Raw genomic sequence first — 144,179 nt, 5'->3', positions numbered from 1 at the left:
CAAGCAAGGACACTCCCAAAAATCCCCCCTTTGTGAGCTTTGTGCGACTGTGTGTGTGCTTGTGAGTGGGTGAAGGGTGCAGGGTTTCTGTATGCATGGAAAACCCTGGCTTGCTTCTGCACACACACATTAAGACATACTGTACATTCACACACACACACGCATGCACACGCATGCACACGCACACACACACACACACACAGACATACACACGCACACACACACACACAGAGGTCCCATCAGATCATGCCCACGAAGGAGACATGATTTCCCCAGAGCGGGTGGGAGAGCTCATCAATAGAGGAGCTCAACAAACACTGCAAGGCAATATTTCATCAAAATGATGAAAGAGTCGTGACTCTGACCCAGGCACTAGGAGGGGAATACTTATTCACTCCATGTTATACCAGCCTGCCTTCATTCATTTTGAGACAGCCTGGAAGGAGATCAGCAACACCATCCAATAAGTGCTATCCTCTGGTCTGCTCTGTATCCTTCAGGAAAGTTATTTGATGAGGATGTGTAACACTGGGCACCATGATAACATTGATGAAATGATATATTTTTACAGGAAACTGCATACAGTACCTCATTATGCAACATACACATAATTCCTTAGTGGATCTTCACATTTATAAGGAGATGGAATTCACGAAGGAAATATACAATAGTTCAACTTTCAAGAAAGTGTTCCTCTGCACCTCAAATCAAAATCTCTGAAATCCCAGGAAGGAATCAATAGGGGATTGAATGAGGAGCAGGGCTGGCTGGGCTGAAAGGTCATGATGGAGGGCTAAGCAGGAGAGCGTTCTGACTCCTTTCATGTTCCCACACACACAGTGTCAAACACAGCCTTGGGGCATTCTGGGAGTGAAAAGGGGCTAATCTCAATCTGGAGATGTCATATTGAGCGGCAGTCGTCTGGTTTCCACCTCATCTCTCCTTTATAGTTGAGCCTTGTGTGTGTGTGTGTTCTTTATCTTCTCCATTTACTGACTCTCATGATGTGCACCATATGATTTAAAGGCATAAACCGCTGAAAATAAAATAGCCTAATCACTATGAACAGCACGAGCAAAATCATTTCATTTCTATTACTTTGCTATGCTTTATCAAAAGGGCTCTTGTTTAAATTCAGAAGACAGAGGGGCAAACCAAGTCGTCCTTTCTTCATCTCAGAGTGAGAACCACAAGATCACCTTACCAGTCCTGAATGGAGGGGGTTCAACACAATTCTTTAACAATTTGGACAACTCAAATGTTCCAGTATAATTTGAAAATTCTCATCTTTCTCGCCATGAGTTCTTACGTGCATCACCACTCCAGAAAAGTGGTGGTGTTTTGAGAGAAATACATTTAGTTTATGCTTATGATATAATGAGGATTTAGGTTTGCCGTTGCCAGACAGCCTGAGAAGAATCCTTTCAACATCTCAATTTAAGCATGTTGACAAGAACAACCACTCCACCAGGTGCTCTATCAATTCCTCCCTATTGATATAATGACGTCATTCCCTCATCACAGAGTAACATAGTTCATTGATCATTCTCGTGGTTCCAGCAGGGTGTGCAGACACATAAACAACATGCATCAAGAGGTGTTAGTCATTTCCACCTGGCGGTGTGCTGATCAGAAGTAACTTCTGTCTGTGTCTTTGTGTCCCCTCTCTGGCGTGGCGTGGGGGAGAGTGAGTCATCCAGGAGGAGAGGAAAACAAAATAACTCAATCACTATGAACACCATGTGTTAAATCATTTCACTTCTATTACTTTGCCATGCTTTATTTACTCAAACCAAGTATTATTTCCTGAACAGAACGAGCCTGAATGGGTGAATGGGCGTCATTAGCTATATCTCATGTTTAATCACGTAGCTGACCCATTTAGGATTTACTTTGACATTGGTCCCTGCCAACAAGTATGTTACATACAGTATACATGTAGATGCACTGTGCGTCCTCTCTGCAGTTAGAACTGTTAGAAGCCTGGTTGTGTCTCTGAACAGCTGCTTACCTCATACAGATAGTCATCACAAATCCCTACAGTACTCTCTTGGTAAACAGTCTCTGTGAACTCTGGGATGGGGGAGTACCAATGGAAATCCTCTCTAACTAACTTTGGTGTGTGGCACTAACAGCTGCCTGGTCAGCGGCTATAACAACATGATGACATAAGCTAGTCCTTCAGAATGGTAAAGATCAGTCGCCATTTTAGCCAGGAAGATTATTGGTATGGATGACATTGGCAATGACAGCTTGAAACCCGCATCCATACAAATGTCAATTTGATTTCCTTTGCCTTTCAGTCTATATCTTTACTCTACATAAGAAGGTTATTTAAATGAGAACAGGCACATAACTATATCCACTTGATTTTATAATGCACATCAACATAACTGATGTATGAATTTAACTAGAAATCAAGCTTCCCCTGATCTAATTCATTCACAAAAGGCTATGAACATTTTCATATTCAAGCCCCATTACATCCAGTAATTGCCCAATGTCCAATATCCTCAAAAGACACCCATTCTAGAATCACGATTTGCAACCACGATTCACAAATTCCAAAGCTTCTCTCTGTAGGTGAGTCACCAAGCTCTCTGCTGAGCTATCCCCACCTCCCACACTCCAAGGTCATCCTCCTACCACACACCACAGTTACACAGAGCCATTAGTAGAGAAACAGAATATTCATACTTAGATGTCATTGCCTTGGAACTTTGCAGCCATTCAAATTCCTCATCTCAAACTGAGTTTACAGAACTGTGTATTGGACAATTCCACAGTAACAAAGTGACGCAGACTCAGATTGTTCACCTTCTATAGTCAAACAAAAACAATGATTGCAGAGTTAAACAAATCATACTGCATTACGCACAAGACTACTTGTAACAATTTCCACAGAAAATTTGACAAAAACACATTTACTTGAAGAACAATGATTTGTGCTGTTTGTGCTGTTATTCTCTTACAGAATGTTGCATCTGCACTGTTCTTCAAGTAAATGTATTTTTGTAAAAAAAAAAATCTGTAGCAATCGTTACTAGTAGTTATTGTGCATAGAGTTGTATGGTTTGTTTAACTTTGCAATCATTGGTTTTTGTTTGACATGCATTTTAAAATGAAGAATCTGAGTCTCTGTGTTACTCTGTTAACGTGGAATTACCCTACTATATTTGTGGCTCTGGGTATAGATCATTGTGCTGATTGTAGAGGGGGGGCCGGACCCATCCCCTTTGGAGGCCATACGGCAGCTCAGCGGCTCTGGGCTGAGACCCCGTCAGCAGAGATGGCCTGGCTGTGCGCTCCACAGTCGGGACACCAGCTGTACCCTCCCTGCTGGCCTTTACACATGGCCAGGTTGCCGCTGGGCCAGGCTAAGTCCCAGCCAACAGCTCAACCCACTACGCTCCAACAGGCCCTGGCTGGCCCAACAGTAGATTTTCTGGAGGTTAGACTTCAGAGACTAAGAGGGAAGAGGGGGGGGCAATATGAGGTTAGCATAGGGGATTGACGTAATGAAATTCACCCCTAGTTGTGATTCCACAGTCTGCAGTCACATGGTCTCTATAATTTAATGTTCTCTCGAGAAAATCTAAGTGACAATATTAATCATGTGGTGAAAAAAGTAATGACAGACTAATGGAAAAGTCAATGAATCCCCCCTCCAGCCATCTGCACGGACAGATTACTGTTTGGCCGAGTGGGTAATGAAAGTGTGCCTGTTTCTGCATGCAGTCATCAACAGCCAATCCGTACACAGACACCTGAAGTCTTTCTGCCTTAATGGAGAAAATATACAACCCAATAAAACTGTCACAGTCTTCATTTCATCACCTCAGAGTGAAAAGCACAAAATCACCTCGTCAGTCCTGAGTTGAGGGGGTTCATTACGATTCTTTAACAATTTGGACAACTCAAATGTTCCAGTATAATTTTTTTTAAAAAAAATGTAATCTTTCTCACCATGAGTTCTTACATGCATCACCACTCCAGAAAAGTGGTGATGTTTTGACAGAAATACATTTAGCTTATGGTTATGATATAATGACGATTTAGGTTTGCCGTTGCCAGACAGCCTGAGAAGAATCCTTTCAACATCTCAATTTAAGCATGTTGACAAGAACAACCACTCCACCAGGTGCTCTATCAATTCCTCCCTATTGATATAATGACGTCATTCCCTCATCACAGAGTAACATAGTTCATTGATCATTCTCGTGGTTCCGGCAGGGTGTGCAGACACATAAACAACATGTATCAAGAGGTGTTAGTCATTTCCACCTGGCGGTGTGCTGATCAGAAGTAACTTCTGTCTGTGTCTTTGTGTCCCCTCTCTGGCGTGGCGTGGGGGAGAGTGAGTCATTCCGGAGGAGAGGCCTGCTTGGCCTGCTGCACGGGACCCAGGGGCGGCCGCGTCTCTCACTCGGTTGTTTACAGATCTGTGGCATTCCTGGTCCGGTCGACAGCCTCTGACAGCCTGATGGATGATGTGACACGGCAGAGCGCCTTGTCACCCCCAAATCTACCCAGAGGGGAGATGGGGAGGGGATCAGGAGGTGCTGAGGGGGCATAAAGCACCCCTTCCCCCCACATACAGCATAGACGGCAGGGCCGAGTGGGCGGCTGTCAGCTCGCGTGGTTGTCAACGGCTGGATGACAAGGCCAGACCTGCCCCAGATGATGCTGCGAGGGAAGCGAGGGAGACGAGACGGGCGACAGGCGGGAGGACGAGAAATTATGAAAACAAGGCCAAATGCATCTGCATGGAAATGAGAGGCGCAGTGTTCAAATTACACATCTGAGGTCTTCTCTGTGAGAGGCACAGCTTCCCCATCTGAGGTCTTCTCTATGAGAGGCACAGCTTCCCCATCTGAGGTCTTCTCTGTGAGAGGCACAGCTTCCCCATCTGAGGTCTTCTCTGTGAGAGGCACAGCTTCCCCATCTGAGGTCTTCTCTGTGAGAGGCACAGCTTCCCCATCTGAGGTCTTCTCTGTGAGAGGCACAGCTTCCCCATCTGAGGTCAGCTTCCCCATCTGAGGTCTTCTCTGTGAGAGGCACAGCTTCCCCATCTGAGGTCTTCTCTGTGAGAGGCACAGCTTCCCCATCAGGTGAAGGAAGCAGAGGAAATTGAGACCACAGGCAGAGTAGCAACACGGCCTGTCAAGAGGATCACTGACCATATTTCTGTCTGGTAAATGTCATGCATAACTAATCTAGTTTTTCTCTCCACGTCGACACTTCCTTATTCAGAGTCGCACCAGAGGTGACTCAGCCTCTGTATGTTCCTTGGATACGCACGCAAACAAAACAACAACCACGGACTTCAATAGATTAACTAATTACAAATGAATTAAGAGACGATTCAAGCCGTCAACGTTGCTATTGAAGTATTCTTTCTTCCAATCAATATGATGTCTCCAGGAACACCTTGATGTGGATGAAAAGCTGAATGACTTCAAAATGATGAACTGTGATCGATGCTCTTTTAGATTAGATATTGTTGTTGATCTATGAAATTCATAGACCTTTAAATATTCCCATCATCGCCCTGTCTTATTAGTAATGATCTGCATGCTGTTGGCTCAACCAATCGGCCTGTCTTATTAGTAATGCTCTGCATGCTGTTGGCTCAACCCATCGCCCTGTCTTATTAGTAATGCTCTGCATGCTGTTGGCTCAACCCATCGCCCTGTCTTATTAGTAATGCTCTGCATGCTGTTGGCTCAACCCATCGCCCTGTCTTATTAGTAATGCTCTGCATGCTGTTGGCTCAACCCATCGCCCTGTCTTATTAGTAATGCTCTGCATGCTGTTGGCTCAACCCATCGCCCTGTCTTATTAGTAATGCTCTGCATGCTGTTGGCTCAACCCATCGCCCTTATTAGTAATGCTCTGCATGCTGTTGGCTCAACCCATGTCTTATTAGTAATGCTCTGCATGCTGTTGGCTCAACCCATCGCCCTGTCTTATTAGTAATGCTCTGCATGCTGTTGGCTCAACCCATCGCCCTGTCTTATTAGTAATGCTCTGCATGCTGTTGGCTCAACCCATCGCCCTGTCTTATTAGTAATGCTCTGCATGCTGTTGGCTCAACCCATCGGCCTTCACATTCATCTGTTTTGCCTGGCAAAGCCCTCGCTCACATAATTAAACCTGTTTTTCACAGAAAAGACACAACAGAGAGAGGTCACCGGGGTTCAAACCCCAGACATAATGGGTAAGGTGTTCAACGTGACACACATTCTGCATGGACCAACTACTGACAAATAATTACAAGAATTTCTCAAGCTGAATTTATTTTTTCTATGAAACATGATTTGATTCCCACAGGAGGACAGGGATGAATGGTTAGGGAAGAATGTCTAGCTGGAAACCAAAGAATTTACTAGCCATTAGGAGGGACATTCAGATTAGAATGTTGGGCTTTACAGTCATCTTAATTGGATGTAGGTTTGGGCAATATACCGTTTATACTGTGTACTGGGGTATTTCAAAATACCTACACTACCGTTCAAAAGTTTGGGGTCACTTAGAAATGTCCTTGTTTTTGAAAGACAATTACATGTTTTGTCCATTAAAATAACATTAAATTGGTCAGAAATATAGTGTAGACATTGTTAATGTTGTAAATTACTATTGTAGCTGGAAACGGCAGATTTCTTATGGAATATCTACATAGGTCTTATTATTATCAGCAACCATCACTCCTGTGTTCCAATGGCACGTTGTGTTAGCTAATACAAGTTAATCATTTTAAAAGGCTAATTGATCATTAGAAAACCCTTTCACAATTATGTAAGCACAGCTGAAAACTTGTTCTGATTGAAGAAGCAATAAAACTGGCCTTCTTTAGACTAGTTGAGTATCTGGAGCATCAGCATTTGTGGGTTCGATTACAGGCTCCAACCAGAATAGAAAGAGGAGTGGGAGGCCCCGGTGCACAACTGAGCAAGAGGACAAGTACATTAGAGTGTCTAGTTCAAGAAACAGGCGCACCACAAGTCCTCAACTGGCAGCTTCATTTAACAGTACCCGCAAAACACCAGTCTCAACGTCAACAGTGAGGAGGCGACTCCGGGATGCTGGCCTTCTGCATAGCTGGAGTCATGTTCGATTACAGACTCAAAATGGCCAACTAACTTGCTAGTTAAGTGGCTAAGAGTCAAGGCCAAGCTTCTTCGTTACAACTGAGACATTCAATCCCCTCCTGGATTAAGATCCCTGTTGCATAAATTGTTTTGTGCTCCACCCAATTTAAAAAAATATATATCATAAATAATATCATATATATATATATAATAATAAAATATATATTATATACAGTTGAAGTCGGAAGTTTACATACACTCAATTAGTATTTGGTAGCATTGTCTTTAAATTGTTTAACTTGGGTCAAACGTTTCGGTTAGCCTTCCACAAGCTTCCCACAATAAGTTGGGTGAATTTTGTCACATTCCTCCTGACAGATGGTGTAACTGAGTCAGGTTAGAAGTCCTCCTTCCTCGCACACGCTTTTTCAGTTCTGCCCACAAATGTTCTATAGGATTGAGGTCAGGGATTTGTGATGGCCACTCCAATACCTTGACTTTGTTGTCCTTAAGCAATTTTGCCACAACTTCGGAAGTATGCTTGGGGTCATTGTCCATTTGGAAGAACCATTTGCGACCAAGCTTTAACTTCCTGACTGATGTCTTGAGATGTTGCTTCAATATATCCCCATAATTTCCCCTCCTCGTGATTCCATCTATTTTGTGAAGTGCACCACTCCCTCCTGCAGCAAAGCAACCCCACAACATGATGCTGTCACCCCCTTGCTTCATGGCTGGGATGGTGTTCTTCAGCTTGCAAGCCTCCCCTTTGTCCTCCAAACATAACGATGGTCATTATGGCCAAACAGTTCTATTTTTGTTTCATCAGACCAGAGGGCATTTCTCCAAAAAGTACGATATTCGTCCCCATGTGCAGTTGCAAGCTGTATTCTGGCTATTTTATGGAGGTTTTGGAGCAGTGGCTTCTTCCTTGCTGAACTACATTTCAGGTTATGTCAATATCGGACTTTTTTTTACTGTGGATATAGATATGTTTGTACCTGTTTCCTCCAGTATCTTCACAATGTCTTTTGCTGTTGTTCTGGGATTGATTTGCACTTTTCGCACCAAAGTACGTTCATCTCTAGGAGACAGAACGCGTCTCCTTCCTGAGCGGTGTGACGGCTGCATGGTCCTATGGTGTTTATACTTGTGTACTATTGTGTGTACAGATGAACGTGGTACCTTCAGGTGTTTGGAAATTGTTCCCAAGGATAAACCAGACTTGTGGAGGTCTACAATTTTTTTCTGAGGTCTTGGCTGATTTCGTTTGATTCCCCCATGATGTCAAGCAAAGAGGCACTGAGTTTGAAGGTAGGCCTTGAAATACATCCACAGGTACACCTCCAATTGACTCAAATTATGTCAATTAGCCTATCAGAAGCTTCTAAAGCCATGACATCAGTTTCGGGAATTTTCCAAGCTGTTTAAAGGCACAGTCAACTTAGTGTATGTAAACTTCTGACCCACTGGAATTGTGATACAGTGAATTATAAGTGAAATAATCTGTCTGTTAACAATTGTTGGGAAAATGATTTGTGTCATACAGAAAGTAGATGTCCTAACCGACTTGCCAAAACTATGGCTTTTTAACAAGAATTGTGTGGAGTGGTTGGAAAACCAGTTTTAATGACTCCAACCTAAGTGTATGTAAACTTCCGACTTCAACTGTATATTTTGAAATAGTGCCCCTTATATGCACTTCCGGTAACACTGTATACCCCGGTAGGGTACAGAAACGATATGAAAATCTGCATAACACCCAACACTAAATGTGTTTTAGCAAACCTAATTACATCTCAGGGTAAAGAGGACCATTGTGAAGTGCACCAGTCCCTCCTGCAGCAAAGCACCCCCACAACATGATGCGGTCACCCCAGTGCTTCATGGGGTGATGGCTGTGAGCTCCTCTAATGGTAAGACAAGAGTTGCTCAAAGTCAACTCTGATAGGCATCAACAGCAGTGTTGGGAAATCATTCAACAGCAAGGTTCCAAACTGGCATTCCAACTGAATTCTAATCATAAAAGGCTGTGAGTTTACCATTTCCAGTAAATTAGGCCAAGTGTGCTTTGAAGTCAGCCAGATTGGATTCCACATCCAAGGCTGTGCATCATACACTCCTAGTAGACCTATACTCTCTCTTCCTTCCAATCAAGGTGACCCCAGGTACGCACTGGGTAAATGAGGGCCCACCGCACCGTTTGACTTGCTAATCCTGTCTCTCCCTCCGTATATCTCTCTTTTTCTGGTCTCTCTCTGTGTCTCACTATCTCTCTATTTTACTGTCTCTCTCTCTATTGCACTTCCTGTGTCTCTCCATCTCTCTCTCTCTCTCCCCATCTCTTCCCAAACTCATCTAGGGAGGCTGTGTCGCTGTGCTGGGATTTTATTGGCAGATTACTAATACTAATCCTTTCTTTTTGCTATATGGAAATTGAGTTCAGGAGACGAAACATGATGCAATCCACAATGTGCATGATTGACTTAATGGGGAGGTGTGATTATTATCTAGTCTGTCAAGTAAACAAGCAGCAAATACGCAAAGGAGAAGCTCCCTTGAGATGAAGAGCTAAGGTTACTCAGGTCATTAAATGAAATGATCACAATCATATCGCATTTTCTTCTCTAATGCCAGATAATGTATATCATTTGGAGTGATACTGGCCATATTTACTGCTAATAATTTGCCATATCTTAAAGGTAGACCCAGCGAGATGTCGTTGCATGCACTAAATTACAAACACAAAGTCTTGCATTGCTCTCATCTCAATATCTGCAGTGCTTTTCGTTGCAACATTGTTTCACTGGGTCTACCTTTAAGGTAAATCAGATTTACACCAAATGCTTAGAGACATCAACAACAGGTGGTGGGGGACTAAAGTAGCTTTAAAGGGTTCAATCCTCTTAAGGGTATACCGAGTGCACAGGTCTTGAACTGAAGACCCACCTCTGATGGCGGGGAGCCACTTCCTATTATCAGTGGATCCAGACCTCCAGCCACCTTATCTCTGCTCGTGCGCCTAGAGATGAGCCTGCAGTCACCATATGCCCAGGAGGCTCCACAGACATGTTCATCATATAAAATCGACTTGTCTGTCGGCTCAGTCCTCTTTGGGGGCGGGATAAGAGGGGCTGGATTGTCTGCCTGAGAGCAGAAACGTTCTTCAGGAGCCATATGAAGATGCCTCCCACTTTTGCCCTCCAGCCCAAATCCAAGTCCAAAGTGCCTTTAGAGTGTGCCTTGCTGACAGTATTGATAGGATATTGTGTTTCAGTTCATACCAAATAAGAGGGATTTAGATCTACATTGAAAACACAGGAAATCCTTGGGCAACAGTTGATGGAGAAAATCAATATTTTGAGTTCCTTCTGCTCATTCATAGGAACACAGGTAATGTGTGATGGCATATATTGTTGTATAACAGGATAAATGTTATCAAGGTAACAATTGGGCCATGTCAATGGAAGCCTTTACAAAACAGAGGCTGAGCTGCCCCGAGTTGGTTACAAGCTTACATAAACACAGAGAGAGCTAACAGGCAGGCCTAAGATTAGCAGAACACTAAAATATTCAGATCCATGGGTTTGATCAGGCCCTCTCGGAGAGTGTCTTAATTGCACATTCCCTGCTTCCAAAACTTGCCCCTGGAGGCTCTTTATTGAAAGTGGATGGTGTAATGAGATGTGTAATCACATTATGTGGTCTTGAGATGTTTGATGGCTCATAAAACAAACAAAAAGGTACAGATGTAGGATCTTAATTGGAGACAGTTTGCTACAGCAGGAAATGAATCCTGCAGCAAAATGAAATGTGAATTACTATGTGGATAATAATTAATGGACATTTTTTTGTAGGGGTGATACATTTTTAATTAGGGCATATCAGTCTGACATTTTAAAGTGGAAATTACAAACTTTAGAAGTGTTTTTAAACCTTGAATAAACTACAAGTTAGCATTTTTATCAGCAGAAAAATTGTGACGAAATGAAGATCCTTTTATGAGCCGTGACCGGCCTCCTCAGGCTCGGCCTTAGCCTGAACGTTCTGGACTCTTTAGTGTGCTGCCTGATGCTCATGGTCATTTCCATGTAAAAGGACCCATGAGAACCAACATGTAAAGTTTATAGGAGCATACCAAAGTTGGTGTCATTTGAAAGCTAAGAGTCTACATTTTTGGGAAACGAAGGCATAGATACGTTTCCTATTCTAAAAATGTGGAATAAGCAAAGGTTTTGATTTCTGGTCAAAAAATAACATCTACTATAAAAAGTCTTAAAAGGTATTGGAAATACATAAAAACAGAATAGTGTTGAAGTAAAGACTCCTGCCAACTAATATCAACATTTATATTTAGTTTTGCAGAAATGATTTGCCTTCCGTAAGTTTAAGAAATATTGTCTATTGTCTTGTCATTCTGTTACCAAAACCCAACATATCTTTAAGATATCTTTAAGTCTAATGTCTCTCTCTCATGAGGAGGGTAGATTCTGAAAGTTTACCGAAGTAACAAGTAAAGGCAACAATTATTAAGTGATTAAAAGGAGTCACTCTGTTACTAAATCGGTAACGGAGTGACCTGAAAAATCTGTTGCAGTAGAGCACAGTACAGCACAGTAGAGCACAGTACAGCACAGTACAGTAGAGTACAGTACAGTAAAGTACAGTAGAGCACACAGTTCCCGCTCAGCCCAGTCAAAACTGTTTGCTGCTCTGGCCCCCCAATGGTGGAACAAACTCCCTCACGACGCCAGGACAGCAGAGTCAATCACCACCTTCCGGAGACACCTGAAACCCCACCTCTTCAAGGAATACCTAGGATAGGATAAAGTAATCCTTCTCACCCCCCCCCCCCTTAAATGATTTAGATGCACTATTGTAAAGTGGCTGTTCCACTGGATGTCATAAGGTGAATTCACCAATTTGTAAGTCGCTCTGGATAAGAGCGTCTGCCAAATGACTTAAATGTAAATGTTAAATGTAATGTAAAAGCACACATGAAGCAAAGAAAAGTAGAGTAGAGTTCAGTACAGTGTTGTAGAGCACACATGAGTAAGCTACAGTATAATGTAATACTCTACTTTACTGGACTGTATTGTACTGTAATATACTCTGCTTATACTGTAATATACTTTACTCTGCTCTAAGGGTACTGTTCGGTACTAAACTATACTCTACTTGTCTTTACTCTACTGTACTGTAATGTGTTGTACTGTAATGTCCAACTTGTGAAACAGAGACGCCAATGATTGGTACAGATGTGGTCCATTTTGGACAAACCAAATTTGCAGTGTGGTGTAAAGTACTTAAGTAAAAACACTTTAAAGTATGACTTTAGTGGTTTTTAGGTGTCTGTACTTTACTATTTATATTTCTGACAACTTTTACTTCACTACAATCCTAAAGAAAATAATGACCTTTTCACCATACAATTTCCCTGACACCCAAAAGTACACACAGTTATCAAGACATCATTAACCTCTTACATCTATGGGGGCGCTATTTCATTTTTGGATGAAAAACGTTCCCATTTTAAACAAGATATTTTGTCGCAAAAAGATGCTCGACTATGCATATAATTGATACCATTCGAAAGAAAACACTCTGACGTGTCCAGAAATACCAAGATATTCTCTGTGCGTGCCCTAGAACGTGAGCTTCAGGCAAAACCAAGATGAGATGGCATCCAGGAAATGACAAGGATTTTTGAGGCTCTGTTTTCCATTGTCTCCTTATATGGCTGTGAATGCGAGAGGAATGAGCCTGCCCTTTCTGTCGTTTCCCCAAGGTGTCTGCAGCATTGTGACGTATTTGTAGGCAGATCATTGGAAGATTGACCATAAGAGACCACATTTACCAGGTGTCCGCCCGGTGTCCTGCGCCGAAATTGGTGCGCAAAAGTCACCTGCCAGTATTTTTCCATGGGATACAGAGAGGAAAGCAAGCTTCCACGAACTGCATATCAATGAAGAGATATGTGAAAAAACACCTTGAGGATTGATTCCAAACAACGTTTGCCATGTTTCGGTCGATATTATGTAGTTAATCCGGAAAAAGTTTTACGTTGTAGGTGACTGAATTTTCAGTTCGTTTCGGTAGCCAGACGCAATGTAGAAAACGGAACGATTTCTCCTACACACAGACGCTTTCAGGAAAAACTGCGCATTTGGTATGTAACTGAGAGTCTCCTCATTGAAAACATCAGAAGCTCTTCAAAGGTAAATGATTTTATTTATTTGGTTATCTGGTTTTTGTGAAAATGTTGCGTGCTAAATGCTACTCAAAATGCTATGCTAGCTTTGCATACTCTTACACAAATTAGTCCATTTTTATGGTTCAAAAGCATATTTTGAAAATCTGAGATGACAGTGTTGTTAAGAAAAGGCTAAGCTTGAGAGCAGACGCATTATTTTCATTTTATTTGCGATTTTCAGAAATCGTTAACGTTGCGTTATGCTAATGAGCCTGAGGCTTTAGTCACAAACCCGGATCCGGGATGGGGAGTTTCAAGAAGTTAAGCATGTCCAATCCAAAATTAAATCTAGAATTGGCTTCCTATTTCGCAACAAATAATCCTTCACTTATGCTGCCAAACAAACCCTCATAAAACTGACCATCCCACCGATCCTTGACTTTGGCGATGTCATCTACAAAATAGCCTCCAACACTCTACTCAACAAATTGGATGCTGTCTATCACAGTGCCATACGTTTTGTCACCAAAGCCCCATATACTACACACCACTGCGACCTGTACGCTCTCGTTGGCTGGCCCTCGCTTCATACTCGTAGCCAAACCCACTGGCTCAAGGTAATCTACAAGTCTTTGCTAGGTAAAGCCCCGCCTTATCTCAGCTCACTGGTCACCATAGCAGCACCCACCCGTAGCACGCGCTCCAGCAGGTATATCTCACTGGTCACCCCCAAAGCCAATTCCCCCTTTTGCCGCCTTTCCTTCCAGTTCTCTACTGCCAATGACTGGAATGAACTGCAAAAATCACTGAAGCTGGAGACTCATATCTCCCTCACTAGCTTTAAGCACCAGCTGTCAGAGCAGCTCACAGATCACTGCACCTGTACATAGCCCATCTGTAAACAGCCCATCCAACTACCTCATCCCCATACTGTATTTATTTATCTTGCTCCTTTGCACCCCATTATCTCTACGTGCACATTCATCTTCTGCATATCTATTACTCCCATGTTATATGGAATCGCTTTCAGATGGACATACTGTGGATCATTTTGCTTTCTGATTTAGAATTGTAGGACCCCTTAAAGTATGAAAAAATAGATATACACAATTGGTATATTGTAATTATTTCGCCACCATGGCCTATTTATTGCCATACCTCCCTTATCTTACCTCATTTGCACTCACTGTATATATTATTTTTCTACTGTATTATTGGCTATATGTTTGTTTATTCCATGTATAACTCTATGTTGTTGTACGTGTCGAACTGCTTTGCTTTTTCTTGGCCAGGTCGCAGTTGTAAATGAGAACTTGTTCTCAACTAGCCTACCTGGTCAAATAAAGGTGAAATAAAATAAAATGTAAAAAACATCCCCGGTCATCCCTACTGCCTCTGATCTGGCGGACTCACTAGACACAAATGCTTTGTTTGTAAATGATGTCTGAGTGTTGTAGTGTGCCCCTGTCTATCCGTCAATATAACAAATGTAAAATTGTACCGTAAGGAATATTAAATGGTTTATATTTTTAATTTTGATACTTAAGTACATTTTAGCAATTCCATTTACTTTTGATACTTAAGTATATTTAAAACCAAATACTTTTAGACTTTTGCTCAAGTAGTATTTTACTGGGTGACTTTCACATTTTCTATCTTTACTTTTACTCAAGTATGACAGTTGAGTACTTTTTCCACCACTGCAAATGCGGTCTTGTTTTGGGGGCAGATTTCATTACAATAATAGCCCGTGTGTAGAATAATACAAAAACACTAAAAAGAGGATATCACATTTTTCTACATTTGTGTACCTATTTAAGATACATCACAGTGAAGATAATAACATTCCTAATGAGGTATTTCTGTATAGTACAGATCAAAGACCAATGATGTCATTAGTTTACCATCATCCAGATGTTGATCCACTTCACTTACTGTAGTTCAATAACCAACGTATATTTTTTCAAACTCAAGGTGTCATATCAATAATGACACCCCATTATTTCTGCAGACATCTTTGAATCTTAATTTGGAGTAGATATGTAACAGTGTTTTTGGAAAATCTGGTCGCATAAAAAAAACCTGGAGATTTTACTGTCATTCTGTTACCAAACCTTGCATCTGCTCTGTTCCTCAAGTAAATGTGTTTTAGTAAAATGTTCAGAGGCAATTGTTAAAAGTTGACTTCTGCATATTCTGTATGTGTGTGGTTTGTAAAACTTCACAATCAATGGTTTTTGCTTGGCATACATTTTTTTTGTGAAAAAGTCAGTCTCAGCATCACACTATTACTGTGGAATTGCCCTCATACAATAATAATGAGGACCTAGCTGGGGCAGGTGGGAGCAGTGTACAGACTGCATTTCTATTCATTTGATTGACGGTCGAGTGCCTTAGCGTGGCTCTCAGGAGTCTCTTCAACACTCCAGCTCAATGCCCCATTTGAATTAATGCATAGGGAGGGGGACATGGGGGACAGTAAGGACAGCAAAATGGCTGCCATGGGGAGGTGCATGTCATATACATGTATCTGCATAATGACACTGTCTTTGGTCGTGAAAGCAGTATTGTCTGAGACCTGAGAGTGGCGCCTGCGCAATATGAGCATCTATTGGTCCTAGTCCTATCGGCTAAAGTGAAACAACCCATTCAAAATATTTTAGCAGACGCTCTTATCCAGAGCGACGTACAGAAGCAATTATGGTTAAATGTCTTGCTCAAAGGCACATCAACAGATTTTTCACCTTGTCAGCTCTGAGATTGGAACCAGTGACCTTTTGGTTACCGGCCCAATGCTCTTAACCGCTAGGCTACCCACCTTAATTTCTTATTTTGTTATTTTTAATCTTAATCAAACCATTCCTGTGGCAACTAGCAGAGGAGGATTCCCATTGGTGGGGAATAGCACAGTACAGTAGTGGGACGAGCCTCATTTACCTGACCAATACTAATTACTGCACAATGCAGATTACTATGTCACTGACGGCACTGGAATCAATCTATTGCTCAATGTTGAAACTCCTCCTTATGGCAGTCATCGCTAACTGTGTCACACCATAGAGAGCTTTTTATGTCTCTATTTGGTTTGGTCAAGGTGTGATTTGGGTGGGCATTCTATGTTCATGTTTCTATGTTTTCTATTTCTTTGTGTTTGGCCAGGTATGGTTCTCAATCAGGGACAGCTGTCTATCATTGTCTCTGATTGGGAATCATACTTAGGTAGCTTTTTTCCCCTCCTTCTGTGTGGGATCTTGTTCTTCGTTTGTGACCAGGTAGTTACGAAGCTGTTCAGTCTTTGTTATCTTTATTGTTTTGTTTTGTCTAAAAGTGTCACTTCAACAATAAATATTATGTGGAACTCCATGAACGCTGCGCCTTGGTCTCATCCTTCTGATGACAGCCGTTACAGAAGATCCCACCACAAAGAGACCAAGCAGCGTTTCCTGGACTCCTGGACATGGGAGGAGATTTTAGACAGACAGGGACCCTGGAGACAGGCTGGGGAATATATGAGTCAAGGCAGCAGGCACGAGAGGCAGCCCCCCCCCCCCCTCCAGGCACCGTGTTATGTGGAGAAGCGCAAGGTGTCTCCAGTGTGCGCTCATAGCCCGGAGTGCTATAGGCCAGCCCCCGCAAGTACCATGCGAGAGTGGGCATCCAGCCAGGGCAAATTGTGCCAACTCAGCACGTTTGGTCTCCGGTGCGCCGTTTCGGTCCAGGGTATCCTGCGCCGGCTCTGCATACTGTGTCTCCGGGGCGTTGGGAGAGTTCAGTTCACCCTATGCCTGCGCTCCGTCCGTGCCGTGCAAATGTGGGCATTGAGCCTAAGGAAGAGGTGCGATTGGTAAGCACCAGATCTCCAGTGCTCCCCCACAGCCCGGTTCAACCTGTGCCTGCACTCTGGAGGGGCCTGGCTAAGTGGTCATCCAGCCGGAGGAGTGGTGCCAGGGCTGCCCACCAGAGCTCCAGTGCTCCCCCACAGCCCGGTTCATCCGGTGCCGCCTCCACGCACCAGGCCTCCTGTAGGTCTCCCCGTCTCTCCACCTCCTCCCTCCAGGGTCGCCATCCTGTCCGGAGCTGCCAGAGTCGCCCTCCTGTCCGGAGCTGCCAGAGTCGCCCTCCTGTCCGGAGCTGCCAGAGTCGCCCTCCTGTCCGGAGCTTGCAATGCAGCCCCTCAGTCCAGAGGCGCCCCTCAGCCCAGAGCTCTCTACGAGGGCCTTCAGTCCGGGGTTGGCAGTGAGAGTCCCTGCTCCAGAGGCGTCACCTAAGTGAGCCGAGCCAGAGGTGGAGCGGGGTCCACGTCCCTCACCAGAGCAGGAGTAATCTCTCACCAGGGAGTAATGCCCACCCAGACCCTCCCCTATAGGTTTAGGTTTTCCCCTACTTCCCTCCAGTGAGTCTATTTAGAGTTACGGGCATTATCCCCATTGTATGATGGGAGTGGGGTTATTTTTAGGCGGGTAGACATATGATCACACCAGCTAGCTCGAGATTCAACTATGGTTCTCGTAGCGAGAATACACGGCATGTGGAGTCACACAGCTCCAACATGCTAGACTCACACAGCCCAGAGCCTGAGACAAATAACTACTGTCCTTTACTGTAAGACAAACACACATTATCTTCACCTTACACGCCCCAGTGAACAGCTATTACCCCAGTCAACCAGTCAGGTTCACTCGCTGTAGTTTAGCCTACTCCCATCGCTGTGTGTGGTATCTTACCTCAACACAGATTTAACACAGACAATAAAGGTCATTGCTTATCAATAAATCACATTTCTATGACAATGTGTAGAAATCGTGACTGTGTAAAAAAAGATAAAAAAAGAATGCACTTACAAACAACAAACTGTTCTTAATGCAGTGCTAGTTTGTGCTAGACTAACACCCTCATACACTCCTGTAGGGATGGAAGCTGATCTGAGGTCAGTACAAATAAAACGGGTGTTTAAGTAGAAATGACAGAGATGACTGACACCATATAATTTACCGATGCGACTCTCTCCATAATTTACCTCATTACATGGCACAAAGGGGTCTTTACTCAAAAGCGCTCGATTAAGTACTTTTGTTTTATAAGAAAGGAGGCTTTGTCACACATGGCATGCTTGAGAGACAACTCTGTAATTTAAATTTCAAATCATCGGTGGAGGTTATAGCGTGTGGCGGGCATGGTCAACTGCTTCTGTTAAACAGTCACAACTCCCACACCTGAGAGAAAAATGATCTGGAGAACAATGAGAGAGATGTGTTCACTGTCAGTCACCGCACTTTAGGGGTGGCCCTCTCATTATCTCTCTCGTCTGACGCTATAATCACCAAGCAGAGTGTCTGGTGTTTTGCAAAGTTTAGCAACAGGAGCAGCAGTTTGTGATGAAAATGAAAATTCAGGTGTTCATGAATAATGTAAATCAGTGTACTTACTGAAAGCGTGCTGACACACACATGCCCTCCTTTGTTTATCTGTTGAATTAAGAAGTTTGAGCAGGTTTTCTTAATTTCACACAGATGCAGCAGAACACTGGGATGGGAATTGTGGTGTATTGCCTCACTGTGGGGGAAATTAAACCACATTCCAGCCGAATAAATTACCATATAGCCTTTCCTCTTTCTCACCTTTTATCTCACTGTATTGCTGACTGACATTAGCAGATGTATTTCTGCTTTCCCCATTTGCATTACAACTACTCAGGCTTTTAGTGCATTGAAAATCCCCATTTTATATTGGCAAAACAGATTTGCTCCATTTTCAGAACTTTTACTAATGGAAAGGATTTCAAAGCTTATTTTTACCCAAATGACTCAAAAACACAGAGGAACGTCGTCTTTCATAAATCATGAGTGTCAGTGGAAGTCCCAGACCACTTTATAATGCCATTTTAAAGTGGGCTTCATATACACTAATACAGCTATGACATGCAGGATAATAGCAACCCACTGTGTCGACATAAAAACATGCTTAGGAGGCATGCAAACACGTCCACGTCCACACTCAGCGAGAGAGAGAGAGAGAGAAAAAAAAGAGAGAGAGAGAAAATTAACAGACATCTCCTTGGAGGCCCTGAGGCATTGTTCAAGAACCCTCTCCACCGGCTTCCTGAGACACAATGTCCCAGCCTCATTTCAATTACGTGACGCCAACTCATGCAGATCGATAAGTGGCTATTATGAAATTAGCCAGTGATAAGCCATTCATTTATCTGACAAGACTGTGGCTGGAAAGCAGTGCTGAAGGAGGAGATGGTGGCAGGAGAGAGGACACAAATGCAGCGTGAGACACAAGGCATGAACCACTGCTTTACCTATCTGGTACAGATGGAACTGAATGAGTATTGTACTCAATGTATTTTAAATGTTACGTGTAAGTTAATATAGATTGGCTTGGTATACTCTAAACCTGACTTGTAGCTTCGAGCAAGTACAATGTCTAAGGTAGATGTGATCTTGGGTATATTGTACCTTGGGCACAAGGTGCCTTTTCTTGATTCACTGTTCTTTAGCTGCCTGAGTCAGAGAGGCCCGGTTTAAACCTGCGTAGTTATGATTCTAATCAGATAGATCTCATAGTCGCTCTCCTTCTCAGAGTTCAACGTATGACCAGACAAGGTCTATGGGTGGCACAATGCTTCAATATTCAGGTCTTAAACAGGGATGCTGAAAAGCTGTACAACATGCATCATCTTTTTGCTGTGAAAGACATATTGCTGTATGCTCAAAGGCATGCTTTCAGTCATATATTTTTTTAAATGTCATAGCACCCAAACAGTCCTTTTCATGAATTCATTCACATCTCACAAAGAATTACAAGGGGTAGAATAGCATTTAATGGCACAGTTTTCAGCAACCACAACAAACATCGAGTCATGATCCCATTTCCCCTTCTAACTCACACAGCAGGCAAATCAGAGTGTGAGGGCCGACTGATTGCAGCTTTGCAGCCAGTCAGCTGGAGCCGCTCAACCACCACTGTCTAATCACCAGAATGCTCTCCTGCAGGGTTGTGACAAGATGGAGTACAGCTACGACCAGAAGTTACTTTTTGTAGCAGGTTACGAAAGCATTTTATCTGACGCTAACCTTTTTCCTAACCTTAACCTGATTCTCAAACCTGTTATGTTAATTCTCCTAACCTGCTATGAAAAAGTCACTTCCATTCATAGCTGTATACCACCTAGTCAAAACCCTCCTGTAGGGGTCTGTTCCTTCATGCTGCAGAGTCAATGAGGGATGTGGGTACTGTATACCACACAGTTAAGCTCCCCACTGAAACCTATAGCTAAAAACCCAGAGATGAATGTGTCTTGGGGGCACACTGGGCCAAGTCACACGATCAGACGGACGCACTCGCTATCCTCGCCTCCCAGCTGTGCACCGAAGCACAATGGCATTGTGGGAGAACACTCCTTGGGCTGAGAGAACCTACCTGATCCCCTAATCTGAGCGAGTGTCAAGTCCTTATATATATGCCTCATATCCTGTTACTGCCAAGAACATCTTCTCCTGGTACATGAATGTCTGTGCGAGTGGAGAGTGCATATATCCCTTTCAAGTCCTTCTTTTATGACAGAGCAGAATGGCCATTCTATGCGGGCTGTGAAGTGAACAGCTCACAGGCCAGAGAGGATATCTTAGCTGCAGTCATCGAAGGAGTGTGTTCAAAGAAGCGAGGATGACCTGCAACGGTTTCTCTGTGGAGTTGCACCCTAGTCAACTGTACACTTAGTACCTACTGTAAGGAGTTAGTGAAAACGTATCATGGTGTCTTTCATCATGACTATCTACAGTACAGTTTTGCCCGAATATTATATGGTCTATAACTCCATCAGTAGTCGTGATGTTTTTCTCAAGACGTTGCCATTCTATATTGGAGTCATTATTCTGCAGGGACAATGGCTGTAAAATCAAGCCTTTTGTTTTCTGTTCCCAAGATATGTTAATTAGAGCAAGAATATTGTATTTTTCACACATCAGTTACTCCAGTTGGGAAAGAAGGACCGTGTTGAGTGCAGCTATGATATTATTTATTTTCCGCTCTCAGTTATGCCGTTTTAATTAGGGAACATGAGGAGTGTTTTTTTTAGATCGCTCTGACGCACACCAACAAAAGTATGTTTATTTCACGCAAGACATCCCCTTGTATGTAAAAAGGACCAGCAAAACTACAGTTAATGTCTGTTGCTGATTGGTTATCAGTTTCACTTTGGAGTGCAGAGAGGATTTGAAAATGAGATGTTTGTTTATAAAGCATTCACAACAGAAAGGAGAGCGTGATAGCTAGATTATAACAAGTGATGCTAGTTCTGAAACTATGATTTAATATTGAAAGTTTGAATGAGGATGGAAAAATACGTACCGTTATATCGTGTATACCCTGAAGGAAGATGATGTCAACAAGCCACTGAAAGTCTACGTCAAATCAAGTCAAATTCTATTTGTCACATGCGCCGAATACTTACAGTGAAATGCTTGCTTGCTTACAAGTCCTTAACCAACAATGCAGTTTTAAGAAAATCCCTAAAAAAGTAAGAGATAAGAATAACAAATAATTAAAGAGCAGTAGTAAATCGGATTCCAAGATGGCGTAGCAGTCGGACGTGTGTTTTTGTCTTGTCCCTTCCTGTCCCTTGTAAACATCGTTTTTCCTTTGCTTTTTTGGGGTTTTTCATGTATATATTTCATATTTTAATATCACTTTCTATCTACGGACTGAATATACTCTCCTGCAACCCACCTCACCCAAAGTGGTACAGATCTGCTATTTTTATACTTAAGAACTCATCAACTCATCAAAGCTAGCCAGCTAACTGGCTATCAGATAACTGGCTACTAGTTAGCCACGGCCTGCTAGCTGTCTAAAGTACAACAGACTGTTAGCTTAAGAGGACCATAGGACATATTCTTTGGCCACTATACCCCCCATGCGGAGCCCTGCTGATCCGTCATCTGAACCGTTGCCTGAACCGGAACCCCAACAGATGCTAGCCAGCTAACTAGATACTAGCTAGTAGTCAGCTAGCCACTGCTAGCGGTCATCAGCCATCTCTAGCACGGATAACTCTCGCCAGTCTGTACAGCGCGACTCAAACCAGAGCAAATCTGGCTTATTTTTCTCCATATCACCCAATTTCTACCGCAAGCTTTTTGTTTTTTCACCTAGATCACCACAGCTTGCTAGCTGCTATTCGAGTGGCCACTCCTGGCTAACGTCACTGTCCCGAAAAAAACCCAATTAGCCTGGAGCTAGCCTAGCTAGGCCCATGTCCCGGCTAGCCAAAGAGGTCCATCAGCCACTACTTGGGCTACAATACCTCGTTTTGCCAACTGGCTTGAACCCCGCCAACTCATCACGACTGGACCACCGACGTGAATCGCCCGATGGGGTTTTTCACAACTGGCTCCGCCGTAGCTTCATCCCCTGAAATCCCATCTGCTAGCATGCTAGCTGCGGCCTGCTAGCTGTCCAGAGCACATCGGACTGTTAGCTTAAGAGGCCCACCGGACAAATTCTCTGGCCACTATACCTATTCTGTCAATTGGCCTGGTTTACCACACGGAGCCCTGCTGATCCGTCTGCCGATGTATGTAATGGCAAGAGGGGGCCACAACAGACTTTCTTCCGTCACAACGTCTTTCATCGTCACTCTATGCACAGGTTTACCCTCACTGTATCCACATCCTACCATATCTTTATCTGTACATTATGCCTTGAATCTATTCTACCGTGCCCAGAAATCTGCTCCTTTTACTCTCTGTTCTGAACGTACTAGACAACCAGTAATTTAAGCTTTTAGCCGTACCCTTATCCTACTCCTCCTCTGTTCCTCTGGTGATGTGGAGGTTAATCCAGGCCCTGCAGTGCCTAGCTCCACTCCCATCCCCCAGGCGCTATCATTTGCTGACATCAACAACCGCAAAAATCTTGATTTCATGCATGTTAACATAAGAAGCCTCCTCCCTAAGTTTGTTTTATTCACTGCCCTAGCACACTCTGCCAACCCGATGTCCGAGCCATGTCTGAATCCTGGCTCAGGAAGACCACCAAAAACCCTGAAATTTCCATCCCTAACTATAACATTTTCCGACAAGATAGAACTGCCTAAGACGGCGGTGTTGCAATCTACTGCAGAGATAGCCTGCAGAGTTCTGTCTTACTATCCAGGTCTGTACCCAAACAATTCGAGCTTCTACTTTTAAAAATCCACCTTTCCAGAAACAAGTCTCTCACTGTTGCAGCTTGCTATAGACCACCCTCTGCCCCCAGCTGTGCTCTGGACACCATATGTGAACTGATCCCCCCCATCTATCTTCAGAGCTAGTGCTGCTAGGTGACCTAAACTGGGACATGCTTAACCTCTTGGAACTCCCCATCCCGGATCGGGGATCGTGACTAAAGCCTCAGGCTCATTAGCATAACGCAACGTTAACGATTTCTGAAAATCGCAAATAAAATGAAAATAATGCGTCTGCTCTCAAGCTTAGCCTTTTCTTAACAACACTGTCATCTCAGATTTTCAAAATATGCTCTTGAACCATAGAAATTGACTAATTTGTGTAAGAGTATGCAAAGCTAGCATAGCATTTTGAGTAGCATTTAGCACGCAACATTAAAACCAGATAACCAAATAAATAAAATCATTTACCTTTGAAGAGCTTCTGATGTTTTCAATGAGGAGACTCTCCGTTACATACCAAATGCGCAGTTTTTCCTGAAAGCGTCTGTGTGTAGGAGAAATCGTTCCGTTTTCTACATTGCGTCTGGCTACCGAAACGAACCGAAAATTCAGTCACCTACAACGTAAAACTTTTTCAGAATTAACTACATAATATCGACCGAAACATGGCAAACGTTGTTTGGAATCAATCCTCAAGGTGTTTTTCACATATCTCTTCATTGATATGCAGTTCGTGGAAGCCTGCTTTCCTCTCTGTATCCCATGGAAAAATACTGGCAGCTGCCTTTTGCGCACCAATTTCGGCGCAGGACACCGGGCGGACACCTGGTAAATGTGGTCTCTTATGGTCAATCTTCCAATGATCTGCCTACAAATACGTCACAATGCTGCAGACACCTTGGGGAAACGACAGAAAGGGCAGGCTCATTCCTCTCGCATTCACAGCCATATAAGGAGACAATGGAAAACAGAGCCTCAAAAATCCTGCTCATTTCCTGGATGCCGTCTCATCTTGGTTTTGCCTGAAGCTCACGTTCTAGGGCACGCACAGAAAATATCTTGGTAGTTCTGGACACGTCAGAGTGTTTTCTTTCGAAAGCTATCAATTATATGCATAGTCGAGCATCTTTTGTGACAAAATATCTTGTTTAAAACGGGAACGTTTTCATCCAAAAATGAAATAGCGCCCCAGAGCATCAACAGGTTAACACCCTGGCCATCCTATAATCTAAACTTGATGCCCTCAATCTCTCACAAATTATCAATGAACCCACCAGGTACAACCCAAAATCCGTAAACACAGGCACCCTCATAGATATCATCCTAACCAACTTGCCCTCCAAATACACCTCTGCTGTTTTCAACCAAGATCTCAGCAATCACTGCCTCATTGCCTGCATCCGTAATGGGTCTGCGGTCAAACGACCACCCCTCATCACTATGAAACGCTCCCTAGGCCATCCTAATCGACCTGGCCCGGGTATCCTGGAAGGATATTGGCCTCATCCCGTCAGCAGAGGATGCCTGGTCATTATTTAAAAGTGCATTCATCACCATCTTAAATAAGCATGCCCCTTTCAAAACATTTAGGACCAGGAACAGATACAGCCCTTGTTTCTCTCCAGACCTGACTGCCCTTGACCAGCACAAAAACATCCTGTGGCGTTCTGCATTAGCATCGAATAGCCCCCGTGATATGCAACTTTTCAGAGAAGTCAGGAACAAATATATACGCATGCAGTTAGGAAAGCTAAGGCTAGCTTATTCAAGCAGAAATTTGCATCCTGTAGCACAAACTCAACATGTTCTGGGACACTGTAAAGTCCGTGGAGAATAAGAGCACCTCCTCCCAGCTGCCCACTGCACTGAGGCTAGGAAACACTGTCACCACCGATAAATCCACTATAATTGAGAATTTCAATAAGCATTTTTCTACGGCTGGCTATGCTTTCCACCTGGCTACCCCTACCCCGGTCAACAGCCCTGCACTTCCCACAGCAACTCGCCCAAGTCTCCCCAATTTCTCCTTCACCCAAATCCAGATAGCTGATGTTCTGAAAGAACTGCAAAACCGGGACCCCTACAAATCAGCCGGGCTAGACAATCTGGACTCTCTCTTTCTTAAATTATTTGCCGAAATCTTGTAACCCATATTACTTGCCTGTTCATCCTCTCTTTCGTATCGTCTGAGATTCCCAAAGATTGGAAAGCTGCCGCGGTCATCCCCTTCTTCAAAGGGGGAGACACTCTCGATCCAAATTGCTACAGACCTATATCTATCCTACCCTGCTTTTCTAAGGTCTTCGAAAGCCAAGTCAACAAACAGATGACCGACCATTTCGAATCCCACCGTACCTTCTCCGTTTTGAAATCTGGTTTCAGAGCTGGTCATGGGTGCACCGCAGCCACGCTCAAGGTCCTAAACAATATCATAACCGCCATCGATAAGATACATTACTGCGCAGCCGTGTTCATCGACCTGGCCAAGGCTTTCGCCTCTGTCAGTCACCACATTCTTATCGGCAGACTCAACAGCCTTGGTTTCTCAAATGATTGCCTCGCCTGGTTCCCCAACTACTTCTCTGTTGCCTGTTGTCTGGACATCTTGCAGTCTCAATGGGGGGTGCCACAGGGTTAAATTCTCAGGCCGACTCTTCTCTATATATATCAATGATGTCGCTCTCGCTGCTTTTGATTCACTGATAGACCTCTACGCAGAAGACACCATTCTGTAAACTTCTGGCCCTTCTTTGGAAACTGTGTTAACTAACCTCCAAACGAGCTTCAATGCCATACAACTCTCCTTCCGTGGCCTCCAACTACTCTTAAATGCAAGTAAAACTAAGTGCATGCACTTTAACCGATCACTGCCCGCACATGCCCGCCCATCCAGCATCACTACTCTGGACTCTTCTGACTGTTCGACCTGGCCCGGGTATCCTGGAAGGACATTGACCTCACCCGTCAGTTGAGGATGCCATTAAGACCATTTCGAATCCCACCGTACCTTCTCCGTTTTGAAATCTGGTTTCAGAGCCGGTCACGGGTGCACCTCAGCCACGCTCAAGGTACTAAACAATATCATAACCGCCATCGATAAAAGACAGTACTGTGCAGCCGTCTTCATCGACCTTTGCAGACAGAGTTCAGTGTGTCAAATCGGAGGGCATGCTGTCCGGTCCACTGGCAGTCTCTATGGGGGTGCCACAGGGTTCAATTCTCGGGCCGACACTTTTCTCTGTATATATCAATGATGTTGCTCTTGCTGCGGGCGATTCCCTGATCCACCTCTACGCAGACGACACCATTCTGTATACTTCCGGTCCGTCCTTGGACACTGTGCTATCTAACCTCCAAACGAGCTTCAATGCCATACAGCACTCCTTCCGTGGCCTCCAACTGCTCTTAAACGCTAGTAAAACCAAATGCATGCTTTTCAACCGTTCGCTGCCTGCACCCGCACGCCCGACTAGCATCACCACCCTGGATGGTTCCGACCTAGAATATGTGGACATCTATAAGTACCTAGGAGTCTGGCTAGACTGTAAACTCTCCTTCCAGACTCATATCAAACATCTCCAATCTAAAATCAAATCTAGAGTCGGCTTTCTATTCCGCAACAAAGCCTCCTTCACTCACGCCGCCAAACGTACCCTAGTAAAACTGACTATCCTACCGATCCTCGACTTCGGCGATGTCATCTACAAAATAGCTTCCAACACTCTACTCAGCAAACTGGATGAAGTTTATCACAGTGCCATCCCTTTGTAGTCTGTAATAGTTTGCAAGCCCTGCCACATCCAACGGAGCAGTACAGTTCGATCTCAGTCCTGTATTGACTCTCTGCCTGTTTGATGGTTCGTTGGAGGGCATAGCGGGATTTCTTATTTTTATTAGTTATTTTACCAAGTAAGTTGACTGAGAACACATTCTCATTTACAGCAACAAACTGGGGAATAGTTACAGGGGAGAGGAGGGGATGAATGAGCCAATTGTAAATTGGGGATTATTAGGTGACCGTGATGATTTGAGGGCCGGATTGGGAATTTAGCCAGGACACCAGGGTTAACACCCATACTCTCACGATAAGTGCCATGGGATATTTAATGACCTCAGAGAGTCAGGACACCCATTTAATGTCCCATCCGATAGACGGCACCCTACACAGGGCAGTGTCCCCAATCACTGCCCTGGGGCATTGGGATATTTTTTAGACCAGAGGTAAGAGTGCCTCCTACTCCCATCCAGGGACTGACCAGGACCAACCCTGCTTAGCTTCAGAAGCAACCCAGCAGTGGTATGCAGGGTGGTATGCTGCTGGCTAAAAAAAAGCTTCCGTGTTAGAGTCCCGCTCCTTGAAAGCGGCAGCTCTACCCTTGGCTCAGTGTGAATGTTGCCTGTAATCCATGGCTTCTGGTTGGGGTATGTACGTACAGCCACTGTGGGGACGACGTCCTCGAGGCACTTATTAATAAAGCCAGTGACTGATGTGGTGTATTCCTCAATGCCATCGCAATAATCCCGGAACATATACCAGTACGTTCTAGCAAAACAGTCCTGTACTGTAGTTTAGCATCTGCTTCACCTGACTATTTTTTTTGGTGCATCCTGCTTTAATTTTAGCTTGTAAGCAGGAATCAGGAGTTATGGTCAGATTTGCCAAATGGAGGGTGAAGGAGAGCTTTGTGTGTGGAGTAAATGTGGTCTTGAATTTTTTAGACCACATAAAGATGAAAATTCTCTAGTTAGATAGTGAGGTCTACAGCTTATCATGAGATACTCTACCTCAGGCGAGCAAAACTCTGAAACTTCCTTGGATATGGTGCCTTAGCTATTGTTTACAAATATGCATAGGCCCCCGCACCGTGTCTTACCAGAGGCTGTGTTCTGTCCTGCCTATAGAGAATATAACCCGCCAGCTATGTTCTTAATGTCGTCGTTCAGCCACGACTTTGTGAAACATAAGATATTACAGTTTTTAACCTCTTACACTTATGGTGGCGCTATTTCATTTTTGGAAGAAAAACGTTCCCGTTTTAAACAAGATATTTTGTCACAAAAAGATGCTCGACTATGCATATAATTGCTACTGTTCGAAAGAAAACACTCTGACGTGTCCAGAAATACAAATATCTTCTCTGTGCGTGCCCTTTAACGTGAGCTTCAGGCAAAACCAAGATGACTTGGCATCCAGGAAATGACAAGGATTTTTGAGGCTCTGTCTTTCATGATCTCCTTATATGGCTGTGAACGCAAGAGGAATGAGTCTGCCCTTTCTGTCGTTTCCCCAAGGTGTCTGCAGCATTGTGACGTATTTGTAGGCAGATCGTTGGAAGATTGACCATAAGAGACCACATTTACCACGTGTCCGCCCGGTGTCCTGCGCCGAAATTGGTGCGCAAAAGTCACCTGCCAGTATTTTTCCATGGGGCACAGAGAGAGAAGCAAGCTTCCATGAACTGCATGTCAATGAAGAGATATGTGAAAAAACACCTTGAGGATTGATTCCAAACAACGTTTGCCATGTTTCGGTCGATATTATGTAGTTAATCCGGAAAAAGTTTCACGTTGTAGGTGACTGCATTTTCGGTTCTGTTTCGGTAGCCAGGCGCAATGTAGAAAACGGAACGATTTCTCCTACACACAGACGCTTTCAGGAAACACTGCACATTTGGTATGTGGCTGGGAGTCTCCTCATTGAAAACATCAGAAGCTCTTCAAAGGTAAATGATTTTATTTATTTGGTTATCTGGCTTTTGTGAAAATGTTGCGTGCTACATGCTACACAAAATGCTATGCTAGCTTTGCATACTCTTACACAAATTAGTCAATTTCTATGGTTCAAAAGCATATTTTGAAAATCTGAGATGACAGTGTTGTTAAGAAAAGGCTAAGCTTGAGAGCAAACGCATTATTTTAATTTTATTTGCGATTTTCAGAAATCGTTAACGTTGCGTTATGCTAATGAGCCTGAGGCTTAGTCACAATCCCGGATCCAGGATGGGGAGTTTCAAGTTAATGTCCCGTTCGTAGGATATACGTGCTTTCAGTTCATCCCATTTATTTTCCAGCGATTGAATGTTAGCTAGCAGAGCAGAAGGCAAGGGCAGATTAGCCACTCGTCGCCTGATCCCCACAAGGCATCTTCATCTCTTTCGGCAAAAGCTACGTTTCCTTTTTCAGAGAATCATGGGGATCTGGGCTAGGTCGGGTGTCCGTAGTATTTCCCTCGCATCCGACTCTTTAAAGAACTCCTCGTCCAAAATGAGGTGAGTAATCCCAGTTCTGATATCCAGAAGCTATTTTCGGTCATAAGAGACGGTAGCAGCAACATGTACAAAATAATTTTGATCCTGATTGCGTGAGATTACTCACCTAAGTGGTGTTTTCAATGTTATTTATGTATGGAGGGGAGCCTTTGATTTCTCAAAGCACTTCAAATACACTCATACATATCTTTGTAAGAGCTGATGCCCATCATCCAATCAAGGTAAAGCTTGCCTATATATAATGTTGCTTTCTTACTAACAACCAATGATCAAAGCAGAAAGATGAAATTGTGAAGGCAGATTACCCTAACACATTGCCTTTAGTAGGAATATTTAGAATAATTCCCACCACAACAAAGGCCCATTGAACTCTATTCCTCTTTCATCTACCACACACACACACACACACACACACACACACACACACACACACACAGTGTTAAAACTACTGTTACTCTCCCTCTCTAGTATCAATGCACCAGAAATGTCCTCTAAAAGGTGATCATCATCTAGACCAATTACCTCGGTTGGTCAGGTGTGGTGCATAGTTGGAACGTCATCCTGCAGTACCTGCAGAACTCCAGGTACAGGGTTGTCTTTCCCTGATCTAGGCAGCTAAATGTGCCATTTGAGATGCTGTGGGATGTTCAAGCCAGAATGTTGAATAAAATGTTACACTACATGACCAAAAGTATGTGGACACCTGCTCGTCGAACATCTCATTCCAACATCATGGACATTAACATGGAGTTGGTCTCCCCTTTGCTGCTATAACAGCCTCCACTCTTCTGGGAATGCTTTCCGCTAGATGTTGGTACATTGCAGCAGGGACTTGCATCCATTCAGCCACAAAAGCATTAGTGTGGTCGAGCACTGATGATGGGCGTTTACAGTAGGCCTGGCTCGCAGTCGGCGTTCCAATTCCTCCCAAAGGTGTTTGATGGGGTTGAAGTCAGGGCTCTGTGCTGGCCTCATTATTCCTCCTCCAAACTTTACAGTGGGCACTATGCATTTGGACAGGTAGCATTCTCCTGGCATTCGCCAAACCCAGATTTTTCTGTCAGATGGTAAAGCGTGATTCATCACTCCAGAGAACGTATTTCTACTGCTCTAGAGTCCAATGGCAGTGAGCTGTACACCACTCCAGCCAATGCTTGGCATTGCGCATGGTGATCTCAGGCTTGTGTGCGGTTGATTGGCCATGGAAACCCATTTCATGAAGCTGGATGAACAGTTTTGGTGCTGACATTGCTTCCAGAGGCAGTTTGGAACTCAGTAGGGAGTGTTGCAACCGAGCACAGACGATTTTAACACACTATGCGCTTCAGCAGTCCTATTCTGTGAGCTTGTGTAGCCTACCACTTCGCAGTTGAGCCATTCTTGCTCCTAAGTTGACTGAGAACACATTCTCATTTGCAGCAACGACCTGGGAAATAGTTACAGGGGAGAGGAGATGAATGAGCCATTTGTAAGTTGGGGATGATTAGGTGACCGTGATGGTATGGAGGACAGATTGGAAATTTAGCCAGGACACCAGGGTTAACACCCCTACTCTTATGATAAGTGCCATGGGATCTTTAGTGACCACAGAGAGTCAGGACACCCATTTAACATCCCATCCGAAAGATGGAACCCTGATATACCACGGCTCTCAGAGAATCACCATTCAGGGATCGAACCACCCAGTTTATAATTAAGTGATAATGCTTGAGAGGCCAGTGTTTGAAGGATATATTGGCATGGGCATTGTTAGGCCCGAGACGAAGTCGAAGCAAACCACGCCAATATATCCTCCAAACCCTGGCTTCGAGGACATTATCACTTTTATACAAAGGGTTACAAACATATTCAAATAATGATTGACATATTTTCATTTAAAACTTTATTTTGATACATTTATTCATACTGTTTCATCCTTCCACAAGATATAGTCCAGAAACAAATCTCGGGTTGTTTCCCAACCTGGCGGGTCATTCGTTCTATTGGTACGGTTACCAGAGACGCAACCCCGTCGTTCAGTCTTCAGTCAGAACAGTAGCTGCATTTGTTTAAGCTGTGACATTTCTTTGGATACATCCATAACAATGAGCTAATGAGGCACGATTTCGCCTGGCATAGAAAATGTGCTCTCTCTTCAGGACACTGTTGTTCAGAGGAGCTAGCCAACAACACAGCAAACACAATAACTTCAAACTGTAGCTGGAAAGACTGCAAACTAGCTCCAATTGACATTTCCTTGTATATATCCATAAAAGTGATGCCATCTGATTTCGACTGGCTGAGAAACGCTGCCTACCTCTCTCTCTCATCACCACTCCCAACCCCTACACGCTCATTACTATGGGACAGTTGAAGATCGAATTTAAATATTGAAACAATGTTGCAAATGTCCGAGAGAGACAGCAAGGTTTTTACAAATCTCAGCTTTTGAAAACTAAATGTTAGCCAAAAAGAAATGTGAGATAATGTCTAGATGCTTTTTAATGTGTAGATTAAGTTCATAACTTCCCTGCCTGGACTGATGGATTGTGCAGTCAGATGGAACAGAGTAAATAGGCATTTTAACGTCATAGATTTTGCCGGTGATAACTTGTGGAATAGACACCGGCTGGAATACACTTTTAACCAATCAGCATTCAAGATTAGACCCACCCGTTGTATAATGTCTGATTTACCACGGCTTTCAGACAATCAGCATTCAGGACCCAAACTACCCGGTTTATAATTTAAAATATATATCTGCGCCATCTGAATGTCACTATTTAATTTAGTGAGCAACGTTTAGCTTTGTGAAATAGATAAATTAGGTAATTTCTGTTCTTCTAGGTAGTATCTTCTAGGTAGTTGTATAATGTCTGATTACAATCCGAGTGTGGAACTTTAATAACTTGAACGCCATGTCTTGAATGCAAAATATCCTCTGAATTCTGGGGCTACATGGTTTGTTCTTTGGAATGAAAAAGTCTATTCACAGTCAATAAGGATTCCATGATATACAGTCGTGGCCAAAAGTTTTGAGAATGACACAAATATTCATTTTCACAAAGTCTGCTGCCTCAGTGTCTTTAGATATTTTTGTCAGATGTTACTACGGAATACTGAAGTATAATTACAAGCATTTCATAAGTGTCAAAGGCTTTTATTCACAATTACATGAAGTTGATGCAAAGAGTCAATATTTGCAGTGTTGATCCGTTTTCAAGACCTCTACAATCCGCCCTGGCATGCTGTCAATTAACTTCTGGGCCACATCCTGACTGATAGCAGCCCATTCTTGCATAATCAATGCTTGGAGTTTGTCAGAATTTGTGGGTTTTTGTTTGTCCACCCGCCTCTTGAGGATTGACCACAAGTTCTTAATGGGATTAAGGTCTGGGGAGTATCCTGGCCATGGACCAAAAATATCGATGTTTTGTTCCCCGAGCCACTTAGCTGTCACTTTTGCCTTATGGCAAGGTTCTCCATCATGCTGGAAAAGGCTTTGTTCGTCACCAAACTGTTCCTGGATGGTTGGGAGAGGTTGCTCTCGGAGGATGTGTTGGTACCATTCTTTATTTTTGACAGTGTTCTTAGGCAAAATTGTGAGTGAGCCCACTCCCTTGGCTGAGAAACAAGCCCACACATGAATGGTCTCAGGATGCTTTACTGTTGGCATGACACAGGACTGATGGTAGCGCTCACCTTGTCTTCTCCGGACAAGCTTTTTTCCAGATTCCCCAAACAATCGGAAATGGGATTCATCAGAGAAAATTACTTTACCCCAGTCCTCAGCAGTCCAATTCCTGTACCTTTTGCAGAATATCAGTCTGTCCCTGATGTTTTTCCTGGAGAGAAGTGGCTTCTTTTCTGCCCTTCTTGACACCAGGCCATCCTCCAAAGTCTTCGCCTCACTGTGTGTGCAGATGCACTCACACCTGCCTGCTGCTAATCCTGAGCAAGCTCTGTACTGGTGGTGCCCCGATCCCGCAGCTGAATCAACTTTAGGAGACTTTCTTGGGCGCCCTGAAGCCTTCTTCACAACAATTGAACCGCTCTCCTTGAAGTTCTTGATGATCTGATAAATGGTTGATTTAGGTGCAATCTTACTGGCAGCAATATCCTTGCATGTGAAGCCCTTTTTGTGCAAGTCAGTGATGACAGCACATGTTTCCTTGCAGGTAACCATGGATGACAGAGGAAGAACAATGATTCCAAGCACCACCCTCAGTTGAAGCTTCCAGTAATGTTATTCAAACTCAATCAGAGTGATCCCCAACTTTGTCCTCATCAACACTCACACCTATGTTAACGAGAGAATCACAACTAGAGTAAGATTACACAACTAGAGTAAGAGAGAGAGAGAGAGAGAGAGAGAGATACCTGTCGTCAGGACCTGTAGGCAGGACCTGTGACACAGTGTACTGTTGGGTCAATGAGGTTTGTTACAAACTCCAAATCCCTCACTCATCACTGTACCCTCTATACAAGAGTGGGCTGGCCTTCCTTCATAGACTAAGTCTTTGTTGCGTTTTTGTTCATAAGGCCATAATGCTTTTACCTGAGTACCTACATTGTCCAGCAGACCTATGACAACTATCGCCTGAGCTCACATGACTGTGTTTTGTTGACTGTGACTGATGCTGCATTCGTAACCAAGCAGGAAGTGGCCCCTCCCAGTTAGGGGGATTGATAAGCTCTACAGCAGTCTCACAACTCAATCGCTGGTTAAAAACTGTTTTCTGTCCCTCCCAAAAGATAGAATTTGTAGATAATTGGCCCTCTTTCTAGGACTCACCCACAAACAGGACCAAGCCTGACCTGTTGAGGAGTGACGGACTCCATCCTAGCTGGAGGGGTGCTCTCATCTTATCTACGAACATAGACAGGGCTCTAACTCCCCAAGCTCCACAATGAAATAGGGTGCAGGCCAGGCAGCAGGTTGTTAGCCAGCCTGCCAGCTTAGTGGAGCCTGCCACTAGCGCAGTCAGTGTAGTCAGCTCAGCGATCCCCATTGAGACCGTGTATGTGCCTCGACCTAGGATGGGCAAAACTAAACATGGCTGTGTTCGCTTTAGCAATCTCACTGGAATATAGACCTCCTTCATTCCTGCCATTATTGAAAGAGATTGTGTCACATCTCAAAATAGGCCTACGTATTGTTAGATCCCTCACTTCCAAGGCAGTTATAGTCAATGAACTAATCACTGATCAATATCTTGATGTGATTGGCCTGACTGAAACATGCCTTAAGCCTGATGAATTTACTGTGTTAAATGAGGCCTCACCTCCTGGTTACACTAGTGACCATGTGGCGGAATCCTGCACGGAGCCTTCACCGTGCGCTGCCACTTTAAGAGCGCATCAGCAGTAACGAAGGAGGAAATAAAGACAGATCTTTCAGCTCTTTGGGAGGAGCTCTTGGTTGGCGCAACAGTTTGATTGTGTGTGCTGTGCTGCAGATGTCCTTGTTTATTTTCAGCGTGTGTAGTTGATAAAGTATTTAACTCAATCATCGGTGTGACCACTCTAGGTCATGGTTGTTATCGGTTGGGACCGCACCGGTTATGGATCGCATGGATTAGTAGCAACATTGTTTGCGAAGCTTTGACATACAAACCAACAAACCATCGGACGGTCAGACAGTACACCGGCATGCCTGAAGACCACAACTAAGATCTCGCTTGTTCTCTTTCCTCTATCGTTCCAGTGCTTTACCCTGCAACAGATTTTCTATTTTTCAAATGCACTTCCCAGTGAAGTTCATTAGAGCTGGACTATTATTGCCCTGCCAGAAGTATTTGGGTGGACATTTTAGTTAAAAGGGAGGTTGTTTGCAAGTTATGTATTGTTATTTAAACTGTATTGAGGTGGGGTGTAGTAATGACATGTGGCCGAGGAGATTGTGGACATTTTTAAGGCCTTTGTTGTGTTGTGTCTATGAACACACCCCACATTCTTACCCTCTGCACTCCTCTACTGGAAGATAATACATATTACTGCAAATCTTCTGTTGATGACTGGGTTCTTTATTGTATGAAGTTGCTGTTCAATTGCTCTGCCATTATTATTATTATTGTATGAGGTATTCTTGGTGGGGTTACCCCTGTGCTGTGGTATGGGTTTTATAGGGTGTGTACTCTCTTTTCTCTCCACTGGCTATCTGGTAAACAGGCTACACTCTAGGCAGTCACTTCTTCTGAGGTGTGTGGGTCTGGTAGTGGTACTCTGTAATCTACTCTTTTCCTTTCGGCATGGTTAATAAAACATACAGGAACTCAAGTACTTCTGTTCACCTGACTTAGAATTCCTCACAATCAAATGTCGACCGCACTATCTACCAAGAGAATTCTCTTCGATTATAATCACAGTCGTATATATTCCCCCCCAAGCAGACACATCGATGGCCCTGAACGAACTTTATTTGACTCGATGTAAACTGGAAACCACATATCCTGAGGTTGCATTCATTGTAGCTGGGGATTTTAGCAAGGCTAATCTGAAAACAAGGCTCCCTAAAATCAGCATATTGATTGCGCAACCAGGGCTGGTAAAATCCTGGATCATTGTTATTCTAACTTCCGCGACGCATATAAGGCCTTCCCCTGCCCTCCTTTTGGAAAAGCTGACCACGACTCCATTTTGTTGCTTCCAGCCTACAGACAGAGACTAAAACAAGAAGCTCCCTCGCTCAGGTCTGTTCAACGCTGGTCCGACCAATCTGATTCCACGCTTCAAGACTGCTTCGATCACGTGGATTGGGATATGTTCCGCATTGCGTCCAACAACAACATTGACAAATATGCTGATTCGGTGAGCAAGTTCATTAGAAAGTGCATCGACGATGTTATACCCACAGCAACGATTAAAACATTCCCAAACCAGAAACCGTGGATTGATGGCAGCATCCGAGCGAATCTGAAAGCGCGAACCACTGCTTTTAACCAGGGCAAGGTGATCGGAAACATGACCGAATACAAACAGTGTAGCTATTCCCTCCGCAAGGCAATCAAACAAGCTAAGCGTCAGTAGAGACAAAGTAGAGTTGCAATTCAACGGCTCAGACACAAGAGGTATGTGGCAGGGTCTACAGTCAATCACGGATTACAAAAAGAAAACCAGCCCCGTCGCGGACCAGGATGTCTTGCTCCCAGACAGACTAAATAACGTTTTTGCTCGCTTTGAGGACAATACAGCGCCACTGACACGGCCCGCTAACAAAACCTGCGGTAAAACATTTAAACTTGTTAACCCTCGCAAGGCTGCAGGCCCAGACGGCATCCCCAGCCGGCATCCCCAAGGACCATATCACCTCCACCCTACCTGACACCCTAGACCCACTCCAATTTGCTTACCGCCCCAATAGGTCCACAGACAATGCAATCGCAACCACACTGCACACTGCCCATACCCATTTGGACAAGAGGAATATCTATGTGAGAATGCTGTTCATCGACTACAGCTCAGCATTTAACCTCTTGAAACTCTGGGGGCGCAATTTCATTTTTGGATGAAAAACGTTCCCGTTTTAAACAAGATATTTTGTCACAAAAAGATGCTCGACTATGCATATAATTGATAGTTTTGGAAAAAAATCACTCTGAATTATCCAGAACGGCAAAGATATTGTCTGTGGGTGCCCTAGAACGGGAGCTACAGGCAAAACCAAGATGAAACGGCAACCAGGAAACCAGCAGGATTTTTGAGGCTCCGTTTTCCATTGTCTCCTTATATGACTGTGAATGCGAGAGGAATGAGCCTGCCCTTTCTGTCGTTTCCCCAAGGTGTCTGCATCATTGTGACGTATTTGTAGGCATATCATTGGAAGATTGACCATAAGAGACTACATTTTCCAGGTGTCCACCCGGTGTCCTCCGTCGAAATTGGTGCGTCTTTTTCAGCTGCTGGTATTTTTCCATGCGATTCTGAGGGGAAAGCAGGCTTCCACGAACTGCATATCTATGAAGAGATATGTGGAAAAAACACCTTGAGGATTGATTCTAAACAACGTTTGCCATGTTTCGGTCGATATTATGGAGTTAATTCGGAAAAAGTTTGATGTTTTGATGTTTTGATTTTCGGTTCGTTTCAGTAGCCAAATGTGATGTACAAAACGGAGCGATTTCTACTACACAAAGATTCTTTCAGGAAAAACTGAACATTTGCTATGTAACTGAGAGTCTCCTCATTGAAAACATCCGAAGCTCTTCAAAGCTAAATGATTTTATTTATTTGGTTATTTGGTTTTTGTGAAAATGTTGCGTGCTAAATGCTACTCAAAATGCTAAGCTAGCATAGCATACTCTTACACAAATTAGTGATTTGCTATGGTTCAAAAGCATATTTTGAAAATCTGAGATGACAGTGTTGTTAAGAAAAGGCTAAGCTTGAGAGCAGGCGCATTATTTTCATTTTATTTGAGATTTTCAGAAATCGTTAACGTTGCGTTATGCTAATGAGCCTGAGGCTTTATTCACGATCCCGGATCCGGGATGGGGAGTATCAAGAGGTTTTAACACCATAGTACCCTCCTAACTCGTCATCGAGCTCGAGACCCTGGGTCTCGACCCCGCCCTGTGCAACTGGGTACTGGACTTCCTGACGGGCCGCCCCCAGGTGGTGAGGGTAGATAACAACATCTCCACCCCGCTGATCCTCAACACTGGGGCCCACATGGGTGCGTTCTGAGCTCTCTCCTGTACTTCCTGTTCACCCACGACTGCGTGGCCATGCACGCCTCCAACTCAATCATCAAGTTTGCGGACGACACTACAGTGGTAGGCTTGATTACCAACAACGACGAGACAGCCTACAGGGAGGAGGTGAGGGCCATCGGAGTGTGGTGTCAGGAAAATAACCTCACACTCAACATCAACAAAACAAAGGAGATGATTGTGGACTTCAGGAAACAGCAGAGGGAGCACACCCCTATCCACATCGACAGGACAGTAGTGGAGAGGGTAGTAGGTTTTAATAAAATGCAAATGAATTACTTTTTGTTTTAGATTCCGTCTCTCACAGTTGAAGTGCACCTATGATAAAAAATTACAGACCTCTACATACTTTGTAAGTAGGAAAACCTGCAAAATCGGCAGTGTATCAAATACTTGTTCCCCCCACTGTATAGTCTGTACTCTATATCATCTACTGCATCTTTATGTAATACATGTATCACTAGCCACTTTAAACTATGCCACTTTGTTTACATACCCTACATTACTCATCTCATATGTATATACTGTACTCGATACCATCTACTGCATCTTGTCTATGCCGTTCTGTACCATCACTCATTCATATATCTTTATGTACATATTCTTTATCCCTTTACACTTGTCTGTATAAGATAGTAGTTGTGGAATTGTTAGGTTAGATTACTCGTTGGTTATTACTGCATTGTCGGAACTAGAAACACAAGCATTTCGCTACACTCACATTAACATCTGCTAACCATGTGTATGTGACAAATAAAAGTTGATTTGATTCCCTGGAGGTGTTCCGCTGTCTCTGCGCCAGCCCAGCGGTTGAGTCGTGTTGTGCGCGTTTGCGTCCCTGGGGAGTAGAGAATGAGACTCTGCTCTGAGCAGAACATGCACCTCTGCCTCGCTCCTACAGAGAGGGAGGCTGTGTGTGTGTGTGTACCCCTAAATCACAGTACATAACAAAACCACAACAGCAACAAGCTTTCCCAGAAGGGGAGCCAGACGGGCTGTCATGGAAACAGTGTAAAGTGACCTTCAGGGACCATTGATGCTCCCCAGAGATGTTTCATATTCAGTATGTCGTGTGGGTTTATGTGTAACCATCACAACCTTGAGATCCATGCACTTTCACTGGAAATAGCTACTAGGAACCTATTTGAGGGCTTTTTGTATTCATAACTCGACTACTACTGTTAATATTGTGTCCAGAATTACATTGGGATTCATCACTATCATGAAGCAAATTCAAGTGTACAACGGTCCCACATGCGAATATTGGCAGACTCAAGAGATCTTTTATTTTCTCTGCCTCCATAGCATTGACAGTAATAGTCTTCTGCCTTTGTGTTTTGTCCATAGCTAGCGGTGGTTCTGTGAGAGGGAGGCTCTAGTAGAACACAGGACTCCCACAGGGGCTTTATGAGTTTCTACAGGCTAGCATGCCACTTTAGCATAATAACAACACTGGTTTTTAGAACATGCTGTTCATTTGTGACTGTACAATGCAAAGGGCATTTCTATGTAATACAAACGACAGTATTTGACTTAATTTGCAGCTATTGAATTCATTCATTTTCATTTCCTCTCAAACATACAACTGAGATACGGCAGGCAGGACTGTTGTACCCAAACAGAACAAAGGTAAAGCATTAACAGGACACCGTGTGTGTAGCAAAGAGAGATATGAATCAATGTAGTGCACGTGTCAAACTCATTCCACGGAGGGCCGAGTGCCTGCAGATTTTTGCTCCACCCTTGCACTTGATTGATGAATTAAGGTCACTAATTAGTAAGGAACTCCCTCATCTGGTTGTCTAGGTCTTAATTGAAAGGAAAAACCAGGCACTCGGCCCTCCGTGGAATGAGTTTGACACCCCCAGTGTAGTGAATTGAATAGGTTGCATGGATGTGGTGAGAACACGGCCATCCACTGGTAGAGCAGAGCAACTGGAGCAGGGTAGAAAAACACATTGGTACTGAACATGATTGCTATCTACACAGTGTAGGTTGTGTGAGTCATTCTTCGAATTGAAATTCCTTTGAAAGTTGAAGACATTGGATATATGTTATTTCAACTCGTTTCTTCCACATAATTAAAATAGGTGGCGCTCAAGGTAGTTTTGTGCAGCAAATTTTAAAAAAGGAGCAACAAAATTCCCATAGTCTTTATATGAGGTATTCTGTCGTTAGTGTTCTCACCCAACAATGCAAAAGATGTTGGTGGAATTTGCAGGCAGGTTGTGTGTGTGTGTGTGTCTGCATGGGTGTGCGCAGACCACAGTTTAGAAAGATGGATCGGGATCTGCATCATAACTCGTTGCCATGGCGACCAATACTGAATCTTTGGAACAGCCAACTTTATTTCCAGCTGAGAAGAGCACTACTGAAGCCTGTCGTGCTCCGGTTCCAATCATGGGACTCCACAGTTCCATATGTTGTATGAGGACTTCTTGACTAGAGTATCGACAACTGTACACAAATACTTTTGAATAAATTCTGGTTTACACAATCCATGTTGAGGCTGATGTAGTTCATTTTGAGGATGCAGCTTCAAGGTGACATTGATGCCCCCAACATGACAGCCACCAGGACAACGAGGCACCAGTGGATTAAGACAGAAAAACAATGACACGTTATAACTACTATTACTACAGTGCCTGGCTATCCACCTGTCCTACCTTGAACTGGACATCAAGTTTGACAAAAGGACCACATAGAAATTAGGTTCCAACAATGTCTCTTGTCCCACTGGCCATCACAATGTCCATGTGGCTTAGAAGCCTCGCATTCAACTAAGAGGAAGAAAAGGTTATTGTCATTTAAGAATGCAGTGGAGCACCCAGCAAAGCACAGAGGACATGGTGTGCTTCTTTTTACTCAATGCCCCCCCCAAAAAAAAAGTAGAACATAAATATTATATTCCTATGATACCTTTGTAGCCCCTGAAGGAACCCTTATCAACAAAGGGGTTTTATTGTCTTAAGAATTCAGCATTCCCGGTGTTGTCTTGCCAACCCCCTGTCACACCACTGAGATGCCGAGGTTCTGAAGTTCTTTAGATCCTATATGTGGGATATCTGATTGGAGGTTAACTTTACATACTATTGGTCAACATCTCAGATTTTGAATCCAAACAACTCAGATGTTATAAAGGGGTCTTAGCCTAATTTTTTCTATCTTTTGTTCCTGGCCTGTGCCAGTGAGATACATTTTCTTTCATTCTCCACCCATGGCCTTTCAGGCTATGACCTCTCACTCTCTCCATGATCATGCTTAGAATAATGCCTTGTAATGCTTTGTAACTTAAGTTTATGCCTTGTAAAATGTAGCGTTCATCTTACAAAGTAATTAAATACACATTCCTTTCTTGACTGCCTATTACTAACTCAACTATACTCTCTTGCATATTTGATCTTTATGGAGTCAGATCAACAGGCTAATTGCATAGTCTTATAATGGGTCCCCTGAGGTATGTACTGTGCCTTGCTAAGGAATGATTAAAACCTGTAATACTACAGCAATAACATAACTTACTATAAGCCTAATCAAAGTGCACATACACCAAAATGAAAGTATGAGAATCTATCGCACTATGAATCATACATTCGTAGGAGTTCTGTGGTGAATGAAACGCCTTTGGTCTGTCAATGGTTTATGTTGCTTATTGGTCTGAAAATGGCACCTTTCCTCCTTATTGACTTTTACAGGGTATTTCTGAAAGGGCAGCACAGCGCGTGGCCCTAGTGTGTTGAGGGAAATGTGTGCGTCTTGTGTTTTTCCACCTCCCCCTCTCTCTGACATGGTGTTGTTTGTGTTTCAGAGCATTGGTGGGAGAGCGCGAGTCAAAAAAATCCCTCACTAGTCTAGTAGCAAGCCACAGGGTCCATCAGGCTTCCACTAATGCCAAAGCTATTAATCTGTGTTACAAAAGACTCGCTGCAGAATGTATCCTAATTTTGATGCGAGTGCGACGCGTGGGAGATCTCGTAGGTTCCATATCAGTAGAACAGGATCTACTGGTTACGAATGGTTTTAGAGAAATATTACCTTGTCTAAACAAAATGTCATGTGGGCAATTGTTTTTTATTCTTTTAGGAGGTATTTTATTGAGCAGATGGTTCCAAACCAGCCAGCCAATTCAGGGGAGACAAAATAACCCATATATTCTCTCCGGCCATCTCTCCCCCCGACCCCTGCCGTCCTCAGCTGGGTGAGTGGTTCCTTGCACCAAAGATCCCAGAGATGGAGGAGATTGGCTCTGGAGGACCAAGAGCAAGAAACCGCTGATAATGAAATATGGCCTCCTTCAATAAACAAGATAAGGGTTGGTTTTATTTTTTTCTCCAATGACTATCAGTTCCACAAGATCAAATGCATGTGTACAAGGACGTGGCCATTCCATCCATATCAACTAGCCTCCAGGCCTCAGCTCAGTGAAGATCTTTAAGGTCTTCACTGAAGAAGAAAAAAGCCACCTCTGTTACATTTCAGATCTAAAAATAAATTTAAAAAAGTTAGTTTAAAAGTAAAGGTAAAATTATATCTGATAACGCTGCAGTCCCGTACTTTCGTTAGTGCCATTAGAGCTTTGATGAGAGCCCAACTGACATATCAGTAAGAATAATTACATGGATTTAGCATGAACAAAAACTACATCCCTCCATTTTCCAAACATGTCCCCATGAGGCTGTGGTGAGTGCCTTTGAGGGCTGGTTACGGAACAGATGAGGGGGTTTAAATGAAGCTACAGGTAGTGGGTTGAAACTCAGTTAATGCTAGTTTTACTACGCAGAGGAGAAGCAGTCAAGACTCAAGTTTGTGAACAACAAGATGGGAAAAAAGACAAAACGGGGGGGTTTAAAAAGGAGATTATTTCACAAACTACAGGAAGGAGGAGGAATGAATGTCTCAAGGTGAGGGAGACTAATTAACTTGGATGGCATTGCTAAATTAGTCCAGCGTCGATGCGTCTTGGAGACGCGGCGTCCCCAGGGATGGGTGGTCCCTCTCCAGTCAGACGACGAAGTGATTGGCGATGATGAATAACCATGGTCAGTGAGCACACAACTGAACCCCAGCTGTCACGTTACATACCAGCTCAGTGGTATCACATCACCACATCAAATTAGCCTTAATAAACACTGACGAGTTGACAGAGAGATAATCAAACTTTTATTAAATGACTTCATCTTCTGTACATGCATAATGTAGAGAGAATGAGGTGTGTCCCTTACAGAAAAACACATCACATGAAGTTCATGTGACATGTAAAACAACATGTGAGAACATGTGAAATAAACGTGACAACTTGGGAAGCAAAATGTCAACGTGACACCATTAAACTACACTTGACAACATTTGAGTAAATGTGACAATAATGGGGAGGCAAAACTAACATGTGATCGCATGAAACTACATGTGACAACATTTGAGCTAGACAAAAACCTTCAGGGGACCATGACAACATTATCCCAAGAATGTGCTAAAAACATCCTGGGGGACATCTTTGAAACAAACCGGGAACTAGACAAAACCTCCAGGGGACCATGACACAACATCCCAGGAATGTGCTAAGAACGTGCTGGGGAAAATCCTTGAAACAAACCGGGAACTAGACAAAACCTCCAGGGGACCATGACAAACATCCCAGGAATGTGCTAAGAACAAAATCCTTGGAACAAACCAGGAACTAGATAAAACCTCCAGGGGACCATGACAACATTCCAAGAACATCCTAACAACGTCCTTGGGGACGTCCCTGGAACTAGACAAAAAAAAAACTCCAGGGGACCACAACACAACATCCCAATAAAGTCATTGAGGAACATGTTTGTAAGATGTTCAAGACCTTTGTTTTACAATTCATCAAGACGTAACATGATAAGTAAATACATGGTATGGAGGTTTTAAAGTAAGTGGTACGCTGTTTAGCTAAAATAGTAAAATCTTTACTCAATGTCAATGATTACATTTGACATGATCACTTAGTTAAGTACTGGCGTTTCAATATGAGGCCACCTGGGATTTAAACTCTTAACATCGTCTGGATTTGTGGTAAACTGATCTTTCTGTTGTGGCACAAACTCTGAAGCATTCCCCTACATCTCTGCACTTACCAAAAGAGTGCCATCTACACTTTCATTTTACTTATCTGACCATTCTCTCATCATTTAACTCATTTACTTATTGCAGCAATTTGAGGGGCATACTATTCTGTTTTAACATTACTCCTGAATCACACCGATAAATATGTACTTTTAACAAAACAGATTTACTCTGAAGTCCAAAGTGTAGGAATATATCGGAATGCCATGAACGAAGAAGTTGGGAGTTGAAATCCTCGGCGAGGACATGTGGAATAACAATTACTGTATAAACAAACATACACAACGTAATCATGTGTGCCAAATATGGGAGTTGAAAACATTAGGTTAAAAGCACCGTGTGTGCATTCTATCAAATCTGCTTTATTTGCAGGGCATCACCTGTGAAATGTCAAGTAGAAAATATCCCCCAAAAAAGATTCACATTTGAATAAAAATGTGAAAGGTTAATGTGAAACTACACGTGAAATGTTCCAAAAACACATGGTTTCACATGTTTTTTCTGTAAGGGTTTTGTGTGTGTGTGTGTGTGTGTGTGTGTGTGTGTACCTATCGGTAAGATGGGTTTCTATATTGAGATGTACCCCAGTAAAGTCTAAAACCTAAAATCTTTACCACCCAGTGGGTTTTACAGAGTACACGATGCAAGAGCCACACATTTGTTTCAGCACAAAATGGGCCCCTGTATGTAATGCAATGCTCTAAATACAGCTGGGTAAAGTAATAGACCTTCTGACAGTCACATCACTGTCTTGAGAAGAAAAAAAGATGCATTTCAAAAAGTATGTTCCTTCAGTTGATTTGGTTATCATACAACAAAATGCACTGCAGTAGCTTACTCTATAAATCTTGCTCACTATATACCAAGAGCAGCTACACCTAACAATATTGCAAACAGAACAAGCTGTAAACGCTTGAGTTACAGATGCAAAACGCATTTCAAAAGATTCCACATGTATTTCTACTGGGGTGTAACCTCAAGACCTCTCCCCATCAACAATACTATGATATTTCATTTTCAACATTGAAATGGCTATAAAGCATAGAATTAAATGAAAACAAATTGCTTGATTTTTATGATTTATAATGGGGCTATATATATTTGAATGACTTCAGGTTGAAAATATACCACCTGGGTTAAAAATTAGGGCGTGAATTGAGTATGGCAGAGTATGGCAGTCAGCATATCCTAGCTCAACACCAACAATATAAAATAGGCTACTAAAATCATTCAAATCCCCATTAAAAGGCAATAGCAGTTTAGCGTATTATGGCAGAAGTCAATTTAGCTTGTTTTTGTTCTCCGAATACCATTTTAGAGTTTTTAAATTGTGTAGAAATGCCGTAAATAAAGCTTCAACTTTATCCCCCCACCCATGTCACTGGCATACCCTAAGTTGAGCTGAAACGACCCCAGTGATTAAAATGTACCAAGTAGAAATCAGAACAAGAGAGTAAAAGCGGCATCAACATGAACAAAAAAAGCACCAGGCTTTTTTTTATCCCCTTGGGGAAATGGAACTAATGGATTTCCAAAAAAGACCTCCGTAAACGTGCAAGGCATTATGCCCACTTTGGCTGATGGTAGCAGGGATTTTGTCTTGAATTTGGTCTAAATGACATAGAGCAGGTTGTTTCGCGTGCAGATGGAGACCAGGTTTTAGTGCTGAGATGGATAATATGGTCACTGGACTGACAACGTATTTCACTGCAATGATGCAGATGAACAGAAGCAGAGAGCCGGTTGCACATCACCTCGGCAAGCATTATATACCTTGGTCATTAGAGTCAAAATGTCCAAGACCTCTTTTAGTTCCTAAAACAAACAAAACATCCCTCATGTGCTCGGTGATGCACCACGTACATTCAATTTCCTTTTTAAGATTCATCAAAAAAGAACAAATCTAAATGGCCTATGTACAAGAGATTTACATTAAATATACCATCACAGAACCTCCTTTAGACACCCCATTGGATCTAAATAGGACTAGAGCTCTCAGTGGCTTCAGGTTCCCCTCAGAACAGAATAAAAAGGTGTATATGACACAAAGGCTCTAAAAGCTACTTTCAGATGTCCCCTTCCACCCAGCGACAATAACAGAGACACCACTGACACAGAGAAAGGACATGCTGGACTTGGACCGAGGGTAGAAAGGGAAAGGTGAGAGCAGGGGGTGTAAGAGCTTGGGAGGGGCACTCCGTTGGAGGGAGGGGTGGTTTGTTCTTTTTGGAAGTGGGGATCCGTGGCCCGTTGGGTTCTACCTCGTCAGCTGGCCCACCACCTTCAGGAGAGTTTTGTTCTCCTGCTTCAGCTGCTCGTTCTCATCCTCAATGTCATCAAGGTCCTGCAAAACAAAAGTGACAGCTCCACTTCAGCTTGATCTAAAGGAAGTCATTTACTTTCATTATGCAAGATATGCCTTATTTTTACCTCAGAGAGTTAGCTTGTCAGTTTAGAGGAAGATGAGAGAGTGAGAGGTGGAACGAAGAGTTTCACCTCCCGGGTGTCTCTTCAGCAGAATTGCCTTGATAATAACAAATTAAACTTGAACAGCTCCAATTAGACACAAATGAGGAGCCCCATTGCCATGACGCACTCCCATCAAAGTGCTGATCTAAAAGTGACACTTCTCATTTTCGGCTTCCTCCATCACTGGCGGAAGCGACAGGCGACCGTCAAGATTAGCTAAGCCGTACTTGTCGGAAACTTAAAAAGCGAGGTAGTCTGCGAATCAAACACTGGAGGTCACAGAGCCACAGACATGCTGTGGCTACAGAACAGCTCACTGTCTGAGCTCTGACACAAGTGGAGAAAAGCAGTCTCATTTCGCGTCTGACGGCTGCCTCCGGCATACCATTTGAACCTTTTTAAGTTACAACCGACTAATAACTTTATTCACATATTCATTTAATCTCCCAAAATAGATTATATCCACATGTACTTCAATTTGCATGCACCTGCTTGAGCCTGTATTCTATGTAGCCAACACCCAGAGTCAGATGTTTTCCAGGGTCATATCATCTGCCAGCACCTCAGCCTTATCCAAGCCTTCCCTACAAAACAAACTTTGCTAGTGAGTCACAGTTCAATCTTCAAGCGCCGCGAGAAAGAGACGCCACACTGGATCTGTTCCTTATCTCCTGCCATCCCATCAGGCCTTGCAGTAACCTCTCCGAGGGACATTTCTGATCACTATCGCCCCGGCGAGTGTTCCCTCAGGGAGGCTGCCTCTTATGAGGTCCTGTTCATGTGATGCTATCAGGGGTCTCTGATCCAACAGTTATATGGCCTCCTCCACATGGCTCATAGCCACTGCAGTCTACAGCCTATCTTAATGAAGAAATGTGAAGATAATAAAGACATCCAGGCATTGAGGACACTTGCAAGTTCCTGAAATGTGCAAAATCAACACTTGTTCGGCAACTGTATTTGTTGGCAGGGGGGACTCAGGGCTTGTTTGCATTGGAATGCCTCATTGAGGAAGGCTGCAAACTCTTTTGGAATATTTCACAGTATTTGGAATATTTCAGAGGCCTCCTGCTGGGTTTCCCAATGCCAAAACATGTGACAGATAACGTGAGCAGGGGTCATGCGATGGGCAGAGTTTGTTGATGGTCTCGGAGTGCTGGGAACACTGGACCACTGACCCAAGACTGTAGACTCAGGAAACACAAACTCTGACCTCGGATTTCTTCTCAATATGCAATGCCAGGAGCTAGACAATGATATATGAAATCATCAAAGTGCGTGAATGCCATCCATTTTAGAAAAATACAAAACAACATTGAGAGAAATGCTGAGGGATGTGTTTCACTGTATACAGTGTGGATCTACAATAGGTATGGAGACAGGGGGTGGGGTATATGCCTCTGTATACAGTGTGGGTCTACAATAGGTTTGGAGACAGGGGGTGGGGTATTTGCCTCTGTATACAGTGTGGGTCTACAGTAGGTATGGAGACAGGGGTGGGGTATTTGTCTCTGTATACAGTGTGGGTCTACAGTAGGTATGGAGACAGGGGGTGGGGTATTTGCCTCTGTATACAGTGTGGGTCTACAATAGGTATGGAGACAGGGGGTGGGGTATTTGCCTCTCTGTATACAGTGTGGGTTTACTGTAGGTATGGAGACAGGGGAGACAGGGGGTGGGGTATTTGCCTCTGTATACAGTGTGGGTCTACAATAGGTATGGAGACAGGGGGTGGGGTATTTGCCTCTGTATACAGTGTGGGTCTACAGTAGGTATGGAGACAGGGGGTGGGGTATTTGTCTCTGTATACAGTGTGGGTCTACAATAGGTATGGAGACAGGGGGTGGGGTATTTGCCTCTGTATACAGTGTGGGTCTACAATAGGTAGACAGGGGGTGGGGTATGGAGACAGGGGTGGGGTATTTGCCTCTGTATACAGTGTGGGTCTACTGTAGGTATGGAGACAGGGGGTGGGGTATTTGCCTCTGTATACAGTGTGGGTCTACAATAGGTATGGAGACAAGGGGTGGGGTATTTGCCTCTGTATACAGTGTGGGTCTACAGTAGGTATGGAGACAGGGGGTGGGGTATTTGCCTCTGTATACAGTGTGGGTCTACAGTAGGTATGGAGACAGGGGGTGGGGTATTTGCCTCTCTGTATACAGTGTGGGTCTACAGTAGGTATGGAGACAGGGGGTGGGGTATTTGCCTCTGTAGTGTGGGTCTACAGTAGGTATGGAGACAGGGGGTGGGGTATTGTGGGTCCTCTGTATACAGTGTGGGTCTACAGTAGGTATGGAGACAGGGGGAGACAGGGGTGGGGTATTTGCCTCTGTATACAGTGTGGGTCTACAGTAGGTATGGAGACAGGGGGTGGGGTATTTGCCTCTCTGTATACAGTGTGGTATTTGTCTACAGTAGGTATGGAGACAGGGGTGGGGTATTTGCCTCTGTATACAGTGTGGGTCTAGTAGGTATGGAGACAGGGGGTGGGAGTATTTGCCTCTGTATACAGTGTGGGTCTACAGTAGGTATGGAGACAGACAGTATACAGGGGGTCTACAGGGTATGGAGACAGGGGGTGGGGTTTGCCTCTGTATACAGTGTGGGTCTACAGTAGGTATGGAGACAGGGGTGGGGTATTTGCCTCTGTATACAGTGGGGGTGGGGTATTTGCCTCTGTATACAGTGTGGGTCTACAGTAGGTATGGAGACAGGGGGTGGGGTATTTGCCTCTGTATACAGTGTGGGTCTACTGTAGGTATGGAGACAGGGGGTGGGGTATTTGCCTCTCTGTAGGTATGGAGACAGTGTGGGTCTACAGTAGGTATGGAGACAGGGGTGGGGTATTTGCCTCTGTATACAGTGTGGGTCTACAGTAGGTGTGGAGACAGGGGTGGGGTATTTGCCTCTGTAGTGTGGGTCTACAGTAGGTATGGAGACAGGGGTGGGGTATTTGCCTCTGTATACAGTGTGGGTCTACAGTAGGTATGGAGACAGGGGGTGGGGTATTTGCCTCTGTATACAGTGTGGGTCTACAGTAGGTATGGAGACAGGGGTGGGGTATTTGCCTCTCAGTGTGGGTCTACAGTAGGTATGGAGACAGGGGGTGGGGTATTTGCCTCTGTATACAGTGTGGGTCTACAGTAGGTATGGAGACAGGGGGTGGGGTATTTGCCTCTGTATACAGTGTGGGTCTACAGTAGGTATGGAGACAGGGGGTGGGGTATTTGCCTCTGTAGTGTGGGTCTACAGTAGGTATGGAGACAGGGGGTGGGGTATTTGCCTGTAGGCTGTCACAGATCAGACTCCCTGGTGCCTACAGAAGCAATGTATTGGTCTCTAGACAAAGAGGGGTCACATGATGGACAGCTGGGGTATCTTTACATTCAGAGTCTGTGGATTTAGCCTAATGTATGGACTACTAAATGGTTACATAACATTCAGGAGACGTATAGGAGTGGAAATGTAGTAACTTTGACTAATGAAGAATGTTATAGGGTAACCCTAGTGGTATGGAGACATATGGGGATGATTGAAATCAGACTCTGTATACAAGTGTTTCTCTACAATGTAGGAGACAGGGGGTGGGGTATTTGGATAAGACATACAGTGTGGGGGGGAGACAGGGGTGGGGTTTTCTTCTGACAAGGTAAACTACTTGGAGACAGGGGGGTGGGGTATTTGCCTCCTCTGTATACAGTGTGGGTCTACAGTAGGTATGGAGACAGGGTGGGTCTCTGTAAAATGGGTCTACAGTAGGTATGGAGACAGGGGGTGGGGTATTTGCCTCTCTGTATACAGTGTGGGTCTACAGTAGGTATGGAGACAGGGGGTGGGGTTTCTCCTCTGCCATGGGGTGCAGGGGGTCTGACAGTAGGTATGGAGACAGGGGGTGGGCATATTTTACTTCAGTGTGGGTCTAAAATAGGTATGGAGACAGGTGGTTGACAATGAGTTTAAAATGTTGATAAAACACCAATCAGATCCAGTTCAGTGGTTGGGGTACAGGGTATGGAGAGCGAGAGAGAACATGGGAAAATGACTTTGCCTGTAGGGTGCCTGTGCAGAGTGTTCATCCTTGCAAGCGCTGGAGAATTGGGGTAATCTTCTGCTTGGGTCCGAGGTAAGACAGCTTTAAATATCACTGATTGCCTGCAGATATGGACGGGTAATTTGGCAGATCTGTTCTATTTAGTCCTCGGCTTCAATGTATGGACTGAATTGCTCCAAGTTTCCTCTGCAGTACACAGTTACTAAAAATGACAAGCTTTCAAGTGACAATTAAGAGAAACTCTAATAAGATTAAAGTTGCAAGAACTTTTTATAGACTGATAATTCACATAGTGGTTATAAGATCACGTAATGGTAGATCTGTTCTATGTGTGCTATTTATATGCAGTTACAGATTTTTGCCAAGGAGAAGCAATGTAATTTCTCTAGAGAAAGAGGCACATGACACAGCTGTCTCTTTACATTCAGGATGGACTACTAAATGGTTACATAACATTCAGGAAAAGTGGAAATGTAGTAACTCTTGACTAATGAAGAATTAATTATAGGCTGATAACCCTAGTGGTTATCACGTAACATATCAGGATTGAAATCAGACTGGTACTCCACACTACAAGGGTTTCTCTTAACCACAGCATGTTTAATGTTGATTGGCATAAGGACTCTTGACTTATAGCAGGGGCCTAGTGTTTTCTTCAGACAAGATCCGATAAACTCTCTGTCAGGGAAGGGAAAATGTCATGTTTTGAAAGGAAATGGGGAGCTGTTTTAAGTCAGGAGGCACAGAGCGAAACAGAGTTGTTTCTCCAATCTGCCATGGGGTGCAGGGTATAAACTAAGAGCTCTGACTAGAAGGGTCTGCATATCATTTACTTCAGGCTACTGTTCATTTATAAAAATCGGATGGGGTTATCACCCGTGATATTGACAATGAGTTTAAAATGTTGATAAAACACCAATCAGATCCAGTTCAGAGCTTGGGGCACAGGAGATAAAGAGATCGAGAGAGAACATGAGAAAATGACTTTTTGAAGGGGTGCAGTGCGAGTGTTCATCAAAGCTTGCAAGCGTTAAACTGGATAATTGTAATCTTCTGCTTATCCGAGAAGCAGCTTTACAATATCAAGCTGATTGCCTGCAGATATGGACGTGGTAATTTGGCAATCGGTTCTATTTAGTCCTCGGCATTCACTCAACACAGCTGTGAGAGACTGAATTGCTCCAAGTTTCCTCTGCAGTACACAGTTACTTTAAATGACAAGCTTTCAACTGACAATTAAGAGAAACTATAATAAGATTAAAGTTGCAATATGTAACTTTTTGGGTGACCTGACCAATTCACATAGAAATGTGTGTTATAGATCAGTAATTCTCATTGAAAGCAAGTAGAAAGTGGTAGATCTAACTATGTGTGCTATTTATATGCTTCCCTTAAAATACATTTTTGCATTTTTTTTTTCTTTCAGTTTTGTACACCAGCTTTAAAACTGAAAATAAAATATTTGGGGTTATGAAAAACTCCCCAGCCTATTTCCCAGCTGTTTAAATCGTACAATGATTCTCTACACCCTATACTTGCCAGTTGCCACAAACTGAAATTAAGCCCGCCCGCCTTACCCTGTCAACCCTGAACTATTTGTTGACTCTCCAACACTCCCCAGCCTTTTGCAACCAGGAAATGGCGGAGCTATTTCTGCATCCCCAGCCTAGCTTTAACTGTGGCAGGACAGCCTAGTTGTCCATCAAAGGATTATGGGCAAAAACCCCCACATAGGTATACATTACTATACCTGTGTTCTAGACTAGAAGGGCACCATACATTATCATTTAAGTAGCATACTATTCATTTATAATACAATTGAGAGCATCCTGTCGGGAAGTATCACCGCCTGATATGTGCCCACAACTGCAAGGCTCTCCAGAGGGTAGTGAGGTCTGCACAACACTCCCCAGCCGGGGGCAAACTACTAGCCCTCCAGGACACCCCCAGCAGCTGATGTCACAGGAAGGCCAAAAAGATCAAGGACAACAACCACCCGAGCCAATGCCTGTTCACCCTCCAACCATCCAGAAGGCAAGGTCAGCCCTGAGGAGCATCAAAGCTGGGACCGAGAGACTGAAAAACAGCTTCTATCTTAAGGCCATCAGATTGTTAAACTGCCATCACTAACACAGGAGGCTGCTGCCTACATACAGACTTGAAATCATTGGCCACTTTAATAAATGGATCACTAGTGACTTTTATAATGCCACTTTAATAATGTTTACATATCTTGCATTACTCATTTCTTATGTATATACAGTATTTTATACCATCTATTACAGCTTACCTATGCCCTGTCAACCCTGGTTATCACTCATCCATATCTTTATATTCTTCTTCCATTCCTTACTTATATTTGTGTGTATTAGATAGTTGTTGTGGAATTGTTAAATTACATGTTAGATATTGCTGCAGTCAGAACTAGAAGCACAAGTATATCGCTACACTCGCAATAACATCTGCTAACCATGTGTATGTGACCAATAAAATTTGATTTGAATAATTGTGAAAGTAGATCTAACCTTGTTTCTCTAACATCTGTATAGTAACCTCTTCAAAATACCTTAAACTCTCAGTGCCTTAAAGCTGCCCACCCTAGCCCACATCCACCCTCTCAACCCTGGTTGACTCTCTCCTACACTCCCCACTCTAGCCCGCCTCTACCCTCTCAACCCTGGTTGACTCTCTCCTACACTCCCCACTCTAGCCCGCCTCTACCCTCTCAACCCTGGTTGACCCTCTCCTACACTCCCCAGCCTAGCCCGCCTCTACCCTCTCAACCCTGGTTGACCCTCTCCTACACTCCCCAGCCTAGCCCGCCTCTACCCTCTCAACCCTGGTTGACCCTCTCCTACACTCCCCAGCCTAGCCCGCCTCTACCCTCTCAACCCTGGTTGACCCTCTCCAACACTCCCCAGCCTAGCCCGCCTCTACCCTCTCAACCCTGGTTGACTCTCCCAACACTCCCCAGCCTAGCCCGCCTCTACCCTGTCAACCCTGGTTGACTCTCTCCTACACTCCCCAGCCTAGCCCGCCTCTACCCTCTCAACCCTGGTTGACTCTCCCAACACTCCCCAGCCTAGCCCGCCTCTACCCTCTCAACCCTGGTTGACCCTCTCCAACACTCCCCAGCCTAGCCCGCCTCTACCCTGTCAACCCTGGTTGACTCTCCCCCACACTCCCCAGCCTAGCCCGCCTACCCTCTCAACCCTGGTTGACCCTCTCCTACACTCCCCAGCCTAGCCCGCCTCTACCCTCAACCCTGGTTGACCCTCTCCAACACTCCCCAGCCTAGCCCACCTCTACCCTCTCAACCCTGGTTGACTCTCCAACACTCCCCAGCCTAGCCCGCCTCTACCCTGTCATTCCTGGTTGACCCTCCCCAACAATCTACCCCACCTCTACCCTGTCATCCCTGGTTGACCCTCTCCAACACTCCCCAGCTCTAGCCCAACTCTACCCTGTCAACCCTGGTTGACTCTCCCCAACACTCCCCCCCACCCGCTACCCTGTCAACCCTGGTTGACTCTCTCCAACACTCCCCAGCCTAGCCCGCCTCTACCCTCTCAACCCTGGTTGACTCTCTCCAACACTCCCCAGCCTAGCCCGCTCTACCCTGTCAACCCTGGTTGACTCTCTCCAACACTCCCCAGCCTAGCCCGCCTACCCTGTCAACCCTGGTTGACTCTTCCAACACTCCCCAGCCTAGCCCGCCTCTACCCTCTCAACCCTGGTTGACTCTCTCCAACACTCCCCACTCTAGCCCAACTCTACCCTGTCATTCCTGGTTGACCCTCCCCAACAATCTACCCCACCTCTACCCTGTCAACCCTGGTTGACCCTCTCCAACACTCCCCAGCCTAGCCCAACTCTACCCACTCAACCCTGGCCGAACCCTCTCCAACACTCACTCTATTCAGCAAGTCAATCTCCTCCTTCAGCTTTCCAATCAGGTCATCTTTATCCTGGTGGGCTTTCAGCAGCTGCCCGTTCTCCTGCCTCTGTCTGGCCAGCTCCTGAAGAAGAAGGGGCAAAGAGCTCTGTTAACGTTAGAACACATCCTGCAGCACTTTGGTATGGTCCACATACACAGACAGAGAGACAGAGACAGAGAGAGAAGAAATATAGAAGCCTCAGCCATGTGGACATATGGTCACATTTCAAGATGATATTTACGCTGGGAAATGAAGGCTCGCCAGGAATCCGCCTATCCAACTTAACTTTGTGTTTTACTACAGATAAGCGTGAACTGGTGTCCATGGAAACCCATATAGCAACGAGAAAACTTCAAAACAATGTAGCATGATGTCCATACCACGGCGACCAAAAGTCTTCAGGCCGCGGAAGATAAATGTTATTTTATGGAGGGTTACCCGAGTTACATGGGTAACTGGAGCTTCAAAGTAATACTTTCATTATCATGATGAATGACACTACAATGCGATACGCACAGCAATCAAGGGCGCTGCACATTTGTCAATGTTGTATAAAGCTATGAAATCTACTGCATTTAAACGAGCCAGAGACCAACGACAGAACTTGCTGAAATCAATACAAAACTAAAGTGCACAGTCTGCTCTCTCGAACTCGCCAGTGATGTGCAAACTCTTCATTTACAGGCATCGTGGCAAGTGAAAGCAGTAGTTTTTCTTTTATAAATGGACTGGACCGGGATGACATTTGAGAATCTAAAAAGTGATTGAGAGGGAGTACAGAGTGTTTCATAAGAACAGGGTGGTGGGGAAGAGAGAACTCCCCCTCTCCCTAACTCCAGTAAAAGACATTCTCTGACTGAACACAGAGGAGTTATTGCAGACGGGAATATAGGAAGGGCAACATCTGACTGAAAGACGAACAGCGAGGCCAGACTGGGCAGCCGCTCAAACGACTCAGAGGAATTCATCTTTTAAAAAGAAATCCTCAAGATTTATCAGGATGCTGATAGATGCTTTAAAAACAGTTATAGCAGCAGGGCCTTGGGAGAGGAGAACTATCAAAGTCTCTCTGCCCCTGCGACGGATGGACAGAAGGACAAACACAGAGCTTTCAGGAAACGTGAGATGGATATAGACAGAAATAGCAGTAGACGGGAAGGATAACAAATACCAACAATAAAAATGGTCAAATGTGCCAAGAAGAGTAAACAGTCATTCTGAAATAGTCAACTAAAACATATCATTTTAATATTTACATCACAGTGATGTTATAAACATTGGATAGTGATGATGGATACGCCTGTGTTGAAATAGTTGTCAACTAGTGAACGGTAGGCCTAAATGCAGAACCTTCCCCCAGCTATGCTTGCTTGCACTAATCCAATGCATGAGGGGGGGGTGACCGAGTGCACACTTCTGGGGGAATGGTAGAGCAAGCCTAATTTTGAGTACCTTTTCCAGTTCCTCCATCCTCCTCTCCAGTCCTCCGGCGTTGCCGTGGCGGTTGCCGTAGCGGTGTCGACTGTTCCCCCCTGCCTCCTCCTCAGAACCAGGACCTCCAGAGCTGCTGCTGCCACAACACACACATCAATACTTCTGACCAACACCAATGTCCATGCTTTCAACACTGACTCACTGTTGGGTACGGTCCACGTTCACAAAAACCTGTAGTTTGTGAAGTAAATCCAATAAGGAACGTATAAACCTTTTGAACGTTCCTTGACATTCAAAAGAATCACATAAAAACTGAAAAGCTGTTGTAGTGTATGACTCAGAGCCTGTTGAACGCACAATACAGCTCTAATGGTCAGACTTAAGTGTGAGGAGAACAAGTACTTATACCTTTTATCCCATTAGAACATAGAACCCTGACAGCTTTTATCTATCTCGAAGGGCGAAGAATGGATTCTGAATATGAGGCCATTTCAATATGACTATCTTGAATGCTGAGATGTGTAAAGAGCGCCCTGCATAAATCCACTTCATGTCATTAGCAACAAAGCGTCCCTATTCATCGGCTAGTGAAAAGAGGTGCTCCGCGGTCCTTGGTCTGCTAGTGAGGAACAAACAGCTCTCTCCCCCTTTCTCGCTCTCTCATTCTCGCTCTTCTCTGAGAGAAGACTCGAGGGCAGCAAGGGGAATATTGGAACCTATTTCCTAGCGGCTTTATTTCAATAATTACGGACGTGGAAGTCTTGGAATGAGTTGCGCTCCTCATATTTTTACCCATGCGGATTGTGCCCGGTCCAATAACTCTCTCCTGGAATCAAATTATTGGGCAGCCTCTGGGCTTCGCCTCATTGCTTAAGAGGGTTGTCTGCATATTTCTCAAAAAGGACCACAAAAAAAGGGGAAACTTCTGGAATTGCCACAGAAAACCATAATATTCCATTGTATTCCACCTGTAGAAGTGTGTTCAGGCTGCTACCTACTGGGCATTCTATAGACCAGTTAAGCGAAGAGTGATCCCAGTCTCTGGAGGAGTACAGTATGTCTGCATTACAGGAAAGGAAACTTCAATATTTCTTAAACGAGGTTGAATACCTACTTATTCTGAGCAGTAAATAAATATCCTTCTCCGAGACTACACGATCACTAGCTCCCTAAGAAGCAGAAATAGCAACAAAATAAATCTGACCATCTCTTTTATTTAGCCAGGAAGCTCCACCACTCATAATACAAACACAAGTAATGCAGTTTTTTGGGGCTATTTGACATTTACTTCCTCAATAACTCAGAGGCTGAACCCACAGAAATGATTTTCACTCACTCTTTTCAGAACTAAAAAGAGTGTTGTGCCAAATGCTTTTGATGATAGAGAGAAAGTCCTTGAAATGCTCTCCATGGCACTTTCCTATGCCAAGTGAATGACATGTTTTTGGCTGAATGTCTACAAGGCCACTCCACCCTTGTAAATGCAAACACACAAACGCTCTACATCCCTCTGTCTCTAGGGCTTGCAGCATCTGCCAGGCACCCAGTCTAAACAGCCATGCCCTCAGTCCTAATCACCCCACTCTGGTCCATTAGCGTCCCGCAGAGACCACACAGGAGACAGGCAGAGGCAATGATCCACTCTTGGAGGTCTCAGCAGTTGGGGGTTGGAGAGGAGAGGCAGACCCAATGGCCACACACAACAAGCACTGAGATGCCTGGTGTGGTCTGCTAGCAGAGCCCAGTGGAACAGAGAAGGCCTTAAAGTCATAAGCCATCTCCAGACTGACAACCAGCAACAGGCTGATCGCTATAATAGCCCATAATGATTGTGTAGTGAGAGAGGATGGTGTGAATGCATTAGCAGCCTGTTGTATAGTTTCAGTGGAGTTCAGAGACCGGGTTGTCCAATATTTCCACCATCTTGTGGTGCCCACCTGGCAGCTTCTCTGTGCCACAACACTGGACCATCCGACAGTGGAGGCCAGCCAATCACAGTAGGACATCATTACTGGGCCAGATTGGGACCATCAGCTGGTGAACTGGGCAGGGATCACACAGTACTTAACAATTTGATGGTGATTGTCCTTATGCAAATAGTGGAAAAGAATGTCCAAATGGTGGTTGGGAATTTAGCAGTGTGGTGTCTGGAAAAACTGAGGTGTCAATGGCTTTGGACATTTAACAGTGTTAAAGAAGATAAATTGAGGTGTCAATGGCCACACCATAAGCAAGAAAAATATTGACTTGGTGTGGATTAATTGGCTCTTGTATGCTCCGATAAGTCAATCATAGTAAGTGTGTGGTATAAAGAGGATGTCGGCTGTAATCAGCAACAACTCTTTCCGACCTTGATTGAACTTCAACTCCTTATCGAGACATCGGATCGGCTTGATATGCTCTCGTGTCACGTCAACGTTGCATTGCCTGCAAACTTGTCGAACGATAGTCTGAACAAAATGTACACGCATGTTGTTGGCATACAGTCAATTACTAGAGCAGGTTTTCCCAAACTCGGTCCTGGGGCCCCCCCTGGGTACACACCTGATTCAAATAATCAAAGACAACTTGAAATAGGGTGGGCCCCAGGACCGAGGTTGGGAAACGCTGTATGAGAAGACACCCGGCGAGTTAAGCTGTGCTGTAATTTCTGATGCATTGAATTCAAACTGGAACTAGATGTTCTGACTGGCACCGTAAACACAGAGGGCATTTTCAATGGTGAAACTTCAAAATCTATTTAAGTAAATGCAAGGTCATCTGCTATGGTAATTAATGACCTAAACTGTTGCCTTCTCTTCCTGGTCTTCCAGGTTCTCCGTTTCTTCACTTTTATCACCACCTTCACTCCTTCCATACCAGAAACAATAATACACGCCCTCTTTCTCAACAGAAGTAACAGGGAAGGTTTCTCACCTCTGGTGGTGGCCACTCCCGGATCTTGGAGTATCCTAGGAAAACAAAGGAGAGCCATGTCAGAGGAAGGGGATACTCAGACAACAAAGGGCCAGGGTTCTTTTGTACAAGTATATTACATACTGGTGGGCTATGTCAAGGGGAGGGCCATTTCTAATTGCTAAGGAATACATGAACAAAGGGAAGTCTATCATACACAGAGGCGGAAATGTTTGTTAGGATGAATAATCAATGTGCCTGAGGAAAATTATGATCTGTAGCTTGAGTTATGAAACGGTTTAGTCAGCATTTTTGTATTCAACACCTGTGTCCAGATTGTAAAATGCACCGGAGACTCAAAAATAATCATCTCGAAAAGCTTGTCACTGCCTGAAAAAAGCCCACCTTTCCTGATTAATCTGTTTAGGGTGAACACACACACACACACACACAGTTGTGTGCAACACAGAAACACGACAACAAAATAGCATTGCGTCAACATCTGCAGAAAGTCATCCGGAGTAGCTACTACAGAGAGCCTGTAGGTTGTGTATAAACCGTCTTGTACCTCTGCTGCTGAACTGACAGATAGCTCCCCTGAAGCTAATGGCTTAACTATCACCACACAGTCTCCAGTTGTACCATGCATACAGAAATTTAAAAAAAAAGGGGCGGATCCTTAATTATGGCCTCTGATGCAGCCCTAAGAGCCACTATTACAGAGAACAGACAGGCCTCATGAATGCTTCGGAAACAACACTATGAATGAGCTGTATGCATGTTACATATCCAGCTCTTATGTTAAGTTGTTTTGGTTTCAACACTCATGTAGAAGTCAATACAAACAGAAATCCATGAGCATACACCATATTCATGGGTAACAGTAACAAAATAAACAAACACCAGAAAGAAAAAAAAAATCAATAATGTCCTGTGGTCTTAAAGTGACTCATTAATCAAATGAGCAGAAACATGGGATTGTACCTTTCTGTTCTAGACTTTGGTATAGTACGTTTGTTTTGGCTGCAGGTGTTCCTGACTCCGGTCAGGGGGTAGCCAGTCTCTGAATTTAGATTTTAGCAGGCTGACAGCAAAGTCAGTGCAGAGTTGTCTTTCATGAAGCCGGGGTAGGGACAGTTGGCATTCTTTTATTTTCATAGGTATACATATGACAGAAGAGATTTACAATGGGATCTTAACAATAGAAAACAATCAAGCTGAAAAATACCTGAAAAATACCTCTGTTGCATCGACATGAGACAGGGTGTGTGTGTGTGTGTGTGCGTGCGCATATGTTTGTCTAAGATACTCTAAATCCTGTGTGATTTGTGTATGTTACCTGTAAAAAAAATAACTTTTGGGGGAGCGCCCACTTTCAAACAGTCCCATTTTTACCACATTTGTGCCGGGGTAAACCATGTATATATCCTGTGCACATGCCTGTACCGGTGACAGTGGGAGGAGGGGTCCTGAGTGGCGTAGCGGTCTAAGGCACTGCTTCTCAGTGCTAGAAGTGTCACTACAGACACCCTGGTTCGAATTCAGGCTGTATCATAACCGGCCATGATTGTGAGTCCCATAGGGCGGCGCACAATTGGCCCAGCATCGTCCGGGTTTGGCCGGTGTAGGCCGTCATTGTAAATAAGATTTTGTTCTTAACTGGCTTGCTTAGTTACGTAAAAGGTTCAATTTAAAAAATATATAACATTTAAAAAAAAGGGGGTATGCAGATGTGGGTAAGCGTTTATTTTTATAAATCCATTGCCCCCATTTTCCAGAGTTTGTAAGTGATTGTATGTTAGAAACCTTAGAATCTGCTCTTTCCGATAATGTAAAGAAATGTAAAAGCTGACCTGGATGAACGTCCGTAGGATGATTTGAAAATGTCACTGTTTTATCCAGGTTTCATACATTTTCCTACCCTCACTCTGCTTTGTTAGACATCATGCACATTGATATCTTGCTAACAAATGTCCTCGACAAACTGCCTTTTTTTAAATTTGTGGCAGCAGACTTGCATCTAAATAGGACTAATCGTACTGTAGGGTAGGGAAGCCCCTGACTTAGCAACCGTATGCAAGAAACTCCTCTGTTGTCTTAGGAATTCAGCATCCTCCGTTGTATTTCTCCAACCCCCATTCTCTCACCTCTGATAAGCAGAGGTCACATCATGTAGATCTGATATCTGATTGGAGGTTAACTTGACAGGAATACTATTGGCCAACAACTCAAGATTTTGAATCCAAACAACTCAGATGTTTATAAAAAGAGTCAGACTCAAGGTTCTCGTTTCTCTTTCTGACCTTCTTTCCTTCTCTACCCCATGGCATTTCAGGCTATGATTTCTCTCTTATCATGCATAGTATACTGCTTTGTTAATGTCAGTATTGCCTTGTAACTTCAGATTTATGCCGTGTATGTGAATCCATTCATTTTCCAAGGTAGTTAAATACACTTGTATTTCAAATTCCATTCTCAGACATTTCTTGATTGCCTATTACTGTATCTCAATTATAGTGTTCTTGCATATTGCTACTTATCTTTATGGAGTCAGATACATTTTAATAGGCTAAATACCTAGTCTTATTACGAGTCGCACTTGAGGTATTTGTAAATAACTGTAAATACACAAGTCCAATATTACTTCCACTAGAGCAGCAAAACATGCTCAACATAAATGTCAACATGATATTGTAGCCTATAGACTTGTGCCACTCCAGGATAAGAGGAAAAGTGCAGTGGCAAATGTTCTCCCTCTCATAAATCACATGCACATTGTTTAAAAAGGAATTTATGGGTGTTTGCGATCTGAAAGCCTTTGTGAGCTGGACAGCCCAGTAGAAATTCAGAAATCCCAGCTTAATAAAAGTTGACACTAAAAGCCGAATTGTAGTTTAAGTTTGACACACATGTATATTTACCCATCATTTCTTTAGGTAGATAAGGACCTTTTAAAATGTACCTGTTAAAAGTCAATACAAAAATATGAAATGGCAGATTCCTGTGTGTGTTCGCTCAGGCTAAATGCTAAAGCATTTCTGTGACAATAGACATGTCAAGCTCAAGGACAGAACCACATACATACATACATGTAAATGGAGATAAATACATTAAAAGGAATTCAGTGAAGCTTTGTATTTCACAGGTTTGATGTGCCAAAGCCGGTAAGATAAAAGGCAACGTTTTATACTGAGGCGTTGGTGGGACTTTTAAACATATTACTGCATTAAAGACTACCTCAGTTGGAGGAAATAAAAGCTCAAGCTTTGTTACTGGCAATACCTTGCATGGTAAAGTTGGCAGATTTTCGTGTCAGTCAGTCTGTGTCGGTCTGCCCATCTATCCATGGCCAAATATATAATTCATGACAATGTTCTCCCGCTTATAAATCACATGCACATTTATAATACAAATAAATAAAGGAATTTATGGGTTTGCAATCTGACAGCCTTTGTGCACTTGACAGCCCATTAAAATGTCTGAAATCCCAGAAGGCATGCCTAATAAAAGTTCAACAATAGGCCTACTTTTGCATTCCAGCATACTGCCAATGCCCTGAATTCTCCATCTATGTCTCCTTGCAAAGCTGATGAATATCCCCATCTCTTACTCTGGAGGCTCTGTCATTTTATGAGTCCACCATTGACATTTCAAAAGGTGAGGCCAAAGAATTAAACTGGCAAAATGAGAGGACTACAGCCAATGACCTATTTTAGCTGGCAGCAATCTTGTAAAGGATAAATATTAATCCGGTTAACCTGATTTACACACTTGTAATCTTTGGTCAACAATGGTGATACCCTCTGAAAATATTGTCTCAGGCTAAACAACCAAATTTCTGAACGGCTTAAAGAACATTACATCTAAGCAGGGAAGCTTCAGTTAATGCATTTGAAAACTGTCTAGGCAGGGAGGAGAAAGATAGACAGGTGCAAATTAAAAATGCAAATGAGCGTTAAGGTGTTGGATACCACAATGGGGTGTGGGTGTGTGTCTTATGTTATGCTCTAAAATAATTTGCACATACAGTACCACAGTCAAAACATAATTGTTTTGCAAAACCATATACTGTAGCTACATATGTATATATTTAAACTTATATACAACACCTGCTCTTTCCATGACTTAGACGAACCAGGTGAAAGCTATGATCTGTAGTGACGCCTCAAGCACTGCAATGCCTTAGACCACTGCCCCACTCGGGAGGCCCCAAAAATTGATTTTTAAGCCTGGAGACAATTGAGACATGGATTGTGTATGTGTGCCATTCAGAGGGTGAATGGGCAAGGCAAAATATTTAAGTGCCTTTTGAACAGGGTATGGCACTGTAGTATGAACTGCAACGCTGCAGGGTTTTTCACGCTCAACCGTTTCCCGTGTGTATCAAGAATGATCCACCACAACAAGGACATCCAGCTAACTTGACATCTGTGGAAAGCATTGGAGTGAACATGGGCCATCATCCCTGTGGAATGCTTTCGACACCTTGAACAGTCTATGCCCTGACGAACTGAGGCTGTTCTGAGTGCAAAGGGGGGTGGGGGGGGGGCATAATATTAGTGTTGCTAATGCTTCGTATACTCAGTGTATACAGCGCACACCGCTTCAGAACTCAGAACCTAAGCCACTCTCCCCTTTGGACCAGGCGCAACATTCGAAGCAGATGATCCAGTTTAATGTTACCTATGGTTTTGTTTATCTGACAGGGCTCCAGGTTAAGGGAAAGTGTTTTCCTTGTACGGCTCACATACCACATAGGGGTAAGGCCTGATAACCAGGACCACATGGGGTCCCCAGAGAGAGGGCCTCTCTGTGACACAGACATTACTGAAACTACACTTGATTACACTACTTCACAGAGGAACGCAACCATAGGAAAGAAAAACACCAGTGTGTGTGAGTATTTGTGTGTGTGCGTGCATACGGGTGTGTGTGTGATTCCATGTGTATCACAAGGTGCTAGTGTGTGGGGGTGGACGGGTTGAAATAGATGAGTAGGAACAGAGAGGATGACAGTGGGGGAGATGGTGCTGCAGCCATTACAGGAATCCATCTTTACTCCCTCTCACTAAGACGGGCTGGTCAGGAGGGCCGGGAGGATACCAGTTTAGCGATGCTCGTTAGTATCATGGCAAGGAAACAAAACACGAAGTGGATTTAACGTCTTTAGGAAAACAGCCCTGTTGTTGGAAACAAAAATCATTGTTATCATCCAGAATCACATTTACTTATTTATTTTCCAAGCTGTAGCACACAATATTGTACATACAGCAGGTTTTTAAATGACCAAAGAGTTTGGTCTGCTTCGTGTTTTCATTTTTGCCATGGAAAACATATTGCAATACTGGTATTGTCACATCCCTACTGGACAGTGCAACACTGCTATTACCTAGTCTCTTCTCCATGAACGGGTTGTTATAGGGCAGGAACAGACCGCGCTCCACAGAGGAAGAAGGGGAGGATAGTGTGTTTTACTTGGTACCAGATAGACTGACCCAAGAAAGGATGAAAAGAGAGAAATACGAATCAACTATCAAATGAAAGTCAGAAAGCTCATTAACCAAGTTCACTTGTTATTGACGCAACACCGTGTGGGCGCAAAACGATAGGGGATCATTTTGTTTTGCAGAAACGTCTACGTTTTCTTAGTATTTGAAGTTGCTGGTCCCGTCTCAGTCCAGACATCTTGATACCGGTGCCGAAGCTAAAAGACCTGACAGTTTGCACTCGAGGTAGCTGTATATTACACCGACAACATGGCAACCGCTTGTCTGTGTGATTAAATGGGGTCAGAATAAAACAGCACATTTTTGGAATGCTCTGTCTTTACAGATGTCGACTTGACACCTCCCTGTAGATTCTCTCTCCCCCTCCTCCTCCATTAGCTCGTCACTACGGTCACAAAGGCACGACACACAACCAAATATGACCATCAACAACCCCTTGCTGAAAGACAGGGCGTGGTAGAGCAATGGGTGAGATGCAGTGTGGGAGCTCCCCAGTGGTTAGCCGTGGCAGTACCCACATCTGCTCTGACTTAAGGGAAATATGTGGTAATGGTAAGGTGGGCTCAGCAAGCACCTCTAGGTCTCATTTGAAATGGCTGAAGTGTAATCTGGTTGTGTCTCAGTGGGAAGGATGTGTTATATAGTGAATCTTCTGGATTCAATAGATTCAATGTCAATAGAGTAGAATCCTCTTCACTTTCTACACACATGACACAGGTTAAACGAGTGTGTGGGGGGACTCGTATTTCTAGTGAATTAAGTGTGTGGGCCTACTGACTTTATACATTAAATTACTAACTACATTTGGAAAGCATTATACAAATATATCATCTGATATACTGTATAGTACAGACAGAAAACACATCTGTAAATATAAAACACGGAGGAAATCCAAATCGTACCATATTCCAGCTCATAGACGAGTGCCTCCCCTGTTGCCTACGTTACCGACATTCTCATTGAAGTCCTTCACGTCTCTGCATAGAGAGTTTGACAGCACTTCAATTGCACACTTGTTGACTATGATCTCTTCAAGGGAAAAGTAACAGAAAACGATATTTGCAACATCACTGCTTATAGAAACAATCGTATCAATAATAATAAACCTGATAGTATGGGACTCTGTCTTATTCAGGTATGTTATGCTCTGGAACGGTTTGCTTCAAAATCAATTACGCACCTAGTACCACAATCAAAACATATTGTTTGCAAAACAATGTGTATATAAAAATCGGTTTGGCCTTCCTATGAAATCTATTAATGCATTGGACTGAATAGGCAGGGACTCCTCTTTTCCCAAACTGCATGCTCCATATATCAATAGCCTGTCAAACATGCAGATTAGTTCCAGATACGGCTCTGAAGTGTGTTTTTAGAGAGACTTGCTGCAACACAGGCTCCCAATGAAGCTATAAGCACTTATCCCCGTGGACCGTTGAGCTGAGCTGTGTTGCGACCATCTCAAAAACACAGGTGTCTAAGCTGTGTTTTTAGTACTACTAATGTCACCACACTCGGAATGGAATGAGAATACTTTGTATTTTGTAGAGTATTGTAGTGCAAATAGAGCAATGCATTATTTGCAGCGCTCTCCTTCTCAAGCAGAGTGATTTCTCTCTGACCAACAGTGCCTCTGTTTGGTGGCAGTGTGGTATCCATCTATCCATCCATCATCACATTCTGCTCAGGGGAAGGGAGTGTGTAAGTTGGGGCTGGACTCAGCTGAAGATCACCGGGAATCAGGAGATCTATCCTGTTTTGTACTATACACTTAGAAAAAAAGGGTACTTTGGGGTTCTATATGTATCCTTTTGGTTCTTCAATTAATATTTAAAGAACCTTTTACTAAAAAAAAGTTATACACATACATATATATACACATACATACACACACACACACACAGTAAAGACAAAGATTGAGGGTTCTATCCCGCCCCAGAGTGTAATAGGGATTTTAGAAATTAAACAGCTAAAAAAAGCTAACCCAGTCACATCAAACTCTGAAATGACAGCAAACATTCCCTCTTAATTGGTTTTTAGCTGTTTTCCATTGACATTTATATCTATATTAATGATGTTGCTGTATGACTTCACCAGTCCAAGGGGCAAACAGCCAGGCACAAACTTGTGCAAGAGGAAATAATGTGTTAAATAAAAGCACACTCATAAAAAAGGGGTTCGAGAAACTTTTGGATAACTCAGAACTGCCATGCCGATTCAAAAGCCAACTGCCAATCCATTCCAGCATGACAAAGCAAAAGGACGGTGGTTTAGGCAACTTGCAACTAGCCTACCAATAAGCACGTTATTTTTCAATGTATTAAAGGTGAGCAAAGTTGATTTATTAAAATATATGAAGCAAAAGTCTTATGAAAGACTATATACTAGATAAATAAAGTTGAAACGTTATTAGAATTAGCATGTTCGTAAGCTAGCTAGCTAAACAGAAAAAGCTAGGCTACTTTAATTCACCACTTCACAAGCTAGCTTTCTAATAAACCATTGTTTATTATGGGACATGCCAAAAAGAGCTACAGACCCAGTCTGACATTTGCAATTAGCAGATTCTTTATTTTATGTCGGTATTTCAGAGTCAAATGAGGGGACCGTTATTCAGAAACAGTCGTATACTGGTTTTAATATAAGAGGTATGTATACATTATATATAATAAATGTATAATAAGTATTGGTGATTTAATAGCCTAGTTAATTATTACATGACTTTTAACACACAATCTATGTGAGAGGCTCTCACTTGCAGTAACGCACAACTATCAGAGGCTCTCGCTTGCAGTAACGCACAACTATCAGAGGCTCTCGCTTGCAGTAACGCACAACTATCAGAGGCTCTCGCTTGCAGTAACGCACAACTATCAGAGGCTCTCGCTTGCAGTAACGCACAACTATCTCTTTCAGAGGCTCTCTTTTCAGTAACGCACAACTATCAGAGGCTCTCTCTTTCAGTAACTTGCAACTATAACGCACAACTATCAGAGTAACGCACAACTATCAGAGGCTCTCTCTTTCAGTAACGCAACTATCAGAGGCTCTCTCTTTCAGTAACGCACAACTATCAGAGGCTCTCTCTTTCAGTAACGCACAACTATCAGAGGCTCTCTCTTTCAGTAACGCACAACTATCTCTCTCTTTCAGAGGTTCTCTTTCAGTAACGCACAACTATAACAGAGGCTCTCTCTTTCAGTAACGCACAACTATCAGACTCTTTCAGTAACGCACAACTATCAGAGGCTCTCTTTCAGTAACGCACAACTATCAGAGGCTCTCTCTTTCAGTAACGCACAACTATCAGAGGTAACGCTCTCTCTTTCAGTAACGCACAACTATCAGAGGCACAACTATCAGAGGCTCTCTTTCAGTAACGCACAACTATGAGGCTCTCTTTCTTTCAGTAACGCACAACTATCAGAGGCTCTCTTTCAGTTATCAGTATCAGACGCACAACTATGAGGCTCTCTCTTTCAGTAACGCACAACTATGAGGCTCTCTCTTTCAGTTATCAGTAACGCAACAACTCTCTCTTTCATCAGAGGCTCTCTTTTCAGTAACGCTCTCTCTTTCAGTAACGCACAACTATGAGGCTCTCTCTTTCAGTAACGCACAACTATGAGGCTCTCTCTTTCAGTAACGCACAACTATGAGGCTCTCTCTTTCAGTAACGCACAACTATGAGGCTCTCTTTCAGTAACGCACAACTATGAGGCTCTCTCTTTCAGTAACGCACAACTATGAGGCTCTCTCTTTCAGTAACGCATAACTATCAGAGGCTCTCTTTTCAGTAACGCAACTATCAGAGGCTCTCTCTTTCATCAGAGGCTCTCTTTTCAGTAACGCACAACTATCAGAGGCTCTCTCTTTCAGTAACGCACAACTATGAGGCTCTCTCTTTCAGTAACGCACAACTATGAGGCTCTCTCTTTCAGTAACGCACAACTATCAGAGGCTCTCTCTTTCAGTAACGCACAACTATGAGGCTCTCTTTGCAGTAACGCACAACTATCAGAGGCTCTCTCTTTCAGTAACGCACAACTTCAGTAACGTAACGCACAACTATGAGGCTCTCTCTTTCAGTAACGCACAACTATCAGAGGCTCTCTCTTTCAGTAACGCACAACTATCAGAGGCTCTCTCTTTCAGTAACGCACAACTATCAGAGGCTCTCTCTTTCAGTAACGCACAACTATCAGAGGCTCTCTCTTTCAGTAACGCACAACTATCAGAGGCTCTCTTTCAGTAACGCACAACTATCAGAGGCTCTCTTTCAGTAACGCACAACTATGAGGCTCTCTCTTTCAGTAACGCACAACTATCAGAGGCTCTCTTTCAGTAACGCACAACTATCAGAGGCTCTCTTTCAGTAACGCAAACTATGAGGCTCTCTTTCAGTAACAACTATGCTCTCTCTTTCACAAACTATGAGGCTCTCTTTCTTAACGCACAACTATCAGAGGCTCTCTTTCAGTAACAGTAACGCACAACTATCAGAGGCTCTCTTTCAGTAACGCAGTAACGCTCTCTCTTTCAGTAACGCACAACTATCAGAGGCTCTCTCTTTCAGTAACAGAGGCTCTATCAGAGGCTCTCTCTTTCAGTAACACAACACAACTCTCTCTTTCATCAGAGGCTCTCTTTCAGTAACGCACAACTATCAGAGGCTCTCTCTTTCAGTAACGCACAACTATGAGGCTCTCTCTTTCAGTAACGCACAACTATGAGGCTCTCTCTTTCAGTAACGCACAACTATCAGAGGCTCTCTCTTTCAGTAGTAACTCTCTCTTTCAGCACAACTATCAGAGGCTCTCTCTTTCAGTAACGCACAACTATCAGAGGCTCTCTTTTCAGTAACGCTCTCTTTTCACAACTATCAGAGGTAACCACAACTATGAGGCTCTCTCTTTCAGTAACGCACAACTATCAGAGGCTCTCTTTCAGTAACGCACAACTATATGAGGCTCTCTCTTTCAGTAACGCACAACTATGAGGCTCTCTCTTTCAGTAACTCTCTCTTTCAGTAACGCACAACTATCAGAGGCTTTCTCTTTCAGAGGCACAACTATGAGGCTCTCTCTTTCAGTAACGCACAACTATCAGAGGCTCTCTTGCAGTTATGAGGCTCTCTTTCAGTAACGCACAACTATCAGTCTCTCTTTCAGTAACGCACAACTATGAGGCTCTCTCTTTAGTAACAGTAACGCACAACTATCAGAGGCTCTCTCTTTCAGTAACGTAACGCACAACTATCAGAGGCTCTCTCTTTCAGTAACGCACAACTATCAGAGGCTCTCTCTTTCAGTAACGGAGGCTCTCTCTTTCAGTAACGCACAACTATCAGAGGCTCTCTCTTTCAGTAACGCACAACTATGAGGCTCTCTCTTTCGGTTGCTGCAGACAACTACATGCAAGTTGTTCTTCTACATCATAATAATTGTATGTCTGCATAGCATTTTGGCAGGTCAACTCATGCTTATTTCTGGAGATGAACTCATGTCTCCAGTCAAGCAGGTAAGCCAGCGGCGTGTGGCCGAAGGGTGGATGGTTCTAATCCCGGGCTGGGCACTGGAGAAAAAATAAATGACAGAATTGATCTGACAACTGGAGGGCTGCTGGGTTCACATCTTCAAAACATTCCCTTGAGCAAGGCCTTTAACCCCACAACATGCTCTCCATCCAGGGGCACTGCATGCAGCATGAACCTGTGGTTGTCTCAACTGTATGTGTGAGGTCTGCTGTTTGGTGGTGGTTGAGAACAGAGCAGAAGACACCTTTTTGTTGATCACTAAATAATGGACAAAGTGTTGTATTGTAAAGAAGTCTGCCAGAGTTGACGTGGGCCATCATTCAAACACTGGCCACCAGTGCATATTTCCAAACTATATTCGCATAGAATGGCAAATAATTCTAGCTGGTATTCTTCAATCCATTGTTTAATTGTTTATTAAAGTATATTCTTAGCTCAAAATAGTAGTAGCCATAATTCATAAATGGCACCATGCAGTGTTCAACAGTATATGGAAACATTTTGGTTCAGTGAAGAACCTCTAGGGTTTTGATCAAAGAACCATATAAAAAGGGTTCTATATATAACTTCTATGTGTTTCATATATGAAGCAAGTGATAGAACCCTTTTTTCCCCTAAATGTGTACAATAACTTGGGGAGCCAAATGCCTTGTTGATTGATATGACTTGAGCCCAGAGTGTTTCCAGGTCCAGTTACATGGTCAGGCAAAACTCAAGGCCCTAGATATTACACTAAGGGGTAAAAGGTCAGTGAGGTTGGGTGACATGGTCCTCACCTGTAGTAAGTGGGTGGCGGCCCCTGGGTCAGAGGTCATGGCTTCGTTCTGTTCCGTGTTGAGCTGTGTCAGCTGCTGCTCCTCCTCCTTCGCCTTATCCCCTCCGTCGTCATCATCCAGCTCATCCAGGCTCTGCAATACAAAGAGAAAGAGAGGGAGTTGAACACACCTTTATTGAATAATTAAGGTGTGAATAGAGTTCAATTTATTGAATGGTCTTTAGGTGCAAATAAAAAATGAACTATGCTATACACTAAGTAACATATCAACAGGATGTACATCTATTGAAAGAGAGAGAGGTACAGAGCAATAAAGAGAGAGAGGCACAGGTAGTGAGACTCCACCACTGATGTTGGTGCGCGGTGACAGCCGGGGTCATTCTCACTGTAACCATGGTCACCTCCGGAGAGATGTGGCCCCGGTCCCCTTAATCCTCTTAAGACATGATTTCTTTCCCAGCCCTTGGACAGAGCTCTGACGCAACCTATGCCACATTCACTGGGACCCGCAGGCAACAGGAAGATGGCAGGCAAGGGGTCCTTACACTGCTGCTGTGGACGTGTAGTCAGAGGGCTTTTTGACCCGTGGAATGTCCCCGAAACGCCCTGTGATGTAGGGGTCAGTCGGGGCACAGCGAGAAATTGTGAAATTCATGATATATGCAATTTAGTTAAGTAGTGCATCAAAAATAAATGAATATACATTGAGAAAATAGTTTGACTTTGAACTTGACAGTTGTATCCTCTATATTGACAGAAACAGGAGCCAACCTCCCACTCGTGCAGAACACAAACTAGTCTTTCCTGTTTTCACGCTGTGCAACAAACAAAACGGTGCTTACCGAACGAACAGGCCCTTGAATGGTAAAAATAGCCTTAAAAGGCTAAAAAGGAATGTAGTCATTTGCAAAGACCTTCCTGCCAAAATGTTTATCAGCACGCCTGGGGAAATGCCAATTCCTTTCTTCTCTGCTCTAACTCAGGCAGAGGTTAACGCTAGTTGTTCTCGTCTGGCCTATGACATATTGACACAGACATTACTTTTAGGAGCATGCTGCCTGTGTCTGTGCAGACAAGCCCAGTAAACACACTGCCTGCCTTTAGCCATCAGACCCCTGCAAAGGGCACAGGGATGCTGTGTGCTGTTTGATTTGCCAAAACGTTCCCCTGCTCCCTCCCAACTGCCTACAGCAATACACAGCTGTAGACTCCAGAGAAGCAGGGGTCAGAAACATAAAACTAATAACAGTCACATATGGAATAATGAGGGATTTTACAGTCTAACAGAAGTCAGTCTACATCAACACAGTGTTTTAAGACTAAAAAATGTTGCTATGCACAGTTACCCAAACAAAGGGACTTCTGGAACTGGGTTACAAACATTTATTTTGGATCATGGTGCTGGCTGTTTTACCCACTATTAATTCAAATCATTTCCATGCATTTGTCTTATTCCAGATAAAACAATGGGAGATCTAGGCTTATCCTTTTAAGGGATGTTTCTGATTTCAGCAGAAAGAATGTGTGTTTTTCCGACCCAGCCAGTGAGGAGTCTATGCTAAGCCATATTTTGTCTCTGTACTCGATCAGTCATGGCGGCCACGTCTGAGTCCACAGGGTCAAATAGGTTTATGTCAATAGAACCTTGGATATATAACCTTAGTCCAGCATTCACTTTCACATTACCAAGTCCGATAGTGAAGTATTATAGGATACAGTCCTCAGCATGCTAGTAGATACCATAGACTTCCAGTCATTGTGCTAATGCTAGCTAGCATTGGCTCGCGAACTACCTCTAACTTCCTTCATACTGGAGGCAGAGACATAAATAATAGCATACTGTATGACTAATGTACAGTAACTATTAAGAATGGGTATACAATATCATGGTGTAACCAAACAACTTAACAGACAGCTGTATTTAAAATACAGATAAACACACTTAGCAAACAGACACATATCCATTAGACACACAGCTCAACTAGGGACAAGTATCACCTATTGAAAGCAGGAAGAGGGCACTACTGGTTGCCCTGGGAAACGCTGAGTACATTTCCTCCTGTCGAGGGGCTCTGATAAAGTGGTGATGATGACACACACCAGAGGGGAAGTGAGTTCTGAAAAGGAGCAGCAGAGTCCCAACATTCCTTCCTCTTCCTGTTTATGTGTGGGACCTTGGCAGGCGTAAAGCGCGAGGCCTCTGAAAAGCGTTTACTCAACATGTTATTGAGGTCTCCAAACGCCAGTGTTCATCATGGGAAGACAAGTCCAGTTAAGAAGCTACATCTGGTCCCGACTGTGGCGGTCCATTAGGAATGTGTGTGCTGGGTGGAAATGTGGTCCTTTTGTGGGAAAGTGATCCGCAATCTATCATTCTAATGCTGAATCCATGGCAGGAGGAACTTGCAAAATATTTGACTGTGTCTATACCTCCCTGAATGGACTGTGTCTATACCGCCCTGAATGGACTGTGTCTATACCGCCCTGAATGGACTGTGTCTATACCTCCCTGAATGGACTGTGTCTATACCTCCCTGAATGGACTGTGTCTATACCTCCCTGAATGGACTGTGTCTATACCTCCCTGAATGGACTGTGTCTATACCGCCCTGAATGGACTGTGTCTATACCGCCCTGAATGGACATTTCAGTGTCTCAAATAACACTGCTTATGTAATGGAGGTGAAGAATCTGAACAGTTTATAGCATCCTCACCTTGTTTTAAGATGGGGAAAAAATCCTCAAGAACAATTTCCAACAGCTGCTCCTTGACAGAACTATAGCTGCAGACAGCTCATACAGGCAGAGCACTCATAATATCTTCTCTCTCCTCAGTGTGGTCCTATACCTAATATCCCTTCCTAAACACTGACATTCATAATACTTCTCCCCCCCCCCTTTAACTAGGCAAGTCAGTTAACAACAAATTCTTATTTACAATGACGGCCTACCAAAAGGCAAAAGGCCTCCTGCGGGGACGGCGGCCTGGGATTAAAATAAATAAATGACAAAAGACACACATCACAACAAGACAGACAACACGACAAAGTCTCTCTCCTCAGAGGATCCGTTTGAAAAATTGAAGCCAACTGCCAGCGGGAAATGTTAACGTGCCAGCTCTCTGTCCGTTTACTCATCAAATGTATTAATAAACAAGCAAAGGGCACCTCCGTCCGCTAGTCTTTTCTTCCCATTGGAGGCTGCTGCGACGGCAGTATTGCGCGACCGTGTTTAATGACTTGTGTTCATTAATTACCTACTGCATGCCCTGGCACTGACTGAGTTCATTTGGATGATGTGTTAGAGTGCGAGAGGAGCAGTGAGGAAAGGAGGGGAACAACGGCACTGAGGTGATTCACACACTGCCCACTGTCCATTAATCATTAGCGTTGTTCATTCAGCCTCAGCTAGGACCTGGCTCACAAATACAGCACAGAGCTCTCTGGAGGGACTGGAGGAACTCAGGTCTGTCAGAGATCAAAGGGAGAACAAACATCCACGGTGAGAGTCGGGGGGATAAATGTGACACTTGAGGACGTTGTTGCCTATGTGGGTTAAAGTAGAGGTTTGCCAGCTATGAGGCCTGAACGATATCATCTGACAAGGTCATAAGAGTTTGTAAAATATGACTGTCTGGTTATCGTAACAACCTGTTATGGTCAAACGTGAAATAATAATATCATGGAGGCAGATTAGGTGAATTCTGAATTAAATTATCGTTGATTCGCTGAGTAAAAGGGAACAACGTGAGGATACAAGTGCATTACCCACAATGCCTCTTGGCTGTAGCAAGAGTCCAAGGGAGTGTTGTTCAGTGCCCAGATTCAGGCAAGCTCGCACACACAGACAGAGTGATGAAGAGGCTGCAAACTGCTCAGTGGGCTGTGTCAGAAAGATGGAGGTGCTGGTCAGCTATGGGGCCAACCTTAAACCATCTCTGAGTCTCTAAAATCAGTGCCAACTCTCTCTCTCTATCCCCAAACCCAGAAAGCGTGATTTATCGGCCCTGTTAATCCCACACTGGTTTTGTTCCAAAAATGTTTTTGTTTTTTTCATTTAACTTCTAAGTTAAAATTCCAAATAAACTTGTTTTTCATTGCAGGGGTTGGTTTGGGCCTTGAAGTCAAACGGTGTACAAGACATTCTCATACAATGCAGCTTGTCTTGGCTGTGATTACAACTTCTTTAAGTAAACCCTCCACCTCCAAAATCGATCCTGCTCCAGAGTACAGGCCTCAGTGTAACGCTCATTCCTTCGACGATAAACGCAAATCCGACCATCACCCCTGGTGAGAGAAAACCGTGACTCGTAAGTGAAGAGCACTTTTTTCCAGTTTTGCCTCCTCCAGCAACAGTGGGTTTGTGCCCATAGGTGACGTTGTTGCCGGAGATGTCTGGCGAGGACCTGCCTTACAACAGGCCTACAAGCCCTATTGCAGACAGTCTGAGCACTGATGGAGGGATTGTGCCTTCCTGGTGTAACTCGGGCAGTTGTTGTTGCCATGCTGTAACTGTCCCGCAGGTGTGATATCCATGTGTACCGATCCTGTGCAGGTATTGTTGCACGGTCTGCCACTGCGAGGACGATCTGCTGTCCGTCATGTCTTCCTGTAGCGTTGTCTTAGGCGTCTCACAGTACGGACATTGTAATTTATTTCCCATGCCACATCTGCAGTCCTCATGCCTCCTTGCAGCATGCCTAAAGCACATTCATGCAGATGAGCAGGGACACTGGGCATCTTTCTTTTGGTATTTTCCAGTCAGTAGAAAGACCTCTTTAGTGTCGTAAGTTTTCATAACTGACCTTAATTGCCTATCGTCGATAAGCTGTTAGTGTCTTTACGACCATTCCACAGGTGCATGTTCATTAATTGTTTATGTGTCATTGAACAAGCATAGGAAACAGTGTTTAAACCCTTTACAATGAAGATCTGTGAAGTTATTTGGATTTTTACAAATTATCTTTGAAAGACAGGGTCCTGAAATAGAGACGTTTCTTTGTTTGCTGAGTTTGTATATATATATATTTTTTTTTTTATCAATGTTTATCAAGCACAAGCCTCTAACGGGACAGAACCAGTAAACAAGTCCACATTTCCCCTTTTTTTATCAAACTTTTCAGCAATAATGTTTTAACAAGCATGTTTAATACTCCACCAGACCTCACAGGGACGGAATCTCCACGTGGGGTGACAGTAAAAGTATGCCATTACAAAACATAGGCTACAACTACTAGGAAACGCACTATAAATCCTCCGTGGTCATCAATCATGAGACAGTGCTAGCATCACCTTCCCTCTGTTGTAGATAGACCTGGGCAGCCAGGAAGCCAAGCAGAGGTCAACTGTCTGACCTCTGGCCCCAGCTTTAATCCATCTGTGGAAATAGACCATGCAATACCACACTGTGTCTCACTGCTCTTGCTTTGCCAGCCTCATTCTATGCTCTATAACCTCTGTGGTTTGGACAAAGAGCCAGGAATTGAACTGCTGGGCATGTTACGAGGCTTTGGGGGAAGTGTTTGAGAGGGGGCAGAGAAGGTATTAAAACAGACACCGGGCCTAAACTCCTAAAATGGTAGCTTACTGAAATACCACCCAGCTGTCTGTACTAACCCCATTTCTAATGTTATATCACAAAATGGGGTCGTCTTGTTTTCTGTGACAGAGAATCAATGAAATTGAGCAATTGTTGCCATGTGTAGCTAATGGATAACAATGTACTATGCTGTTTTGTTGTCCATCAGTCTATGTAGCCCCCAGGAGAGGCCTGAGGCAGACCTTATTAAACTTTGAATAAATGAATAAATAAATATATGCCATTTAGCAGACACTTTTGTCCAATGCAACTTAGTCATGCGTGCATAACATTTTACATGTGGGTGTTGAACCCACGACCCTGGCGTTACAAGTGCCATGCTCTACCAACTGGGATACAAAGGACCACCAGTCAGTCTCCTGACAGGTCTCATCCTGCCTAAAACAGTGCCTCTGACCTCAGCGAGACCTCAGAGAATGTGTGGTCGTCACCTCTCCCCGGTTTCATTCGCAAGACGACAGAATGGTCATAAGAACAACAAATTATAATTTAGTGAGTTGCTCAACCGCCATGAAAATAGTACTTTTAATGGATACAAATACGTGACAACATATTACATGTATTGCATTACGCATTTCTGGTGCAAAATTATCATTGATTTTTCAATGGCATCCTGCTACTAGGAGAGTTCTCTGCCTCATGTTTTATTCCCAGCCTTAAATATGGCGTGCAGTCAGACAGACAGACATTCAGTCAGAGACAGTGACAGACATTCATTCATTCAGTCAAAGACCGTGACAGAGACATTCAGTCAGAGACCGTGACAGACATTCAGTCAGAGACAGTGACAGACATTCAGTCAGAGACCGTGACAGAGACATTCAGTCAGAGACAGTGACAGACATTCATTCATTCAGTCAGAGACTGTGACAGAGACATTCAGTCAGAGACCGTGACAGACATTCATTCATTCAGAGACCGTGACAGAGACATTCAGTCAGAGACCGTGACAGAGACAGACATTCATTCAGTCAGAGACAGTGACAGAGACAGACATTCATTCAGTCAGAGACAGTGACAGAGACAGACATTCATTCAGTCAGAGACAGTGACAGAGACAGACATTCATTCAGTCAGAGACCGTGACAGAGACAGACATTCATTCAGTCAGAGACAGTGACAGAGACAGACATTCATTCAGTCAGAGACAGTGACAGACATTCATTCAGTCAGAGACAGACATTCATTCAGTCAGAGACAGTGACAGACATTCATTCAGTCAGAGACAGTGACAGACATTCATTCAGTCAGAGACAGTGACATTCATTCATTTTATTCATTCAGAGACAGTGACAGACATTCCTTCATTCATTCATTCATACAGAGACAGTGACAGACATTCATTTTATTCAGTCAGAGACAGTGACATTCATTCATTCATTCAGAGACAGTGACAGACATTCATTCATTCATTCAGAGACAGTGACAGACATTCATTCATTCAGAGACAGTGACAGACATTCCTTCATTCATACAGAGACAGTGACAGACATTCATTTTATTCAGTCAGAGACAGTGACATTCATTCATTCAGAGACAGTGACAGACATTCATTCATTCATTCAGAGACAGACATTCATTCATTCAATCAGAGACAATGACTCATTCATTCAGTCAGAGACAGTGACAGACAGACATTCATTCATTCATTCAGAGACCGTGACAGACATTCATCCACTGGGTTTCTCTGCCTCTAACCCTATTACAGGGGCTGAGTCACTGGCTTACTAGGGCTCTCATGCCGTCCCTGGAAGGGGTGCGTCACCTGAGTGGGTTGATTCACAGTTGTGATCATCCTGTCTGGGTTGGCGCCCCCCTTGGGTTGTGCCATGACGGAGATCTTTGTGGGCTATACTCAGCCTTGTCTCAGGATGGTAAGTTGGTGGTTGAAGAGATCCCTCTAGTGGTGTGGGGGCTGTGCTTTGGCAAAGTGGGTGGGGTTATATCCTTCCTGTTTGGCCCTGTCCGTGGGTGTCCTTGAATGGGGCCACAGTGTCTCCTGACCCCTCCGGTCTCAGCCTCCAGTATTTATGCTGCAGTAGTTTGTGTGTCGGGGGGCTAGGGTCAGTTTGTTATATCTGGAGTACTTCTCCTGTCCTATTCGGTGTCCTGTGTGAATCTAAGTGTGCTCTCTCTAATTCTCTCCTTCTCCCTCTCTCAGAGGACCTGAGCCCTAGGACCATGCCCCATGACTACCTGACATGACTCCTTGCTGTCCCCAGTCCACCTGGCCGTGCTGCTGCTCCAGTTTCAACTGTTCTGCACTATTATTATTATTATTATTATTATTATTATTATTATTATTATTATTATTGGACCATGCTGGTCATTTATGAACACTAGAACATCGTGGCCATGTTCTGTTGTAATCTCCACCCGGCACAGCCAGAAGAGGACTGGCCACCCCACATAGCCTGGTTCCTCTCTAGATTTCTTCCTAGGTTTTGGCCTTTCTAGGGAGTTTTTCCTAGCCACCGTGCTTCTACACCTGCATTGCTTGCTGTTTGGGGATTTAGGCTGGGTTTCTGTACAGCACTTTGAGATATCAGCTTATGTACGAAGGGCTATATAAATAAATTTGATTTGATTCGGTCAGAAACCGAGACATTCATTCATTCAGTCAGAGACATTCATTCATTCAGTCAGAGACATTCATTCAGTCAGTCAGAGACATTCATTCAGTCAGTCAGAGACATTCATTCAGTCAGTCAGAGACATTCATTCATTCAGTCAGAGACATTCATTCATTCAGAGACGTTCATTCATTCAGTCAGTCAGAGACATTCATTCATTCAGTCAGTCAGAGACATTCATTCATTCAGTCAGTCAGAGACATTCATTCATTCAGTCAGTCAGAGACATTCATTCAGTCAGAGACGGTGACAGACAAAGACAGAAAAGATGAGTACAAGTGAGCAATATCTAAAATGACTTGGAGAAAACAACCTTCGGTAAGAAGATGATGCCGCATAACAAACTCTGGAAATAGTGTTAAATATTATGAACGCATATCATTCGCTGATCATATGTTACGATGTAGCAATTTTCCAGTCGTATGGAGAATTGCTTAATTACATGGTTGCCTCTTCATTCCTAATGAATAATTAGCAGCTGGAAGTTTGGTTGAATTTATGCAACAGAGGAAATAGGCTACTGTACACAGACAGTCTTCGAGAAAAGACAGCCAGTGCCGTCTTCTCTTTAGCTTGGGCGGCAGGTAGTCTAGTGGTTAGAGCATTGGACTAGTAACTGAAAGATTGCAAGATCAAATCCCCGAGCTGACAAAGTAAAAAAATATATTGTTCTGCCCCTGAACAACCCAGTTAACCCAGTGTTTGTAGGCAGTCATTGAAAATAAGAATTTAACTAAACTGACTTGCCTAGTTAAATAAAAGGTAAAATAAATAAAAAGACAGCCAAGCAATTTAAAAAGATTACAGACTCACCTTGTAACCGATGGCCAACAGATCCACTCTCCCCCCATTGTCTTCCCTCCAGAACAACGTGATTTTACACTGTGTAAAAGGCAGCCCGTTCTAGCTGTTATGATTTTGGACAGTAACGTACATCTTTCATACCAGGACATGGCATCCATTCATGAAATAAAACATGAATATTCAAGACAATAGATTTCAGCACAATAGTTATATGTTGGAGTCCATTCAGCACATTTGGGCTCATCAGCGTCCAATGAGAGCAGTGTTTAATACATCGGTCTAGTCTTCTAAACCTATCAGATCCTCTTATAGAAGCATCCCAGCAGGACTGTATACTGTGCAGACCTGTTGGCCAGGGGGTCTTTATCTCTGTGTTGACTCTAGCCCACTGCATAAACATTTCTTGCCTGGGTCTGATAGAAGGGTATGCAGCTTGTAGTTAAGGCACCATTTGCAATTCTGTTTGTTTTCTCTAGTGTTTGACCAGGGAGTGCCTCACGCACATCCAACTGCAAACACACTCAAATGCAAACACACTCGGTCCGGTCCACTGCTCTGGCTACCCTACAGCAGCTGGTTGGTGCAGGTAGACTCATTGAGCTATCATGATGACAGGAAACCTCTGCATGACTCGAGGTTCAGACATGCCTGTCCACAGGTATAGGGAAAGAGAAGGAAAGGGGTAACTAGTCATTTGCCAGATGTTAAATGTATCTTCAGATTGCCTGCAGACAGTTTCAAGGCCCTCACGCCAACTGAATGCATTCAACCCAAATGTGCCTTCTACATTTAACCAAACCCCTCTGAATCAGAGAGGTACGGTGGGCTGCCTTAAAATTGACGTTAACGTCATCGGCGCCCGGGGAGCAGTTGTTGGGGGATAACTGCTTTGCTCAAGGGCAGATTTTTAGAGCGTGCCAGTTCTGGGAATTGAACCAAGCCCTTCAGTTACTGGCCCAACGCCCTTAACCGCTAGGCTACCTGTGGCCCCTATTCAATGGCAGTGTGGTTTTCAAATACCAACAGTTACGTCTGACTCTTCTAGTATAACACTGTTGACCCTTCTTGTTGGCATGACAACACCACCACCATCTCATCCCCAGAGTTGGCGTGAGGGTCTTGAAACTGTCTGAAGGCAAGTGTCGATGGGATATATTTAACATCTGGCTCTTCTATCCACAAGCTAAGGGGCCTGTACTGTACTGTAACTCAAACCAGTGTATAACAGTGAGACCAGGCTGATGGTAGCTGGGACCTGCTAGAGTACTTAGACCCACAGCTCTGGATCCAGGACCATCATAATGAATCCCTGTAAACCAGCAGTAATAACAGGGTTTGTGGTGGTGATATACAGAGTCAGCGGGGGAAGCTGGTCCTGTGTTTTGTCTAAAGCCTCAGACTGACAGCATCATTGCGTTTGGACACACCAGAAGTAGATTCATATCCAATGGATAAATCCAACGTATTAATCAAATTGTATCCGTGGACTTGACAGAAATAGTAGCAAAAGGGTGAATGTTGAACTGTTGGTTGTACACATATCCAGAACAAAATGTTCAAATCAAACTTTGTCACATGCACCAAATACAAGTGTAGACTTTACTCATGAAATGCTTACTTCCAAGCCCTTAACGAACAGTGCCGTTCAAGAAGAAGAAAATATTTACCAAGTAGGCAAAAAAAGAAAAAGTAACACAATAAGAATAACAAGGCTATATTCAGGGGGCAAAGGTACCGAGTCAGTGTGCAGGGGTACAGGCTAGTTGAGGTCATCTGTACATGTAGGTGGGGGCGAAGAGACTATGCATAGGTAACAAACAAACAGCGAGTAGCAGTAGTGTAAAGACGGGGAGTTCATTGTAAATTGTCTGGCAGCGATTTTTATGAATTGTTAAGCAGTCTAATGGCTTGGGGGTGGAAGCTTTTGAGGAGCCTTTTGGTCCTAGCGCTCTGGTATCGCTTGCGGAGAAAACAGTCTATAACTTGGGTGACTGGAGCCTCTAACAATTTTCTGGGCTTTCCTCTGACACCGCCTATTATATAGGTCCAGGACGGCAGGAAGCTTGGCCCCAGTGATGTACTGGGCCGTTCACAGTACCCGCTTGTCATGACGTGGCCCTTTCTGGGTATAGAGCATGGCATCCCCCCTCTCTCCCTCCTACACCCAGGTTCTGTTATCTCAGGTTGTAAATTCCTGGAGGAGACTCTCCTCCTGGCCATGCAGAAAGAGACGCATAGAGAGAACAAAGAAACTTCTCTACATCACAGAACTTGAGAACTGCACAATATCCATGTTTTGGAGAATGTGTAAACCATTCCGAAGCCAGCTACGACCCGGTCCGTTTTGTTTCATGTTTGTGACCTCATGAAAGACAATAGAGCCACATTACCATAACTCTGTTTATACAGGAGCCTCCGTTATGAGGTTTGCGTCTAATTATTGTATAAAATGAATGAGAAAAGACGAAACTGTTTGTGAAATTTTGTAATGTGATTTTAAACCGTTTAAAGGGAATATAATTCTCTCACATTAAGTTTAACTAAGTCATTGGCCCGCCCCCATGAACACAGACATGATCTGGCTCATGGGACAGCCCTTTTCTACTGTTCTGAATATTTAAAAAACACGCCATGCATACCTCAATCACAGAGGGGGCGAAGGTTTGTGTAGAGACCACAAAAACCTCAGTATAAGCTAAGGTTGTACTGCTTGCTGAATTCCTAACCAAACCACGTGGAGCATTGGCTAAGACTACAACCGCCGAAACATCTATTCTATAAGAACATTTCTGAATGGTACACTGAAGTAACCATTCTAACCACGAGACTCCAGGGAAGCAGAGAGAAGCTTGAATGAACTTTCCAACAGAAAGATGGACGATTCCAACAGAGATCACGATGACACACTGAGCGTAAATATATATTGATTGCAATTATTCCCAAATGAGTGAGCGTTCATGTGCAAAGGATTAGCATTTCAATTAATATAATTATCAACTGTGTAGTCTCTTTTGTCTTTCACGCCCTTCTCAGTCCACACCCACTTCTCTTTGTCCACCAAGCCGTCATATCGGCTTAGCCCACTAGGGAACCTCCCCTATCATTTCCTTGTAACCATATCTACTGTCAATTAACACAATTGATGTATGGATGATTCATAGTAAAGGCTGGGTTCATGCAGATATCCAACAATTTACAATGTTTGGAATGAGACTAACGTGAGGTAAAGAACAATTCATTAATTAGAAAAGTAATTGATCAGATATTAAAATATCTGAAGTTATATTAGGAAAATTATAACTTTGTAATCTGAAGATTTTCATTGGTGCCCAGACTTCCTAGTTGATTAAACTAATGTCAATGTAATTATGTAATAATAATAATTACAGAGAATTGATTTGATAAATGAACAGTCTTCAATTTAATGATGACAAAGACACGACACTTTGTAGCGCCTTTCGGTCAGATGCCGAGCAGTTGCCATAACAGGCGGTGATGCAACCGGGCAGGATGCTGTGCAGCTGCAGAACCTTTTGGGGATCTGGGGACCTATGCCAAATCTTTTCAGTCTCCTGAGGGGGAAAGCTTGTGTCGTGTCCTCTTCACGACCGTCTTGGTATGTTTGGACCATGTTAGTGGTCTACCACAGTGCTGTCGTTGTTAATGGGGGCCTGTTCGGGCCGCCTTTTCCTGTAGTCCACGATCAGCTCCTTTGTCATGCTCACAGATAACATAATGAAAAAAATTTAACTGCAGAATTTATTATGCAATGACGCCGTCTGTCTGATCGTGGCGTAACCTAATGTTGTTTCCGTCCTCAGCACTGGCACGAATACTTACTTCCACCCTGTGACTATGCACAGATAATAAACCGTGAGTAGCAGCAGTGTAAAAACAAGGGGGGGGGGTCAATATAAATAGTCAGGGTGGCCATTAGATTAATTGTTCAGCAGTCTTACGGCTTGGGGGTAGAAGCTGTCAAGGAGCCTTTTGGACCTAGACTTGGCGCTCCGGAACACGTAGAACAACCCATGGTGTGAGGCTGTTTCTCATCCAGCGCCAGGCCGCCAAGCTCCCTCCATTGTTCGGTCATTCTCCGTACCATCCACACAGTCCTACAGAAGCATGCAGGGGGAAGCAGTGCAAGTAGCCAGGAGACAAAAGGGAAAGCAGAGCAGCCTCAAATGCGCCCCCTCCCTCCCTTCCTTCCTTCCTTCCTTCCTTCCATCCTCAATGGACTGCCATGCATGTTTGTTCCATTGGTTGCTGACTCACGCTTAGGGAGAGGTATGGGCGTCAGGGGAGGTGGTCGGTGTTGTTCGAGTCACCACGGTGGTGGGAGGGACCGATGGGACAGAAACTGTGTATTCGTTAAGTATTCAGACCCCTTGACTTTGTTTTTTCCCTCATCAATCTACACACAATACCCTATAATGACAAAGCAAAAACAGGTCCATTTCTTCTCCACATTTATAAAAAATATAAAACTACAAAGTCCAGTATTAACAGTCTTTACACTCAGGAATTTGTTGAAGCTCCTTTGGCAGCGAATACATCTGAGTCTTTTGGGGTATGACACTATAAGCTTGGCACACCTGTATTTCGGGAGTTTCTCCCATTCTTCTCTGCAGATCCTCTCAAGCCCTGCCAGTTGGTGCACAGCTATTTTCAGGTCTCTCATGAGATGTCTGATTGGGTTCAAGTCTGGGCACTCAAGGACATTCTGAGACTTGTTCTGAAGGCACTCCTGCATGTCTTGGCTGTGTGCTTAGGGTCGTGCTGTTGGAAGGTGAACCTTCGCCTCAGTCTGTCCTGAGTGTGCTGGAGCTCATTTTCATCAAGGATCTCTATGTACATTGCTCCATTCATCTTACCCTTGATCCTGACTCATCTCCCAGCCACTGAAAAACATCCCTACTGGATGATGCTGCCACCAGCATGCTTCACCTTAGGGATGGTGATAGGTTTCTTCCAGATGTGAGGCTTGACATTGAGGCCAAAAGAGTTCAACCTTGGTTTCATCAGACCAGAGAATCTTGTTTCTCATGGTCTGATGGTCTTTAGGTGCCTTTTGGCAAACTCCAAGCGGGCTGTCAGGTGCATTTTACTGAGGAGTGGCTTCCGTCTGGCTACTCTACCATAAAGCCCACATTGGTGGAGTGCTGCAGAGATTATTGTCCTTCTGAAAGGTTCTCCCATCCTCACAGAGGAACTGTGGAGCTCTGTCAGAGTGACCATCAGGATCTTGGTCACCTCCCTGGCCATGGCCCTTCTCCCCCGATTGCTCCGTTTGAAAGGACAGCCAGCTCTTGGAATAGTCTTGGTGGTTCCAAACTTCTTCCATTTAAGAATGATGGTGCCCACTGTGTTCTTGCGGACCTTCAACCCTGCATTTGTTTGGTACCCAGATCTGTGCCTTGACAAATCTTTCCAACTCATGGATGAGTTTTTGCTCTGACATGCACTATCAACTGTGGGACCTTATATAGACAGGTGTGTGCCTTTCCAAATCATGTCCAATCAATTGAATTTACCACAGGTGGACTCCAATCAAGTTGTATAAATCTCAAGGATGATCAATGGAAACAGGATGCACCTGAGCTCAATTTCACATAGCAAATGGTCTGAATACTTAAGTAAATAAGGTATATGTTTTGTATTTTTAATCAAATGTGCTAAAATTTCTAAAAACCTGTTCTCACTTCGTCATTATAGGGTATTGTGTATAGATTGATGAAGACAATTATTTATTTAACCAATTTAAAATAAGGGGTCTGGAAAAAGTCACATTACTTTCCCAATGCACTATGAGGCTAACCCAGTATTTAATGGGCTGCTCATCTCCTGAGCCAGTCCTACTGTGTCTGTCAGCCCATTACAACCTGACCTCTAGGCTCATACGCCCTGTAGGAGGCAGACAGACCCACATTCTCCACACCCTTCATCTTTGGAATGCTTGGTATCTGTACATATGAACAACCCATCAACCTCTGTCTGACCTGTTTTTAGAATACCAGTACAAAACGGGGCATTGCACAGTAGCTAACAACCCATAATATTCTGTGTCAATGTTGTGTCAATGCTTTGATCTGAGGCTACCTAGCGCAGAGAGCAGGGGGCTCTTCCAAGCGGCAGGGGAATCAGCAACAGCAGCACTTAACACTGGGTTATTGTGTCAGTAGTGGTTCGCCCCAACAAAAGGAGGCAATAGAGAGATGAAGAGATGTCTTGGCTGGGCCAGTATGAGCCAATAAGACCCTTCGGGACGCTTAAAGAAGAGAAAGCCATCGGTTCATCGTCCCTTTGATTGGGTTTATCTAACAAAAAAAATAAACTAGCCGACGACAGTCAGAGCCAAGCGCCATTCAGTCCCTCGCTCCTTTTGTGTGAGCCCTCGCGGTTTTTGGCCGCAATGGCTCGGTATCTTGGCAGCAGCTTCTTCACTCTCATACAGTCTCAACTCTGGGACTATTGGGGTTTCATAGAGCTATCAAAAGACCAAAAAAGACACTGGGCTGCAGTAAAGCCGGTGTACAGCAGCCAGCTAGAGCAGTAGCAGCAACAAATGTCTATCACGTTGTCAGACTGGAAGATATCACTTCTCATGGCCAGGATGAAACCAAACAACCTAAAGGGCTGTGTACAATACCAGCTTCCTTTGTCCTTTCACAGGGGTAGAATAATATATTCTGTCTAGAACATGAGAAAGGATGTGTGTAAAACCAGTGCATACAATCACAACTATGACCCTGTAAAACACAGGGCCAGGACAAACCCAACGCATGAGAATGGATCAAGTCCTCTGTGACCTCAGGGTTGTGGAGTCAATTTCCAAGAGAGGTCTCAATAACAGTCTCAACAATTGCTTGGAATCAAGGTTCTTTATATTCAGGTTAAACATATACCAGTCAAAACAATCTGTCATCCAAGAGGGAGATACAAATAAGATGGCTGTGCAGCTCTTCTGTAACACATCAGGGTGCCTGCTCATCGAGTGACAGAAGGAGATGAGATAAAAAGAAAAATAGCTGTGAGTCAGACCAGTGTGTGTTGTGTCTCTATGGTGACTGATGGGCCAATAGGAGAGAGCAGAGCAGCGGTAGACTGAAGGCACCTGATGGCCGTGCTGAACCATCCTCCCCTGCCAGGCAGCCACCTTCCTCTACTATACCTTTACAGGTCTATCACAGATACATGAACACAGACCAACAACACACCACAGAAAAACAATGTTATCCAAGATGGCGTAGCAGTCAGATGTCTTTGTCCTTCGTCTTGTCCCATGTATATGTTTTTATATATTTGTTCGCATATCTTTAAATATTTTTCTAAACCTAAACTTCAAAATACTCTCCTGCAACCCGCCTCACCCAATGTGGTGTGGATGTTCTTTTTTCTAAAGTATTTTTCTTTACCTCTGAATCCCTCAACTGAAGCTAGCCAGATAACTAGCTACTAGCTAGTAGTCAGCCAACCACTGTTAGCGGTCATCAGCAACCTACCTTTAGCTCAGAGAGCTCTCGCTAGTCTGTACAATGCGATTCAAACCAGAGCATACCGGACCTATTTTTCTCTCCATATCCCCGGATTCCTACCGCAAGCTCTGAACCTTCTCACTTGGATCATCTCAGCAAGCTAGCTGCAATCTGAGTGACTACTCCTGACTAACGTCTCTGTCCCAAAGCAAGCACCAATTAGCCTGGAGCTAGCCCTTGCTAGGCCCATCTCCCGGCTAGCTGAAGAGATCCATCAACCACTCCTGGGCCCCTTTATTGCAGGTACGGGGTACGGAACACCGCCGATTCTTCACAACTGGACTACCGACGTAATCTGCTCGAGGGGGTTACACAACTGGCTCCTTCGTCGCAACGTCCCCTGAATGCCCATCTGCTAGCCGCGGCCTGGTAGCTGTCTATAGCATAACGGACTGTTCGCTAATAGGTCCATTGGCTAATTTCTCGTGCCACTATTCTTATTTTGCCAAATCAGCCTGGGCCCCTTTTACCACACGAAGCCCTGCTTATCCATCACGACTGGACTACCAACGTAATCTGCCCGAGGATTATTTTTCCAACAGGCTCCTTCATTGCGACTTCCCCTGAATATGGACAGTTTTTATAGCCTTTAGCCGTACCCTTATCCTACTTTCCTCTGGTGATGTAGAGGTTAATCCAGGACCCGCAGTGCCTAGCTCCACTCCAATTCCCCAGGTGCTCTCATTTGTTGACTTCTGTAACCGTAAAAGCTTTGGTTTCATGCATGTTAACATTAGAAGCCTCTTCACTAAGTTTGTTTTATTCACTGCTTTAGCACACTCTACCAACCTAGATGTCTTAAACGTGTCTGAATCCTGGCTTAGGAAGACCACCAAAAACCCTGAAATTTCCATGCCAAACAATAACATTTTCCGCCAAGATAGAACTGCCAAAGGGGGCGGAGTTGCAATCTACTGTAGAGATAGCCTGCAGAGTTCTGTCTTACTATCCAGGTCTGTACCAAAACAATTTGAGCTTCTACTTTTAAAAATCCACTTTTCCAGAAACAAGTAACTCACCATTGCAGCTTGCAATAGACCACCCAATGCCCCCAGCTGTGCCCTGACACCATATGTGAATTGATTGTCCCCCATCTATCTTCAGAGCTCGTGCTGCTTGGTGACCTAAACTGGGACACATTTAACACCCGGCCATCCTACAATCTAAGCTTGATGCCTTCAATCTCACGCAATTTATTAATGAACCTACCAGGTACAACCCCAAATCCATAAACACAGGCACCCTCATAGATATCATCCTAACTAACCTGCCCTGCAAATACACCTCTGCTGTTTTCAACCAAGATCTCAGCAATCACTGCCTGCATCCGTATTGGTCTGCAGTCAAACAACCACCCATCATCACTGTCGAACACTCCTTAAAATGCTTCAACAAGCAGGCTTTTCTAAATCGACCTGGCCGGGGTATCCTGGAATGATACTGACCTCATCCCGTCAGTAGAGGAAGCCTGGTTATTCTTTAAAAGTGCCTTCCTTGCCATCTTAAATAAGCATGCTCCATTCAAAATATTTAGAACCAGGAACAGATATACCCCTTGGTTCACTCCAGACCGGACTGCCCTTGACCAGCACAAAAACATCCTGTGGCGTACTGTATCAGCATCGAATAGCCCCTGTGATATGAAACTTTTCAGGGAAGTTAGGAACCAATATACACAGTCCGTTAGGAAAGATAAAGCTAGCTTTTTCAAAACAGAAATTGAATCCTGTAGTACAAACTCAAAAAAGTTATGGGACACTAAATTCCAAGGAGAATAAGAGCACCTCCTCCCATTTGCCCACTGCACTGAGGCTAGGAAACACCGTCACCACTGATAAATCCACTATAATTGACAATTTCAATAAGCATTTTTCTACGGCTGGCCATGCTTTCCACCTGGCTACCCATACCCCAGTCAACTGCCCGGCACCTCCCACAGCGATTCGCCCAAGCTTCCCCATTTCTCCTTCACCCAAATAACTGATGTTCTGAAAGAATTGCAAAATCTGGACCCCTACAAATCAGCCGGGCAAGACCATATGGACCCTCTCTTTCTAAAATTATCTGCAGAAATTGTTGCAACCCCTATTCCTAGCCTGTTCAACCTCTTTCGTATTGTCTGAGATTCCCAAAGATTGAAAAGCTGACGCAATCATCCCCCTCTTCAAAGGGGTAGACACTCTAGACCCAAACTCCTACAGATGTATATCTATCATACCCTGCCTTTCTAAGGTCTTCGAAAGCCAAGTTAAACAGATCACCAACCATTTCGAATCCCACCGTACCTTCTAAACTATGCAATCTGGTTTCAGAGCTGGTCATAGGTGTACCTCAGCCACGCTCAAGGTCCTAAACGATATCATAAACGCCATCGATTAGAGACATTACCGTGTAGCCGTATTCATCGACCTGGCCAAGGCTTTCGACTCTGTCAATCACCATATTCTTATTGGCAAACTAAACAGCCCTGGTTCCTCAAATGACTGCCTCACCTGGTTCACCAACTACTTGTCTGATAGAGTTCAGTGTGTCAAATCGGAGGGCCTGTTGTCTGGAGCTCTGGCAGTCTCTGGAGGTGCCACAGGGTTCAATTCTTGGGTCGACTCTCTTCTCTGTATACATCAATGATGTCGCTCTTGCTACTGGTGAGTCTCTGATCCACCTCTACGCAGATGACACCATTCTGTATACTTCTAGCCCTTCTTTTGACACGGTGTTAACTAACCTCCAGACGAGCTTCAATGCCATAAAAAACTCATTCCGTTGCCTCCAACTGCTCTTAAATGCAAGTAAAACTAAATGCATGCTATTCAACCGATCGCTGCCCGCACCTGCCCGCCTGTCCAGCATCACTACTCTGGACGGTTCTGATTTAGAATATGTGGACAACTACAAATACCTAGGTGTCTGGTTAGACTGTCAACTCTCCTTCCAGACTCACATTAAGCATCTCCAATCCATAATTAAATCTGGAATCGGATTCCTATTTCACAACAAAGCATCCTTCACTTATGCTGCAAAACAGAGTTCGACCGATGATTTTTCAACGCCGATGCCGATTATTGGATGACCAAAAAAGCCGATATCGATTAAAAACTAAAAAGGCAAATTTGTATTTATTTATTTGTAATAATGACAATTACAACAATACTGAATGAACACTTATTTTAACTTAATATAATTTAGCCTCAAATAAAATGAAACATGTTCAATTTGGTTTAAATAAGGCAAAAACAAAGCGTTGGGAGAAGAAAGTAAAAGTGCAATATGTGCCATGTAAAAAAGCTAACGTTTAAATTCCTTGCTCAGAACATGAGTTGGTGGTTCCTTTTAACATGAGAGTTCAATATACGAAGGTAAGAGGTTTTAGGTTGTAGTTAATATAGTATTATAGGACTATTTCTCTCTATACCATTTGTATTTCATATACCTTTGACTATTGGATGTTCTTATAGGCACTATAGTATTGCCAGTGTAACAGTATAGCTTCCGTCCCTCTCCTCGCCCCTACCTGGGCTCGAACCAGGAACACATCGACAACAGCCACCCTCAAAGCAGCGTTACCCATAGCTCCACAAAAGCCACGGCCCTTGCAGCGCAAGGGGAATAACTACTCCAAGTGTCAGAGCGAGTGACGTTTAAAACGCTATTAGCGCACACCCAGCTAACCATTTCACATTGGTAATACCAGCCATTTGGCTTGGAGTCAAAAACAGCTCTGTGCTTGTGAAGAGCTGCCGGCAAAACGCACGAAACTGTGGTTTGAATGAATGATTACAAGCCTGCTGCTGCTCAGTCATTCTGCTCTTTCAAATCAGACTTAATTATAACACACAGAAATACGAGCCTTTGGTCATTAAAATTGTCGAATCGGGAAACTATAATTTCGAAAACAAAACATCTATTATTTCAGTGAAATACAGAACCGTTCAGTATTTTATCTAACGGGTGGCATCCCTAAGTCTAAATATTCTTGTAACATTGCACAACCTTCAATGTTATGTCATAATTACGTAAAATACTGGAAAATTAGTTTGCAATGAGCCTGGCAGCCAAAACTGTTGCATATACCCCGACTCTGCGTGCAATGAACGCAAGAGAAATTTGACAATTTCACCTGGTTAATATTGCCTGCTAACCTGGATTAGTAGTTATAACTAGTGATTATGATTGATTGGTTTTTATAAGATAAGTTTAATGCTAGCTAGCAACTTACCTTGGATTCTACTGCATTCACGCAACAGGCGGGATCCTCGTGGAGTGCATGTGGTTAGTGTTGGACAAGTTAACTGTAAGGTTGCAAGATTGAAACCCCTGAGCTGACAAGGTGAAAATCTGTCGTTCTGCCCCTAAACAAGGCAGTTAACCCATCTTTCCTAGGCCGTCATTGAAAATAAGAATGCGTTCTTAACTGACTTGCCTGGTTAAATAAAGGTATAAAAAAAAACATTTAAAATCAGAAAAATACAGATTTCCGATCGTTATGAAAACTTGAAATCGACCCTAATAAATATATATATTTTTTTTTTATAATTTTTTTTTTTTTTAATTAAAAATAAAATAGGTCAACCTCTAAAACATACCCTCATAAAACTGACCATCCTACCGATCCTCAACTTTGGCGATGTCATTTAGAAATTAGCCTCCAATACTCTAATCAACAAATTGGATGCAGTCTATCACAGTGCCATCCATTTTGTCACCAAAGCCCCATATACTGCCCACCATTGCGACCTGTATGTTCTCGTTGGCTGGCCCTCGCTTCATACTAGTCACCAAACCCACTGGCTCCAGGTCATCTGCAAATCTTTGCTAGGAAAAGCCCCGCCTTATCTCAGCTCACTGGTCACCATAGCAGCACCCACCCGTGGCACACGCTCCAGCAGGTATATCTCACTAGTCACTCCCAAAGCCAATTCCTCCTTTGGCAGCCTTTCCTTCCAGTTCCCTGCTACCAATGACTGGAACAAACTGCAAAAATCACTGAAGCTGGAGACTCATATCTCCCTCACCAACTGTCAGAGCAGCTCACAGATCACTGCACACAGCCCATCTGTAATATAGCTCATCCAACTACCTCATCCCCATACTGTATTTATTTATCTACCCATCTTGCTCCTTTGCACCCCAGTATCTCTACTTGCACATTCATATTCTGCACATCAAAACGCTCCAGTGTCTAACTGCTATATTGTAATTACTTCGCCACCATGGCCTATTTATTGCCATAACTCCCTTATCTTACCTCATTTGCACTCACTGTATATAGATTTTTTTCAGCTGTATGTTTGTTTATTCCATGTGTAACTCTGCCTTGTTGTACGTGTCGAACTGCTTTGCTTTATTCTTGGCCAAGTCGCAGTTGTAAATGAGAACTTGTTCTCAACTAGCCTACTTGGTTAAATAAAGGTGACATTAAATAAATAAAAACACCACACCTCCAACGGGTCACCTAGAAACACAATGACCTCAAATGCATGTAGGGAGCATTGAGCTGGACAGAGTGCAGAAGTATATATTTCAATCAGAACAATCTGATGTTAAATGCATAGTTTCTCCCTCTCTCATACTCTGCCAGGCCAGGCCCACCCGTTTCATTTTCTGCTTTCCCTAACTTTTTTTGGTGTTGTAATGATATGGCGTTGTTGAACACAGAAATAGTCTGGTCTGGCACCCAGGCCAATTTCAAAGTAGTTTGATAGCACAAACCACACTTATTGAGGGGAAACTGAGGACATTGAGTAGTGGGAGAACATGTTGTCCCTTTCTATTTCCCGCATCATCCTTCACATTGGAGGTTGAGTTTGAAGGGGTATTCATCATTCAATCAAATACCACACACACAAACTTCCTCCAATGTGGTTTCACTCTCCAGAATACTAGAGTGGTGGGGTATTGCTGTGTAGCCTAGTTCCAACAGCTCCAAGGCTGGACTCTTTTTTGGGGGGGGCCATTAGAAAAGTATGGCACTGAAGACTTGATTATTTCCTCAGGATATTTTCCCTCCATCTCATTAAGGGGACTGGCCTGTTTAAAAGCAATTTCGGCAATACAACAACAAACTAATTAAGGAGATAATGTCTTATAGCAACAAAACATACCTCTGGCAACCAGCGCAGGGCACTGATCCAGAGTAGGTCACAATTCAATTATTTCACATGGAGCTCCTTGTTCTCAAAATGAGAAAAAAAACACACTAAGACTGACTCCAAGAATCAAATGTAGTAATGGGATTACCGAGCCTTGGGAAACAAACTGTCCTCCTCTTTTCTTATTAGCTTTGTCATTCATGCTCATGTTCTTCTTAGCTTTTGTATCATCCCACTTTAATTTCAAGGAATCAAAAGATGGAGCGAATTTTTAATTAGGCTAGGTTCTAAAATGAAATGCCACACAGTATACCGCGTCATCTCCCATTTGTACACCGGATCATCTGTTAGTCAAACACATGAGGAGGCAGTGCTATAAGCCACTCAGTGCATGGAAGGAAAAATGCCAGCCACCCTCAGATCCATGAAGGGTTTCTACTCAAAATATCAATCCATCTGCACCATCAACCACCATTTATTTACAGAAATCCTGTGTACTGTGCATCTGCACAAATGAGTTTACATAAAGGCGATCACTCACAAAATATGGCATTTCCTTGGGGGGACGTTTGAAGGGATTTAACGACAATGGCAATTTATGAGCTGAGGAGCTTGGTGCAAAGTTGGTTTGGCATCAAATTGACCGACATCATCCTCCTGGGTTGACTAACAATTTTGCAGTTGACACAATTTACATTAGTGTGTCTTAGTCATTTCTATTTAGAGAACTATGTTAATGCACTTCTCCCAAACAAAGCATTTGAAAAGGAATGTGTATAAAAGCCCAAAGGCCCAAACAAAAAATGTGCATGACCCCGGTCCCTGCATGGGTAGCCCCACATGAAGAATTCCCGATTGAGGTTAAGTCCAGTGTTAACCTCTTGAAGCAAGGGGGCACTATTTTTATGTTTGGTCAAAATAATGCTCCCAAAGAAAACAGCCTATTTCTCAAGACCAGATGCTAGAATATGCATATAATTGACAGATTAGGATGGAAAACACTCTAAAGTTTGCAAAACTGTCAAAATATTGTCTGAGTATAACAGAACAATATTGCAGGTGAAACCCTGAGAAAACTCAAACCAGGAAGTGGCTTCTATTTTGAAAACTCCATGTTCCAATTGCTCCATTTAAAAGGGATATCAACCAGATTCATTTTCCTATCGCTTTCTCAAGGTGTCAGGCTTCAGACAGTTTCAGGCTTTTATTTTGAAAAATGAGCCAGAACGATAACGTCGCGTCAAGTGGTCACATGAGTTTTGCTCACGTAACAGAGTTTGGATAGGTATTGCTTTTCCCTCTAATAAAAAATGTTTGACATGTTTCTGTGGACATTACGGATATTATTTGGAATTGGTCTTCGTTGTCGTGACCGCTCCTTCCTGTGGATTTCTGAACATAAGGCGACAAACAAATGGAGGTATTTTGGGTATAAAAATAATGTTTATGGAACAAAAGGAACATTTGTTGTTTAACTGGGAGTCTCGTGAGTGAAAACATCCGAAGGTCAAAGGTAAACGATTAATTTCATTGCTTTTCTGATTTGTGACCAAGCTACATGATGCTAAGTGTACTTAATGTTTTGTCATACGATCGATAAACATACAAACGCTTGGATTGCTTTCGCTGTAAAGCATAATTTCAAAATCTGAGACGACAGGTGGATTAACAAAAGGCTAAACTGTGTTTTGCCATATTGCACTTGGGATTTCATGAATATGAATATTTTTAGTAATATTATTTGACTGAGGCGCTATGCTATTCAGCGGTTGCTGATGAAAATTATCCTGCTTAAGGGATGGGTAGCGTCAAGAAGTTAAGCACATAAGAAGCCCCTCCAAACACACACAGGGCTGACTGAACACCTACAGTAACCTAACTACCTACCGTACGGCTGTGGGAACTCAGGGGACTACTGTATCTTTGATTGACAGCCCTCTGGAAGAAAAAGAAAAACAGGAGAACACTGAAGACGTGCCTCGCACCTCTTATTCCCCCAGCCAAGTCCATTCAAAGCACAAAGCTCATTCCTACTTTCATTTCCTCCAAGGGTTCTTGAGAGGGGGACCAAAAGGGATGCTGGGAACAGGAGGCTCTTTTCTACAAAAAGAGCTCAGCTGAAGAGTTTATTTTTCTGCAAGACAGAGAAGCTCCCCGAATTCCTGGGCATTAACTAATGAGGAACTAACGAGCCGAGCGGTGCTCCCATGTAAAGGCTGGATAAATCACACAGTGCAATGCCGCAACACAGGCTCCCGGGTTCCTCACAGGCCTTGTGACTGCACAACCTAACAACATCAACACATTCCGCACACATTTGGTACCATTTAACAACGCAAAACCAAGAGAATGCACTGTGAACACTTGCACATATGTTTCTTGTGGATCGAATAACCCACACATATCTCAAAGTCCAAGAATCACAGCGTCCAAGCCAGGTCATAATCACCAGGCAGCGCAGTGGGTGAAGAGTGACGTGCGGAGGGCAGCCGCTACATTGCCATTCTGATTGGTTCAAGCTGGGGTTGGTCCAATGAGGGCAGAAGACCCAGAGACTAGTCTCTCGGGGCCCATGTACAAGTCTAAAATTCACTCTCTGCATTAAAACTAAGGTATAACAAATGTTAAATGGGATAATCAAAGTAGTCTGGCGTTGGGGTATATCAGAGAAGTATAACAAAGACTCCTTTGTGACTTATATACTGCAATAACGGCGTTAACTTTAAGCCCATTGTATAAACACACAGAAGGTAAAATATGGACTTTAATGAGTCACAAAACTGGGGCCCAGTGTGTGTTTGTGTGTGTGTCTGCAGATGACTGGTGTTCTGGGGAAAATGTAATGGAGTCTCTGAAGTGAGTCCCAATATCAGAGGAATGTAAATGAACTGAGTGCGGATCCTCCCAGTAGTGGCGGCCAGTGTGAAACTCATCGGGTTGCTGAGGGTTTTACTTTGAGCTGTCTGCACTCCCAGCCATAGCGAGGGATGAGTAGCAGACTTAAGAAAATAAACCAGATTTCTAACAGCTCCCAAACATGAAAATAGTCTGGTTGAGTGATTAAATTTGTGGGGCCACCGGCCAAATATCTTCTATGGGCTATGGTTGACGCTGTGGTGGACAACGGGGAGACATGAGCTGAAGACACATTGGGGTTCTAGGCCTGTTATTGGTTAGAACCACAGGACAGGAGATCCAAACCAACTATGTATTTTACTTCTCATTTTGAGGACTAGGAAGTATGGGATTGGTGAGAATGACAGACCAAACCTGAACAGAACAGAACAGAGTTCTATAAGCAAGGAAATTGCCCAGAGTGCTTTGAGAGAGACCCCACACAAAACACCCACAGACATCCCACTTATTTCAGGGCCAGGTTTATTCTTTCTTCCTATGGTTGAAAGGAAAAGGAAAGAAAAATAAATAAGAGTGAGCATTCTCATGCATTCTGTACTTCCTCTCCTCGCTCACTGTCTGTGCCTCCCGGCCGGGGACCGGCATTCACTGTCTTTTTTTGCCAAGGGTGGCATTCAAGCACAAGAACGTCAGATATGAAGGAAAAAGGAAAAACAAAAACATTTTCTTGATATCGCTCTCTCTGTGTGCTTCCTGAATCAGGACAAGCTGGGTAATGCAACTCTCCTGAGGCTGGATGACAGCAGATGAGAGGCTTCTGTCTGAACTCTTTCTCTAATAAACATACTATTTGTTTCTAGGTTGAGTACTTTGGACTGAACAGTGTGCTATAGCAGCACTAGAGGCCATCTCTTCCACGTAGCCTACTGTGGGTGGAATCACATGTAGGTGGATAGGAGCTGGAGGGAGAAGCCTCTGCCTGTGTGATTCTCTTATGTAATCTCAATTGGGTCTAACAGGATGCTGTAATAAATCAAAGCAAGTAGGCTCTCGCAGTTGGTTTACCATCGTGTTTCATACCAGTGTGTGCTCCATACTGATTAAGTTTTGATTATGCTCTGCATTAGTGTCTAATGGTCCCTTTCTTTTGTAAAGGAACTATTTTCCCTGCAGGGCAACTATCCAGCCCATTCCTGCCAGACCCCTAAATGGTATAAGTACACTGGAGAGAGATAAACAGCCATCTGAGTTCCTCAATCCTACTATACATCTCTAGAGCTACTAAACCTCATCTTCAGTTCAGCCCATAAAAACAGTGTTAAAATACAATCCGCAGACCACAGGTACACTTTGATTGGAATAATACCAAAATACCCCAGTTGGCCAATGAAGCTTACCACAAGTCCCAGCATGCACTGCAAATCCACAAGCACTATGGGAAGAGAGGAGAGTCATGCAAAAGGGTAGAGATTCATTGGCATCTGTTCATAGACATGATGACGTCCACTACACATGGAGAGACAGACAGGGATTTGCTACACTGGGCATAAAAAACAAACAATGCCATAGGCTGATAAAGCACTTGACAGCACTACTGAGCTATAAAGTATGAACCAGCGCTCTAATGCCAGTTTACCCTGCTTTCCGGGACGAGCTGGCTGGCCTAACACCACCACCCCCGCTACCAGCTCTGGCAGCCCACCGTGTTAAACCAGGTCTGGCTCAGAGGCGCACTGCCACCTCTACGCCTTTGAGTGAGAACAGAGCCGTGGCCACACTGAGTGAGGTAATGAGAGTGAGAATCATCAGCGTGAATTACAGACTACAGGTTCAAATCAACTTGTTTTAGTCATCAACTCCAGGCCCTGAGAGGGCAAGACCACCCACTCAGACGATTAGCTGATAATCACAATATCAAAAAGGCTATTTTACCATTTCGCAACTTCGACCACCACTGTTTAGCTTAAATTAAAATGTGTGCTTTGATGTTGAGCAAATAAATGTGGCTGTTGTTTCAGGGCCGATAAGCAATTTGAAATTGAAACCAGTCTAAGAACCTCAAATCTTCTGTGAAGTGTAGAAGAGAGCATAATTAAATTCCATCACCTCTCTGATATCAGAAGTTATTTGAGCCATTTAAACTATTTGCCCTTTGTAGAAGATCCCCATAAGCACTAGGTTTTAACAGCACATGGCTTCAATAACACTTCTCTTCCACACTCATTCTCTCTTGCATGTCCCCCAGAGCGGTCTCTCCCAGTCCTAACCTTCCAATACACAATCCAGTCAGAACATGGTAAGGCAACACCCTTTCACACCTGCAGCTTCACAAGGGAGTGCACTAAACTACTCAACACAAAGGAGACTAGCATTACCTAACACGTATAAGGCCAACATGGCAGGACTATGATACTATATAGCAATGTAAAGTACCTAAGGAGCAGCCCAGGAGGGTGGCTGGGCACAATGTTTGAGACATTGTGCTTTGATCAGTGTGTGAGTGGCTCAGAGCAAGTCAATGAAATCCCTAGACACTCGGTTTTGACTGGCATACCCCGACTTGTGACATCTACTTATCATACAGACAGAACACACTGACAATGTTTCAATGCCTAGAGGGGGCGAAAGGCGCTGTAAAAGCAATGAGAGGATGAACACGAGAGAGAGAGAGAGAGAGAGATCGATCGAGAGATCGAGAGAGAGATCGAGAAAGAGAGAGGGAGGGAGAGGGAGGTGGAGTTTGAAAGAGAGAGACTAAGTGGGAGAGAGAACGTGGGGAGAAACTGGTTCAATGGCTGATTTTTTTTACAACAGGGTCACATAAGACTATTATCCAGGATGGGTTGATGGCTTCCAGGGCATTGTTCTTCTGGAGACACTTCAGAGAGATCTGGATTTCCGTTGAAGTGAGAGGGTGTCACGCCAAGACAGTGAAACTCGCCAGCTCGTGTGAACCACACCTGTTGTTGCAGAGTTCCTGAGTTTATGACTCCAGTGAAAATACTATTCTGTTCATTACAATACATGAAAGATGGTAAACAAGGGTTTTTTCACCAAGTTAAAAGACCTTCAAATGATCGGGTTAACATTGCTGGTTTGGTCAGTGTAGCGATATCCACTACAGGTCGGAAGAAAATACTATTTTTCATACAGCAAATGATACAGATACAGGAATGTTAAAACATAATTTTTACTTGAAAAGAAGAAAATGCAACCTTCCTCATGTTTTTCCAGGGCTTCAATGAGAATGTATTGCATTAGTACATTTTTTAAGCCCGTCATTTTCCCCCAAAGTAATTCTGCAGGCCCTGTTGTCTCCATACCCCTTTTCTCCTGGTTCAGAAATGTGCCTGTGTTGCTCAGCTTCGATGGAAGACACAGAACAAAATCATAAATCTAACAGCCATATTTAGCATTTAGCGAACATTATCTAAAATGGAGTACAACAAATACCGCCATAAACCGGAAATACTTGTCGAATGACTAGGTTGTTTTCCTCCCAAAGTAAACTAACAACCAGACAGACAGTGTCGAGCAGAGCTGATAAGAATGTGGAAAACAAAAACAGGCTGGTTTTCAGCAAATGTTTATCAGATTCTCATTCTGTCATGTTTTGATATATATATATATATATATATAATGGTAAGAGTCTGGACCAGTCTTACCATGAAACTCTAAAATAGTCAATACGTATCCTCACACAGTAACTGAGTAGTTTGAAAACTTGCCATCTTAAAAAAAACAACACTCTGGGGCGTGCGTCATAGTTTCCTGTCAAACATGACAATGATGACATACATGAGTAATGCTACTTATTTGGCTTCAATAAGGAAGGAGGAAGTGTATGATGACGCGTATTTGCATAAAGCCTTTAGGTCTACACGTATCAAATGTTAGTTACATCTATCTGCATGAAGAGCAAATATGAACAAAGGGCCTTAAGGACTTTGGAGGGAGAGTTATTCACCAGTGAGGCAGGCAGAGTCTGGGTTCTGAACCAACTTGTGTTTGTAGAATTCTGAATGTCAAATTCTATTGGTCACATACACATATTTTGCAGATACTATTGCGAGTGTGGCGAAATGCTTGTGCAAAGTTGCTTAGGAGCCAGAAACAGGGCTTCCATGTCTATCGGCGCCACCTTGATTATCATCATCAATTTTAAAATAGAAAACATTTCTAATACAATAACAATATACCAAGGGAGAGTAGAGAAAACACATGAAACTTAGTAAATGCCTGAATTCTGAGGCCAAAACATCAAAACAGCTGTTTTACTCAAGAACAGATGGGGAGAAAACAAACATTTAAACTCTCAGCTTGAAATATGTTTGGCATAGAGATGCAGTAAAACACCTCTTTGGCACTGTAATAATGAGGCTGGTGTTGGGCGTGTCTTGTCTGGTATGAAGAGAGTTCTGCTGCACGTGAAACTCACTTGGTAGAGCACGGCGCTTGCAACACCAGGTTTTGGAGTCAATTCCCACAGGGGACCAGTACGGATAAGAGCGTCTACTAAATGACTAAAATGGAAGAAAACTCTAGCTCTGAGCCTGAAAACATCCCACTACCATATGGAATGTGCGGCTCCCTTTGATGAAATATTGTTGGGAAGCACATAAACTGTTTTATGTGACCGTAAACTGAGCTAAGTGAAGCGTCATGAGTGAAACAGTTGTTTATTTGAGGCCAGAAAAAGCTGAACTTTCACTTTGTCACACATAAGCCAGCTTCAAGCTACTCCTTTGCCATATCAAACAAGAATGCCACAATGCCATGAAGTTGGCACTTCTTCCTTTGTCTGTGTGCATTTGAAAGACAAGCCTGGAAATGTTAGTCAAACACCGCAAGAAAGGTGTGGTGCTGCCATAGCTGCTGTAAAAAGTGGAGAGAAACTCCCATCCTGGTGAGACACCTTTCATTGTGAATGAGACCCATTGTTTCACTGTGGGACAAAGCGGGGGGATACCATTCAGCCCAGTGTTTCCGCGGCAGTTAATTCACTGTAGAGCTGCGGCATGGCAAAATGGATTGCCGCCACGGCAACAAAATGTGGAACAGGAAAAAATATTTCTCCCGAGGCGCACTTTGAAGATGTAAATGTGGACTGTTCTTGCTTTTGCTCTGCAACAAAATCAGTAAAGAATAGACAAATCAGACAAACCTAAGGTGGAATAGTTGGACCATTTACCTAGTCAGCTTGTTGTTGTTACTTTATTTCTGAACTCCTAAATATTTTGCGAATGGCACCATTTTAAACCCAGGCTTTGTAGCAGCTGCATGGTGAAGAACCTTACCACTCTGCAATCCACCATGAGTATATAGGGGAGAGTGGGGCTGAATATAACATGGGTCAGGGTAACTTGGGGTAAAACGAGACCCTACCTCAATCTTTTTTGGGAGTGACAAATTGTGATGGGTGGGTGGGTGGGTGGGGGGGAACAAGTTATCCGGGGAACACCGGACCACAAAAACAGGGCTGCCCATCTGCATTTACCCTATATTAACACCCCCCCTGGCAGAACAAGACAAAAAAAAAAAATCCCGACAACAGTGAAACTTCTTCTGCATCAGCATTGTTTGGGCCAGAGAGGGCAAACATAGCCAAATGGCCCAGGTCTGGTCTGAGGACTTTTGTTTTGAAGTGCTGACAAAGAAAAGCCGTCTGGCAGACTTTGCTCGGCAGGGCTGGGCAGGGCAGCAGAGTTGCGTGATTCGTGCATTCCTGCACTGCCGCTCCAATGGCAAAACAGTTAGCACAGAGACAGCGGGCGGGCTTAGAGCAACAATGACAGGCCTGACACACACACACTCTGTCAGAACGATTCCCTGGTGGTAATTTGCTCATAAACCCACCAGTCCATTCCATCACTGAGACATGAGACAGTAGATTAAAAATGACCACTGTGTTACCTGAGAACCATTACTGAAATCCTCCTACCGCTCCCCTTAACCTGGCGGTGCTGGAAGAGGGAACACAAAGAGAGTAGAAATGACAAAGATGGAGGTCACCCCCAGAGATAGTGACGAGAGGCATCACATCATGCCAGGAACATACACACACACCAACAGTTTCCATAATTGGTGGGCTGTTTGGGTGGTTGACAGTTGACACACCAGGTGTGGTTCCAGGACAGGTGGCTGTGAGATAAGAGGCGTCTAAAGGTCTTCACATTCCATTGGTTCCCATCAGCACAGGACAGCCGCATGGCAACTTCCTCCCTCGTTTATCTAAACAACACCAAGAGGGTAAAGTACCATCTCTGTTGTGTTAGTTCGTCTACCGTCACATTCATAGTATACATCTCCTCCCTCTGCTTAAGTCTCACCTTTCAGAGAGGATCACCCCAGAAATGTGCAATGGACCCGGTGTGGTTTTCAAGGGAGCCGGAGGGTCCAACGTGGAAAGACAGAGACAAACAGTCAGTGCAAATGGCCAAGAGCGCAGCCCAGCATGACGTTTGTTATTCATGATAAAGAAATGGCCCCCTGCTCCCCCCACAAAGATCTGGGAATGTTACTGTCTGGGCAAATTAACCTCCTCTCTCCCTTGCTCTCTGGATCTGAAGACAGACCAAGATGGCCACCGCCATTGCCGTGTCTATGACCTCAAACCCCATCACTTCTTATCTGGCACAGAGGGAGGGGCGGCAGAAGAGAGTTCTGGGGGGGGACAGAGAGGAAGTGAGAGAGAGTTCGGGGTGCAGATGATGGATTTCCCAGGAAGTAGACCAACAGGTCAAGCATGCATTGGGTAACAGTCTCCAAGAATGAATCAGGGGAGATGTGTGGAGAAGGAGATAGAGTGAGCGAGAGAAAGAGAGTGAGAGGGATAGTGAGGATTTCAGAGCCTTGCAGACATGCAAGCAGCCACGTTCAACCAATGAGGAGTTCACAAAACAATATAAGGCAAAATGCGTATGCATGCCTGCATAAACCAGACAATGTGGAAAAACCTCAAGTTGAGCTAAATCTCAAACACCACTTGGAGGCATACATCTAAGGCATGCATGATTTTGACTCCATCTAAAAATAGGCAAAACATGAAAGGGAAGGACTCCAGAGCGAGATTACGGGGAGATATCAAGTCACAGCACCACATCATTTATCACAGCTAGCTGATAGCAGTTCCTTGAATATTTTAGAACCAAAGCGATCCGTTTGCCTGCTTCAAAGCGCCACTCGGGGGTGAGAGGGAGGGAAAAAGACCGGAGAGGGAGGAGGCAGTGTTTCACATGTTTCCAGTTGGTTTCCCTGATAACATGTTCATCTGATTAAATGGGACTCTGGCAACCGTGTGTCTCCACAATATAGATCTAATTACCTGATAAGGACAGCAGAAGCCAACAGGTTTAAAGCGGGTGCATTAGTGTTAGTGATGGTCATGCAAGCACCGATTTAGGCTTCTACCCCTGCTTTTCCTATTGTATCCTTTCATATCTACGCCGATGATGGTGACGGTGTGAATTCACCCTGAGATAAAACAATGTTAATGATCGGCGTAGCAGTACAATGTATTTGGATGATTGATCTAACGGGCCTCCCTATAGTTATATTATTGTAATGGCTATACCATATCTGATATCTACACTGTGATAGGGTTATATAATACACTGTTCACAAAATCATTAAATAACAAACTTCCATGACCAATTGATCTTCAACCAATAATCATTTTAACCTAAAGCATTGATGTTTATACTCAGTTTTTGTTTAAGTGGTGGCAGACACCGTACAAAGGAGGAGTTATAGCCTTACACGCCATTGCAGAACCTCACCCTCCATCTCTCTGCATGTGACAGCATGCTGGATCTCAATAATTAATCCAATGGAGAGGAAGCAAAGTGAAAGATAAAGGTTCAGAACACTGAGGTCTGTACTTTCTCAGTAACTTTTCCAGAGATATTAACCCTCCACAGAGAGGGAGAGAGAGAGTGTGACAGGAAACCAACTGCCTCCAAACTACAGGCATGTGACAACAAAGAAGCATCATCACTGCCAGGCATTTTAAAAGTGTCCCTATAACTCAACAGTTATTCATCTGCTGCAAAACGACTGCCTCCGCTTCTCCAAAGTAGATTAAGAGTGAGCGACTGATATCACCCCAATCCATAAAAGTGGAGACAAATTTGACCAATAACTACTGTGGGATATGCATCAACAGCAACCTTGGGAAAATCTTCTGCATTATCATTGACAGTAGTCTCGTACATTTCCTCAATGAAAACAATGTAGTGAGCAAATGTCAATTTGTCTCTTTACGCACGACAGACCACGTGTTCACCCTGCACACCCTAATTGACAAACATACAAACCAAAACAAAGGAAAAGTCTTCTCATGCTTTGTTGATTTCAAAATAAGTCTTTGACTCAATTTGGCATGAAGGTCTGCTGTACAAATTAATGGAAAATGGTGTTGAGGGAAAAACATACGACATTATAAAATCCATGTACACACACAACAAATGTGGGGTTAAAATGGGCAAAAAAAAAAACTTTTCCCCAGGGCTGTTGGGTGAGACAGAGGCGCAGCTTTAAGCCAGGACAACAAATACAAATTCTAGACACCGCAGCCCTATAGCACAAAGAACTTCCACAAAGCTGTGAATGAGCTGAGAGACAAGGCAAGAAGGACCTACTACCCCACCGAAAGGAACATAACATTTGACATAACAATTAGGGTTTGGCTAAAAATACTTGAGTCAGTTATCGAACCCATTGACCTTTATGGTTGTGAGGTCTGGGGTCTGCTCACCAACCAAGAATTCACTAAATAAGAAACACCAAACTGAGACGCTGCATACAGAATTATGCAAAAATATCCTCTATGTAAAACACCAAATAATGCATGCAGAGCAGAATTAGGACGATACCCGCTAATCATAAAAATCCAGAAAAGAGCCGTTAAATTCTACAACCACCTAAAAGGAAGCGATTCCCAAACCTTCCAAAACAAAGCCAACACCTACAGAGAGATAAACCTGGAGAAGAGTCCCCTAAGCAAGCTGGACCTGAGGCTCGATTCACAAAGAAACAGAGAGCCCCAGAACAGCGACACAATTAGACCCAACCAAATCATGAGAAAACAAAAAGACAATTCTTTCCGATGTGTCAAGTAAATTAACAAAAAAAGAGAACTAGAATGTTATTTGAATTGAGAGCAAGAGAGAGCAAGAGAGAGCAAGAGAGAGAAGCAAAGAAGAAAGGAGAGCGAGGGACCGTTGGGAACATGAGGTAAAACCTGACTGTCTGCATGTGACTGCTGCAAGGCTGTGTGTCTGCCATCTCCTCCACAATCTGTCTGAAGTGTCTAATGTGACTGCTGCAAGGCTGTGTGTCTGCCATCTCCCCACAATCTGTCTGAAGTGTCTAATGTGACCGCTGCAAGGCTGTGTGTCTGCCACCTCCCCCACAATCTGTCTGAAGTGTCTAATGTGACCGCTGCAAGGCTGTGTGTCTGCCACCTCCTCCACAATCTGTCTGAAGTGTCTAATGTGACCGCTGCAAGGCTGTGTGTCTGCCATCTCCTCCAGTCTGCTAATGTGACCGCTGCAAGGCTGTGTGTCTGCCATCTCCTCCACAATCTGTCTGAAGTGTCTAATGTGACCGCTGCAAGGCTGTGTGTCTGCCATCTCCTCCACAATCTGTCTGAAGTGTCTAATGTGACCGCTGCAAGGCTGTGTCTGCCATCTCCTCCACAATCTGTCTGAAGTGTCTAATGTGACTGCTGCAAGGCTGTGTGTCTGCCATCTCCTCCACAATCTGTCTGAAGTGTCTAATGTGACCGCTGCAAGGCTGTGTGTCTGCCATCTCCTCCACAATCTGTCTGAAGTGTCTAATGTGACTGCTGCAAGGCTGTGTGTCTGCCATCTCCTCCACAATCTGTCTGAAGTGTCTAATGTGACTGCTGTAAGGCTGTGTGTCTGCCATCTCCTCCACAATCTGTCTGAAGTGTCTAATGTGACTGCTGTAAAGCTGTGTGTCTGCCATCTCCTCCACAATCTGTCTGAAGTGTCTAATGTGACTGCTGCAAGGCTGTGTGTCTGCCATCTCCTCCACAATCTGTCTGAAGTGTCTAATGTGACCGCTGCAAGGCTGTGTGTCTGCCATCTCCCCACACAATCTGTCTGAAGTGTCCTCCACAATCTGTCTAATGTGACTGCTGCAAGGCTGTGTGTCTGCCATCTCCCCCACAATCTGTCTGAAGTGTCTAATGTGACTGCTGCAAGGCTGTGTGTCTGCCATCTCCTCCACAATCTGTCTGAAGTGTCTAATGTGACTGCTGTAAGGCTGTGTGTCTGCCATCTCCTCCACAATCTGTCTGAAGTGTCTAATGTGACTGCTGCAAGGCTGTGTGTCTGCCATCTCCTCCACAATCTGTCTGAAGTGTCTAATGTGACTGCTGCAAGGCTGTGTGTCTGCCATCTCCTCCACAATCTGTCTGAAGTGTCTAATGTGACTGCTGCAAGGCTGTGTGTCTGCCATCTCCCCCACAATCTGTCTGAAGTGTCTAATGTGACTGCTGCAAGGCTGTGTGTCTGCCATCTCCTCCACAATCTGTCTGAAGTGTCTAATGTGACTGCTGCAAGGCTGTGTGTCTGCCATCTCCTCCACAATCTGTCTGAAGTGTCTAATGTGACTGCTGTAAAGCTGTGTGTCTGCCATCTCCCCCACAATCTGTCTGAAGTGTCTAATGTGACTGCTGTAAAGCTGTGTGTCTGCCATCTCCTCCACAATCTGTCTGAAGTGTCTAATGTGACATATACTTTATGTTCCTCCCCGATTTTTAGCAGCGAAGAGAAAACCCTCACTCACCTTCGGTCAACACTACGTGTTCCAGGAAACTACAACTTGCCCAACAATAATACTAATAATTAGGTATTATGTTAGAGAACACCTACTGTGGATTGATGGTGGTGACAACCTCATTTTGAGGATTTTGGGGAAAGTGCTAAGTTACTGATAGACACCTCAAAGTCAATATGTTTTAATGATTAAGAAACGACCCCTACTGTGGTTTTAACATTGTGCTCAGGACAATACTTGGTTTTGGGAGTAACATTCAAGGAAAATAAAGTGCACCTTGCATGACATGCCTACCGAGTATCACAATCTCCCAATATTCTATGTCGGAAACAGTTAAGGCATGTTTTGCATTCCTATGAGAAAGGGGGCTTTGTGTACAGTGGCCATTGTGTTAGGTCATTGGCAGACTAGAGTAGACCATGAGTCAGAGAGCACTGTCTGGGTTCCAAGGAGGAGACATTGGGATCACTGGGAATTGTGGGAAAGGTTAAGTCCATGTTTGATCAGGAAAAAAAACAGCATTTCCCTATTCCCCTTTTCACCTGAGAACTATAGATGTGCAGATATGACACGGAACATGAGACATGGCATCAGTACAAGAGCTGAACTGTAAAGAGGGTGATTTTAAATGGCTGTTGTTCACAGAGCAAACAGCTTTTCCTACCAAGGCTGCTGTGTTAGCGTGGGGGGCTAACGGCGAAGCTCAGGAAACAGGAAATTCAACTTCACGTGCTGTGCTAACCACATCAAAAAGCTGCTGCTGCAGTTAGTCAATTTCTGGAAATGTCCTCGTAAAATATTGGAATCGGCTCTTTCGGGAGAGCCCCTTGTGAAGATCATCATTCTCCAGGTGGTATCTGAATTATACTTACTGGGAATACTGGGAGAACGTTCACAGAATGAAGGCTAAGTGAGTTATTCTGTGAGAGAATATCCTCCTGACCACTATAACCCACTGTCAAGTTGTTAACACATTTTAAGAGCGAATCAGAAACAGGAAACCATGATTCACTACTACATTATACTGCTTTGGCACAATGCCCTGACATTACATTAAACGACAAGCATATAACTAAGTTAGGTAGATAAATAACTAAAAGTGTTCAATTTAAATATCATTATTATAACCAACGGGGGAGTGTTGTCATGAAACATCTGTCTGATATTAATACTTTAAATTGGCAAATGCCTTTGAGCATTTCACTGCATGAATTGGGTTGACTTTCTTCCTGTGCATACCTTTCTTCCTTTACCTTTCTTCCTGTGCATACCTTTATTCCTGTGCATTCCTTTCTTCCTGTGCATTCCTTTCTTCCTGTGCATACCTTTATTCCTGTGCATACCTTTCTTCCTGTGCATACCTTTCTTCCTGTGCATTCCTTTCTTCCTGTGCATACCTTTCTTCCTGTGCATACCTTTCTTCCTGTGCATACCTTTCTTCCTGTGCATTTTCTTCCTGTGCATACCTTTCTTCCTGTGCATTCCTTTGAAAGTTAAATTCCATATACCCAGAAGCATGCTGTTTGCATTTGTATCATTCACATCAAAAGGAGTGTTGACTGGGAGGCACTCTGTCCCGTTCTCCCTCTCTAGATAATGCTGGTCCATGGACTATTTGCACTTGGATTGTGTGAACTTAGAGGCTGGGAAAGATAAATCCAGCGCTGTGGACAGACGGAGCAGGCAGCACCAGCCCCTTCATCTTGCTGGAGAAGGATCCGGCCATCTAGCTTTCACCGCTGGCCCACAGGGGAAAAGGAAAGAGGGGGGAGGGGAACGGAGCGAAAGACAGCGCGAGAGAGCGAAAGAAAGAACGAGAACCACACCTCATGTTTACTCATGAGCCCGGGACACACAAAAGGAGGAGCAGTGCATTTCCAACTCTCTGGACAGCGGACACAAACAAACACGGTCTGGTTAGAGTAGAGGACTGCCATGCAAATTAGCAGTTTCACAAGATAAGCCAGAGAGGAGTGAACTCTAGTCCCCAGTCCAGAGAAAGAAAGGAAAGAATGCAAAAAAGTGGAACCGGCCTAACAAATAAATACCATAAGAGGACTCAAGCAGCTAGCCGAGCATAAAAGAGAGGAAGAACAAGAAATGGAAAAAGGGAGCAGAAAAGGGGACGGGCGGAATCCCAGACCAGGCATCCACAATCAATGAGGGCGTTTTGGGTATGAGAATCCCATCGGTCACACCAGAGTGGAGCGTTTCATTGGCCGTGCATCTTTTAAGAGGCCGCTGGGCTCCACAGACAAAAGGTTCATACCCACAGAGGAGCGGAGGCAAAATCGCACAGGGCAAGCCTGCTGAAAATTACCATTTGGTTTATTCTCTCTGAAAGTGCAGTCATCACCCAGGAGATTAAAGGGAGGCATTTGCCATCTCTCAGAGACTCTTGCTCTTCAATTTAAACTTTTGTGCAGAGTTTTAGATGAGGGGGTGATGCAAACTGGCAAAACCAATTAAGCCTGCATTAATTATGCAACAGAGTACTTTTGAAAGAGAGGAGGAAAAAAACTGTTCCAAACTGATACTTATCAGTATGCAGAAGGAGAACGTCTAACAAGAGATAAGTGCTGGAGGGGACAGAGCAGTATCAGACTGATCTGACCACTGGACAGTTTTACAACGTAGGCGAGCAGATGATCTACATTGGAGGTGTAACAGACTCCTAGAGACAAACAGGGAGGAAATTACATGTATATGCTGTGTCTGTTTGGAATTACATTGCTGTTTAATATAACCCTTTGTCACTGTGGAATTGCTTGCTACTGGGCAATTCAACAGTAACAGAATTACACTTTGACTCAGTTTGATTTCAAAGTTTAACAAACCATAAAACTATACACAAGGACTACTTCCTCTGAAAATAGTACACGAGAAAAATTAGTGGAAGAACTGTGTAGATGCAAAGGATATTCTTTATTACCGTCAATTTATTCGACGTTTTTCAATAAATGTGAATATTTGTAGCTACTTTTTAAAGTTAATACTTGCAGTCAACTGCAATATATTAGGAGATAAAGCAGATTGCTTTCTTCATTTCACCAGTCACAATAGTTTATATTATGAAGCTTACCGTAGTTCCCCAGACCAGTTGAGTCAGTCACGTGTATGTTTGTAAATTGCACAACGGGAGAAGGCGTGAGTCCATAGCGTTTTATATCTATTGACAAGTCTCTGTTGTGCGGTGCACATGAGGTGAAGAAGTTACTTGTATGCAATTCACTTCAAAATATGTGCCATCAGATATCTTAGAATGGCTTTCTGCCAGAATTCAGAGGTCCGAATGAGTTTTTTCCCGCTGTGCTTCCCACTAGTGTTTTTTTCTGCTCCGTTCTTCTGTGTACACATGCTGCTCTTCCTTCAGAAAAACATGCATCACAACATTGTACATGTGCATAATTTCTCTCGCTTGTAAATGGTCTACATTCACCAAAAATGACATTCGGTAGCACATACACAAGCTTGGCTAACTTTTTGAGCTGGATTTGCCAGTCTTTGCAATTAGTTTGGTAATGCTAACAAGTGAAAACTAACGATTTGCTAACGGAATTAGGAGTTTTAATCACTTAAATGATAAAAGTCAAATCACAAACTAATTGTTAGGTCTACCATTACTTGTTACTTCTATGAACTTTCATTATACTCCGTTTCTCACGAGGGAGAGAAATGAGAAAATATCTTAGATGTTTTTGGTAATGGAATTACAAGGCAATATTTCTTAAATTTACAGAAGCTTAACAATTTAAAACAAATACTAAATATAAAGTGTTGTCTTTACGTCAACATTGCGTTTTAATGCATTTCTCATACCGTTTAAGACTTTTTCTGGTTTCTAAGACCCCTTTTCCATCTGTTTACCCAGAAATTAAAGCCTTTACTTATGTCTAATTTTTAAGATGGAAAATGGTTGTGCCTTTATTCACTTGGCACCCAATCTGATATGCTTGAATGAACTTAACATGTTGGAGCTCATTCATCCTTTGATGGAAATCCCCGACAGTGAAAAAAACATTTCAAATATGTTTGGGGAGGCCAAAGAAGTGCTACTTTGTTTAGTTTAAACTGCGATGGTGGGCAGGTCACTGTGGTCTTGGACAACGGCTCCTCGCCGAGCTTTCACTTTGAGGAAAGATACCATGCATGCCAACACCTCTTCATAATGGCTATGATTATCAATGATAACGAGAGGCTCACCACCCATACACTTGACAGCTTGTAAAATGCCAAGACACATGCAATGGGGTGTAATAAACCAACCTTGAGTAAACAGAATGACCCTAGATACTGTAGCTACGTGGACGCTCTGTTTTGATAGGACGTGTGATGAGGAAAGTATGCCTATTGACAGGGCATATCCATATTGTCAAGAATCCTCAGCTCTGGGTTGGGGACACTGACACAGGGTTTGTTGATGCATCTGCCAATGTGATTAACGAGCACCGTGTTTACTTTTCATGCCAGGCCACGTGTCACCTAAGGCCACCGGGTACAATACCAAGCAATCTCTTCTGATAGCAGAAGAATTGAACCTTTGGCTGGGTTAATCGTCACCGTGGGCGTTACAGAACGCACAAACGTTCTCTAAGACGGGATGGCACTGAGGGGTGTAAGCAATGAGGGGTGTAAGCAGGAGCAAATGGTCTGGAACAATGACGTGACTACTAATCATGTTGTTCTGCTCCGTGTCTCTGTTGTCTTTGGGCCTTGTGCACCTCGTGCCTCCTAGCAGCCTCAGGGAGGAAACCAAGCTTTTCCTCCGGACCCTAGCACATGGCTGGCATGATCCACATAACGGAGTCTTTAAGGCTTCCAGCACAAAAATAAAAGCCGGGATTTGGACAGCATTCCAGTGCCCCAGAGACCTGCTGGAAGCGAGGAAAGATGTGAGGTTGGGGTGTTTGTTGGAAGCTCATCTCGGCCCCCTGGGAACGCATACGTGGGTCACATGTGTTGGCGGAAGGTAGGTATGCTGCCAGTAGCAGCCAATCGCTGGTCTGTTGTGGACATTGTGGGATGCGTTCCAGTAATGCATCACAGTTCAACACAGCCAAGTTGACCCTCCTTCTACCCACAACAGGATCAGTAGGGAAAGGACACACTCACACACAAAAGGAGGTTCTAGATTTAAAGCCAGGGATAGGATGGCATGTGGTTACTTTAATCCTCTACAACACATTCATTCATATTTGTTTGGTTCAACAACTTAAAGATCAAGGCTTTATATCCACAGGCACTTTGAACCCACATTTTAATTTAATTTAGTGTGTTTATCAGCTACATTCTCAAGCTGTTTTCCTGAAACACTTTTTCATTTGGTTCCTCTTTTGATGTGAGCCTGCCTGGCTGTATTTTCCATCAAATCAACTAAATGAGCCACACTAACAACATACACGTCAACAGTTAGAATATTCAATTTCTTCAAAGCATTATGAATCCCTCCCATTTCTCCGGCTTCCAACAAATCAACTTAAGCCTCCTCAGGTATGCATGTAAAGTGAATGTGTTTTTAAAGACGGAGAGCTAGGCTTAAGACCCCCATCCCCCACAGTCCTCCCGCAGCACACAGTGGAATGTCAAACACTCCTGACCGCCTCCACCTGTAGATCACCAACCAACCGTATTCCTACACTCGGCTAGGTGCTGCTATGACACCCAGAAGACTCTCTCCCCCTTATCCACGCGGTGAAGCAGAATGAAAAGAGCCCAGACGTATGACTTGCATGTTTATTATTCATCACCTTGGTTAGCTAGATTGTTATGCTGCCATGTCTGATACCGAAGCCGACTTCTGCTGACGCTTATCAGGGGACAAAGTCTGACAGGGAACCATGGTGCCATAATGGGAGGAGAGAACCCATTTGCCTGTGGTGGTGCTGGATCTCTCTAGCTGTGTGTGCAGTACCAACATAACATTCTGGAACTCTTTTAGAGACACTGTATGTGGATATATCATCTATAAGAGCTCATCCATAAAAATGAAGCGAAGGGTTTTACGAAGAATAACACTCCAAAACAATCTTTCCGTGCCCATAGAAAGAGGAGAGAAAGAAACAGAGGTAGCAGCTGCATACTATTCTGTTCTACTGTAATGAATCCAAACATACAGTTCTCCTGAATGCCTAATCATGCAGTGGCCTGATTACAGCTGACTCACAAATCCCCCACTGCTGCCAAGCACACAGGAATGTCCAACAAACAAGTTACATATATGCAGGAACATGCACACAGACACCAGCTTGCTGATTGACAGTAGCTGTGATCAGCAGACAAATCCCAATCCATTGAATCTCTCTATGGGATCTCTGCATGCAGCAGTTGAATGTGGCAGCCCAAGCTTCCACAAGAACACAGTGGGAGGGCTAAGTGGCAGTTTCCAAAGGGGAGGCATGAAAACCACTACCCCATGTATCCGTGTGAAACCATAAGCTATTATCAGATTTCAGGGGCAGGACATTTCACTTACAATAACATGCAACAGTTCATGTTAATACTGTTAGCGTGATGGCTGGTATTGGAGGGAACAGGTATGGACAAAGGAAAACTTAAGCCTAAACATATGACAGATGAAAGGAAATCACTGTCTCCACATCTGCTACTGGATTATGAAGGTGTTAACCTCAATGAGGGGAGACAACGACAACGACCCATTTAGTTCAAAGGAGAAGGCTTCCATGTTCCGTGACACAATTCCAAAGCATTGGCATTATACTCTAGGTCTTAGAGTAAATCCTGAAGTGCCTCACAGGGAATTGGACACAAAACAATTTGGTACTAACAAATAGTTTAAAGTATTGGTCAACCACACACCAAGAGGGAAGGAAGATCAGTCACGCTAGGATTTACTATTCGAACAGTTGACCCATCCTTCAGTCACATTTCACAACACAGTCGGACATTAACCTCAACAACACCTTATTAAGTAACCAACAAGTCTCCCATATCGCTGAAACGTCCTGGTTTTGATTGTGAGTTAATGATTGGCCCCTCAGACAGCCACTGCGTCATCCAAGCAGTGACAGAGGAGCATGTAATTTCTCACGCAAACAAAATGTGCAAACAGGGGTCTCTGTAAAAGGTAGATTCATAGGCTCTGGCGTATTACTGTCCATTGGGACCATGACTGTGTGGTTCTGTTGTGCTAAAGGCTGGGGGGGGGTTACTCATTCACCAGACATTCACCAGACATGTGCTCAAGACATCAATGCCCATTGACCCTGGGCAATCAGGTTTGCATTCTTGGAGAGAGGGGCAGTGCAGGGGAGCATTATTTTTTAGACAATAATAATCTACCACATGGAGCTCCTATAGCCTCTTAACTAAAGAGCACTGACCCAATTACAGCAGAGAAATCTATGGCCTGGGTTGGAACAGAACACTCAACAAACCTACACATTCGGAACAGGAGTCCAAATTAGGCAGGCTATTTTCTTGTCAGGCCTGCTGAAATGTTTATTTTTTTTTTATTTCACCTTTATTTAACCAGGTAGGCTAGTTGAGAACAAGTTCTCATTTACAACTGCGACCTGGCCAATATAAAGCATAGCAGTGTGAACAGAGAGTTACACATGGAGAAAACAATAAACAAGTCAATAACACAGTAGACAAAAGAAGAGTCTATATACATTGTGTGCAAAAGGCATGAGGTAGGCAAATAATTACAATTTTGCAGATTAACACTGGAGTGATAAATGATCAGATGGTCATGTACAGGTAGAGATATTGGTGTGCAAAAGAGCAGAAAAGTAAATAAATAAAAACAGTATGGGGATGAGGTAGGTAAAATTGGGTGGGCTATTTACCGATAAGACTATGTATAGCTGCAGCGATCGGTTAGCTGCTCAGATAGCAGATGTTTGAAGTTGGTGAGGGAGATAAAAGTCCCCAACTTCAGCGATTTCTGCAATTCGTTCCATTCACAGGCAGCATAGAACTGGAACGAAAGGCGGCCAAATGAGGTGTTGGCTTTAGGGATGATCAGTGAGATACACCTGCTGGAGCGCGTGCTACAGGTGGGTGTTGCCATCGTGACCAGTGAACTGAGATAAGGCGGAGCTTTACCTAGCATGGACTTGTAGATGACCTGGAACCAGTGGGTCTGGCGACGAATATGTAGCGAGGGCCAGCCGACTAGAGCATACAAGTCGCAGTGGTGGGTGGTATAAGGTGCTTTAGTGACAAAACGGATGGCACTGTGATAAACTTCATCCAGTTTGCTGAGTAGAGTGTTGGAAGCTATTTTGTAGATGGACGTCGCCGAAGTCGAGGATCGGTAGGATAGTCAGTTTTACTAGGGTAAGTTTGGCGGCGTGAGTGAAGGAGGCTTTGTTGCAGAATAGAAAGCCGACTCTAGATTTGATTTTCGATTGGAGATGTTTAATATGAGTCTGGAAGGAGAGTTTACAGTCTAGCCAGACACCGAGGTACTTATAGATGTCCACATATTCAAGGTCGGAACCATCCAGGGTGGTGATACTAGTCAGGCGTGCAGGTGCAGGCAGCGAACGGTTGAAAAGCATGCATTTGGTTTTACTAGTGTTTAAGAGCAGTTGGAGGCCACGGAAGGAGTGTTGTATGGCATTGAAGCTTGTTTGGAGGTTAGATAGCACAGTGTCCAAGGACGGGCCGGAAGTATAGAGAATGGTGTCGTCTGCGTAGAGGTGGATCAGGGAATCGCCTGCAGCAAGAGCAACATCATTGATATATACAGAGAAAAGAGTCGGCCCAAGAATTGAACCCTGTGGCACCCCCATAGAGACTGCCAGAGGACCGGACAGCATGCCCTCCGATTTGACAGACTGCACTCTGTCTGCAAAGTAGTTGGTGAACCAGGCAAGGCAGTCATCAGAAAAACCAAGGCTACTGAGTCTGCCGATAAGAATATGGTGATTGACAGAGTCGAAAGCCTTGGCAAGGTCGATGAAGACGGCTGCACAGTACTGTCTTTTATCGATGGCCGTTATGATATCGTTTAGTACCTTGAGCGTGGCTGAGGTGCACCCGTGACCGTCTCGGAAACCAGATTGCACAGCGGAGAAGGTACGGTGTGATTCGAGATGGTCAGTGACCTGTTTGTTGACTTGGCTTTCGAAGACCTTAGATAGGCAGGGCAGGATGGATATAGGTCTGTAACAGTTTGGGTCCAGGGTGTCTCCCCCTTTGAAGAGGGGGATGACTGCGGCAGCTTTCCAATCCTTGGGGATCTCAGACGATATGAAAGAGAGGTTGAACCGGCTGGTAATAGGGGTTGCGACAATGACGGCGGATAATTTCAGAAATAGAGGGTCCAGATTGTCAAGCCTAGCTGATTTGTACGGGTCCAGGTTTTGCAGCCCTTTCAGAACATCTGCTATCTGGATTTGGGTAAAGGAAAACCTGGAGAGGCTTGGGAGAGTAGCTGGGGGGGGTCGGAGTTGTTGGCTGAGGCTGGAGTAGCCAGGCGGAATGCATGGCCAGCCGTTGAGAAATGCTTGTTGATGTTTTTGATAATCATGGATTTAAAATCGGTGGTGACCGTGTTACCTAGCCTCAGTGCAGTGGGCAGCTTGGAGGAGGTGCTCTTGTTCTCCATGGACTTCAGTGTCCCAGAACTTTTTGGAGTTGGAGCTATAGGATGCAAATTTCTGCCTGAAGAAGCTGGCCTTAGCTTTCCTGACTGACTGCGTGTATTGGTTCCTGACTTCCCTGAACAGTTGCATATTGCGGGGACTATTCGATGCTATTGCAGTCCGCCACAGGATGTTTTTGTGCTGGTCGAGGGCAGTCAGGTCTGGAGTGAACCAAGGGCTATATCTGTTCTTAGTTCTGCATTTTTTGAACGGAGCATGCTTATCTAAAAATGGTGAGGAAGTTACTTTTAAAGAATGACCAGGCATCCTCAACTGACGGGATGAGGTCAATGACCTTCCAGGATACCTAGGGCCAGGTCGATTAGAAAGGCCTGCTCACAGAAGTGTTTTAGGGAGTGTTTGACAGTGATGTGGGGTGGTCGTTTGAATGCGGCTCTGTAGCAGATACAGGCAATGAGGCAGTGATCGCTGAGATCCTGGTTGAAGACGGCGGAGGTGTATTTGGAGGGCCAGTTGGTCAGGATGACGTCTATGAGGGTGCCCTTGTTTACAGATTTAGGGTTGTATCTGTTGGGTTCCTTGATGATTTGTGTGAGATTGAGGGCATCTAGCTTAGATTGTAGGACTGCCGGGGTGTTAAGCATATCCCAGTTTAGGTCACCTAACAGAACAAACTCTGAAGCTAGATGGGGGGGCAATCAATTCACAAATGGTGTCCAGGGCACAGCTGGGAGCTGAGGGGGGGGGGGGTCGGTAGCAGGCGGCAACAGTGAGTCTTATTTCTGGAGGGAGTAATTTTTAAGATTAGTAGTTCGAACTGTTTGGGTATGGACCTGGAAAGTATGACATTACTTTGCAGGCTCTCTCTCAACTCCTCCCACTTTGGCAGTTCTAGCTTGACGGAAAATGTTATAGTTGGGTATGGAAATCTCAGAATTTTTGGTGGCCTTCCTGAGCCAGGATTCAGACACGGCAAGGATATCAGGGTTAGCAGAGTGTGCTAAAGCAGTGAGTAAAACAAACTTAGGGAGGAGGCTTCTGATGTTGACATGCATGAAACCAAGGCTTTTTCGATCACAGAAGTCAACAAATGAGTGTGCCTGGGGACATGCAGGGCCTGGGTTTACCTCCACATGACCCGAGGAGGAGTAGTATGAGGGTGCGGCTAAAGGCTATCAAAACTGGTTGCCTAGAGCGTTGGGGACAAAGAATAAAAGGAGCAGATTTCTGGGCATGGTAGAAAATATTCAGGGCATAATGCGCAGACAGGGGTAAGGTGGGGTGCGGGTACAGCGGAGGTAAGCCCAGGCACTGGGTGATGATGAGAGAGGTTGTATCTCTGGACATGCTGGTTGTAGTAATGAGTGACGTCACCGCATGTGTGGGAGGTGGGACAAAGGGGGTATCAGGGGTATGAAGAGTGGAACTAGGGGCTCCATTGTAAACTAAAATAATGATAACTAACCGGAACAACAGTATACAAGGCATATTGACATTTGAGAGAGACATACAGCGAGGCATACAGTAATCACAGGTGTTGAATTGGGAGAGCTAGCTAAAACAGTAGGTGAGACAACAGCTAATCAGCTAGCACAACAACAGCAGGTAAAATGGCGTTGACTAGGCAGGGAGGGTCGGATTAACTACACACAGAGCCTGAGTGCGGCTGGGGCCGACAGATAAAACATAAACAAGCAGAATGGTGTACCGTGATTGTAGCCAAGTGATCAGTGTCCAGGGGGCAGCGGTGGATGGGGCAGGGAAGCTAGACTGGTGAGTATTATCCAGGTAAAAAACTGTCTGGCTGTGCTGAAGGTAAAAGCCGCTAGCAGTGGCCAACAATGACTAAATAGCTTGTAGCTAGTTAGCTGGTTAGCTTCTGGAGGTTCTTGAATGTGTTCTAAAAATTAAAAACAATATCGATTCCGTATCACATTGGGTGAGGCAGGTTACCGGGAGGTATAATCGAATTAAAAATCGAAAAGAGATTGAAAGTAAATATGGGTCCAGTGAGTGGTTGGGTCTGGGGACTTGACAGTTAGGGCCTGACATCAGATAGGCCGGGGCTAAACAAGCTAGCAGTTAGCAGACAGGGGCTAAGCAAGCTAGCAGTTAGCAGGCCGAGTTAGCGAGCAAGCAGATAGCAAGGGGTTAAGTCTGTTTATGCCTCTCCATGCGGTGACATCGATAGACCGGTCGTGGGTCCTGATATTGTAGCCCAGGAGTATGCTTCGGTGGTAGCACAGGAGCTGTGGCCGGGCTAGCTTCAAGCTTAGTGGATGGAAACGCTAGCCAGGAGTAATCATCCGGGGTTGCGGTTAGCTTGTTAGCTAGTTGTGAAGATCCAGATGAGAATGTTCCGTTTGCGGTGGGAATCCGGGGATAAAAATAATTTCAAAAAAATAATAGGTCCGTTATGCTCTGGTTGGAGTCGCGTTGTTCGAACTGGCGAGAGCTTTCCGAGCTAAAGGTTAGCTGATGACCGGTTAGCTGAAGACCGCTAGCAATGGTTTGTTGACTGATAGCTTGCTAGCTTCAGTTGAGGGGTTCCGGATCAGAAGTAAATATAAATACTTTAGAAAAAAAGCAGATCCACGCTACATTGGGTGAGGCGGGTTGCAGGAGAGTATTTAGATGTTGAGGTTTAGCAAAATGTTTTAAAAAGATATGCGAAGAAAAATATGTTTAAAAAAAAATTAAAAAAACGATATATACAAGGGCCACGACAAGACGTCTGACTGCTACGCCATCTTGCATACATTGTAAAAATACTCCTGTGATCATGTTTTGTGACAAAACATTTAAAACTGGATTCGTTGCCAGAAAGTGAGCTCATTAACCTGTGACAAGCAAAGAGGATCTGGGGAGTAAGCAGAGGCCAGGCCAGGTCAGTCAGAGGGCCATTAGAGGAGCAGCCAGGACTACTGTATTCTGAGTGAAGGCTCCAGTTTTCACATACCCTTGGTCTGTTTAAGTGATATGATTAAACCTGACATGGTAATGGTCGGCTATTCACTGGGCCTCACCTAGTCAGAGGGCACATTAATGAGAGCTGTCGCTTACGCAACATTCCAAAAGCATGCACAAAACCCTGTGCCACAGCCCATTGGTGGGAGCAGGGTGTTTTATGAGGTGCTGAGAGACCATTGGGTGCCCCCTTTATTAGGGGCCTACCTGGTAACCATGTCATTGAACAAGGCGAACAGTAGTTCCACATTCTTCCTCCTCTACAACTTCCTGTGGAATTCCCCTAACTTTCACCACACACTTTTCTATTAGTCCCACCCCCCTTAACTTATTTTGCAAAATATATTCCTGTAAACAATCAACAACTCCTGCTAATTAGTCAACCTGTCAAATGTTCTTGTAAACTCATATAGCTGGCAAAGGAGCCTGGGCATAAAAGAAACACTCTTTGGATTAGAGAGTTCAACATAACTTCACAAATTCCTTTTGTTCCACCAACAACCCAAAACCCTGCCAAAATAATTCATTGCTTATCCAAGCCCATGATCCAATCCCTATGGTATTTCCAGTGATGATGTGACCTTGTTTGGGAAAGGTTTTAGGAGTGAGTACAACAGGCTCCACCCAATTGCACACTTACATTCCTTGAGAACAGACGTATAGAAAGCTTTACATTTGACCTAATTACCGGACAATTAAGTATCACCCTATTGCACTGATACTCAAAACGTTCCCTGGTCATTGCTTTCAAACACGTGAATGACAACTCCATTCAGAACTGCAGTCCATGGGAGGCCTTTAGAACAGAATAACTTATGATCGTACTACAGCAGGAAGAGAGGTATCTTTAGAGGTGGAAACTGAACACAGATGGATGAGAGAAAGTACCATAGCCCCGGCATAAGGTACGGAAGTAGTGGAGCAAAAATGTATACAGCTCTCAGAGGACGGGCAGAGAGTGTAGCAGAACTAGGATGTGTGTTTGATTTAACCAAAAGGCTCCTCAACAGCTTCTACCCCCAAGCCATAACACCGCTGAACAATTAATAAAATCGCCACTGGACAATTCACATTGACACCCCCCCCTTTTGTGCACTGCTGCTACTCACTGTTTATTATCTATGCATAGTCACTTCACCCCCCACCTACATGTACCAATTACCTCAACTAACCTGTACCCCCACACAGATATTTTGATTTGTTTAACACTTTTTCGGTTTCTACATGATTCCATGTGTTATTTCATAGTTCTGATGTCTTCACTATTATTCTGCAACATAGAAAATAGTACAAATAAAGAAAAACCCTTGAATGAGTAGGTGTGTCCAAACGTCTGTCTGAATGCCACAGCTTCTGGTTGTGAGAGTCAGACTGGCTTGACCAGAAACTGTTTTGAAAGCAAAAAATATCAACTAGAACCAGGCCACTTTATCACATCCATGTTACATTCTCCAGGGCTTCAGTACAGGTCAAGGGGGTAGTTCATGTAGTTATATGGCAAAACACTGACTTACAACATACCATATACTCAAGATTTTCTGCTTTATCCCTCACTGACAGCACTGCTACTTTAAGCACAACAACAGCAAGAGATGCTGAAGAGAACCTGTTTCAACATGATGGTATGTCACTCAAGACCGTTTACAGATGTAAACAAGTGTAATTGTAGCATGAAGGCTTTGAAATAACTTTTCGGTCTGTCTGCAGATAAAACTCAACTCACTCACCTGGAGAGACTGTTGTGCATATATCCAGAGCTGGATATGATCCTAAACAAAACTGTTGCGGTTTGAGCTCAAAATGACAATCCAACCAATCAGGCTAGAGCTGTGGCTTTATCTACCAATGGGCCATAAATATTGAGGCAAAGCCAACTGTCAATGGGCACTTTGTTGAAGCAGATTCTCATAGGAAAATAAATGTTATAATCACATTGCTTTGTCCGTGGAGTGAAAGACATCAGCATGATTATGTACAGGTAAACACACACTCCGCTTAGCTCATGACAGATATGCATAAACTACACACAAGTGATTCAACAGCAACCAGGAAGAAGCTCTGAGAAATCCCCTCGGCTATACCTTGTGGCCCTATCCTTTTTACGTTTGACATTTTAGTCATTTAGCAGAATTACTGTGGAGTGCCTTGTTCAACGGCCCAATGAGAGATTTTTTTTTACCTAGTCGGTTCTGAGATTTGAACCAGTCACATTTTGGTTCCTGGACCAGCGCTCTTAAATCGCTAAGCTACCCATCACCACAGTAACGGAATTACGCTGAGACTCATTTTAAAATGTATGCTAAACAAAAACTACTGATTTCAAAGTTTAACAAACCATACAACTTGATGCACAATGACTACTTGGAACAATTGACACAGAAAATAAATAAACATTTACTGGAAACAGTGCAGATGCAAATTTTACCAACAGAATTACGGTACAATCTCCCTCAGTTTTATTCTGTTACCAAACTTTGTATCTGCACAGTTCTTCCTGTGAATGTGTTTTTGCTAAATTTCCTGTGGAAAATGTTAAAAGTAGTCCTCGTGCATCGAGTTGTATGATTTGTTAAACTTTGAAATCAATGCTTTTTTTTGGTATACATTTTTCACTTTAAAATGTGAGTCTCAGCATTTTCCATTACCATGGAATGGCCCAGTGCTAATTGGCACCAATAAGTAGCCTGCCCTATCACACAGCCTGTTCACAGTTGCTACTGACGAACAGCCCTGGGTGTTCCAGACACAACAGCAGCAGCCTTTATCAAAGAGATCAAGCCCAACACATGAAACAAAGTTCACGCCCCTGAGTGAAAGCAACTCTCCAAGCAGAGCCTTATAAACATACTGCTGGTCATAAAACATGGATGTCCCCAGACAATGAGGCTCATCAACTAGGCCTAACCCACGGTGAGGCCAACAGGAAACGGATCACTGACACAACACACACATCCTAAAGAGAGAAAGAAAAGGAGAGCGAGCAAGTATCTCGGGGAAGGTGAGTACTCACTCAGATAGCGTTATCTTCAAACGCACACATCACTTAAGCAGTATTCCGTTGTTCAGTAAGCATTTGTTAAGCGGGTCAGAGGTCCCCAACAGCCAGTAGACACATACCATTCTCCGTCAGAGAGGGTGAGACGGACAGGGAGGCTGAAACGAGACACCTTCTTGGAATGGGGGGAGGTGGTCCTGATTGACACGCCACAGAAGAGCCAGTGTTTGCTTTGGTTAACCATGAAGCCATTATCAGCTATTCATAGGGAGAGTGGCGCGATTGGGTTCCCTATTGCTCTGAAACCCCCTCAACAGCTATTGTGCCCCACAGAACATGCAGGCTGATTATGCCCCAGCATACCTATTCAATAAAATTCATAACACCAGAGGCCTTGTGTGAAGAGGGTCCAAAACATACAGCGATCGTCATGTCATGGTATAGATTTACCATGGGAAATATGCAACGCAATAAACACAGGCAATGTTGTTGCATGGGGCATGGTAGCACATAGTTTGGCATGATCTGTGGGGATGAAACCTAGCTTTACGGCTTGGCTTCTGACCAGCCTCTCAAACTCCTTGACTGGCACTGCCGACCGTCTAATAACAGGTTGTCACCAGCCAACAGACACTGGTCAACCTACAGGTGAAACGCCACAGAAGGCAGCATGCTCTGGGTGTGGGCAGCTGTCAGAAAAGCCAGACCCCTAATATGTAGAATACACTCTGTGGCTTCAAGGCACAGAGCAAGTGTCAATGTCATAAAACATGCCCATTATACAGTGCCTTCAGAAAGTATTCATACCCCTTGACCTATTCCACATTTTGTTGTTTTAGCCTACATGCAAAATGAATTACATCAATTTTTTTTTCTCACTCATCTACACACAACCCCTAATGACAAAGTAAAAACATGTTTCAAATGTGTGCTAATTTATTGACAATGAAATATCTAATTTACTTAAGTATTCACACCCCTGAATCAACCTGTTATAAATCACCTTCACCGTCGATTACAGCTGTGAGTCTTTCCGGGTAAGTCTCCAAGAGCTTTGCACACCTGGACTGTACAATATTTGCACATATTCTTTTTTAATTCTTCAAACTCTGTCAAGTCTCGCTATAGATTTTCAAGTCGATTTAAGTCAAAACTGCAACTAGGCCACTCAGGTACTTTCAATGTCATCATGGTAAGCAACCCCAGTGAATATTTGTCCTTGTGTTTTAGGTTATTGTCCTGCTGAAAGGTAAACTTGTCTCCCAGTGTCTGTTGGAAAGCAGACGGAAACAGGTTTTCCTCTAGGATTTTGCCTGTGCTTAGCGCTATTCTGTTTATTTTTATCCTATTAAACTCTGGAGTCCTTGCCGATGACAAGCATACTCATAACATGATGCAGTTACCACCATACTTGAAAATATGAAGAGTGGTACTCAGTGATGTGTTGAGTTGGATTTGGACCAAACATAACACTTTGAATTGAGGAATTAAAGTTAATATCTTTGCCACTTTTTTGTTGTTGTACTTTAGTGCCTTACTGCAAACACAATTCATGTTTTGTAACATTTGTATTTTATACAGGCATCCTTCTTTTCACTCTGCCATTTAAGTTAGTATTGTGGAGTAACTACAACGTTGTTGAGCAATCATCAGTTTTCTCCTATCACAGCCATTAAACTCGAATGGTTTTAAAGTCACCATTGGCCTCATGGTGAAATCCCTGAGTTGTTTCATTCCTCTCCAGCAACTGACTTAGGAAGGATGCCTGTATCTTTGTAATGACTAGGTGTATTGATTAGAGGTCGACCAATTAATCAGAATTAGAGACAATTTCAAGTTTATAACAATCGGTAATCTGCATTTTTGGATACCGATTATGGCCTATTACATTGCACTCCACGAGGAGACTGCGTGGCAGGCTGACTACCTGTTATGAGAGTGCAGCAAGGAGCCAGGGTAAGGTGCTAGCTAGCATTAAACTTATCTTATAAAAAAAACTATCTTAACATAAATCACTGTACTCTATATCATCTACTGCATCTTTATGTAATACATGTATCACTAGCCACTTTAACTATGCCACTTTGTTTACATACTCATCTCATATGTATATACTGTACTCAATACCATCTACTGTATCTTGCCTATGCTGCTCTGTACCATCACTCATTCATATATCTTTATGTACATATTCTTTATCCCCCTACACTTGTGTGTACAAGACAGTAGTTTTGGAATTGTTAGTTAGATTACTTGTTGGTTATTACTGCATTGTCGGAACTAGAAGCACAAGCATTTCGCTACACCCGCATGAACATCTGCTAACCATGTGTATGTGACAAATAAAATTTGATTTGATTAGTTAAACTAGTAATATCATCAACCATGTGTAGTTATCTAGCTTGTCCTGCGTTGCATATCATCGATGCGGTGCCTGTTAATTTATCATTGAATCACAGCCTACTTCGCCAAACGGGTGATTTAACAAACGCATTCGTGAAAAAAAGCACTGTCGTTGCACCTAACCATAAACATCAATGCCTTTCTTAAAATCAATACAGAAGCATATATTTTTAAACTTGCATATTTAGTTAATATTGCCTGCTAACATGAATTTCTTTTAACTAGGGAAATTGTGTCACTTCTTTTGCGTTCAGTGCAAGCAGAGTCAGGGTATATGCAGCAGTTTGGGCCGCCTGGCTCGTTGCGAACTGTGTGAACACCATTTCTTCCTAACAAAGACCGTAATTAATTTGCCAGAATTGTACATAATTATGACATAACATTGAAGGTTGCGCAATGTAACAGCAGTATTGAGACTTAGGGATGCCACCCGTTAGATAAAATACGTAACAGTTCCGTATTTCACTGAAAGAATAAACGTTTTGTTTTCGAAATGACAGTTTCCGGATTTGACCATGTTAATGACCTAAGGCTCGTATTTCTGTGTGTTATTATATTCAAATTAAGTCTACGATTTGATAGAGCAGTCTGACTGAGCGGTGGTAGGCAGCAGCAGGCTCATATGCATTCACTCAAACAGCACTTTTGCCAGCAGCTCTTCGCTGTGCTTCAAGCATTGCACTCCTGAGATTAGGCTGGCAATACTAAATAAAGTACCTATTAGAACATCCAATAGTCAAATGTATATGAAATTACAAATTGTATAGAGAGAAATAGTCCTATAATAACTACAACCTAAAACCTCTTACCTGGGAATATTGAAGACTCATGTTAAAAGGAACCACCAGCTTTCATAAGTTCTGAGCAAGGAACTTAAACGTTAGCTTTTTGACATTGCACATTTACTTTCAAAACTTTATTTTTGTATTATTTAAACAATTTAACATGTTTCATTATTTATTTGAGACTAAATTGATTTTATTGATGTATTATATTAAGTTCAAATACAGTGGGGCAAAAAAGTATTTAGTTGCCACCAATTGTGCAAGTTCTCCCACTTAAAAAGATCAGAAAAATCACATTGTAGGATTTTTAATGAATTTATTTGCAAATTATGGCATTGATGAACCTGGCTAGGATAATCTGAGTGAGTCTTCTCCCATTCATCCATATGGTTGTATTACAATCACTATGAATAAGCCTGGCACCCTCACTCAACCTGTGTCCATTTGGGTTATTTTCAACCAGCTCTTATGGGAAGTGTGGAAACAACTATGCACTTACATCATGACCCTCACACATAGCCATATAGTGTTGTTGTGGGTTGGTATGCCTGTTTTGTTATTGAGAGATGAATAATGTTCACCTCTGAAGCGCTCTGGGGCTTTTTTTATTTTGTTATTGACCAAAAGTTATTTTCCACCATAATTTGCAAATAAATTCATGAAAGATTCTACAATGTGATTTTATGGATTTTTTTCCCCTCATTTTGTCTGTCATAGTTGAAGTGTACCTATGATGAAAATTACAGGCCTCATCTTTTTAAGTGGGAGAACTTGCACAATTGGTGGCTGACTAAATACTTTTTTTGCCCCGCTGTAAGTGTTCATTCAGTATTGTTGTAATTGTCATCGTTACAAAATGTGTGTGTGATATATATATATATATATATGACATACACACAAATTGGCATCAGCTTTTTTGGTCCTACAATAATCGCTATCGGCGTTGAAAAATCATAATCAGTCGACCTCTAGTATAGATACAGTATCAAAAGTGTAATTAATAACTTCACCATGCTCAAAGGGATATTCAATGGCTGCTTTTTTCATCTACCTACCAATAAGGTGCCCTTCATTGCGAGAAATTGGATTGAATCTGTTTGAAATTGACAGCTGAATTGAGGGACCTTACAGGTAATTGTAAGTGCGGGGAACAGAGATGAGGTACTCATTCGAAAATCATGTTAACCACTATTATTGCACAGAGTGAGTCCATGCAACTTAATATGTGACTTGTTAAGCACATTTTTTGTTGTTATGTGACTTGTTAAGCACAGCTTTTCATTTTTTATGAATTTGTAAACATTTCTAAAAACATAAAAATGTTTGTAGGCCAGTGACACAAAAGCTCAATTTAATCCATTTTAAATTCAGGCTGTAGCACAACAAAATGTGGGAAAAGTCAAGGGATGCGAATACTTTCTGAAGGCTCTGTATAAACATCATTCCCTGATGGTGGAAGTTCTTAGTGGTCAAGCTTTCATCAACGTCCCAGCGGCCAGACTGTGACATGATTTAAGTGCAATAACAACGATACTGCTCCCTCTGCACATTTTCAGCATACTCATGGAGACTTTTTTCATGTCTGTGCTAGACAGAAGTTCTTCATAAACACTCCACCGGAACAGACATGTTTATGTGGGCTTTTGATGGTCAGAAGAATTCATGTTTTAGAACCCCATTTGATAACTTCTCATTTGTCATTAAAGCTACTCTGTTTCAAACTATTTCCCCACAAATATCCAACCCATTTGGTACATTGAAATGTTCGTTTCATAATGATAATGACGCGACCTAAGAGACAGATAAGTCCAACTTTTATGCCGTCTTTCATAACTTTTTTGTTGTTGTTGCATAGGCCTACAGGTTGCCAGTACAGAGTGTAAACAGTCTCATCCAACACCATGCGTCATACTAATTAACTAGGCGATGATTTGTAAACAAATGAAAGTTAGACAGCTTGGACTCACCTCGGTGGATGGCATGCTGACAACACCGGTTGATCTGCGCTTCTCCCTCAGCTTTCTCTTCTCTATCTGTCCTTTCCCCTTCCTGGCGCTTGGACCACTGTTTTTCTTCTCTTTGCCTTTACTGGGTGAGGGGCTCTCCTTATCACTGCCATGGTCATTGCATGCAGTCGGGCTGGACTCTTGTGGGGTGCAGGGCACTTTCTCCGGCTGCGGTGTCTTCTTCAGGTTACTCCCCGGTGTATCCGCTCCTCTGACGGCTGGTGTCGGGTGTGGGTCATCGTCAGGTCTCTTCAAGGCTGAGGAGGATGATGAGCGAGCCATGGGGTATGATGTCCCGCGGTCCGGGTTGCCGTTGTTGTTAAGTTCGGTGCTCGAGGTAGCATTGCGCATCTCACTTTTGTTGCTGTGGCTCCCCAGGGACGCAGTGGCAGGGGCAATACCACCAGTGCACGCGCCGGTAGCCGCAGCGATGTCCCCGAGCATTTTTGCCCTCATTTTCTCCCGTTTAGCCTTCCATTCCTCCAGAAAGTCTGTCTGTGCATTTGGTTTAAATCCACCCGTTGCCATGTTCCTTTTTTTCGTTTTGTATGTGTGGGGTTTTCACCAGTGGCTTTACTACGTTTGTAAACTACGCTCCTTCAGCAGGGAATTTGTAATTTCCGTTTTTAAGTCAGGTTACCGTGCAATCGTCCTTCGCTTCTAATGACACCACATTTCTCAGAAGATTCGGTCTAAAAGGTAATGGAGAATCACGGTTAGTGTAAATTTGGTCCAAACTTCAATGAAACGACCTCACTTCAAAATTACTATGCGTGTGTAAAGTTCATCACATTGGACGTGTATCAAGTTGTTTTCACAAACTAGCCTTCCCATAAACAAACAGGGGTTTGAACTATAAATAACTCATAGCAAAGTTTGTGCTACAGTACATAGACACGATAATTCTTTAAAGTTATTTTATCCGCAAAAAAGTTAAAGTAACTTATTAGAAATAACATGACTCATTTAGTGAACAATTGCAACAGTGACATGCGTTTCTAAGAAGACTCACCTGTTATTTTGCAGTGCTTTCGCTCTCTCAGGTGAACATTCCGTAGGAATGAATTGTAGCCTACTTCACTGGCAAACTCGATTAGTCACATGCAACCTAGATATCAGTGCAGCTCGGACTCAGCCCCCTCTTCTGGGCTTCTCCGAACCCATACGAAGACTCACGAATGCATACGAAATAAAACGGTTGGAGCCTGTTCTGTTATTAAAAATGTTTGGGTTGTACTTGCTGTGTCTAAACACCTTTCTTTGATCCCTATTTTCCAACTGAATGTTTATTTTTTGTTTTACATCATCTAGGCTACAGGGTGGAAATAAACAAAAAGAAAAATAAAGGGTTAGTGTTAGGGTTCTTATATAGTTTTCTTCTTAACCTATAGGCTGTATTAAGGGAGGCTGGTGGGAGGAGATATAGGAGGATGGGTTCACTTTAATGGTTGGATGGAATTAATGGAAAAGAGTCAAACATGTGGTTTGATAACTTTCCATTAATTCCATTCCAGCCATTACAAAGAGCCCATCCTCCTATAGCTCCTCCCACCAGCTTCCTCTGCTATGGACAGTTTGTTGTTGATGCTACCACGCAGATCCCACAGAAAACCTCCCTAATGCGTTGGATGAGTCACCCAGCCCCAGAGCGCTTCAGAGGTGAACATTATTCATCTCTCAATAACAAAACAGGCATACCAACCCACAACAACACTATATGGCTATGTGTGAGGGTCATGATGTAAGTGCATAGTTGTTTCCACACTTCCCATAAGAGCTGGTTGAAAATAACCCAAATGGACACAGGTTGAGTGAGGGTGCCAAGCTGATTCATAGTGATTGTAATACAACCATATGGATGAATGGGAGAAGACTCACTCAGAGATATCCTAGCCGGGTTCAAACAAGACAGTGACCTTGACCAAACAGCCAGTATGCAGCCAATAGCATCTTTACCATTCATACCACACCGGATGAATTATGTGAAGGCAGTGGGTGCTTACAGTGTAGGTTCTCTTTGGGTTGATTAGGTTGTTAGGTTTGAGATATTTTACAATCATACAAAACAGAACCTAAGAACCCACTGTATTCACATAACAAGCTGTGATTATATGAATACGGTCTGTGCTTATTTTCAGCTCTCTTGCAACATGCTTTGGAAGCTGCCATATCTCCTGGAGTTACAGTGGGGCAAAAAAAGTATTTAGTCAGCCACCAATTGTGCAAGTTCTCCCACTTAAAAAGATGAGAGAGGCCTGCCATTTTCATCATAGGTACACTTCAACTATGACAGACAAAATGAGAAAAAAATCCAGAAAATCACATTGTAGGATTTCTCATGAATTTATTTGCAAATTATGGTGGAAAATAAGTATTTGGTCAATAACAAAAGTTTATCTCAATACTTTGTTATATACCCTTTGTTTTCTGTAAGTCTTCACAAGGTTTTCACACACTGTTGCTGGTATTTTGGCCCATTCCTCCATGCAGATCTCCTCTAGAGCAGTGATGTTTTGGGGCTGTTGCTGGGCAACACGGACTTTCAACTCCCTCCAAAGATTTTCTATGGGGTTGAGATCTGGAGACTGGCTAGGCCACTCCAGGACTTTGAAATGCTTCTTAAGAAGCCACTCCTTTGTTGCCCGGGCGGTGTGTTTGGGATCATTGTCATGCTGAAAGACCCAGCCATATTTCATCTTCAATGCCTTTGCTGATGGAAGGAGGTTTTCACTCAAAATCTCACGATACATGGCCCCATTCATTCTTTCCTTTAAACGAATCAGTCGTCCTGGTCCCTTTGCAGAAAAACAGCCCCAAAGCATGATGTTTCCACCCCCATGCTTCACAGTAGGTATGGTGTTCTTTGGATGCAACTCAGCATTCTTTGTCCTCCAAACACGACAAGTTGAGTTTTTACCAAAATGTTCTATTTTGGTTTCATCTGACCATATGACATTCTCCCAATCTTCTTCTGGATCATCCAAATGCTCTTTAGCAAACTTCAGACGGGCCTGGACATGTACTGGCTTAAGCAGGGGGACATGTCTGGCCCTGCAGGATTTGAGTCCATGGCGGCGTAGTGTGTTACTGATGGTAGGCTTTGTTACTTTGGTCCCAGCTCTCTGCAGGTCATTCACAAGGTCCCCCCGTGTGGTTCTGGGATTTTTGCTCACCGTTTTTGTGATCATTTTGACCCCACGGGGTGAGATCTTGCGTGGAGCCCCAGATCGAGGGAGATTATCAGTGATCTTGTATGTCTTCCATTTCCTATTAATTGCTCCCACAGTTGATTTCTTCAAACCAAGCTGCTTACCTATTGCAGATTCAGTCTTCCCAGCCTGGTGCAGGTCTACAATTTTGTTTCTGGTGTCCTTTGACAGCTCTTTGGTCTTGGCCATAGTGGAGTTTGGAGTGTGACTGTTTGAGGTTGTGGACAGGTGTCTTTTATACTGATAACAAGTTCAAACAGGTGCCATTAATACAGGGAACGAGTGGAGGACAAAGGAGCCTCTTAAAGAATTAGTTACAGGTCTGCGATATCCAGAAATATTGCTTGTTTGTAGGTGACCAAATACTTATTTTCCACCATAATTTGCAAATAAATTCATTAAAAATCCTACAATGTGATTTTCTGGATTTGTTTTCTCTCATTTTGTCTGTCATAGTTGAAGTGTACCTATGATGAAAATTACAGGCCTCTCTCATCTTTTTAAGTGGGAGAACTTGCACAATTGGTGGCTGAGGAAATACTTTTTTGCCCCACTGTATGTACATTTCATTCTGTCCTCATGTTTATGGATCTCTGTTTAAGGAAATATACTGCTGCATCTGTTGCGGTGTAGTGATGGACGAAGAGCTCTAGTGCATTAACTCTGGTTGACATTCCTAGCTATTCAGTCTGTGGTCATTACCATTCATAGCTTAGCTGTGCTGCTGCGCTGGGTTGGTTACTGCTGAAGGATTTTTCTTTTACCTTTAGCATGGAGACCAAGGCCTCTTTTCCAAGGGAGCCCTGCATGAACACTGTTGATCAAATGTGCAACATTCAAACATACAACTTAATAAGAACATACTATGAGCAATTTAAGAAGCAAAACACACTCCTTGTCATGTCTTGTTATGTCTGTTCCTGTCCTTTCTCTTCACTCTGTCTCTCTCTGCTGGTCTTTTTAGGTTACCTTCTCTGTCTCTCATTCTTCAGCTGTTCTACATCTCCTCTAACTAGCTCATTCACTCTTTCACACCTGTTCTCTCTTCCCCCTCTGATTAGGTCTCTATTTCTCTCTCTGTTCCTGCTACTTTCAGTGTCTGATTCTTGTTTGTGTTTTTTGATGCCAGAAGCAAGCTGTCGTCCCGTTTGCTTCCACCTTGTCCTATCCTGTCGGAGTCTGCCTGGCAGGTGCATCCTGCATTATACTACGTTCTGTTTGTTCCATTGACTACGTTGGAAGAGGATTTATGCCATTCCTGTTTTTTCATTAAAGAACTCTGTTTTCTGTTAAAACCGCTTTTGGGTCTTCACTCAAGTACATAACAGAAGAATCAGACCAAGAATGGACCCAGCGGCTCCGGACCCTTTTCACTCCGCCGTCGAGATCCAGGGAGCGATGCTAGGCAGACACGAGGAGGAGTTGTCTGCTGCTCGACATGCCGTTGAGACCCTGGCCGTCCAAGTCTCCGACCTCACAAGACAGGTTCACCAACTCCACCTCGATCCACCGCCCACTTCCAGGGTTTCCGAGTCTCCAGAGCCCAGGATCAACAACCCGCCGTGTTACTCTGGGGAGCCCACTGAGTGCCGCTCATTCCTCACTCAGTGTGATGTGGTGTTCTCTCTCCAGCCCAACACTTACTCCAGGAGCGCAGCCCGCATCGCCTATGTCATTTCTCTCCTTACCGGACGGGCGCGTGAGTGGGGCACGGCAATCTGGGAGGCGAGGGCTGAGTGTATTAACCAGTATCAGGACTTTAAGGAGGAGATGATACGGGTTTTTGATCGTTCTGTTTTTGGCGAGGAGGCTTCCAGGGCCCTGTCTTCCCTATGTCAGGGGAATAGATCCATAACGGATTATTCTATTGAGTTTCGCACTCTCGCTGCCTCTAGTGACTGGAACGAGCCGGCTTTGCTCGCTCGTTTTCTGGAGGGTCTCCTCGTCGAGGTTAAGGATGAGATCCTCTCCCGGGAGGTTCCTTCCTGTCTGGACTCCTTAATAGCTCTCGCTATTCGCATAGAGCGACGGTTTGATCTTCGTCGCCGAGCTCGTGGAAAGGAGCTCGCGTTCTCCGTTGCTCTCCTCTCCACATCACTGCCACCTGCCGCATCACTGCCACCCTCCTCCGCCGGCTCGGATGCTGAGCCTATGCAGCTGGGGGGTATCCACATCTCGGCCAAGGAGAAGGAACGGAGAATCACCAATCGCCTCTGTCTCTACTGCGGCTCCGCTGGTCATTTTGTCACCTCATGTCCAGTAAAAGCCAGAGCTCATCAGTAAAGGGAGGGCTACTGGTGAGCGCAACTACTCAGGCCTCTCCTTCTGGATCACGCACTACCTTTCCGGTCCATCTCCGCTGGCCCGGTTCATCTGCTTCCTGCAGTGCCTTGATAGACTCTGGGGCGGAGGGCTGTTTTATGGACGAGACCTGGGCTCGGGAACATGACATTCCTCTCAGACAGTTAGGGGAGCCCACGGCCTTGTTCGCTTTAGATGGTAGTTCTCTCCCCAAGATTCAGCGTGAGACGCTGCCTTTAACCCTCACTGTCTCTGGTAATCATAGCGAAACCATTTCTTTTTTAATTTTTCGTTCACCTTTTACACCTGTTGTTTTGGGTCATCCCTGGCTAGTGCGCCATAACCCTTCTATTAATTGGTCTAGTAATACTATCCTATCCTGGAATGTTTCTTGTCATGTGACCTGTTTAATGTCTGCTATCCCTCCTGTTTCCTCTGTCTCTTCTTCACAGGAGGAGCCTGGCGATTTGACAGGGGTGCCGGAGGAGTATCACGATCTGCGCACGGTGTTCAGTCGTTCCAAGGCCACTTCTCTCCCTCCACACCGGTCGTATGACTGTAGTATTGATCTCCTTCCGGGAACTACTCCCCCGGGGTAGATTATACTCTCTGTCGGCTCCCGAACGTAAGGCTCTCGAGGATTATTTGTCGGTTTCGCTCGACGCCGGTACCATAGTCTCCTCCTCCTCTCCCGCCGGAGCGGGGTTTTTTTTTGTTCAGAAGAAGGACTGGTCCCTGCGCCCATGCGTGGATTATCGAGGGCTGAATGACATAACAGTTAAGAATCGTTATCCGCTTCCTCTTATGTCTTCAGCCTTCGAGATCCTACAGGGAGCCAGGTTTTTCACCAAATTGGACCTTCGTAACGCCTACCATCTCGTGCGCATCAGGGAGGGGGACGAGTGGAAGACGGCGTTTAACACTCCGTTAGGGCACTTTGAATACCGGGTTCTTCCTTTCGGCCTCGTTAACGCTCCAGCTGTCTTTCAGGCACTGGTTAACGACGTCCTGAGAGACATGCTGAACATTTTTGTTTTCGTTTACATGGACGATATCCTGATTTTTTCACCGTCTCTCTCGATTCATGTTCAGCACGTGCAACGCGTCCTCCAGCGCCTTTTGGAGAACTGTCTTTATGTGAAGGCTGAGAAGTGCACTTTTCATGCCGCCTCTGTCCCTTTTCTCGGTTCCGTTATTTCCGCTGAGGGCATTAAGATGGATCCCGCTAAGGTCCAGGCTGTCATTGATTGGCCCGTTCCTAAGTCACGCGTCGAGCTGCAGCGCTTTCTGGGCTTCGCTAATTTCTATCGTCGTTTCATCCGTAATTTCGGTCAGGTGGCAGCTCCCCTCACAGCCCTTACTTCTGTTAAGACGTGCTTTAAGTGGTCCGTTTCCGCCCAGGGAGCTTTTGATCTTCTTAAGAATCGTTTTACATCCGCTCCTATTCTTGTTACACCTGACATCTCTAGACAGTTTGTTGTTGAGGTTGACGCGTCAGAGGTGGGCGTGGGAGCCATTCTTTCTCAGCGCTCTCTCTGACGGCAAGGTCCATCCTTGCGCGTTTTCTCTCATCGCTTATCGCCGTCAGAACGTAACTATGATGTTGGTAATCGCGAACTGCTCGCCATCCGCTTAGCCCTAGGCGAATGGCGACAGTGGTTGGAGGGGGCGACCGTTCCTTTTGTCGTTTGGACTGACCATAGGAACCTTGAGTACATCCGTTCAGCCAAACGACTTAATGCGCGTCAGGCTCGTTGGGCTCTGTTTTTCGCTCGTTTCGAGTTTGTTATTTCTTATCGTCCGGGCTCAAAAAACACCAAGCCTGATGCTTTATCTCGTCTCTTCAGTTCTTCTGAGGTCTCCACCGACCCCGAGGGGATTCTCCCTGACGGGCGTGTTGTCGGGTTGACTGTCTGGGGAATTGAGAGGCAGGTAAAGCAAGCACTCGCTCACACTCCGTCGCCGCGAGCTTGTCCTAGGAACCTTCTGTTCGTTCCCGTTCCTACTCGTCCGGCCGTTCTTCAGTGGGCCCACTCTGCCAAGTTAGCCGCACCCCGGCGTTCGGGGTACGCTCGCTTCCATTCGCCAGCGTTTCTGGTGGCCCACTCGGGAACGTGACGCGCGTCGATTTGTCGCCGCTTGTTCGGTCTGCGCGCAGACTAAATCTGGGAACTCTCCTCCTGCCGGCCGTCTCAGACCGCTTCCCATTCCCTCTCGACCGTGGTCTCACATCGCTTTAGATTTTATCACCGGACTGCCTTCATCAGCGGGAAGACAGTTATTCTTACGGTTGTCGATAGATTCTCTAAGGCGGCTCATTTCATTCCTCTCGATAAGCTCCCTTCTGCTAAGGAGACGGCTCAGATCATTATCGAGAATGTTTTCCGAATTCATGGCCTTCCTTCTGACGTCGTTTCCGACAGAGGCCCGCAGTTCACGTCCCAATTTTGGAGGGAGTTTTGCCGTTTGATTGGGGCTTCCGTCAGTCTCTCGTCCGGCTTTCATCCCCAGTCTAACGGTCAAGCCGAACGGGCCAATCAGACTGTTGGTCGCATTTTACGCAGTCTTTCTTTTCGTAACCCTGCGTCTTGGTCAGAACAGCTCCCCTGGGCAGAGTACGCCCACAACTCGCTTCCCTCGTCTGCTACCGGTCTATCCCCTTTTCAGAGTAGCCTCGGGTACCAGCCTCCGCTGTTCTCTTCTCAGCTCGCCGAGTCCTGCGTCCCCTCCGCTCAGGCTTTTGTCCAGCGTTGCGAGCGCACCTGGAAGGGGGTCAGGTCGGCACTTTGCCGTAATAGGGCGCAGACTGTGAGGGCCGCTAATAAGCGTAGGACCAAGAGTCCTAGATATTGTTGCGGTCAGAGAGTATGGCTCTCCACTCAGAACCTTCCCCTTAAGACAGCTTCTCGCAAGTTGGCCCCGCGGTTCATTGGTCCGTTCCGTATTTCTCAGGTCATTAATCCTGTCGCAGTGCGACTTCTTCTCCCGCTATCTTCGTCGCGTTCACCCGGTCTTCCATGTCTCCTGTGTTAAGCCCGTTCTTCGCGCCCCGCTCGTCCCTCCCCCCCCATCCTTGTCGAGGGCGCACCCATCTACAGGGTTCGTAAGATTTTGGACATGCGCCCTCGGGGCCGTGGTCATCAGTACCTAGTGGATTGGGAGGGTACGGTCCTGAGGAGAGGAGTTGGGTTCCCTCTCGGGACGTGCTGGACCGTTCGCTGATCGATGATTTCCTCCGTTGCCGCCAAGTTTCCTCCTCGAGTGCGCCAGGAGGCGCTCGGTGAGTGGGGGGTACTGTCATGTCTTGTTATGTCTGTTCCTGTCCTTTCTCTTCACTCTGTCTCTCTCTGCTGGTCTTTTTAGGTTACCTTCTGTCTCTCATTCTTCAGCTGTTCTACATCTCCTCTAACTAGCTCATTCACTCTTTCACACCTGTTCTCTCTTCCCCCTCTGATTAGGTCTCTATTTCTCTCTCTGTTCCTGCTACTTTCAGTGTCTGATTCTTGTTTGTGTTTTTTGATGCCAGAAGCAAGCTGTCGTCCCGTTTGCTTCCACCTTGTCCTATCCTGTCGGAGTCTGCCTGGCAGGTGCATCCTGCATTATACTACGTTCTTTTGTTCCATTGACTACGTTGGAAGAGGATTTATGCCATTCCTGTTTTTTCATTAAAGAACTCTGTTTTCTGTTAAAACCGCTTTTGGGTCTTCACTCAAGTACATAACACTCCTCAACTAGGTCATCCATTAGCAATTGAACTCACCTGTACATAGCCTATATAATAATCTACTGTTTGTAAACTACATATATTAGACAGTATTGTACATGTGCCGACATGATTGATTGGAGATAAAGGAGAAAAGTACCTAGGTGAAAGGAATTAGACACCTTTGTCGAAAAATAGTGGCTGATCTAAGGGTTGAGGTCACACTGCTGCATATTTAGCATTTTTCTGTCTGCTTTTTGGGAAGCTGAAATACGAGAGGGCAGTTGTTGTCGCTCACAGCAGCTTGCTCCATGCCAACACAAACTGTGCTCCTCTTTCAACTAAACCCCACTTAGCATTCCAATAATGAATTTCCACTGGGAAAGATAAGTGTGTGAACTCCCTTTCTGAACATCTCACAGTGTTACATCTTATCTCTGGTGGGTTAAAGACCTTCTGTAAAAGCAGTCATTTTAAATGCCAAGATAACTTTTTCCTCCATGTTACACATAGCCCAGACTGCACTTTTGTGGTGGAGTTGTAGAAAAATACAGATAGCAGACAAACAGTAAAATCTTCATAGCCAGTAGCCCAAATTTATTCTCAAAACATAACATAATGTTCACAGTTTTTTATCCATCCCACAGTTATGTATTCCGTTAAAAGTCATGAGGTGGCCTATAAAATGAAAATAATTTCCCCTTGTTCAGTTTCAACTGGAGCTTTTAGTGGATATAAACTTGGACCGAGTGGACAAAACATGACATAGACTGACCCGGTTAAAGATATGATCCCTTATAGGGTTGTGCAACTCAGTATTAGGAAGGTGTTCTTATTGTTTGGTACACTCTGTGTATATTGTAATAACTCTATGAAAACATTCACATTATGAAGGGATACTCTCACCAAACGGCATCATCCCTCACCAGTACATAACTTTCCCTTATGTACCCATTTTGGGTCATAATGCTTAATGTTATGGTCTGAGTCATTATCTCCTTTCTGTTAGTGACTGGACAATCAGACGCACAACACAGACTGCACCATATTCCTTACAAGTCTTGTGAGTGTGTTTGACATACCAAAAGAGCTGAGGAGAAGGCATATGCCTCTCAGTAGCATGTACAGCATGGCTGACTGGCCCTCTGGAAGAAGATTGGCCAGAGGCAGGAAGGAAGTGAGGCTTAGACGGACAACAGAGCCCTGGGTGAGACTTCCTCAATCACAGAGAGAGGGAGTGAGGGAAGGAAGAAAGAGAGAGAGAAAGGAGAGACTACCCCAAATGACATGTAAAGAAGTCGACTAGCCACATCAGAACCAGATCATTCTCTACTGAACAAAAGGCCCCAGTCAGGTTTAGGGTTTGTCCCCTGCCTGTACTCCTCTGGTGATGTGGACTCTGACTCTATGGATCCGTTCGTCTCTCTCTCTGTCCAGTATGTGTCGGTCCGTTACCCCTCCTGTGCCCTCCAACGGCTGCTCATTCCATCTGCGGGGTGCCATCTGGTGAGTGTGATGTGATGGGTGACTAAGTGAGACAGTTAGCCAACATGTTCCATGTTCTGTACCACTGAGTCAGCACATCCCTCTGCTGATTGGCTTCTACTGTGGTTTAGCCAACAGGATGTCAGCTACAGATGTTGCATCAGTAGATGTATCGTACCATCGTAGGCAGTGTGCAGGAATCGATAGCCCTGTTTATGTCTGCTGTTAGCATGTATCCTTCATCCACCTGATCTTGACCTGATTTTGTCTATTTACACGTATAAGATTAGATCACAGTCAGATCACAATGCGTCTTTTATTCATCTACTGTACACTAAAAATGTGGGCACAATCAGAATGTGGACAAGATCAGGACAAAGGCTGCATGTTTGAACCAGGTATAAACAGGGCTAGAATAGGCTCATATGGTTAGCTGCATAAAAGTAGTGTTGTCTTGTCTGAACTTGCTTTGGTCTGAATAATATGTGGTTTGTCTGCTGCAGTAATGCTATGTTTATGACTCCCTGTTTGACACCTCAGTGAGAGGGAGCGGAGAGTATAAGGCTGGGAATGGCAACTCCCAATGTTTTGTAACCCCGTTCCCAACCGCCCTACTGTACTGTATGTGGGGAATGACAGCGGACACAGAGGCAATTTGAACACTTCCAAAGCACAATGTTCTTCTAATTGCTCCAATTAACACTGCGTTTTCATTAATCATGCATCCAACTCGTTTGAATAGTCCAATCTACCAGATCTGTGCTTCCATAATGTGAGTATGGCACATGTTGTAACAGCCCGGTCAGCTATTGTACCATTGTCTGTCTGTGGAGCAGAGGGGCTTTGTTCACCCAGCGTGTCTAATACGGGCGGCAGAGAGCTTTGTGCTCGTCAGCTGCTCTGCTCTGCCTCTGTTAGTTAGCTCACACTCTGCAACTTCAGCAAAGTGCAGGACAGAGGAAAGGGAGATGAATGAGGCACAGACAGCAGTGGAAAAAATTAGGAGAGAGGGAAGGGATCAGAACGCGGTGTATGACAGGAGCTGCTGTTGTAGATCTAATTCCCCTCTCTGGGTGATTTCAAACCCAGGAAAGCACATAATCTTATGGCAGAACAGTTGTCAGGAATCAAAGAATCAGGCCTCGCTACCAATCATGAGCTGCTTTTGGGGCTAAGCCCCCAGTGATTTGCTTTGAGCCTTAGTGAGGGAAAATTCTACCCTATCAAATACAACAGATGAAGTCTGCCTCTGATGAAATATTTATGATTCATTCTATTTACCTACTGAAGTCTCACAAAAACAGATAGGTTGTCATCTAAATGTTTTCTGTCTGGTCCACAGGTTCACAGTGGAGATCAGGCAAAACAGAACACATTCTTCCTTTGCAGTGAGAAGAGTGATTCCAGCCCCTCTCTGTGTGTGTGTTTTTGTTTGTTTGTTTGTTTGTTTGTTTGTTTGTTTGTTTGTTTGTTTGTTTGTTTGTTTGTTTGTTTGTTTGTTTGTTTGTTTGTTTGTTTGTTTGTTTGTTTGTTTGTTTGTTTGTTTGTTTGTTTGTTTGTTTGTTTGTGTGTGTGTGTGTGTGTGTGTGTGTGTGTGTGTGTGTGTGTGTCATTAAACACACAGAAACCACCACAACCGTCCTCTAGATGTTTTTGGTTTGATCATAATGATATCAGATACTAATAAGGAGTCCACATACGCATTGTCCTGACTATGTTTCACAAACACTCAAAATGCAAGCTTATGACAATTTCTGGTCTACAGTACCATTGTACCCTCTCCCTTTGGGATGCTGGGAAAGCAATGAATCGACTATACTAATTAAATCCATTTGTTTCTATAACTATCTCTGGTCATTTTCTAAACCTGGGAAGCTGTCCAACTGATACTTTTCCCATTAGCTTTGCTCAAGGTCCTGAAGAAGACAATGTGTTTGAGGTAGCTATGGAGGAATGTCCATATTGACACCAGACACAGACCAGGCTCAGTCCCACTATCATTGTGCAAAAAGAAAACGAAAAAATACAAGTATTTTGCATGCTGACTCTTATCCCCAAAGTATTATCTAAGCTTGGAGTTGGTTCTTTGAAGAGCACCATTGGAGCAGGGCATTCTCTCTGCCAAGAGCAGTTAATGTAAATGATTAAATATGATTTATTAATAAGCAACTACTTTGGTTTTATTAGAGATATGTACTGACCACAGCAGTGAACTGTTGAAACTCTGGCTTGAGGTCTGATCCTCTAAGGTGGATGTAAGCGCCTTTGTTCCCCATCTGATCACTGAGTCACTTTAACCCTGATTAAATAACTGTCAACAGTATCCATGACATTGTTTGCCACTGATATTGACCTTGCAGTGTATATTCTTGTGTGTATTTATTTTATGTAACTTACTATCACTGCATTGTTGAGAAGGAGCTTGCAAGCAGCAAGCATTTCACAACACTGTTTACACTGGCTGTATCCTGTGCATGTGACAAATCAACTCGGATTTGATTTGGGAGAGAAAAAGAAGAGGAGCAGATAAGAAAGTTTAAAACAATAGATGTCACATTTGATAGGATATTCCCAGCGGTGGTAAAAGTACTCAATTGTCATACTTGAGTAAAAGTAAAGATAACTTAATAGAAAATGACTCAAGTAAAAGTGAACGTCACCAAGTAAAATACTACTTGAGCAAAAATCTAAACGTATTTGGTTTTAAAATTAGAATATTCCTTTGTAAATTATGTCTGAGTTATGTCTGAGTTATGTCTGAGTTATGTCTGAGTTATGTCGGAGTTATGTCGGAGTTATGTCTGAGTTATGTCTGAGTTATGTCGGAGTTATGTCGGAGTTATGTCGGAGTTATGTCTGAGTTATGTCTGAGTTATGTCTGAGTTATGTCTGAGTTATGTCGGAGTTATGTCGGAGTTATGTCTGAGTTATGTCTGAGTTATGTCTGAGTTATGTCTGAGTTATGTCGGAGTTATGTCTGAGTTATGTCGGAGTTATGTCTGAGTTATGTCGGAGTTATGTCTGAGTTATGTCTGAGTTATGTCGGAGCCCCTGGCTATCCGTCAATAAACAATAAAATGGTGCCTTCTGGTACGTTTAATACAAGACATTTGAAATTATTTATAACTTTACTTGTAATACTTGTGTTTAGTGAGTCTGCCAGATCAGAGTTAGTAGGGATGAACAGGGATGTTCTCTTGATAAGTGTGTGAATTGGACGATTTTCCTGTCCTGCTGAGCATTCAAAATGTAATGAGTACAGGGAAAAATCAAGGAAAATGTATGGGAGTAAAAAGTACATTACTTTTACTTCACTACATTCCTAAAGAAAATATTTAAAAAATATAAATAGTAAAGTACAGATACCCCAAAAACTACTTAAGTAGTACTTAAAACTATTTTTACTTAAGTACTTTACACCACTGGATATTCCATAGAGTCCATAGTCTAGCAAGGTATGAGTTGCAATGGCCTCTATACCATACCATGCATTTGAGTACAACGCATTGTATTATTGACGTGACCTTCCCTTCTTTAAACTTTAAGCTCTAGTCCTGTGTATTTGTCCTCAACCACAGCATAGTGAGATAGCAGTATTTGTCACAAAGTGTTTAACAGCAACCCAACCTTGAGGAAGAGCATCTTATTTTAAGAAGGGACTCAGGGCTTCGCTCAGCCCCTCTGCTGGCTTACTTCCCTAGGACTGGTCCATCTCTCACTCGCCCCAGTTTCCATCAACTATACAATTAAACACATGATGGCACGCATAAAAACACAGATGTTATTGTAATATTTGAACATTTAATTGTGTCAACCAGACCACCCAAAAAAACACCCATAGCCCTCTATGTTCATAGATATCAGAATTGTAGAGGAGTAGGTATAGCCAATCACTTGCTTCCTGCAAGTGTCTATAACACACTGCATCCCCCAGGGAGCGCCACCAGCCTAGTTAAGTTGATGTTAGACAGTTCCGCACCCTGAAGTAGGTTGACATTTATTGCCATGGGTCTTGTCCTGGAGGCAGAACTGAGCAATTTCCCCTTAGATAGGCCAGTTTCAAAGTCAAAATTGCCTATATTGAAAACATTTATGAAAACAAAAATTACTTTTTTGGTCTTCATCTAAGGTTAGCCATTAGGGTTAGCAGTGTGGTTAATGTTAGGTTTAAAATCAGATTGTATGTCTTTGTGGCTGTTCCAGCTAGTAACAACTCTGCAGAGCTGCCTCCAGAACAAGATTCATGACGAAAAACACTAACCTGCAAGTAATCTATCAGCAGGTAGGCTAGTGGTTAGAGCATTGGGTCAGTAACCGAAAGTTTGCTAGATTGAATCCCTGAGCTGACAAGGTAAAGCTATGTTGTTCTGCCCCTGAAAGAGCAGTTAGCCCACTGTTCCTAGGCCGTCATTGTAAATAAGAATCTGTTCTTAACTGATTTGCCTAGTTAAATAAAGATTAAATAACCATTTAAAAAAATCTATGGGCCGGGAGAAACTAATCCATGGTTGACATGGGTCTATATCACATCATTATTATTGCAGGTGAAACAAACTGACCTGAGGTGGTGGTGGATGTAGGCCTAGAGGAACATGGTTGTTGGGCTCTCCCCAGCTGAGCTGGGTGTTTTCATTCTATGTGGGTGACAATAAACTTGAATATTTACTTGGTACCACATGAATAGGAATGAGTAGACGTTGTCATTTCTTAAAACATGCACACTCTTGTTTGTTATAAACAAAATTTCGGAAGTAGTTTTGACAGACACTAACATTGCTAACATAGCCCTCTATGTGTGTCAATATCATAATTGTAGAGGGTATGTAAGGTATCACCAATGACTTACTTTACGCGAGCAGCAATAACACACTGTATCCACCAGGGGGTGCCATCAACCTAATTTTGTAATAATGTTTTTATTGGAATTTCAGTTCCACATTAAAGGACAACAAAATGATCAAACAACAATTACAATAAAGAAAAAAAACATTTAAAAAAACAAACAAACAGAAGAACATGAAATACTAAAGCTCAGTTTAAATAGAGTAATCAGGCCCAATATATGGAATAATCATGAGACAAGTAAACAACAAACTGCCTGCTGTCTACCAAAATCACTATTTCAATAGTTCTTAAAAATAGATAAGGCATACTTTTAAGACTGCTGAATAACAACTATCAGTCAGTTATACTGATCCTTTTGTTATTGTCTGTCGGGTAGAGATACAGTACCTAAGCAACTGCTCTCTTATGTTTTTGGAAAACGTGATGACATCTTCACTGCTCCTTGTTTGCACTGAGTGCTAGTGCG

The 144,179-nt window shown here is 43.8% G+C and overlaps 2 protein-coding genes across 4 annotated transcripts in view; both read right to left on the bottom strand.

The window, feature by feature from the left end:
* Positions 1-44,076: 44,076 nt before the first annotated feature.
* On the bottom strand, positions 44,077-129,324 carry LOC135514992 (PRKC apoptosis WT1 regulator protein-like). Of its 3 annotated transcripts, none has more exons than XM_064938772.1 (7): positions 129,183-129,324; positions 128,132-128,862; positions 71,120-71,251; positions 59,322-59,356; positions 56,424-56,541; positions 54,948-55,052; positions 44,077-46,854 (listed from the first exon to the last, which is right to left on the bottom strand). In XM_064938772.1, exons 2-7 carry the CDS (start codon positions 128,696-128,698, stop codon positions 46,768-46,770), a joined length of 1,044 nt encoding a protein of 347 aa, XP_064794844.1. In that variant the 5' UTR covers positions 128,699-128,862; positions 129,183-129,324; the 3' UTR covers positions 44,077-46,767. The 3 variants fall into 3 exon arrangements, with proteins under 3 accessions (XP_064794844.1, XP_064794846.1, XP_064794845.1); XM_064938774.1 differs by having other exon boundaries at positions 56,424-56,535; XM_064938773.1 differs by having other exon boundaries at positions 56,424-56,538; positions 129,183-129,322.
* Positions 129,325-143,754: 14,430 nt separating this feature from the next.
* The window catches only part of LOC135514991 (putative ferric-chelate reductase 1), a 17,376-nt gene continuing 16,951 nt past the window's right edge, over positions 143,755-144,179 (bottom strand). The window contains exon 15 of the mRNA XM_064938771.1: positions 143,755-144,179. This exon is cut by the window's right edge and continues 4,392 nt beyond it. The gene's annotated coding sequence lies outside the window, so the exon portion shown is untranslated.

This window comes from Oncorhynchus masou, chromosome 26 (assembly GCF_036934945.1).
Source record: "Oncorhynchus masou masou isolate Uvic2021 chromosome 26, UVic_Omas_1.1, whole genome shotgun sequence".
Classification (NCBI taxonomy): Eukaryota; Metazoa; Chordata; class Actinopteri; order Salmoniformes; family Salmonidae; genus Oncorhynchus; species Oncorhynchus masou.
The sequence above is the reverse complement of the archived record's forward strand: the minus strand, read 5'-3'. Positions and strand labels throughout refer to the sequence as shown.

Coding starts and splice junctions, on each gene's coding strand:
- LOC135514992 (XM_064938772.1), bottom strand. CDS start 128,698: ATGGCAACGGGTGGATTTAAACCAAATGCACAGACAGACTTTCTGGAG. Junction 56,542..59,321: donor GGGAGTGGCCACCACCAGAG/GTGAGAAACCTT, acceptor GTGTTGTGGCAG/CAGCAGCTCTGGAGGTCCTG. Junction 46,855..54,947: donor AGATTGACTTGCTGAATAGA/GTGAGTGTTGGA, acceptor TTTGTTTTGCAG/GACCTTGATGACATTGAGGA.